This window comes from Phaseolus vulgaris, chromosome 3, assembly GCF_000499845.2.
Source record: "Phaseolus vulgaris cultivar G19833 chromosome 3, P. vulgaris v2.0, whole genome shotgun sequence".
In the NCBI taxonomy this organism is placed as follows: Eukaryota; Viridiplantae; Streptophyta; class Magnoliopsida; order Fabales; family Fabaceae; genus Phaseolus; species Phaseolus vulgaris.
Genome location: NC_023757.2, coordinates 8243787 through 8387965, shown reverse-complemented (window position 1 = coordinate 8387965; position 144179 = coordinate 8243787). Strand labels below are relative to the sequence as shown.

The window sequence follows — 144179 nt, the reverse complement described above, 5'->3', positions numbered from 1 at the left end:
TCAACAATCCCTGCTTGGTAAGAATTTGCAAGGATTTCTCTCCAGCATGTCCCAACCTCATATGCCACAACTTCGTTTCCTCAGCATCCTTCTTAGAGCTAGAAGTTGTTGCCGCTACTGTCCCCACCACTGTACTACCTTGGTAGTAATACAAATTGTTCTTCCTCACGCCTTTCAACATCATTAGTGCTCCTGAAGTTGCTTTAAGAATTCCATCTCCCATCGTCACAACTAGGCCTTTAGATTCTAAAGCCCCCAATGAGATGAGATTCTTCTTCAATTTTTGCACGTACCGTACATCCCGCAAAATTCTGGTGGATCCATCATGATTCCGCAGCTTGATTGAACCTATCCCAGCTGTCTTACATGGATTATCATTACCCATGTAAACAACTCCACCATCAAGTTCTTGAAATTCAAAGAACCAATCTCGAATGGGACACATATGATAGGTACAACCTGAATCCAATATCCACTCATCTGGATACGATGATGCTGAAAGCGAGACAATTAAAGAGATATCTGATTCCACATCACTTTTGCATTCTGCAACATTTGCATCTTGTGGAGCCTTCCCTTTCTTCTGCAGTTTTGGACAGTCTTTCTTCCAGTGTCCTTTCTCATGACAGAAAGCACACTCATCTTTGGCAACGACTCGACCTTTAGACTTAAACCTCCCTCTTCTCCCCTTTGTATGGCTTTGTTGACAACCTCTTGTCACCAATGCTTCTTCTTCTTGATTTGGCATTACAAACTCAAAATATAATATTCAATATTACAAATAATTTCAAACAACCCAAGGACGAACCTTCGGCTCTGATACCACTTGTTGGGAAAAACGGGTAATTTTCCCACTAAAACAAAACCCTAACAGAGTTACCTGACAAATAATATTGAATAAATAAAGCGGAATAATAAAAGAGATAAAGAGGAAAAAAAACACACCCGAAAATTGTTAACGGAGTTCGGCCAATTTAGCCTAATCTCCGAGCACAGCAAAAACAGCTCACTTTTATTATTATGGGAGAAGATATTACAAATTGGGATATTTAACAGTGAAGGAGGAGAGTTTAATTTATAACCCTCAAACCTCCTTCCCAAACAATGAACCCACCGATGTGGGACTTGGGATTACGCCAAAATCAACAGCTTAATTATTATTTTATGTTACATTATAAAAGAGCATGAAAATGATTAAGACATTTGTATTAATTAGAAACCCAAGACCAAATAGCCAACCTTTATTTAAATTGATTATATTTTTATGATAGTTTTTTAGAGCCAATAATGTTTTTATTATTATTATTGCACCCTGAACCTTGACTGATATATTTTCTTACCTATTGGCATGTTTAAGGAAGGAGAACATAGATGCAATTTATATATAGAAAAGGGGATGGTTGTTCTAGTTGTTTTAAAGTTTAAATAATTTATTTGGTTGGAAATAGGAATAATGTATTTACATTATCTTTGATGAAAAAAAGAAAAAGAAGAGAAGAAAAGAAAAAAGTTCATGTTGAAATCATGAATAAGTAAAGAAAAAGGGGAAAAGTATTAAAGTCAAAGAAATTAGTGATTAGATAGCACATATGAACTGAATTTGGACTGTAGGTATGTTCTTCTTCTTTTAAGTGTGCATTTTGTTATCTGAAAAACCAATATTTTTTTTGAAGCCCAACCTCATTATAACCTTGCAAAAGGTCTTAAAATTCATGTTCTAATGTGATTGTGATATGAAGATGAAATGTGAAGCAACTGTGATATGTGAGGATTCAGTGGAAATTGAGAGAAACGCTTAACTGTGAGAATATGAGAATAAATTTTTTGACAAATTGCCATTTAATTGTTTCAATTGTTATCCTGAAAGGTGATTGTATCTATATTTGGTTGTATTTGAAGTTGGAAGCACCATAATTTTCTAATTTAGTTGGTTCTTTAGTAAATAAAGTTATTTTGATATTTGAACTTGAATATGATTTATTTATATTCATTTACTTTGCTTGAGGACAAACAAGATTATAGGTTAAGGGGAGTTGATAAGTGTCATAATTAAGTAATATTTCACACAAAAAATATAGACACTTATGGATTTTAATTGATAAAATAGTTATAATTCAACCTCTAATTTAGGAATTTGAACCTTTTTACATATTTTTGGACTATAAGATGAATATTTACTATTTATTCCCAAATTTGTGTTAATTACAGGAATCTAGGGGAAAATGGAGATAAAAGGACTAAAGGAGAAATGACAAGTTAAATACAAGATGAAAAGACAAAGTTGGAGCATTGAAAACTCACCCAAACTCGCTTAAACTCACCCAAGCAAGATCACTCCAAAGGAACTCGCCCAAGGCTTGCTTAAGCGAGTTCACTCTAGTGAAGTTGTGATGAGTTAATTTACAATTACACATGTTTTTTTAGGTTGCACTTGGATTAGGATTTTTTATTAGCAAGATAAGGTGATAACTCAGTGAAGATTGCCACTGGACATGAACTTAATCAAGTGGTTAAGTAAGTGTGAATGTTCTCTTCAAAGAGAAAAGAGAAAAAGACATACTTAATGAATTAATGAACACAAAATTAAACATGATAATGGAGAAAGAAATGACGAAATAAAATGGAAGAGAATTAAATGGGATAAGAGGCAATGAATGCTTAGGCGTATGAAGCATCAATGGAGGTGAAGAGATGGGAGGAATCATGCCACTTAGGGGAGGAGAGCTCCAAGATGAGTGAGGAAGAGATAGCCACTTGCAACATTCTCTACCAAGATAAGACTCAAAGGAAAAAGAGAATATTCAGAATTTCACTCAAGTAAAGTTTCTTTACTCTAAATTCAATGTGTTTTACAATGGAGCAAAACACCCTATTTATAGCTACAAGTGCATGTTGATCAAGGATAGCACATGGGGGGAGGGGGAAGCACATGGAGAGCACTTTCTAGAAGCTAGGTTAAAAGTGTGGAGCAGATGAGTAGCTTTTTTAAAAGCTAAGGTTTCTACAAGCCTAAATTAGATTATTCTTCTTGGGCCAATGTGAGCCCAATTTATTACATTTTAATCCTGTTTAATAAAAAGACTAGAAGAAAGAACAATTGATATTTCGGTCCATGCTCGGGTGTTCTTCTCTTGAGGATCTTCTGAGGGATGGTGGGACCTTATGCCCTAGCCTGAAATGATTAACCTAACCTTGAATAGTTTTTTTGTGCTCGTGGTTATCTTCTTGTAAGGTTGGGTTATATAAAGTAGGCCTTTTTCTTGTGAAACTCGCTTAAGAAAGCAATATATCACTTGAGTGAGATGCCACTTAACTCAAGCCCAATTAGGTTAAATAGAAGGCGTGAGACATAACCCTAGACATCATTGAGAGGATATTGAGCGATAGAAAAATCTAGAGGAGACAACTGTCAAAGAGAAACATCATAGATCTTCTTTTCTTGCTTTCCATGCTTGTAATGACCAATATGAGTGACTAATTCTTCCCTTTGGGATTGAGAGTAATCTGTTTAAACTCTTATGTATTGAGGTTATATTTATTTATAATATTATGTTCTTGATTGATGATTGATATTATCAATTTATTATTAAATTTTGAATATTTATTCATGATTTTGATGCTTAGATTTAACTAGAAATTACTTTTAAGCATCTGACCTAAATGATAATGCTTAACATATTTGAATGCTAGAAATATATTTGAAATGTTAATTGCTTTAGAAAATTTGTTCGTAATGATAAGAGGTTTTTATAAATATGAGAGAAATCAATATTTAGAAGACATTCTTAATAATTTTGTATATGAGGAATCGATATGAATGATTTTTATATGTGCATCAATGACAATCAAGATGGAATGTTATATATTTTTATTCATTGAAAATAAAAATGAATGAGAACCACAATCCCAATTTTCCCAATTGACTCATTCAAACATTTATTTTGCTTTTATTTAATTTTTTTACAAATTCATGATACAAACAACCTTCCAAACAAACTTTTACACATTTTCTTATATTTAGTGAATGTTATACTTGAGATTTTAAAATATTTCCTTGTGGGTTTGATATTTGTCGTTAGGGACAATTTATTACTTATGAATCGAATCAGTACACTTGTTGTATAATAATAATCAACCATCTTACACATTCCACGTTTAGAGATTGTCTAGTCAATTTAACATAAGGAGATTGTCTAACATGTTTAACACCATGAGACTATCAAGTACATTATGCACAACTAGATTGTCTAACAAGTTAATTATTGTGAAACCATCTAACAAGTTAAAATTGTAAATTTTCTATTGTTTAAGCTTTGATACCTACACATCAATTAACTTTTTATACCTTTAACACATCTTATAGTGTTTGTTATCATCAAAACTCATAGACTCTCTTATCATGAGACCGTCTAACGAGTATTAAATAATCTAGTAGAGACTAGACTGTCTAGTATCTTAACAAATCCCTCCCAATAAGTATCATTTTCTTTTAACCCTGTTCAATCAAGGAAGTTTTCTGCTTAGTGAATCCTTCTTGAGAAGCATTGCATTCAAATTAACCCTTCTTGGCCAAGAAAATTTTCACATAAGTGAATAACTCTCAAGAAGTATTGTATATTGTTGATCGCTTTAAACTAATCACAATTTGGCTCAAATATAGCCCTCAAACCACTTCTTATGCTTCTTAGTTGAGAAAAGGATTATCAACTTACAAGAAAATTTAATGTTAACGCGATAAAGGCCTAGAATTGCAAGATTATATAGAAATCAAAATGCAACATTTAAGTAGGAAACAAAATAATAAATATAAAAAAGAGAAATCCGAAAAGAGTACATATGTTACTAAAAAAATAGAGGGGCATCTTGACACTTTCAACCAAAAAATACAAGGAATACATCTATTACAAGGGAATCATGTCCTCCTTCTTGGCGACAACAATCTCACCACCAACGTCAAGGAAAGGGGAAGGCACACCACCATCTACCTTGATGGAAACCAAGTAGAGGAAGCCCAAGCCCAAAGGATCACTAAGAGCATGGCTAGAGCATTGGGTAAAGAGCATTAAATGATGACTCTTCTTGCAATTTCTCTTGTATAGTTTAGTAGGTGTGGATATTAAATAAAAGTGTGAATAGTTTAGGGGAGGGTGTAGAAGCACTTTAGAGGGTGCTGAAAATAGGAAATTGATCACAGTTGCCTCATGACCAGATAGGCGTCGATTTGAGTTTGCATTTGGAGGGAACTTTTGAATTTCATTTGCTTTTCATTTCAGCCCTATTCTATTATAAATAGAGAGGTTAGGCTCTTGTAAATTCAGAATTTGATAATTGATGAAAAGAAACTCTACTCAAATTGAGAGAGAACTTTGTGAGATTTGATCTCCTTTCCTAGTCTCATCTTGTGTGCTTTTGGAGGGCTACAAGTGGCGACAACCATACACTCATCTTGGAGCTTCCATCACCAAGTGGCGTGTTTCATCTCCAACTCCATTCCAAATGATCTTCAACCATCTAATTCTTCTTCCTTTCATCTCCATTTTCATTTCCAATCAGTAGTTTAGCTTGTTCTTCAATTTCTACTATTTATTCTTGGTCTAGGTGTTGTTTTAAGTTTCTATTCGGTGCATCTTGTTCCTATATTGATTTCAATCGGTAGGATTTGTTCTTGATAGTTTTGTTCGGTTTGATACATTACATGTATTAATTGTGTTTCTATTTGTGTTCTTGAGTTGTTCTTGCTTTCCTTTTCAATTCTGCCATATGTTTGTGTTAAGGACATGACACTCATGATTCATATGAGTTTGGCTCTTCATTTGGATGATATTATCCTCAATTGAATTGTCCTTAAGCCTCCTTAATGTGTTGTTTCTTATTTAGTGTCAATCCAACTCATATCATGCCTCTTCATTCGTGATCTCTTTGATCAAAACAAAGTTCTCTTTATAAAAATATTTCTCAACATCACCCTAGTCAATAGGAATCTGGTAAAAGACTTGTTTCAAAGCCTTCAAAAAATTAAGCTCATGTTGGTCAAGAATAAACTAATGTCCCTCTTGCAAATCCTTCTTCAATTGTTCATTCCTAAATTGTTGAAGACCTTGTATTTCCAACTGAAGCCTTTTCTTTTCTACAATTAACCCTGCCACCTTCTTCGACAATGCCTTATTCTCGAGACTGTAACGAGAATGAACAATCTAGCTCTCATTTTGTTTCCTAATGAGGTGTTTGCATTTAAAGATTCTTATAAATAAATTCCTAACTTAGGAAGCTCTTTCTTCAACATTTCTATCTCTTCATTACCCCCTATTGGATGCCTCATTCCCTAATCGTTCCCTAATTGTTGACAACTCTATGAAAGCATCTATCATCACCTAAGAAAGTAGAGTTATTAATTTATCGCTCTAACTGGATAAGGTTGAATGATACCTTATTGCCTAACCTTAACGCGGTTCCAAAGAATTCGCAAGGGAGTGGTAGACGTTTTCAAGAACTACATTGGCTCCTTTTTAGGGAACACGTCGAGGATGATTGCGTTGTTTTTTTTGTGTTTGTGTTTTTTTAGATGTTTACTTTTGCTAAATTTTCTCACCAATTACAAATATCATGGGTTCCATCAACCCAAAGGGTAAATCCTACTTTAATGTTCTTTTCCTGAAGTGTCAATTCCTTGCATCCAAGAAAGAGGTCGCGATCTTGGTTATTGTTATGCCTTAGTTGTAGCTCATTGACAATCAGCTCCATTAGACCCTTAAAGAAAGCACAAAAAACCAACGCATACCATCCAGGTCAGCCTAGTGACACGGTGACTAATATACATCAAGGGTTGGTAGCTTCTTGGGGAGTTGGTCGAGTACGAAAAAAGTCTCTAATCCCCTAGGGTAATCATAAATCTTAGCCAAGAATGATACTTCATCGAACTCTTCATCTAGTAAAACAAAAACTTTGGTTTTTCACCATAAAAACTTTGGACCACTGGTATATACAAAATCCTTAAAAAACCCCCCTTTGATAAGATGAAGTAAATGGAACCAAAATACAGGACTTGATTCAGCCAATCAAGGATAACCAACCCATTTGCTTGCGATGGCGACTATTGAACAAATGCAAAAACACTTGAGGGGTTGAATTCAAATGCAAGATGGTGTAGAGTATCCAAATTGCCTATATAAAAGCCTAACTTTTGAGTTATAGTTGTGTATGAGCCGCATAAAAACAAGGAGCACCCCGATAATGAACTCGTTCAAGGGAAATCAAACATGAACATCAGTCAATAAGCATACATAAAAGTAAAAGAAATCTTTTGTCGAACCTTCTTGACCATGACAGACATCGTCATTGACCTAACAATGAAGAAAACAATTACATTATCCGCAACACTATCCTCTAAAATGTCAACACTCATGACGAAAGACCGAAGTATCGAATGTTAAGTGTTTAGACGATCCAATCATGTTTAGAAAGTCTAACAATGTGAGTCTACAAACAAGTTTTGATGGTAACAAGAAATCTATAATGATAAAATAACTACCAAAACACTTTAAAATGATAAAATAAAAATGCTAGACCATAAGATGTACGCATATGTTAATAGGAATAGGCTTAACATCATACGGAACTAACCGACGATGATCATGCTATGAAAGAGTTGCATCAAAGGTTCTAGCGAGACTATAGATGATGTCTACAAATGAACTCCATGGACCATGCTATCAAATGGAACACTTGAAAGACAATGAGAGCACCAGTAAAGCGCCAGAAAATGATCAAGTTATGAACATGAGAGACGATGATGCGCAAATGAATAAGGAAGTTTCCAAACATAGAATTTCCATTCTATATAATGTTTAAATGATTGTTATATTTTTTCGATAATCATTTTAATATTATGAATGAAAATAGTTTGAATCAAAATGAATAGCTGAAAACGAAAATAGAATATGTTTTTAGTATTGATACAAGGTGTAGGTACATATGGCTACAGAAAGGGGGGGTTGAATGAAGTCTAAACTCAATTTGTTTTTTATTAACTCAAGATAAAACATAGATTATAAAATATGAGGGATAGAGAAAAGTATGCACAAAGATTTATATTGGTTCACCCTAAACACTTGGGCTAAAGCTCCCCGCTTAAAAGCCTTAAGTATTATCCATCTCTCTAAGTAACTAGTATTCTCCACCTCTCTTGGCAATTTATTAAACACCTCTCCAGGAAAATAATCTTAATCTCCCCTTAAGATCAAGACCTCTCAACAAGTGAGAAAACACTCTCAACCAGAGAGCAAACAATGAAATCTTACAAGTTTATCTTCACATAGTGAATGATTTGCAATATAGCTCAATCCCCAAACTATGAGTGTTGTAAACAACAGATATGAAATATTCTCTCACACTTGAACAATAAACGCTTAATCACTTTTGGTAATCTTGTATCTCATATTCTTGTATGTATCTTTTTAATCTTCAAGGTCTTTATATAGGCTTCAGATTGTGATTGTTGAAACTTTGATTCCTCTATTTGTTCGCATAGTCGTTAGACGTTGGATATGGAAACCTTTGCTCTTGATTGATTCTTTTGCATCTTGGACTTCAATTGTATTTGAATTGTTTCTTCTTTCAGTCCCAATGTGAATGTTGATTAATTATAATTGTAATACTTGTACATGGAAAGGTGTAGGATACTCATTGTCTGGAGAGGTGTTGAATACTTGTGTTGATAAAGACTCTTAAACAATTTGCTTAAGGGGATTGGATGTAACCAAAGTTGTAGGTGAACGAGTATAAACTCTCTCTATCCTTTATCTTTTAGATATTGTATTTTCCTTTACAATTTTGAAAGTACTGAAATTGAGTTCATACTCTATTCAACCGCCCTACTAGAGTCCAATTGTACACTCACCTAATACTTTTGGAGCACTCATACACCATAGCCCATCTTTCTTTAACCTTCCCTTATACTTCTTTTTTCAAAATGTGTGACACCTCCTTATACGCATCGAGTTGATTTTGAATACAACTGTACTTTTCTTGAATGAATCAATGTTTGTATGAGATTTTTTTTTGAAAAATAGAGCATATATATGATTATAATTTAAAGGTATTATGAAACATATTTTGTGGAATATATTCAAGAGAAATTGGACATATACTTGAAATGATTTAATCTTAGTATGAACTTTAATATATTATCATTGCGTTTGAAACTAGAAAGTGTTGATAATGTTTCTGAAATTATATTTGAGAATTGAAAGATCTGATAATTCATAAATTATCTAAGATATTGTTTTCAGCAATACTTATACTTTAATATAGAAATTATATTGATAGATGAGTCTCACAAAATGTTTCTAAATATGTTTTAGGAAAACATAAAGACGCATACAAAGTCAACATCCAAAGTTTTCAAACTCAGCGTCTGACCATGAGAAATCATGAAAATGATGATAATATTAATGCAATAAGGCATTAAAGCGCCATTCAGTTAGTGCCTAGAGAAAACATGTGCAAACAATCCCAATCTAAAGATTTATCACAAGGCAAAGAAGCATTCAAAGCTTGTATCAAAACATTCCAAATTCAACGTTTGATACAATGAAGATTCAATACAACGTTCTTATTTAGTTTTTTAAGGAAACTATCAAAGAACGATTACATGATGAAGAAGGTGAAAAACACAATCCAAGCATTACATATATACGCTATCAATTAGAGCAATGAGTTTCTATATCTAGCATCCAACAACTATGTTAACAAAGAGAAGAATAAAACTCTCAACAATCACAATCTGAAACATATATAAAGACCTTGAAGGTGAAGAAGATAACATAACAATTACATGAAACAAAGCTTATAAAGCGAAATTGTATTTTGAGTGTGTATAGTCTTATTGAGAGAATATTTCTTATCTGCTGTTTAAAGCATTTATATTTTGGGGAGTGAGCTAAACATTGTAAATCCTTCACTATGTGAAGATAACCCTATACACTTCCATTGCTGCTCTCTGATCAAGAGTGTTTTCTCACTTGTTGAGAGGTCTTAGTCTCAAAGGGAGATTAAGTCTGATTGCTTAGAGAAGTGTTGAATACTTATACATGGAGAGGTGTATGATACTTATTGTCTAGAAAGATGTTGGATACTTCTCTGTTGATAAAGACTCTTAAACAATTTGCTTAAAGGGATTGGAAGTAACTGAAATTATGGATGAATGAGTATAAGCTCTCTCTATCCTTTATCTTTTATATTGTATTTGCCTTTACAATTTTGTATGTATTGAAATTGAGTTAATACTCTATTCAACTCCTTCTTGATTGCAAGTGTACTTTCACCTAATGTTCTCATCAGCCTTCCCTTATACTTCTTTTTTCAAAACGTCTGACACCTACTTATTTTCTTTCTAAGATTATTATAATCGAGTAGAACAAACACTAAACCTTAGACAAAACTAAGAATAAGTGGTTCCAACGGCATAATAACCCCCTATTTAGAGGTGTCAAGTTAAAAGGGATAACATGGGGTTGCGAACTCCCAACAGTTAGATCACCTCAAATCTAATGATGCAAACAAACCATCCAAATTATAACACCTGACAGCCATCATTAATCATGCAACAACAAAAACAAACTACTAAAATAAAAATATATTATTAAATTATAAAAAGATTTTTATTAAAAGTAATTATAAAAAGATTTTTATTAAAAGTAATTATAAAAATATATAGTTTTTTATAATTTTGTTTTATGTACTTTTTTTATTGTGTAGGTGGTTTTTTTTTATTAAGAAGAATTATTTAAATTTAAAAAAGTAGTTATTTAAAGAATGAAATTTAATAAATTATGTTTTTTTTAAATTTAAATTTCTATAAAGTTTTTAAAATTCAAATTTTTAATTTAAAATAAATAATAGTTAAATTTTATTATATTTTAATATTATAAAGAATAATATTAAAAAACAAAATATGTACACAAAAAAGGAAATCCACCATATATTGGATCCATTAAAAATGAAAAGAAAATTGTGATTAGGTTAATCCTTAAATTTTCTCTATATATATTTTGCTGCCAATTTATTTTTTAATTTAGGGTTTAAGTTTGTTTTACTTGATTAAAATTATTAAGTTATATATATATATATATGTATATTATAAATTAATAATTATAAAAGGTATAATTGTTAATACAACTTTTAATGTCATGATATTTTATATTTGTAGAAAAACAAGATCTCCACCTGAATAATCAATAGTTAATAATTAGTATATGAGGCTCGAACATATCTCTTAAATGGTATATGTCTGTGTCGAACACAAGAATAGGATACCAATACTCATAGGACACGTATCAGTGAAGTGTTCAATTAAAAAAATATTTGTAGGATTTCTAAAAATTCTAAGACGGTTCTAACACAATTTTAGAAAAGAGAAATACATTAATTTTCTAAAAATCAAACTTATTGTATAAATTTTTATTATGAATACAGAAATAAGGAACAAATCTTTTTGAATCAACCATGAGAAACATTTTTCTGTTACAAAAAACAATTGAAACATACTTGTGCACATAAATCTTTATTGTCAATTTATATAATTCATAATTATATAATATATAGATTTGTATCCTACGTTTTAGAGATTATACGTATCTCCATGTCCGAGTCAGTATCATATCAATGTCCATATTAGTGTTTGTGCTACATAGGTTAGTATTTTATATTTTATTCGCATTCACTTATATATATTAATATATTTTTAGTGTTAATTAATTTATATTTTTGATATTAATTATTTTTGTAAGTTATTATTATAATTTTATTTTTATATTTGTTTTTTGTTTTCTCCTATTTTACTTTTTGAAAAATAATCTATATTACTTATATTCTTCACAAAAAATTAAAAATTATTATTATTTATTATTTTACATAGTGTCTATTTTTGGTGGTTAGAATAATTTAGACCAACGCGGGAGAGCATATTGTTTCTTTTGTAAAAGGAGAAAATGGAATAAAGGCAATGCAAGATCCCATTTAATAGATAAGATTGTTTTTTCTTTGTGACTCAGTGATATTTCAACACACATGCCCACGTTTAAACCATGGTGATTTCACTTTCACACCTCTCCACAACTTTAATTTCTTCTATACTTAATAAGGTTTTATTTTAAATTATTTTTAAGAAAACGTGGATTGTAGAAATTTCATCATCTAATAATGCTCCTACAATGCATGTTTTTCAAACTGCTTTATTCTTCTAAAATAAATCAATTTAAATTTTTTTTCCTCATTCTCATTTTAATTCTCAAACTAGACTTTATTTACTATTTTCTTTGAGAATTTGACTTTCAGAAAGCTAAATTCTTAATGAAAACTGAATTCTTAAGGTGAAACAATCCCAGTACTTTTTTTCATTTAATTTTTTTGAAAAAGCTAAGGTGGAATTTGGCTTATGGGAAACCAAAGTTTAACCAGTTCTTCTATACGAAATTGCGTAAAGAATTAAATCTTCAAGCACTCAAATTTAAAGATAACAAAAATGGTTGTAATCCGTATGAGTTTGATTTAACAACCAAAACATTCTTATTTTTATTTTATATAAATCTTATTCATATCTTTTACCCACACTCTTATTCTTTATTTATATTCATCTCTTTCATTTCCACATTCACACACTCATCTCCTTCATCTACCATAAAACAATTTTGTCCTCACACTCAACTTATTTTTTTTATATTTTATTTTTGTTGAAGATGTCCATGAAAGTGTTGTACAAGAAACTTTTTTTTTAAATTTTACTATTATCAGCATCATTTACACAAATTAAACTAATATTAAAAATAAATTAATTTAATGTCAGCTTAGTGAATATTAAACAAATTTTAAAATAAAAACACATTATAGTCAATACTAAACTATTTTAATTAAAAATAAATTTAAGAATTAATAATAAATTAGTGTTGACTTATTAACACTATACTTATTATAAACATTATATGACAATATGATGCATTACAAATATAGTATGTGACATTTATTTGTGAGGAAAAAGTGTTTTTAAGATGAACTCATGATCATACTATACTACAGAATAAATTGAAAATTGTATTATTCATGAAAAGGGAATGAAGTAAAAAAAGTCCTCTTCTTTCCTTTTAACAAGTATCTTGCTTGGCCCTTGATCCATGCAAAAACCATACCCAACAAGCAATCAACAAATCAAAAGATGCTTGCACTCTAAGGTTATATGCATGGTTCAGAAACAAGCTACAACAATAATTGGATTGATTAAATATGAACACCCCAATCTACAAAGGTATACTTGGATGAAGGGTGATTCTCTAAGAGCATCAAGCTCTTATGACTTTCTCTTCTTACAAAGCATTATATTTATTTATTTTATTTTTGGCACAAAGCAAATAAAAGAGCCAATACCTAAAGAACACAACACAAGGAATGTCTTTAGTTGTCTCTTTATTAAAGAATGCTTTCATGTTCTCATCTTTCCCCGTTTAAGATTCTAAAATTGAAACCCTAATTAATTATGTGAACCACATTGCACAGATAACCTCTTCTCACAGGTAATCCAAAAATTGCTTAACTTGATGAGTTAACCCTATCAATCTTGGCCTACACTCAAAGAACAAAGAACAAGGGGCATCACACTTAATATCCAAACCCCTTTTACTCCCAATATCTCAATTCCAATTTCTGTTCTCCAAAGATGTCTCTTCAAGGTCAGCCACAACAACCAGTCCAAGTTTATCCAACAAATCAGCCACCTTCATCTCACCACTCAAAGGGGTCTTTTGGGGCAGTTTTCATTGTCCTTGGCATAATACTAGTGATTTCTGTGGTTGCTTGCTTCCTTGGGCGCCTTTGCAACAAGCGCTACAACAGCCACAGTAGCAGCCAGAGACCCCCTAAGCAGCAGAGGCCACAGATCCATGATTTGCGTCCAAGAGATGAAGGGGACATTGAATTTGGGGTTGACAAAAGAATGCCACCACCAATTATAAGGACCAAAGGGCAAGGTCATGGTCATGGTCATGGTCATGGAGCAGGCACTGCACCACAGCGGCATGTTAATGATAACATGAAAGAATTTGAAATGAGACCTGGCCATGGAGAAGACCTTAGAGCAGGTGCATGATGGAACTCCACCTTATGTATACTTACCAATCTTCTTCTCACAATCATTCTGTGTCTCTTTCTATTTGATCTTCTGTGCTGTTCTGTATTACATTTTCAGCAGTTTATGTTGTACTGTAAATGTTAATCATGCTTTCTACTTTTCTTAATATTATATCATTTTTTATATGATCTCACCTGAAATCTATGGGAAATGCGTATCTATTAACACTGTATTTTTTTTCTTTGAGGTAGATTAAAAGTAAAATCAATAGCAATAAAAGTTAGCTTAGCAGACAAAAGACTGTAGGTTTAATTCCTCTACCTTGTGACATGCCCTCTTCTTGAAATATGAAAACCTTTCTTCCCTTTAACCTTTTGTCTGTTAAAAATAGCAATTTATTATAAAATTAAAAGTATTTGGTTAGTGTTTTTAGTCTACCTAAATTACTTTGGGCTCCTTTTTATTCATCTTTTGTTTAATTGATATTTTAAGGGTTATCTTGTTAAGTCTTTAACTGTTTGGCATCATCTCCATTTAACTTAAAAGTGGATAACATCCAGTTTTATATGCATGGTCAATTCATTTATTACAATGTTTCATTTATAACATTTCTAGAGTTCTGCTATAAATCTTTGTTGATAAAAAGAAAATTTAATTTAAAATAAAGGAATATAAAAATCTAATTTATTATGTTTGTAAATTACTTCCAATAGTCTTATCTTCAACACTTCTCTTTACTTTGAAATTACAAACTTTAACCTTTTGTATCAATAATTCAAATCTAACTTCTACAAATTTGTGTACTATCTTCTTGTTCCATAAATTAATTATAATATTTCTAATCCAAAGAGTGTTTTTTTATCACCAATCCAAAGAGCCTTTAATGTAACTATAATTAGTTTGGTAACTTGAGAAAGAACTTCATTAGTGCAGAATCTCAGGCTTACGAAAACAGTATGAATTTCACTCATACCACCTGGTTTTCTAAGTCCAAAAACACAATGCGGAGAGTCGTTATGCAGAAGTGGTAAAACATTCGGTGGAGGTGAGAAGGTGTATGAATGAGGTGGTTGGCAGAATTGACAAGTGGCAATTTCTATGCCTTTACATATAGCTTTATACATCTTTGCTGGAACAACTTGGAATATGCATGTGTCTCTATAAGGCCACAATCCCCTACTTGGTTTTACTAGGTACCATAAAATAGACTATGCAGATGTAGTTTTTTTTTTGTCTGTAGGAGGATTTTGAGATTTCTTTGTAATTGTTGGGACTGGTTTTTAATATTTTTGAACTGGAATCGGAGGTAGTGTCGGGTTTCATGGTTTATGTATACGGGTTGAGGTGCCCCTGAAATACCTCCTTTATTTTATTTTATTTTTTGTTGAAAAAAAAAAAAACTTCATTAGTGCAATGTATGAGTCTTGAAAGAGTACTTAGTGCAAATATGATATTAGGTTTTGTGGTAATAAGATGCATTAGATAATCAATTGATATTCACTTGTCTTATTGACTCCACCATCTTTGTTGAATTTCTTATTGACTCCACCTTGTTGAATTTTTTCTTCTATATATGAGGGTTGAACTACTTCTTATTTTGTAATTCTCCATGTAAAAATTTTACATGATTTCTTTTGCGCATTTTTTTGACATTAAAAAACTCCATCTTTATCTTACCTTAATTCCCAAGAAAAAATCAAAAACCAAGATTTGTCATCTCAAATACTTTGAGCATTTTCAATTTTGAAATCCATTATTATCTTTTTACTGTCACAAGTGTTTATCAACAGAATAGATAGAAACTATAATTAAATTAGTGCCAACCATTTTTACATATAATATAGCTTCACTTGGACTTTTAACAAATCCAATTTTTTTTGAATAAATTCTACCATACCAAGTCTTAGGGGCCTTTTCAAAACCATATTCTTTAGCTTATATACTTCGTGTTTTTGTCCCTTAACCTTAAATCTTCCTGGTTACTTTATAAATGTCCCCTCCTACAAATAACCATTTAAAAATAAAAATTGTACATCTAGATGGCGATGTTGGTTGGGTATCTCTGAATGATACTCAACATGGTTCTCTATACATCCTCTTTCAAGAATTTCAAAAATATTTTTTCAAACTGAGATGCATGTCACAAGACTCTTAGAAATAACTTTTCTTTTATCATAACCATACTCCTTAGTTTCTCTTATAGTGGTAAAGACATGATAAATTCAAGTCAAGAGTCGAGTGCCTCTTTTCAATTGAGGATAAAATAGATTGAAACAATAAAAAATCTTCATCAACCAATAAGCAATAAAAGTATCCTTAGGGTGCCTCTCGTCGAGGATCCTATTCTTTGGTAAGGCTCCTATATCTCGTTAATACCTTTGAATATTGTCTATTTTATCAGTATTTACTAAATTTTCTTTGTGGGTAAAGATTTTGATTACAAGAAGCTTTTTTCTAAGGTTGGTGCTGACTTCCAAAAACCTTAAAAAAAGATGAAGGGTGAAACAATTACGAGTGATGAATGTTCGCTAGTTGTTATTAAGAAGAAAATTGTTACATGTACAACAATTGTCGACCCTTTGTTGCCCTATAAGCTTAAAAATATGAACATTTTGTAACAAGTTCGCAAAGAGGTACGAATTCTAAAAGAAAATTAATTAATTTTCTTTTTGTGAGAACTTTATGAAGTTTTGAGTTATAATAAGAACTCAAATATGATCTTATTAGGGTAACCTATGGTAATCAACCCCATGATTTATTAAAGTTGGTGATGACTAATACTTAATTTAAGTTTCTACGTCTTCCTCGAACTGGAGACAAGTTAGGTGAGACTCGAAGTCAAGTCCCTTGAGAAATGTTCAAAGAAGCTTTAACCATTATACCAATCAAATTTTGTTGTCATGTTATGATTATTATATATACTTATTAGTATGATTATCAATATTAATATAATTAAATATTATTAATATTATTAATATAATTAAATATAATTAATATTATTTATTATTATTATTTATGAATATTAATTATGATTTTATAATTATTTATATTATTATAATATTTTTAATATTATATGTATATGATCATTATGATAATAGTTGGTAGGTAATAGAAATCTGTAGGTGATAGTTCGTAGGTAATAGAGATTCGTGGGTAATAGTTGGTAGGTAATAGAGATTAGTGGGTAAAAGTTGTTAGGTAATAAGATTCGTTAGTAATAGTCGGTAGGTAATGTTGAATTTACCTACGAATTCAGATATGTGAATTAAAATTCGTAGATAATACTGATTTTTTTTAGTGAAATATCAACTTATGGATTATCAAATCACAAAAAAATTAAATAAAGAAGCAAAAATACTAACACTAAATGAAAGACATATATAAAAAATAAACAATACTAATTACGTGAGACTTTAGCTAGTTACATCTAACCTAACAAAATAGGTTAACTCATCATTGTCACGAAGATCCCAAAAAGCAAAGATGAACAATGGAGGAGGATGAAAAATGAAAGGGAAGAAAGGAGAACTCCAAACATAAGACCTTTAAACCTATTTTAAGAAAATGAAGTTATGAGTATATAATAATAATAATAATAATAATAATAATAATAATAATAATAATAATAATAATAATTAGAGATTTAAAAAAAAAGAAATCTTTCTAAAATGAACAAACAAATTAAATAATTGCATAAGTAAAATAAAATTTCAAGACTAAAGTTAGTATGAACACGTTTCAACTTCATTGTACATATACTATATCGTCACTAATTTATTTTTATTATTGAAATTATTTATTTATCAATAGAGAATAAAATAAATAAAATTGGAATATCAGGAAAAGATGCTTCAACCTTTATATAAAATATAATTAATTATAGACTAGTTGATATAATCTTCATTCTCAATCTTACAAAGACGAATGTACTAACGATTAAAGCAATCTCCCATAATCATATCCCACTGGTGTAGAAACACACAACGAGTGCGACTATTTTGAATATATAAATGTGGTTATATAGCCGCATTTGATCAACACACACTTGTAAATCGAAGAGATACAAATGCGGTTATATAGCCGCATTTATAAATACCATTTACAAGTGCGGCTATTTCTTTTAGCCGCACTTGTATATGCTTTAAATTAAAAAAAATAATAAATATGTTTAAATGTAACCCACAATGTACAAATTATTTATAAATAATATACAAATTATAATACATAAAAAATAAATTCAAAATATTAAAGAAAAATTTTAAAAATTTAAAACAGAACACTAACCTTGTGTGTGAACCAACGTTGGTGGTGAAGAGTGGCAGGGGAGCGCCAACAACGACGACGACAACGGAAGCGGTGGCAGAGAAACGAAGCAGCAATGAAGATGAGAATGTCAATGGAACAGTTCGACCACAATGCAAGGAGAAAAAACAAATATAAGGAAAACGAAAAAATTGTATACATAGTGAAGATGCAGAGGAAGAAAGCGATTCAAGAAACTCACAATGTCATAAATTAATGAAGATGCAGAAGAAGAGATGAACTGCAAACGTACGCAAGCGCAGGAACAGTGAAAACGAAAGGTAAAGTGGAGAAGAAAATATGAAAGTGGTGTTGTACTATTCAAATTTTAGGGTAAAAAAGGATTTACAAATGCGATTATTTGTATAACCGCACTTGTAAATAAAAACGTTTGATTTACAAATGCGATTATACAAATAGCTGCATTTGTAAATCAAATTAATTTAAAAAATGCCACTGCGTTTTTTACGAATGCATTTGAGCGCAAAACCACACTTAATAAAGAGTATTATTTTCATATTTTGTACTAGTGCACATAATGATTATTGAAAGCATGAAATTCTTAATATCTTTAAGTCATTGTTAAAAGCATGAACTTCTTAAGATTGTATAATGACTGATTAAATATAATGACAAAATCTCATTGCATCAACAATCTGCATTTTCATTTACTTAGGTATTTGGGAGGGGAAAATGAGATGCAATTAAATTTACAAAGTAAATCAACGGATTAAAATATTTTTTTTGTTTCTAATAAAAAGAAAAGATGTTTTTAATTTATAATTACGATGTAACTAAAAAAAATTATATCAACAATAAATTAATCAATTTATTCATTCTTTAAGGAAATAAAATCTCTTCTTTGTTTTAAAGATAAAAAAAAAAGCATCCCAAAACAGTACTTTTGATGCAAACATCAAGTTCTATGCATCGATTCCATGTCTTAAAAGTAAAATTTATCACAAGCTATGACTAATACGAAAATATTGAATCAGGAAATTAAAAAGGGTTAATGTTCCTACTAAATCCATTCATGTTTACAAAGAACCCAATCAAGTTTTGTCTATAAGGTAAGAATGTTTTTCGCCTTGTAGTTTCATTCCTCCTTTTATTCATTATGTAAACCTTCTCGTGAGGTGAAAACGTTGTTTTGCATTTGCTGGTTTTTCCTTTCTTTGTAACAGCGTTGTCTTTGTTCGTCTTAGTGGACCTCAATGGCATTACCCTTGAAGGATTGAAGTGAACAAACGTGTCTTTGCCATCACTATTGCTTCGAAGCCTAAAGCTTTCTCGTAATCTCCACGTCTTCGAGAAACCTGTGGATTTGCTTTTCTTGCATTTCTTGTTCGAAGCCTCGATTTCAACCACTACGTGATTCTGCGAAACGTCACTGCATGATCCTTTCAACATCTCCTTTGATTGAGTGCAAGATTTGTCAAGTTGTTGAACAACAAAAAGCCTCCTCAACGGTGGTTGAAGAGAGAACGTGTTGTTGTCATGGACGATGGGTGAAACAATACACTGTTCGAAATTAGTGGATGCTGTTCGAATCATTCCATTTTCAAAGATCTCATCCGAAAATGGAAGTGCTATTTGGTCATCAAAGGGAGCAAAACTGAACTCTTCTTCTTCGAAACTTTCTTCATTCTCGAAATGGATTTGATTTTCACTGGTTGAATATGGATCGAGTATTGGCGGAATGGGAACAAAGTCGTTGGATTTTGGTAATGAATGAGACAATCGGAGAACAGATAGAACCTGCATTATTGATGTCTTGAACCTTGAGGTTCTATTTTCCATATTTTTTGCTTTAGTTTGAGCTTATGAATGCGAAATGAGATGAAGTTAATAATGGAAGTTATAAAATGAAAAAGGAAAGGAGATTTATTTATATAAGTGATGTAACAAGAGGTTATTTTTAGCATTTAAATAAGAACTGCAATTTGTTTATGGGTTTTAGGGAGATGTTTCTGAGAGCAAATGTGAGGGAAGCCATTGTAAATGTAGTTGGGTAATAACTTTTCATCGTTTATTTTGTTTATATAACAAATAGATTGTAATATTTTGTAAGAGTAACGATATCTTAATACCAATTATATTCCTTTATTATTCCAATATGATTATCCATTTGACAGTTAAACAAATTATTATTTTATTATAATATAATATTTTATTTGAGCAGTTGTAAATTACTTTCCTTCTTTACTCACATTTTGCTGAAGTTATGCCATGCAATTAACCTATACATTACAATAACAACCTAACCAAAAGAGGAAAGTCTTGTTGCTACTCACAAAGAATTCGAATGAAATTTGTTTCTTAAATATAAAGTTTTACGCATTAGTTTAAAATGAAAGAGATCCATAATTGGAATAACCTAGGTTGGATATACAATAAATACTGAAAAGTTTATACCATGTTAAAGTGTAAACGTTGTAAAGTAATGTGAAAATATAAAAGAGTGTGTGTGTAATATTTGTTTACTTTTATGGTCACTTTTTTATTAATTAAATTGATAAATCTTTGTTAATTAAAAGAATAATCTTTGCTAAAAAATAATACGTTTTTAATTAAAAGGATTAACGTATTGAAAAAGTGAAAAAAAAAGAGTGTGTGTGTAATGTGTTCCATTTGTCTTTATGGTCACTTCTGTTCAAGCGTTTTACATGATTTCTTCCTTTTGATGTAAAAAGTGTAACATTATACTTTAAAATAAAAATCACTAATTTGCATCTTTGACTAATACTGAAAATGATTAGAGGTATTGTATGCAGGTCTCAACGCCTTTGGAAAACCAAAAATATTGATTTCAAAAGGAAATGATTAAAAGTTGTGTCTAATACCATTTAAGATTAGTAGGATTAACTTGAAATAGTAATGATTATTAACTTTTGTTTAATTTTTTATGGATGAACAAAAACTCTAAGAACCTTAAATTTAATTTAAGATGATTAATTATATAAGTGTAAATTTTTTCTTCTAAAAAATAACAAGAATTAAACACACAACACAAATTCATGGAATCAAAAACTATTGACCATCAATGATGTAATTTTTAGAGATTTTTCTTCATATGACACTATTTTTACTTTTATTTCCTTATTTAATATTTTTTTTGTTTTATTTTCTATCATCCTTTTATTTTTATTTTCCTATTTAGCACATTTTTTTTTAGAGAGGTTGATTTATGACTTTTCAAAGTGGTGCAATTTAGAATCAAAATATCGATTTGGGCAAAAATAAGTTATTATTGATTTGGTCAAGTCGTGTGGGAGGGAAACAATTTGAAAGAATAAGTCGTGGAGGTGCCAAAGGATTTCTGTGTTGGGCGAGGTCAAAGATGAAGTTGTGCTCATGGTCCACAATTGTTTTTAAGGTTGTATAGAAATTGTATTACAACTACACGACTTTGCTTAATCTTTTATTTAAAGTCATGCTAACGTGACAAAACTTCATTGTAAAATAATACATTTGAAGTTGTGTTACCCATGCACGACTTCAGTTGTATTATTTACACTGAAGTTGTGTCATGCACAACTTCAATTTGGGTTAATTTGTTTATGTATTTTAAAAAAAATAGGTTGAGCTTTTTTTTTTTAAAAAAAAAAGAATAAAGATTTGGATTTTTTATAGAGTTTATGGTTGAATGATTTGATGACACGAAGTGGTTAGGTTTTTTGAAATATATTATTTGTGTAATTAAGTTGTCTTTTGTTCCCGTATGCCAATATAGTCCTACATCGCTCAAGAGTCGAGGTCAAGGGCAGTTTATATACTCCCTCCTCTCTCAACCCATCGAGGCGTCTTTTAAGGACAAAACCGTGACGGAGCACCAACCTCCAAAGCGGACAATACCTCGGATGCGGTGATTGACCCTAGCGATGCTACCCAACGAACTTGAGGTCGGAACAATGACACCCACCGTGGGGCCGAAGAGGCTCCTTAGCCCCTCAGCTAGGCGGAATCCACTTCCCTTAGACCTCGACTGAGGGTTTGTTCCCGTATGCCAATATAGTCCCACATCGCTCAGGAGTCGAGACCAAGGGTAGTTTATATACTCCCTCCTCCCTCAACCCACCGAGACGTCTTTTAAGGACAAAATCATGACGGAGCACCGACCTCCAAAATGAACAATACCTCAAATGTAGTGAATGACCATAAAATATCCTAAACTGAAATTGTTCATGAATGACACAACTTTAGTGTAAAATAATAAATGAAGTGGTACATAAATGACACAACTTTAATTAATAGATTAGTAAAGTCGTTCGAGTGGCACATAACTTCTATACAACCTTTAAAAAGATTGAGGAGGATGAACACAAATTCATCTTTGACCCCGCTCACTGCATAAATCAGTAATAGTTTTTTTTATCCGAATCGGTAATATTGATTCTAAATTGCAACATTTTGATTGAAAAGCTTTGACTTACTCCTCCATATTATAATGACAACCTAACTAAAATTGCAACATACTTAGTCAACTTCCTAATTTCTTCTCACTGAATATGTGAATGATTTTTTCCCCCTCAATTATAAACATTCATGCAATGATTTCCATGAAAGAAAGCCATAATTGGAAAAACCTAGGTCAAAGATACCATAAATACTCAAAAGTTTATACCCAATCATAGAAATCATAATGTTGTGAATAATATGAAAATATTAATTTAAATTTGAAAAATAAATTTTCTTATTCAACTTTTAAAATAGTAGAAAAATTAATAATTTATAACCAAATTAGATATCAACAAATACTTAAAAAAAAGTGGTAAATGAGATAGTATGTGTTATGTTTGCCTTAGTAGTTGCTTCTATTCAATTTTTTCCTATTGATGCAAAATGTTTAAGATTATAGTTTCAAATAAAAACCATTAATTTGCATATTCAAAATAGTAACCATAATGACTAGTAGTGTTAGATGTAGATCTCAATGCCTTCGGTACAAAAAATTGATTTCAAAAGGAAAAGCTTGAAAATTTTAATTCTCAAAACCATTAATGAAATATAGACTTCCGATATGTAATTTTTAAATATACGTTAAGAATATTATTAATGTATGATTTTCAAACCTATTACAAGAAAAAGAAGTTGAGTTCGTATATAAAGTGAGATTAATAGTGATTAAAAAAAGAACAGTTTGAATAATTTTTTTTCTATACAATGAATGAAAAAGTTAAATTATTACCTGTATAAAAAAATAAAGAGATAAACTTAGAATAAAAATTACAGTGAACATGTTTTCATCTCAAATTTGTTCAAGAGTGAATATAGTCTCTATTTAATAGTTACATGAGTGCACTCATCTTAGAAGTATTTATTTGTTAGTTGTCTTAAAAGCTTTAATTTAATAATAATTTAATCAAAAGATATTAAATAATATAATATTTCTAATACACTTACATAAATGCATGCAATTTTTATAATTATTTTGATGTAATTTTTAACTATATAATTTTATCTTTTATTCAACTTAAAATTTAAATAAAATAATTTCATTATTAATAAATTACATAATAAACAATCTACTTAACTAAAGTTAATTATATAACCCACAACTAAAAGAATACTTAACATATAATATCTGATCTAATTTCATTAGCCTGTTCCGCATAAGAATTAACCCGCATAAGAAATATTTTTTTAAAAAATAAGTAAAAAATAAATTTTAAATAAATAAATTTTTTATTTAGATGCATTTGATAAATGGTCTTAAAATATTATTCTCACAATACATGTGTAATAAAATATGAGTAAAAATTCTAGAATGTAAAATATGAGACTGCATGAAGAAAATATAGGAGTGCAGAAAAAAATATAAATTTTTAAATTATGTGAATCATGCGGGTCAGCCTGCCTCGCTCCCGCACTTGACTCGCACAGATTGCGGGTTATGCAGAACGTACCTAAGCGAACCAGCGGATTGGAATAGACCGTCTGTCCCGCATTTTCTCAGCGGACCGTGGACCGGTCCACATGACCTGGTTTGCTTTGTCATTCCTATAAAAAATTTATATTCTATTTTTTTTATATATATTTAATTAGTATAAAGGGACTATATAGTTAAAGAATACAAATTCCTAACATATATATAACTATTTATATTTTGCAAGCTGTCATAAGTTTAAAAAAACATAAATATCAATACTTTCAGAAAATTTAAATTATATTCAAAAAGTAAATTTTTTATCCAAAACAATTAAAATAGATGAAAAAATCTTTATTTGTAAACAACCTAAAAAAACCTTTATTTTAGAATTGAAAAATAATTATTGTACAAAAATTAAATAAGCCATAATTTTCACACTATGCCAATTATAATTTATAATTTTAGCTTCTATTTTTTTTTCAAGTGTGATTAAACAATATTATCATAATCCAGCTGGTTATTATCGTAATGAAAAAAATAAATATGCTTATGCATGTGTATCAAACTTTTCTTTTATGATAATAAAAAATATAATTATTAAATTAAATATTATGATAGTTATTAAAATAAAAAATAATTAATTGAATTTATATAAAAATTATAAAAATAAATATTTTTTATTAAATTTTATAATAATAAATTATTTATGATGGATATATTTTTTAACAATAATAAAAATCACTTAAATGAGTTGTATTGTATCAATAAAGATAAGATCCATAATATAGTATGTGTAGACTAAAAAGTGGTAAAAAAAATCATCTTTTATTATTAGTTATAGATAACTTTATTTAATAGATATTGTGCAATAATCACTTTTGGTGCTTAAGTTGGATAAAATTTATTCCCTGGCATGGTGGTAGTTTGGTGCCTGAATTCCTAAAAATAACTTGGATCAATTTGCTCTTACACCCAAAATTTGTAATTATGATTGGCATTGGATTTTAACTTTCTTTCATTGTTCTTTGTTTTTGAATTTTGAATTTTACAATGTATGGAGACCCCATGAAAATGTATCCAACACACAGAGATATAAGAAAGTAAAATAGTAAATGTTAATAAAAGGAATCTAATGATTGTTCGGTTATGGGTTGCTTTCAATGCAACTTGTTGAAAATGGTTATATTGTATTACTAGCCACGGTTAGTTAGTCAAAAACTGCTTCTGCTCTTGTTCACTGGCAGGTACAAGATTCCCACTGTCAGAGATATGCTACTGATAACAATGATACGCCACTCTGCAATTGATAAGAAATTGTCTGGTACCATGTGCTTCAATTTGGAAGATTGTTATAAAGGTGACACGAAATGGTCCATGTAACAAAAACATAAGTCTCAAGAAAAGTTGCATTCTTAGGTGAAAATGAGTGGTTTGGGTGTAGTAGAGTGGCTTAGACCCCTTGTTGAGACCAATATTTGGGACTATGTAGTTGTTTGGAAATATGGGGATGATCCAACCAGGTACTTTTAAAGATGCCATTTTTGCTCTCATTATATTTTTCACAATTTTTCATCCATGTGGGAATCAGATGTTTTATGCATTTTGATCCCTGTGCAGGTTTATTGAGTGGATAGGTTGCTGTTGCAGAGGAAGTTGCAGCGTGAACCTTGGTGTTATGTCCAAAGAGGAAAAGGGTGAAGTATGTCACTTAGCTCCCATTTGCAGGGATAAGTATCTTCAGCATCATGTTAGAACAAAGGCTTGTGAGGCTCTTGCTCAGCTTCCTTTTGCATTGTCTCTCTATTCCGGGTCTCTCTCTCACTCATTCTGACTGTTATAACTTGTGATCATCTCTCTATGTTTTTGTGTGCGTCTGTTGTAATTATACACACACTATGTACACTACACATGTATATAAGAGTATGAATCTATGGTAATTTCAGTTTTCTGTTTATAAATTTTGGCCAAGGTAAGGAAACACTAATCATAATTATCTGCCGCAGTGTGCATGGAGAGGTTGCCATATCACAACAATCAAGATGGCTTACCAAGGTATTCATTATTTTCTACCTGTTAAAAGTTTATGATCTTATGTTTTTTTCTTAACTTGGTCACTTTCATTATAGCTTGAAACTTGGTCCCATTAGACAGTAGATACGGTTTTACATTTGTGAAGTCCTTGTAAAGCCACAACAACAGTAGTATCTCTTATCTTTTATGATGGCTATTGCAAATTTTGTTCTTCCCTTAAAATATATCACAACCCTGATAAAATTTTATGCCGAAACAATCACCTTCTTCTCAAAATAACTACATAAAATGTGTCAAGGATACTAGCAGATAAATTGGCCATTGGTTGTCAATTTGTCATGGATATTTGCAGATATATGACATTTTAACCGAGACAGTTAATGGTTTGCTCACCATAAATAATAAGATCATAAACTAAAAATCTCACTGTTTTTGACAGGATTCAATTGGAACCCAAGTTTTGATCCCTATTGTTGGTGGTCTTATTGAGCTCTTCACTGAAAAGCTGGTAGAATATAAATTTTGATACTTGTTGACAACACCTCAGATTGAAAACTCTTGTGTTAATAAAGTATCCATCTTTGTCAGATTCCAATGGATATGAATATCATAGAACTCATAACAGCACATGGCTGTGTCTCTTTAAAGCAAGAAGCCATATCTGCACAGAGCTACACCTGTCTCAACATCATCGAACATCTGCCATTAACGGAACAGTACTCACATAGGTGGCTACCACACATGTCAGCAACTTTAACTCCTAGTATCCATCAGCCTGCAACAAAACAGTGCACCTCCCATCCTAGCATTGAAGGACCCCCCAGTGGGTCTAATCCTTCAATTGAAGAACCATCATTTGATTCAAAATTTGTTGGTTTGATTCCAGATGAGCATCTTAAACAATCAGCTAAAATGTCTCCCATCCCCAAAACTAAAATGTCCAAGTACAATAAAACTTCAGGGAAACAGCAGAGAGGTTTGAGTTCTCATTGCAGCGATGGGGAAGAAGATAAATCAAAACTGGTCAAGGAGCCTCAGAAGGAAGGGTACCAAGCCAAAAATCTTGTCACAGAGAGGAATAGGAGGAAAAAGATTAAAAATGGGCTTTTTACTCTGCGGTCTCTAGTCCCAAAGATAACCAAGGTAGATAAACCTGCATAACTTAAAAAGGAATATTTCTAATGGTTGTCATCCTCAATTTTGACTAGTATCTGACCCATCAAATTTTGGCAGATGGACAGAGCTGCAATTCTTGCAGACGCAGTTGACTATATAAAGGAATTACAAACTCAAATGAAAGAACTCAAAGATGAGGTCAGGGCTTTGGAAGTACAGGACCGTGAGAAGAACACACCACAACCGAGGAAAGCAGCTGTGAATGAACAAGAAGGAACCAGAAGTAGCACTCTTAATCAAAGTTCTTCTGACTGCACTAAAAAGATGCCGATGGAGGTAGAAAGACTTTCCATAACTTACTGTTTTCTCCTAATCTTAGATAAAACTAAATTTCTATACGTCCTGTCAGTGACTTGATATAATTTGCTAACCTGTTAGAAGGTTCAAGTAGAAGTGCACCACATTAGCAAGAAAGATTTCTTAGTTAAGTTATACTGTGAGCAGAAGCAAGGTAGATTCTCAAAGTTGATGGAAGCTATACATTCAATTGGACTGCAGGTGGCTAGTGCCAATATAATGACATTTGATGCTAAAGTCCTGAACATTCTGACGGTTAAGGTAAGAATATAAGAATTCATAGAAAAGCCCATTACTTTGCTTAATATATGGATCCCCATAAGCTAATGTTTTTGGTAATTTGGTTCAGGACTCCCAGTTCCACTCCAAACACTTATCACATTACAGTTTGGGTTTATAAATTAGACATGGATCTACAACTACTATCTTAATTTCAAAGAGGAATGAGACAAATATGGGAGGGACTAAAGAGTAGAAAAGATTTAATTCATGGGAAAAAATGTAACCTGCATCATTTTGAAAAATTAGGTCGATTAGAACTATAGAACTATTATTATCTGAAAGCATTCATCCTTCTATCTCACCACCTTAATTGCAGTCTCTCATAGTTCCCCTTCACTACATTAGTTCATAGGATACCCTTTATAATGCAATGATGAGATTAAATTTTGTTCTACAGGCAACCAATAAGGATATTCACCCAACTAAACTGAAAGAGTATTTAATACAGAAGACAAGTGATGATAGACAAAGTAGGTAACAAGCTCAGCAAAATGGTGGGGATATGAATGAGTTCAAGAAAGAAAGAGCACCCTCTCAAAGTTTGCACACCTGGTACATGGAAATTTTATTTATCGGTTGAGAAATAAAGCACTTGAATGACAAATATCAGCAAAGCCATTAATTCAGAGCACAGGTTGAAAGTTCACTTGTTAACTAAGGACTTAGTTATTATTGTCTGTAAATAAATAACGTGAAGTTGCACTGGAAGCATAAATTGTATTTCCAAATTTTGTTGGCAACGGCAATAGCAATTTACAAATTCTTGACTATGATTATCCCACAAAGGTATATTATGTATGTAGTAACGAGTCATATTTTCAAGATAGTGGTAGCTCATATGCTTGCAGAAATATTTTCAATTTCCAAATACTGTAAATTTTGACTAGTTGTTTTTAAATACTATCTTAGCACAAATGTGCAGGAAGAAACCAACATGAATAAGAAACATCTACTGATAGTTATTATTAAACTTATCCTTTTACAAGCTGCCAACATCCCCCCATATTAAAAAAGGGGGAAACAAAATAGAACAAAAATTAGAGAGAGAAAAGGGTTTAGTGAAGCTCCTATACAGGAATGGATACAGGCCACAGTTCAAATTCATGTAAAACCAGAAACATTCACTACTTGTGGTATGATGATCATGCAATGTCATGGTCCCTTAGGAGAATTGGGAAACTAATTGAGTTAAAAGCAGCCTCTAACTCCATTATGTCCATGCTCATTATTCATCAGTGGACTGCTATGTGTACTTTCCCTCGATCACTGTTTTCATTCAGTACTGTTCCTATGTTCTAGGTTCTGACTCGCCACTAGAACTATACCGAATCAATTCTTGTTGGGATCCTCTCGAGGTCTGTCTTGAAAGACTGTATTCTCTACTATCAAAATCAGAATCAACAAAGGTGCCATTTGCCAACCTTTTGAATAGCATTATTTCTTTATCATACTGGCCAGAATCATAATTTGTGCTCTGACCATATTTCACCCCGTTAGATAGATCAGAACTTTCATCAACAGTATCCAAGGCTCTTACCACCTAACAACCACCATGATAAACATTAGTAAATATGGTCGATGTATCAAATGTTCAAAAGAACAAAAACTCAACATCACATTAACGTTTCATGCATTACAACTGTCATAACCTTAGGTGTAGAATCTAATAGTACATGGCTTAAACGAGGTGAGATAGAATTGTTAGAAAGATGGACATGTTAAATGAAAACAAGCACAAACTTAAACAGTAGAGGGAGGCACAACATAGCTGTTTCGTATTGTTATCACCTGAACCATACGAGGCCGTTTAGGAGCTGAGTGGCGAACACAAGCTGCAGCTGCCTCAACCATTCTGGACATTTCACTCTCCACAAACTGGTTTTCGAGTCTTGGATCTACCAGTTCACTAAAATTACGTGTCTCCATTGCACGAATGAGAAGTGGACGAGCCTGTAGACAGAGGACAATCTCATAAGAAATAGAATAACCAGAGTCATCAGTAAATTGTGACAAATCACATAGTGTGGACTGTTATAATTAGTAAATTCATTCCTAAACATATGACTGCTTTTTTATAATACGGTCTCTAGTACTCTTCATAAGTAAGGGAAGGAACAAGAGAAATGAGTGTTTCATGCTCTATAGGGATTACACCTATTTGTATTGGCTCATATATGTTTTAGAACAATTAATTTTGTGGAAATATTGTTTTTTTCTAAGTTTTTTTTTCAAGAAATTAATAAAAGTACGTTTTTTCATAATAAAAAGAATAAAATGCTTTTTTGTAACTCCAGAAACAGAAATTCTATACAAAACTTTAATCTTCCGGAATTTGAGATAACACTCTCTCAGCAAGAACACACAAAAACAGAAACGAGAGAGAAACAACACCAGAAGTTTCACATGGTTCAGTTAGAGCAATGCACTCTAATCTACATCCATGGCTGCCAGTATTATTGACATCAGTTTCCCTTTTTTGAATACAACCACTCTTCAACTCAGTTTCAGGTTTTACACTCACTGTACAAGAGAAACCAGAGATAGGGAAGAGAGTGGGATCTATATATAAACATTTTATGAAAAAAAAAGTGCAAGATTACATTTAAAAAATAAGTAGAAGGTATCTTCTTACCCACTCAACCAAACTCTCATCTCCAATTGGCTGAGTTTGATCAACGGGTTTCCTTCCCGTAACAAGCTCAAGAAGGACAACCCCAAATGAGTAAACATCTGATCTGTCCGTTAATTTTCCACTTGTTGCATATTCTGGAGCCATGTACCTGCAAATTCAAGCCAGAAACGAGTTGGTGTTATCATTGAATTGGGTGGATTCCAGATAAGGCATTTCCTAGTAGAACAAAACCTTCAAATTTCAAAACCATGTTTTTATTTTATTTTATTTTTCTTACAAGTATCACTCTTCGGATACAAATAAACAAAGTACATTTGGACACTAAATATAAGCATCTATTCCATGGATATTCAAATCTTGGTTGGTACTAATCCCTTTCACTAAATTCAACCGGTTGTGAATAAAATGTTTTCAAAACTTTCCAAATCAGTTGCATTTAACTAGAAATCAACCTTTTCTCTAGAGTAACACCAATGAATGGTGAAGTTGTAATCACTAACCAACAAAATCAACTGAGGAGGATTTTTTCCACGAGGTGAAGGACCAAAACCCAAATTTTGATGAAATATTTAGGGCAAGGTATTTTTCAAGCAAATTTTGTCTCTTCATAATAGAAATGTATTTCATTTGACGGCAAGTCTCATCTCAATCCCCCATGATTATATACATACATTAGTATCATTTGTTTATGTTAAGGAATAGGAAACACACCCAAAGGTCCCCATAACCCTAGTTGATACATGGGTATTGGCAGCATCAGATAGCCTAGCAAGCCCAAAGTCTGCAACCTATATCAGAACAAGGGAATTAGCGTCCCAACTTTGCACTTAGAGAGAATTAATGTGTCACGATTAACAAGTTAATTTCATAATAGCTCAAGCCAACAAAATGTATGCATACCTTTGCCTCAAAAGCATCATCCAAGAGTATGTTTGCTGACTTAATATCTCGGTGAATTATCTTTTGGCTGCCTAGAGATAGATAAAATACTTTAGTTATTCATAGAAATGAAAAATTGATATTGACAAAGTATGAAATAAAAGAGGCCCATTAGTGGATTGAAGGCAGTTAATTCCCTTGTTATGCACACAAAAAGGTTAAATATGCTTCCTCTTCTAAAGTTCTACTTTGTATCTGTTAGAATTTGTATAGTTGTAAACTTCCCACCTAAAATTTAGCTCTGCTTCTATTTTTCACCACATTGGTGCTTGGAGATTATGTTAAAAAAGGCAAAGCATAGTCAATATTATAGTCTCCTTAAAATAATAAAGCATAAATAGATATAGTTACTCAGTAGTAAGACAGATTTTTTTGAAGCATGAAATGATCTTGATAACGTTAGCATGATTTTAAAGTACTTTTGTATGGTAACTTGTAATTTAGGACAGTTCTCTGCTTCAGATAAAATTTCTACATCGTGCATCCCTTATCTTCTGGTAACTTTCATTATACATCACAGGCAAGGTTTAGGGATGAGAGGATAACAACATAATTAAGAACAATAATAAATTGGTAGCCGAGAATGACATGAAAAAGGGGTTGCTAGAAATGTCTTCAGATAACAGAAAATTATGACTCAGATGACAATGATATCAGATATATTCAACTGTGTATCATGCCATTGCTCACACTTCTTTCTACACATCACTTGAAAACCTACACACTTCATTTAATCAGTTTAGCTGAGCCCACTTAAACCATTAGGGTCCCCCTCAAATTAAACAAAGCTGGAAGAATATATAGTTCCTATTTACATAAACTTCTCTATACATAAGTACTTATAACATGAAGATAAGTGCAGATATACTTACAGTCCTCATGAAGATATGCCAGGCCCTTTGCAGCGCCTATTGCAATCTTTAGCCTTTTGAACCAATCCAACACTGGCATTCCCCTTCCTTTAATAATACACATAATGAGAACCAAATGAAACACAGAGAAAACATGAACTCCATCATTATATTTTTCAATGAAAAATCTAGGGAAACTCACGTTACCATGCAAGTGATGATGGAGTGTTCCATTAGGAACATACTCATAGATAAGGATTCTTTGCTGTTCGGATACGCAATAACCAACTAATGACACCAAATATCGATGATGTACTCGGCTAATGATCTCCACTTCAGCCTTGAATTCCCTTTCTCCCTGCCCACCGCCAGCCCTAAGCTGTTTTACTGCAACTCCTGTTCCATCTGGCAGCAAACCTTTGTAAACACACCCAAATCCTCCTTCTCCTATAACATTTTGACTAGAAAATGAGTTTGTTATTTCCATAACCATTTCATAGGTAAAAATTATCGGAGCACTTTTGAGCTGGGGTGAGTTTAAAGGAGATCCAAAATGCTTCACGTTCGCATTCCCATTTCCAATGGTGTTTACAAGGGAAGGCTGCTGTTCATAGTAATGCCCATTAGCACCTGATGGCCAAAACAATCAGCATCAAATGTAGGAACGCCATGAATAAGTAAAGAGGAATGCTGATTGGTATGCAAAGTCTTAGTAAAGGACATGCAAGTGGAATCTCTCTCTCTCTCAAAACCATCTTTCCCTACTCATTGGTGTTGTTATATTAGAAAAAAAATCTGCATTTTATCTTCATTAATCAGATTCAACATTAGTTAAGATAAAACATGACAACTCTTACAAAGAACGGCAGCAACAACACCTGTTAAATTGAATCATTTTTATCCCGACTACAAATATTTTACCTGATTTGACTTGAATATCAAGGGGTGGCATGTAGGGTGCACCATTAGCATCATCTCTTGGTTTCTTCCTCTTAAACACCAAAGCAAAGGCTACAGCTACTGCTACAGCAACGAAGGCAAAAGCTAAAAGTCCGGCGACTGCATAGGCAGCATGTTTTTCTGAATTATCACCGGGCGCGGGAGGAGAAACCGTTGAGTTTTCTTGGGAAATAACGCCACGCTTGACCTGGGGGCTTGATCCTGTTGCTTGTGAGTTCCAAGAGCTTCCCGTTGTTGAGTCATTGGAGACTGCATCACGCAAACTATTCGTAGAAGGGTTATCAAGGGGAGGTGGAGCATGGAACTGTGGTGATGGTGGTGGCGAATTTTTACGTGGTGATGGGGAGGAATTATCATTTCGCGATGGCAGTATATATGACAGCATCGAAAAAGGTGGTGGCGGGGAAGGGGGTGGCGAAGGGGGTGGCGGGGAACGTGGGGATGAAGGTGGTGGCGGGGAATATGAGGGCGAAGGTCGTGGCGGGGAAGGTAGGGGCGGGGAAGGTAGGGGCGGGGAAGGTGGGGGCGGGGAAGGTGGGGGCGGGGAAGGTGCGGGCGAAGGTGATGGTAGTGAAGATGGCAATGGCGAGGGTGGTGGAGGCGATTGTAACAGTGGAAGTGGCGGTGGTGCACTTGAATCTTTAGATGGTGGTGATGGTGGTGATGGACTTGAATATTTAGATGACGGTGATGGACTTAAATTTTTAGATGATGGCCGTGATGATGATGGACTTTTAGATGTCGGCGACGGCGATGGCGAGGTGGATGGAGGTTTTGAAGGAGGGGGCGGTGACGGTGGTGAGTCAGACGGAGGACTCTCTGGAGAATCTGAATCCGGGGAATCTGAATCCGGAGATTCTGAATCTGGGGAATCTGGAGAATCTGGAGACTCTGAATCCGGAGATTCTGAATCTGGAGACTCTGAATCCGGAGAATCAGAAGACTTTGGTGATGGAGCAGAATCCTTGTCTTGAAGATGTTTTTTTTTGTTTTTATCTTGCTTAGGTGAGGGAGAAGAAGAAGCATCGTCCATTTTGGTTTGTTTTGTACTCATCTTAATATCTATCTATCTATCTATATACAATATGTGTGTGTATTTTCAGAATGGCAAGAAAATTGAAACCCCTTCTCTTCCCTTCTTCTCAGGAAAACGGAGGTGAAGTGAACGAAATCGAAACAGGTTCTGGAAAACCAAACTTAGGTTTTGAGAATACGAAGAGGAAACAAGAACATGGATTGTGCTATGGTGCAACATTGAAAGGTGAACCTGGATTCGTCGAACTGCGCAAGTTCTGCGAAGAATTGCCAGCTCGATGCAACGCATTGAGATGGATGAGAGAGAGAGAAAAATGTTGGCCATTAGAAAATCATCCATCATGAGCCCTACTATCTCTCTGTTGCATGGTTTTTTAGGAAAAGAGACAATTAGATTGTGTTGTTTCGTATTTACGTAGATTCTTGTTTCCGTGGTTCCATGTGTTTTTCTTCTCCCTCAATCTCGGGTTACCGCGCAATTTTAAATCACTTCATTCACATATCTCTTATTTGACTCCAGTCCATCAGCATTATAAACACAAATTTTGTATTCAATGTTTATCATTGCTGAAAAATATTAATAAAGCTCATTAAGTTTAGAGTGGAATGTGGCGGTTGATAAAATACTAAGCAATTCAAATAAGAACTATCGATTACATGATGCTCTAAATTCAAGTATATTCATTTTAGAAATCAACTTAAGCGTAACTTAATCTTATAAAATTGAATTTAAGATGAGGTTTGCACTTACAATATGAAATGTTTTTATCAAGTCAGTGTGGAATCTTTAACACATCTCCCTCTTCTCGAGACGGTCAACTCGTGCATAAGACTATATATTATGGATGATCCAATAGTGACCTCATAAGCACAACAAACTCTCGTTAGAATATGCTTAAAATGGTTATGATGTCATATTATAAAAACAACTGAGATGAACAAAAGAGAAAAAGGAAGACAAATGATATGAGAAATAATATTTCTTCTATTCTCTTTTTCTTACTTAAATCAAAGCAAAGAGTCTTAAATATATAAAAGTAGTACACTCATTTTAGGTCTAGTTAAAGAGACAAAATGTAAAATAAAGAGTCAATAAATGTTAGAATAAGAAAAGAAAACATGCTAGACATATATACAAAGAGAAACAACTGAGAGTTAGAAAAGATAAAATTAATTTTAACTTCCTTCTAGAAGTCTTGTATACGTATCCTTTGTTAGCCCTCGCAAGTTGGGGAACAAATATTGATGACCCAACTTGGAACAAATACTCTTGAAAGATTAAGGACTTAAGGCTTTAATATAAATGCCAGGCAATTGCTCTGTGGTATAAATGAGAAGCAAAAATGTATGAGACCCTTCTTCAATTATTCCCTAACAATGTGACAATTTATTTCAATGTGTTTTGTTCGAAACGCTGGATTTGTTGCAATGTATCTTGTTGAGTCATTTTCGGAGAATAAAAGAGATTGTTGCTCAAAAGAAACTTTGAAATCTTGAAGAAGATAAGTTAGTCATTGAAGTTCACATGTAACAGTGTCGTTGCCCTGTATTCAGCTTCGTGGGAACTCTTTAATATTGTTCATTACTTCTTTGATTGCCAAGATATGAGGGAATTCCCAATATACACACTAAAACCAGTCACTGGTTGTCTTGAATCATTACAGGTGCCCCCATCACTATCATAAAAGGTTTTTGTAGCGTCCCGGGAGGTTGGTAGGAATTAGGCCAACCTGCTTAGCCAATCTTGCAATTAGGTCGACCGACTTGATGACCCATGACATGGTGGGTCAAGCTCAAATTTGTTAATACACGCCAAGGGGATTGGGAGAAGGAATCCACGTCAAGTCCAATCAACGTAACTTTCACATAGCTTGGCCATGAGCTGACACCTGAAGCGGAGTCCCAAAAAACTAAGCTTGGTTAGTGTTTGACTAATGTGTGCCACCAAGGAAGTTCGCTCGAAAACAAGTGTCGATGTGTATCGACGTGTGCCGACGTATGTTGCCAAGGAAGTTCACTCGGAAACAAGTGTCAACGTGTGCCGACGTGCACCGACGTGTGTCGCCAAGGAACTTCGCTCAGAAAAGCAAGAAAGCGCTTAAGCCTTTGTGCCTCGTTGACTCCACTCAAGGCTGGGGGTTGTGTACTGTCCTGTATCTAGTAGGCATTTTGCCGAGCTCACTGAAGGCCCATACGGGAAGAGCAACAACACGAGCTGCTGACATGGGCCATAAACTGACCTCACAGACCTAAAAGCACAGCCATTTGGGCCTCAGCCCAGTACCACATGACACTAGCAATAAACGAACCGCTTAAGGAAAGCTTAACGTTTTTTCCTGCTCACACATGTCCCCGATAACGTAATAAATATTGATACCATGTCCCCGATAACGTAATAAATATTACCTTCAATATCCCTGATTATGTTGTTTACATGCTCCGATTTATATACATGATATTCAAATTTTATGGAAAGTTACCGTAATATGACACATTAACGCTTGGAAGAACCAGAGTAAAAGATCCAATCCCATGAAGGCTTATAAATATACAACTACTCATAGGGAGTAACTCAACTTGCATTTTTGCAGTATATTTCACTATATACACTATATTTTGTGTTCTCACTGACTTGACCCTCGGAGTGTAATCACAGATGGAGCCCCCTCGTCCCTAGAAGATCGGCTTGCTACAGCCCGGAGACAATTACTAACGCCTCATCCAGTTTGTCGACCGAGTAGCAGAAGGGAAATCGAGAAGAGCTCATTCGTACTCCGACCGACTTCGAGCCGACGAAAACATTTGGCCCCACCGTGGGGTTGGGTAAAACTGTTCCCACAACCAACTTCATTACAGAGCAAGAACCAAAAACCAAGATCACGAGGACCAGACAAACACCGATGCCAGAGGGCGGAGAAGCGGTCACTTTACAACAAGTAGTAGAAGCCATGCAAATTTTGCAGCGCAAAAATGAAGAGTCAAGAAGGCAAGCTCAAAAGTTCCTAGAAGAGCAAGAACACCTCTGTGCGGAATCTCTGACTGAGCATCAAAGGCTAAGGGACGAATTCCTGACTGAGCAGTAGAGGCTAAGGGATAACGCCGAGACCTTGAGGCAAATGATGGAGGAAGCCCCCAGAAGGAACGAAGACTTACAAAAAGTCAATGAAGATCTAAGGAGGACATTTCAAGAACAACCAAGACAGGTGTCTGACGGTTCAGCCGGAAGAAGGAGAAGGGCGGATCCCTGACCATTCAGCTAGGCCATCATGGATGAGCCCATCCCGCAGCCCACTGTAATGCCCAAAATGCCCCCTTCTCGGGGATTGAAGATCCGGAAACCCACCTCGAGGTTTTCCAAGCCCAGATGCTGATTTCAAGGGGCTCGAACGCGATTAGGTGCAAAATGTTGCTAGCAACTTTTACTGGAATGGCCTTGAGATGGTTTAGTAGAGTCCTGGACGGAGCGATAAACTCATTCTAGGAGTTTTCCCATCTGTTCGAGGAGCAATTCACGGCCAACATCGTTAGACCACCGAGGATTTCCAACCTTTTTTACATCAAGCAGAAGGAGGGTGAGTCGCTGAAGAAGTAGCTAAACCGTTTTTACAAAGTATCAGTATGCTTCCAGAACCCTTAGGACGATATGGTGGTGGACGCGTTCGTAAAAGGTTTGCGGGCGAATCCTTTCAGCGACTCCCTACTCAGAGAGAGACCGATGTCAATGACGGAAGTCAAGAAACGAGTCTCAATTCACACAATAACCGAAGAGGCCATCCGACAAAAGAAGTCGAATGAGTAGCAAAACGAAGGGAGATACAAGGAGCGGATTCGAGAAGCTCAACCGAGATTGACCGAGACAACTGTCAAGCAGTTAGATAATAGGTACGTGCCCTATGTGGCCCAAAAGGATGACAGACGAAGAGATACACCGCGATTACCACCGCCTCCACCCTCCCTACCATAGACAGTGAAATCATCCCACGGACTTGGAATGCTTCAAATCGAAAATTTACTTCAGTTAATTGTTTAATGTTTTCCATCTATATATACTCTTGTAATAGCAGTTCGACACTCTTTTCTCTTGAGTTTTTTGGAATTTTTCTCAAGGGTTTTTAATTAGGTTGTCTTTCTCCTAATAAAAGTTGTTTGTTTTCCAAATTTTGGCAGATAACTTAACAAACCAGAGTTTCTTAATCTGGTCACTACAATAACGAACTTGAGTAGTTCGGTCAACACCAAACCAGAGCTTTTAAATCTGGTCACTACAATAACGAACCTGAGCATTTTGATCAACACTAAACCAGAGCTTTTAAATCTGGTCACTACAATAACAAACCTGAGCAGTTCGATTGGCACCAAGCCAAAGTTTCTTAATCTGATCACTACAATAACGAACATGAGCAGTTCGGTGGGCAACAAACTAGAGTTTCTTAATCTGGTCACTACAATAATGAACCTGAGCAGTTCGGTCGACACTAAACCAGAGATTTTAAACCTGGTCACTACAATAATAAGCCTGAGCAATTTGGTCAACACCAAGGCAGAGTTTCTTAATCTGATCACTACAATAACGAATCTGAGCAGTTTGGTTGACACCAACCCAAAGTTTTAAATCTAGTTGCCATTATTTCGAACTTGAGTAGTTCGATAAAAAAAAAACCTAGAGTTTTAAATTTGGTTGTCTCCGCTCGGACCCGAGAAGCCCGCGATCAACAAACAACTTGGAACAAAAACTAATTGCCCCTACATCGGATTCGGGAGTCCGCGATCAATAGTAGCTTCGAAGCAACTTAGAATCAGCTCAGAACCAAACTACCCGACCGAACCCACGCCCTTGTCAAAGGATAGGCCATTTATTTCTTAAAAATATAATATTTTTCAAAGGTAGATACAACAAGCGGTCGAGCTTAACCGCAAACGACTTCGACAAATGCTCGCACACATGTGTCAACCAAAGTTTAGGTTTGATTTTTAACTTGACCTTCCTCACATAAAAACTTATACTACTCTTCAAGGAAAATGTATCGGTCAGACTTAGCCACAAATGTTTTTGACAATCCTTTCACCTCGATTGCTCGGCTCAAGGCTGGCGGGTTGTGTACCGTCACAAAAGTGCTAGGGATATGGCAGATCAAACCCACCGACCTATTATGCTCCTATGTAGAGGTGAAATACAAGCATCCGCGTACCATCCCAGGGGGTTGGTAGGACTTGGGCTGAGTTGCTTAGTTTATCTTGTCGCTCATCGGACCGACCGATTTGATGGCCAAACAGAACAATGGGAATCAGCCTTTGCGCCTAGGGAGCTCGGCTCAAGGCTGGGGGGTTGTGTAGCGTCTCGAGAGGTTGGTAGGAATTAGGCCAACCTGCTTAGCCAATCTTGCAACTAGGTCGACCGACCTGATGACCCAAGACATGGTGGGATTAGGAGAACGAATCCACGTCGGCTCAACATTTTTAATACGTGCCAAGGGGATTGAGAGAATGAATCCAAGTCAAGGTCGATTAGCGTAACTTTCACATAGCTTGGCCATGAGCTGACACCTGAAGTAGAGTCCCAAAAAACTAAGCTTGGTCGGTGTTTGACTGATGTGTGCCACCAAGGAAGTTGGCTCGGAAACAAGTGTCAATGTCCATCGACGTGTGACGAAGTATGTTGACGTGTGCCAACGTATGCTGACGTGTGCCGACGTATGTTGCCATGGAAGTTCGCTCGAAAACGAGTGTCAACATGTATCGACGTGTGTTGGCATATGCCGATGCACGTCGCCAAGGAAGTTCGCTCGGAAACGTGTGTCAACTAGTGCCAACGTATGCCGACGTGCGTTGACGTGCATCGATGTGTGTCGCCAAGGAAGTTCGCTCGAAAAAGCAAAAAAGGACTTAAGCCTTTGCGCCTCGTTGACTCGACTCAAGGCTGGGGGGTTGTGTATCGTCATGTATTTGGTAGGCATTTTTTCGAGCTCACTGAAGGCCCATACAGGAAGAGCAACAACACGAGCTGCTGACATGGGCCATAAGCCGACCTCACAGACCTAAAAGCACGACCATTTGGGTCTCAGCCCAGTACCACATGACACTAGCAATAAACGACCCGCTTAAGGAAAGATATTTGGATGTTGTTTTTGGTAGTAAGATGTTTGTGTATCACTAATACAAATTTGGTTAATGTAAGTATATTTTCCTTAACTTTTAATAAATTTGAATATGTTCAATACATTATTCTAAACCCTTTTAAGTGTTCAAGGTATTTTGCATCGCCTCAACACTAATAGGAAAAATGTCTATGTATATACATCCATTAACTATTGACCACATTATCATTCAAATTATTAAGAATAAAATTAGAGAAATTAAAACTTATTTATAGATACATTTTAAATTAGAGGGCGAAATGTGGATTTAGCATCTTACTTTCATAAATATACATTGTTTAGTTGTTATTAATATTATTTTAACTTATAAGTGTCCCTAATAGGTTATAGTTAATAATATACTTACTATGTTATATAATTTAATAATAATAAATTTAATGATTACAGTTCTAATGTACATTTTCACAACAGAGCAATGAAAGCATTTGAAGTTGCAAGACTTCCACAAGTGTTTAGGAAGAAGCTAAATTAAATTACACAAGTTATTATAACTTGTTTTATTCATATTCAAATGTAATATATAAAAATAAAATTTATATTATCATTATTTGTATTTAATTTGTATGCTCAAATCAATTGAGGGAGTTGAGTGTGTATTATTGTGTTGAGACAGATACAATCATATTTTTAAACATTTGTGATTTATGGAGAGAGTTAATATACAATTAACTAAATTTAAATGTTGACTATGAATTAGGTGCTATGAATTAGTCTCTCGACTAAAGATCAACTTTCATAAATCAAGACTAGCAGGTATTACTGTTGACAGGAGCAACCTTGAAATTTATGCAAAATCTCTAAATTGTTTTCCTATGAAGATCCCTTTTAAATACTTGGGGCTAGAAATAGGGGGCAACCCAAGGAAGAAGCGATTTTGGGAACTAGTTGTCAACAAGATAAGTACTAGACTGAGTACTTGGAGAGGTAGACATCTTTCTCTGGCCGGTAGACAAACCACTCTTTGGAGGATCCTATTAGATAGAGTTCCAACAAGAATTAATCTTATTCGAAGAGGTGTGTCAGTTAGCTCCCCAGTTTGTGCGTTATGCCAAGCTTCGGAAGAAATGGCAACACATTTGTTCTTCGACTGTACTTTTGCCCAAAGACTATGGTCACTATGTTTTAGATGGATTTGTATTGTTTTAGCACAACATAATGACCTGAAATATCACTTTGAGAATTTTCACTTAGTGCATCTCACTTGTAAGCAGAATCCAGTATGGAAAGGTATGTAGGTGGCTATTGTAAGGTGTATTTGGGAACATAGAAACGCGGTTATCTTTAAACAAGGGGTTCCAGATGCTGAAGAAATCTTTCACTCGACCCAATTGCTATCTTGGTTATGGCAGAAATATAGGGTAAAATCCTATAATTATGCTTTTTCATATTGGCTTATGTATCCTAACCAATGCTTAAGTAGCAACGGCTGATAAGAAGCATTAGAGGAGTTGGTTGGTGTTATTGGGGGAGATGTTTGTGCGTGTTTGGGGTCAAGCTGGTGTTTTTTCACAGCAGGGGAAGTGTTATGGTGTTGCTGTTGTTAAGTTTCTCCAATACTTATGTGTGTTCTCTTTTGCATAAGTAAACAAACCAACACAAACTAAGCATAAAAAAAGTAGTTGTTGGATCAATCTGTGTATTGGAGAAGGGTATTTCCCCTCTTTAGATCGTTTTGTTATTGGGAACTATGTGGAAGGGGGCTTCTGTTGAGGGTGTGGAGATAGCTATTGGATGCTGCTGGGGAGGATGATGTAGCAGGGAAATCAGTGGCAATGTAGACTTTTGACTATGATGCCTTTAAGCTTGGCTTCCAATGCATCACTCAAGGGGTTTAATATGGGCTTTGAACTAAGCTTCAAGGAAGCAGTCACCTTATGATAGAATGAATATAGGGAGATCGGTGGTGGCTATTAGAGTTAGATGGTTCTTGGACAACTTGTTGTGTTTGTGGTTTAGATTGGTCATAATACCTGGTGCTTTTGTCATACTGCTCTTTTCCAATTTATGCAGTTGTAAGATAGGCTGGTTGATGTTGTTGTTTGGAGGTGAAGATTTTTTGGTTTCTAATTGGTAGATGCAGGGTAGACTCAATCATATGCAACGACTGTTTTACCTATGTCTGGAGCTCCAAATGGTGCACCTGAAGGTGTTGTTGACAGGTAAAATCAGGTTGTTTAGTTGCTTTGTTAGGTTGTAGGATTTCTGGTTCTGTTTTAGTTTGGTGTAAAATAGGGAGCAACAACTTTTTTAGTTGTTTAGCGTTTGGGTATGTTGTAAGTTGTGAGCCCAGCGTTGGACTTGGTTGGGCTTTTTTTATGTTAGGTGTGCAGGAGTGCCTCTGTAGCATTTATATACGGGTTAAGACATTCCTGAAGAGATCCCTTTTAATTCAATTAATTATTTGCTGATAAAAAAAACTAAATTTAAATGTGAACTTTAATTTATTAATCAAATAAATTTTTGATTATGTAAATATTTAGTGATTTATCTCCACTGGACAATGAAGTATTACAAGAAAATAAAAAACAATAAATGTAATTTCTTTTAAGTAGTTAAGTAATCATGATAGGATCAAAATTTTGTAGTTAATAATCGTTTTGTAGTTAAACAACATAAACTTTTTAGTACAGTTTAGAACTGTTTTTATATACATCATTACAAAATTATTTGAAAATCTATGTGGAAATCTTGTTTGTGAAACAAGTAAGAAAATGATTAAATGAAACATTTTAAAAAATATTTTTTATATCAGTTACATCTTTTATAGAAATTAACACTTTTTAAGTCGGTTATAGATGTAGAATTGTCAAAGAAAGTAGAATTTTTATTACATTTATTCATTTGATCTTTCTATGTCACCTACATTTAGCTCATCAAAGTAACACATCAAAGACAAATTCAAAGTAAATTTATATTAATTTCATCCATATTTTTTAAGTTATATTCAATTATTTCTTAAGTCACTAATCAAAATTAATTTCAAGATAAATACATAAATCACTTTTGATTATCTTTTCTCTCTAAAATTGAAAATTCTCTCGAGTATTTTAACTTTCAATCCAAAATGAAGAATGCAAAGTTTTTACAATACTCTTAATAAAAACTTGATTACACAAAAAAAAAAACTAAAATAAAGTGTTATATCACAAGAGCAAACACTTTGTAGTTTGGTGTTTGCTCTTGTAGCATCTTCATCTTTATATAGGCCTTTTAGAGAAGTGATTCATTAGGTAAATTCTTCCTGTGTTTGATAATGTAATCATGAACACTTTGCACAAAATATTTTTGATATTTGATGTTCATTGATATAAATCCAAGAATGCATAGTTGCATTTCCTTTTTCTATTCTCCAGCCGTAACTAAACATAACAGAAAAAACATATGAAAGATAAAATACATAGATTATGTTAGATTTCATATTATTTACACCCTTGAATTATTTTATCATCAATTGATTCTTGAATATCTACGAAAATCTCTTATTTTCTCCTTTATATAATTAGGCGTTAAACCCTATTTATAATATTTAAAATTAATTTGAGCACATTGATTTTCTTAAAAGTATATGCTAATTTTATATATAAAACATAAATTACTATGGTTTTGATTACACACTTTACTTATTATAAGATAATCTTGTACATTATATGAACAATTAGAAAACTAATGCATGTGTAAGTGTATCTTTACAATATGCAATAGGAAAAGGTTTAAACATAATTAAATTTAGTAGTTTGTATTTGTTGACCTCAAAACTTTAGATTGAAAAATATTCTGGAAATATTGTAGTAGTTCTATATGATTATTATTAGATAGTAACGTAGGAGTGAGAATTTTTAGTTTAAAGGCGTTTTAATATTTATTACATGAATCGATCCTAAAATCACGGTATGTGTTATGAACGAGTCTTCCAACGACCACTCATTAACCGTTTTGCACGGAATTCTTTTTTGCTTTTCTTGTCTGGTGGTGAATGATTCTTCTAATTCTCAAGGGTTTTTGTTAAGATTAAAGATATTTATAGTGTTAATATAATTGTATTATATATATATATATATATATTTAGTTTGTGTTGTTTGTATTTTATAATACTAATGAGAATAGAGGTGCTTCCGCGTTTGTACATCTGCATTATTTATTTTTTATTTTGATTATTATTATTATTATATTATATCTATATTTATTTAAATTAAATATAGATTTATGTGTATTTGTATGTATGAGAGACACATAAAACCTGAGAGACGTAGAAAGAGCATGAAAGTCATCTTATTAGATTTGAAGAAATTTGAGAAAGAAGAGAGATAAATTGAGAAAGAGCGGGGAGAGAGAGAGAAAACTGTGATAAAATCCTAAAAACTCAAAAATTCAAATTAGAAAACAGTAATCATCCGTAAAAATTGAAGAAATAGAGATATATTTCAAAAAATTAAATTAAAAAAACTATTCTACATTCGAAACGGTTTCAAATAACTATTTTAATATGTTTTAGAAAAAAATAAAAAAGACACAATGTCTATAATACAGTAATAAAATTAAATATTGATATAGAGATAAAATAAGAAAAATATTGAAAGCAGTTAAAGAGAGGAATCCTAAAAGTATAGATGTATATTTTGTATAAATTTTATCACAGTTAAATATATTTAAAATAATACTTCTTAACAGTTGATTATCGGTGAAGTTATTATTGGAACAGAATTTTGGAAAAAAAAATCTTGATATTAGTTTTAAGATACAATACTCAGTTCTTTTTATAATAAGATTTTAACATCTTTTAAATGTTTTATATTATTTTATTTATTTTTTATTAATAAAAAAATCATATAGTTCAGTTCAACACAAAATAATGAAAAGCGATTTGCCAACTACAAGACAAAAAGCTAAAGAAACTAATAAAAAAAGGTGCATGATGCTATGATGTAGCAGTAAATATACTATTTAATAATTACTCGAAGTCCTAAACATGTTATATTTTCAGCTTCCAAAATTTCAATGGATGAAAATATATAGATGCTTCTGGGGTGGGTAACAACTAGGCTTCTAACACCCTCTTCATGGGACACAATCCCCAATAACACATCATATTATTTCTCATCTTTTTAAAACATGCTTAAAATAACATCAACTTCTTCTTATTTAAAAACCATCTTAATTTAAAAGTACTAATTTATTATGTTGAAAAAATTGTTACTTTTAACAATGTTTACTCCATGTTGAATTTATTTGAAAAAGAAAAGCTTAAATTCATTTTTATTCTTATAGTTTAGTGAATGTGTAAATCTATCTCATTTAAGAATTTTTTTTATAATTCATTTATCTATAAAAGTTATGTTTTGTTGATTGTATTTGAATAAATTTTGGTAGAATTTTACATTAATCTCTTATTACACAACATGTAATTTGTGATAACAAATTCACTACAATCAATTAATTTTAAATGCAAGAATTGAACTTATCAAATTAATAAAATATAAAAAAAACCATAAATTTTACAAACTATCTAAGCGACCAATTTAAGATTTAATATAAAAAATAATAATTGATTAATCATTACATTGAATCACCAATAGAAAGTTAAGATTCACTCGTAATGTCTAACATAAGAGTATAGTGATTCAACTTATAAAGACAAATATCACAAAAATACAATAATCATATACTATCTTAGTATATGAACAAAAGTCTCATATTCAAAATAAAATGCAAAATATAGGAATAAAATAAATTATTTAAGTTCTCAACTTAAGTCAATATTATAATGTGTTTTGAATTTATTAACTTAACTTACCTAAATTTTTATATAAAACTATAATATTATTGTTTAGTTCAAAGTCTATTAACATTAAGTCGGACATTCAAATGTGTCCTAAATCATAACAAGTTTTTTTTTTTTATAGGAGAAGAATCCTTGTTGAGACGAGTAACAAATTACTAGAAAATTATTTTTTATACAACAATCTCATATCAACTTTCGAAATAGGGGAAATTAATTCAGAAGGTGAATCCTTGAGTTTTTTAGGAAATCAACGAGTTTTTATACTTAATTTTTACATTCTTATAATGCTTTATAATATTGTAAGTAGCTTCTATACTTAATTTTTACATTTTTAGAATACTTAATAATATTGTTTGCTTGATTTTAAATTTTATTTGACTTTTTTTTATATAAAAAATAACTTTAAATAAGATTGAATGATTTTGGAAATTTTTTATTTGAGAATGTAAATTATTAAAAATCTACTTTTCATGTTAATTATAAATGTTTTTGAATAACTTTAAAATTATATTGGAAAGTTTCTCAAATCTTTATGAATGAATTGCTAGATGAATTAGGTTCAGTTATTGTTTTTACTAAAATAGATTTGCATTCTGGTTACTACCAAATACTTCTAATTCCTGAAAACACACATAAAAGAGTTTTCCGCAATATTGATGGCCACTACGAATTCTTAGTCATGCCATTTGGTTTAACTAACACTCCTTCTACTTTTCAGGTAGCAATGAATGATCTATTGAGACCATTCCTTCGCCGGTTTGTCTTAGCTTTTTTTTATGATATTTTGATTTATAGCCCAAACTTGCAGGATCATATTGTTCATCTAAAAAACTATATTGGCAACATTACAAAATCAAATTTTTTTTGTCAAGCTTTCCAAATGCAGTTTCGCAACCACAAATGTCAGTTACTTAGGTCATATAATTTCTGCTCAAGGAGTCCACCCAGACTCAGATAAGGTCAGGGCCATCCACAAATGGCCTCAGCCACGTTCACTCACAGAATTACAGGGTTTCCTTGGCCTCACCGGATTCTACCAAAAATTCATTAAGCAATACGCCACTCTCACCGCTCCTCTCACCGACTTATTACAGCACCATAATTTACATGGTCTTGGCCCGTGCAACAAGCATTTGAAAATTTAAAATTACACATAGCAAAAGTGCCTACCCTACAACTATCGGACTTCAAGCTTCCTTTTGTGGTAGAAACAGACACTTCCGCGGTGGTCGTAGGTGTTGTCCTCAGTCAATCAAGGTGTCCGCTGACCTTCTTCAGCAAATAGATGAGTCCCAAACTCCAAGCTTCCTCCATTTATGCACGCAAGATGTACGCCATTACAGAATCCATAAAAAATGGCATCAATATCTCATAGGTCAGCATTTCAAGATTATCACAGATTAAAAGAGCCTAAACACACTACTTTCCCAAATCATACAAACCTCCGAGCAACAAAAATGGACAGCAAAATTGCAAGGGTGTGATTTTCATATTTTTTACAAACCTAGGAAGGAGAATGTAGTGGTTGACGCTCTTTCAAGACAAAGTGAGGATCACTCAATCATACTGCTCACTCTATCATCGCCCATTCCTCAGCTTGTTCGTGACCTCCAACATTATCTTGCAACCACAGAAGGTCAGGAAGTGATCCAAGCATGCACTAGCAGTCAAACGTAACCGAGCCTTTTCTCCACTAGCCAGGGGTTATTATTCTTCCGCCACCAGATTTTTGTGCCAGCAGTGAATGACTTCCACCACCGAATCATGACCGAAATCCACACTTCCCCTGTCGGCAGCCATTCCAGCATTAAACCCACTCTTAAGCGCATAGTTACTTCTTTTTATTGGCTGAAATGGACCAGAGATGTCCACTGTTTCGTCCAACAATGCTCCACATGTCAACAAAATAAAATACATGCCAACCAAAACTCAAGGGCTATTACAACCACTACCGATTCCAAAACAGGTATGGGAAGAAATATCAATGGACTTTATAACTCACCTTCCAAGTTCGACCGGGCACTCGGTCATTGGGTTTGTTTACGATAGACTCACAAAATATGCTCACTTCATAGCTATTCCTATGCACTTCACTGCCCAACAGCTAGCCAAGCGTTTTTTTGTGGAGATATGCCGCCTTCATGGACTACCCAAATCCATTGTGTCAGATAAAGACCCCTTGTTCGTGAGTACCTTTTGACAACATTTGTTCAAGGCACAAGGAACAGTGTTAAATTTCAGTTCGTCTTACCACTCTCAAACTGATGGCCAAACAGAGGTGTTAAACCGCGGATTAGAAGCTTACCCGAGATGCTTTGTGGGTAACCAACCTAAGAAGTGGTATCAATATTTGCACTTGTGGCATAATACCACATACCATTTGGCGATCGAAACCTCCCCATTCCATGCGTTATACGGTCGACAACCACCCACCATCGTCGACTTCGTTAACATACCAAACGTAGGAACCACCATTCAAGAGACACTGACGAAGCAGACCGTCATGCCCCATGACCTCCGAGATTTGCACCACACACGCCAGCGCATGTGCGACCAAGCCAATCGCCATCGCTACCGGAAACACTCATTAGCTCGGCGCCCTAATCAGAAGTTGGGTCCGCGTTATGCAGGGCCATTCAGAGTCTTCCGTCGCGTCAGATTCGTGGCTTACGAACTCCAGTTACCAGAGTCCGCTCGCGTCCACCCGGTCTTCCATGTTTCACTATTAAGACCATTCAAAGGGTCAGCTGGGGAGCCCCCTTTTCTCTATACTGAATCCACTTATTTTTCCCTTCCATCAGCACTTAACTCAACTCAAAACCCCAGTCAGAAGTATCTGAACTCACCGCACATGGAGACCAATGTGCGCACGCCAAGTGTTCCACTCACAGCTGGCACAGACTTACCCCGCCTTGAGCCTCATGCACACGCGCCCCAAAAGAGCCCTTCCACGTCTCATAATAACCTGAACATGCCTCCTGCAAGAGCCACAGGCTGTGCGCCACGCGTCCCACTCATAGGCGGTGCGGTTGCCCCACGCCTCGAGCCCAGCGCCAACATTCAAAATGCACCAACCACTCCTAACTCTAATTACGCAATGGCTACAACCTTCCACTACCCTAATGCACCTGCGACCCAACCCACCAAGGCTCAAATTAACGTTGCACCCCTGCCAAACCCTAATTCCACAACGGTAAGCCTTTCTCACAACTCTAACGCACCCACGACTCGACCCACCAAGGCCCAAATTCACTTTGCACCCCCGCCAAACCCTAATCCCACAATGGCGCCCCCTCCCCACAACACGAACGTAACCGCAACCCAACCCACAAACCCCAATAACCCAACATCTAATAACCATCCCAACACACCCTTCACGACCCAAATTAACTCTACACCCCCACCCCAACACCAAAGCATCACACCCCAAAACACTAAATATGCACTAGAGCAATTTGCACAAGAGCCCATACTGCCAAAGAGCCCAACTTCAGTTGCACCCCCGCGCCATTCCCAATACACTCCATCCCATAACCAAAACAATGCTCAAGCGGGCCTACCCCAACCCACTTACTCACCAATGGCCCAACTGATCCCAAGGCTCCACTTTGAGGACAAAGTGCTTTCGGGGCCGAATAGTAATGTTAGACTAGGTCCATATACAAGTACAAGACCCAAAAAGCAACCCAATTGGATGAAAGATTTTGTAATAGAATAGAATCATGCCACTACTTGAGAAGTCTGTCATCATCATTATTATTATTATTATTATTATTATTATTATTATTATTATTATTATTATTATTATTATTATTATTATTATTATTATCAATTTAAAATATTTTATTTTCTTAATATTATAAGGCCATGGTCCACTTGTGGGACTAAGCAATATGAATGAAGAGAAAGAAAAAAAAATTGCTAACCCTAATTAGTATTGCATTAGCAAAAGCCTAACAAGTCTCTTGCTTTGAAAGTTGTCTCTCTTATTTTTAGTGTGAGAAATATTATGGAAATCAATTTCTCTTACTCAATTGTTGTTCACTTTCAATAAGAATTGAAGAGATTGTTCCATCAAAACTCTATCTCGTCGTTCAAAGATTATCCTCCCTCCACTTTGCTTCATATTAGAGGCATCATTTATTGATAAAATCCATCTTCACTCGTCATTGGATCCAACAAAAGCAGTACCTGAATCTTTACAGCTCCTCTGATATCGATGAACCACTTCACTTCTACTCACTGCATCAAAGTTTTGTAGAACATTCTTACAAGTCTTCATTATTAAGTTTTTGTAAAACTTATCTGATTAAGATATTAATCATTACTATAATTATATATATCTGAAAATAATAACGTAATTACCTTAAAAGTCACAACTACAATGAACGTCACCTTTCCAATATCTATATCAAGATTTGACTTTTTGAAAGACCTTGCTGGCAAGGTATATTTATCATTACTTCCCTTCAACTTCTTACACTAAAATCACTATAATATAAAGTTGCAAAAACTTATTTTTCTCAATTTTAAATGAGATAAAGAGGTGAGATAAATATTTTAAAAGGTTCTAAACTTTCCAATTAACTAAATAACGTATATGTTATTGTTCTTACAAGGACCAAGAACACTAGAATCAGGTTGACAAGATTAACTCTTATACAAATCTTCCGAATTTTGGGCTGGACTCTCTCGGTCTCTTCTTGGGCTGGATACTCTGGTCTTCTCCTCACATTGGGTGCTCTAGGCTTCTCCTCAAGGTAGATGCTCTCGGCTTCTCTTTCAACTAGATGCTCTCGGCTTCTCCTTCAGCTAAGTGCTCTCGGCTTCTCCTTCAGCTAAGTGCTCTCGGCTTCTCCTTCAACTAGGTGCTCTCGGCTTCTTCTCCTCACAGGTGGGTGTGTGTACCTGCAAGGCGCTCCGATGCCAAAGTCAGATATAGTTTTATGTTCATCAGATAAATTGAATCTTGCTTACCTCTTGAGTTGAACCTCTATTTATAAGGATCTCTTATTGGGCTTAAGAGTTACTTGGGTCTTTTCTTTTTGCACCTAACATTTTGAAAACACACACATGTATATTTGGGCTCATCTTATGGGCTTTGCTATAATCACTAATTTAATTTTACTTATTTACTTTTTATATTTAACCTTTCGGTTGAGACTTTCGGTCGAGACTTTCGGTACAACCTTTCGGTTGACCTTTCGGCCTAGACAGTACACTAGCCCCCCAGGCATGAGGATTTGAAAAAGACGTTATGCCTAATGAAAAGGACAATTTTTGTATTTAATACCTTTCGTATCAAAGTATTGCCTTGTTTCGTGTACTTTTCTTGATTATGCCGATTGACATGACGAGTTATAATTGTGATATCGTAACGCTTCGTTTGGAAGAGTTTTTTGTTTTTATTGATTCAGAAAGATTGAACTGAATACTCTCAAAAGGTATAATGTCTTCTTCAAGCTCTGTTTCCATTTCTGATGAATTTACAGAATTTTTGGACATGAGTAACGAGGCTATCAGGAAATTTATTGAGATGAATGAGGATATTCATTCAATTGTTTCATCTGCCATCATTTCTGTTGTGAAGAATAAAGCTAGTAGTGATATGAGTTCAAGTGAAGAAGCTATATATCTTGAAGTTGAATAAAGAGTTGGTTGAATCCAGCAAGAGTCTTGAATAACATAATTTTTTCTCTTTTTTTTTTTGAAGATGTGTTTATCTTTCGGATTTCCTTTTGGCCTATAACTTGTTGAAAATTGATAACAATTGTTTGAAGGCGTTTACCTTTCGGATTTCCTTTCGGCCTATAACTTGTTGAAAATTGATAATTGTTTGAAGGCGTTTACATGTCGGATTTTGTGCATACTAGTCCCAATGCTTCTTCTCGTGACATGTTCTCGTAGGCTACTTTTCCTTCTCTTACAAATTCGGTGATTGAGCTTGCTAGTCGGACTTTACTAATTGGCAAAGCAATAAGAGAAGAGACTAAGGATGTTGTTTCTTCTTTTGAACTTGAAAAATTGAAAAAGGAAGCAACTGAATCAAATGAGAAGATCAGATCCTTAACTTCCCAAGTTGAAGAGTTGTCTAAGGCTAAGGATTGTTATGAAGCCGAGAAAGAGTCTTTGAAGGATGAGGTTACTGAGTTAACGGCTCATAAGTTATCTCTTGACGATGAGATTCAACGATTGAAAGGAAACTTCGCTGATCTTTCTGCTGCGAAGAAAGCTGAAGCTGATAATAATCTTCGTTTAGAATCTGTGATAAACTAGTTGAATTCGAGGGTTACTCGAGCTAAGGGTTATGTTGTTCAGCAACACAAGTTGGGTTTTGAAAAACCTCTCCAGCAAGCCGAGTATTTTTAAAAGATCCCATTGGATGCTGGAAATTTCGACGTGGGCAAAGATTTTTATAATGACGAACTGATGCCCATCAGTGAAATTCCTTATGATGAAGATGAAGATGAAGATGGTGGCGTTGATGATGATAGGCATGTCGGCGCCAAATAGCTTGTTTTAGTTTGTTGTTTTGTAAGAACTCCCAAGTAAAGTTCCAGGGTTCTTAACATGTTTTGTCCCAGCCACTTGATGGTTATTTTGGATGTATAACATCAAGTTATATATAATATTCTATTTACTTTGCACGTATCCCAATTATTTGCTAGTGAATAATCTTTATTTATCACAAATGTGCATGAAAGATAAAGTGAAGATGTGATTGTCCACGTTCACCGCACCATATATCACCTAATACAACCAACGTGTCGGATCCTAGCTTTCGGTTTTAGTATTTCTCCAACCTAAAATAAATACATCTCGCCTTTTCGGTTTCAGTATTCGGCTTAGTATTTGGCTAACTATGCTTAAAAGATATATCTTAGTTTAACTCATCTAATATAACAAACATGTTTGACCTCATCTTTCGGCATCATCAATATTTGGCATTAGTTTTCGATAATTTTTGATGCACTTTGCCCAACTAAAAAAGAATCTTTGACCACGAGAACTGCATATAATATTCTTTGGAAAAAAGTTTAAGTGAAAGCAGTTTATGCCGAAAGATTTACATGAAATAGTTCCTTTGGAAAGTTTTAGGTTCGTCGTGAAACCACCTTTTGAACTTAATATAATTGTTTATTGTTTTCTTTTAATTCAAGTCATTTTTTGTTACTAATTAAATATCATTTTAGACCTCTCGGCCTAACCAACTTGTTATTTGTTTGAAATATTTAATGTTATTTTTCGGTTACCCATAAATATTATCACAGACTTCTCAATCTTGTTCTTTCGGTTATGTGATCCGATTGATTAATTTTGTTTTTCGGTTACGAGCAAATGCTATCATAGACTTCTCGGTCTTAACTTCTCGGTGCCAACCTAACCTTTCGGTCATCTGACTTAAATGATTTAAATGTTATCTTTCGATCATAAGCTATTATTTACTTATTATTGACATGAAATTCGGAAGAAGTTATTTTGGATGTATAGCATCAAACCATATATAATATTTTACTTACTTAGCACAAAACTTAATCGCTTGCTAGTGAATAACATTATTTAACATAAGTATGCAAAAAAGATAAAATTAGATGATCTAATATAACCAATTTATCCGGTTCCACCTTTTGGATTTTAGTATTCGATTTTAACTGATTTATTTTTCCAACCTATGATAAATTCATCTTATCCTTTCGGTTTTCAAGTATAAAATTATTTAAATACTTTGCAACCTGGACCTTTCGATTTTTGAGTTTGAACCGAAAATAATTGTCTATGAACTTCCTAATTAAAGTTCTCGGTTTTTCTAGTTGGAGACCAATTTTGACTATTTTTATAGGTTTGAACTTTTGGACTTGATACTGATACGCCAATGTTTATTTAGACTTCTCGGTTTTGTCATGAGACCTTTCGGTTTTGCATTAGAACCTTTCGGTTTTTTTGATAAAACCTCTCGGTTTTTGTTTTGTGCCATGCAAAAAATGAGACATTTCGGTTTTTGATAAAACCTATCGGTTTTTGTTTTCTGCCATGCAAAAAATGAGACCCCTCGGTTTTGTATTGGAACCTTTCGGTTTTTTGATAAGACCTCTCGGTTTTTGTATTAGAACCTTTCGGTTTTTTATAATACCTCTGTTTTGTATTGGAACCTTTCGGTTTTTTTATAAGAGCTCTCGGTTTTTGTTTTCTGCCATGTAAAAAATGAGACCTCTCGGTTTTTGTATTAGAACCTTTCGGTTTTTTGATAAGAGCTCTCGGTTTTTGTTTTCTGCCATGCAAAAAATGAGACCTCTCGGTTTTGTATTGGAACCTTTCGGTTTTTTTATAAGACCTCTCGGTTTTTGTTTTCTGCCATGCAAAAAATGAGACATCTCGGTTTTGTATTGGAACCTTTCGGTTTTTTATAAGACCTCTCGGTTTTTGTTTTCTGGCATGCAAAAATGAGACCTCTCGGTTTTTGTATTAGAACCTTTCGGTTTTTTTATAAGACCTCTCGGTTTTTGTTTGCCAACCTTTCGGACTATAACTTTTCGACTTCTTAAATAAGAACTCTGTTGATTGAGATTTGATTTGAATGAAACACACTCGAGAGAGGGATTTCACCTGGAGTGAAAGCATCTTGATCCGAGAAGCTTGAAGAACGAGATACACTCTCGGGAGGGATTTCACCTGGAGTGAAAACATCCTGGACCGAGAGGTTTGAAGTACGAGATACACTCTCGGGAGGGATTTCACTTGAAGTGAAAGCATCCAGGACCGAGAGGTTTGAAGAACGAGATACACTCTCGGGAGGGATTTCACCTGGAGTGAAAACATCCTGGACCGAGAGGTTTGAAGTACGAGATACACTCTCGAGAGGGATTTCACTTGAAGTGAAAGCATTCAGGATCGAGAGGTTTGAAGAACGAGATACACTCTCGGGAGGGATTTCACCTGGAGTGAAAACATCCTGGACCGAGAGGTTTGAAGTACGAGATACACTCGGGAGGAATTTCACTTAAAGTGAAAGCATTCAGGACCGAGAGGTTTGAAGAATGAGATACACTCTCGGGAGGGATTTCACCTGGAGTGAAAACATCCTGGACCGAGAGGTTTGAAGTACGAGATACACTCTCGGGAGGGATTTCACTTGAAGTGAAAGCATCTAGGACCGAGAGGTTTGAAGAACGAGATACACTCTCGGGAGGGATTTCACCTAGAGTGAAAACATCCTGGACCGAGAGGTTTGAAGTACGAGATACACTCTCGGGAGGGATTTCACTTGAAATGAAAACATCCAGGACCGAGAGGTTTGAAGAACGAGATACACTCTCGGGAGGGATTTCACTTGAAGTGAAAGCATCCAGGACCGAGAGGTTTGAAGAATGCGAAGCATTGATGGATTTAACAGTTTGACTCTTCATATGAATAACTTCTTCATTAAGTGTTTCAATCTTGAATAAGACTTTCTTTATACATGAAAAATCATCCTTGACCGAAAGGTTTTACATACAATGATGTGTTTAACTGCCTTGGACTTTGTCTGCTCCTTATCCCTCCATCTGTAACAAAGCGTTTCAACTGCCCAACTTGAATCAATTCTTCAATTCTATCTTTCAAAGCTACACATTCTTCTGTATGACGACCATGATTCTTGTGGTATTGGCAATGTTTACGCTGATATGCTCTTTTTGAAGTTCTTTCCTTCTTTGGTGGTGGGATTATCTTTACTGCCATTGCTTATTGTAAAATTCTTGCTCCATTACTACTCAACGGTGTATATTGCTGAAACTTTTGGCTACGAAATTATTCTCTTCCTTTTCTAAACGAATGTCATCCTTCTTTTTCACTTATCTTCTTATCATTTCCATCCGCCCTCGAAATTCTCTCAACTCTTCCATCTGCATAAACTTTGATGCATTTTGTCTTAACTCATCAAGATTGGTTGCTAGTTTTTTGCAAAGACTGTCGGCAAATGGTCCCGGTTTCAGTGTTGTAATCATATGATGCATTGTGACTTTCGGACTGAGATTGCGGATACTTAGTGCTACCTTTCCAAACCGCTCCATAAATGTTCTTAGGGATTCTCCCTTTTCTTGCCTTATATTCACTAAGGCAATTGATGTCAAATGATGTGGTCGGCTTGTAGCAAAATGAGCTCCAAACTTTTTTACTAAAGTGTTGAAACAATCAATGGATAACGGTGGCAACTGAGTAAACCAACTCAGAGCCCTTCCCTTCAAATCTTTTCTCATTATGTACCCTTTGGTGGATATGTGTTCTTGGTTGAACAGTTTCAAATGATGTGTTTAAAATCGTCTCTTCATTCAACTTCCTTTTCATGTACGCATTCTCCGCCCTTAACATACTTAACTTTTCTTCATTTCTTTTCTTTAGTGTTTCGAACTCTCTTTGTAACTGCATGAGCACAGCCATTGACATGGAATTTTGATTATCTCTTTGCTCCCCAGATTGCTCTCCACCTTGTTCTTCTCTTTGATTCATCTTGTCTTCAACCTTTTTCAGCTACTTCTCGGCCCCACGGTGGGCACCAAAATGTTCTTACAAGGACCAAGAACACTAGAATCAGGTTGACAAGATTAACTCTTATACAAATCTTCCGAACTTTGGGCTGGACTCTCTCGGTCTCTTCTTGGGCTGGATACTCTGGTCTTCTCCTCACATTGGGTGCTCTAGGCTTCTCCTCAAGGTAGATGCTCTCGGCTTCTCTTTTAACTAGATGCTCTCGGCTTCTCCTTCAGCTAAGTGCTCTCGGCTTCTCCTTCAGCTAAGTGCTCTCGGCTTCTCCTTCAACTAGGTGCTCTCGGCTTCTTCTCCTCACAGGTGGGTGTGTGTACCTGCAAGGCGCTCCGATGCCAAAGTCAGATATAGTTTTATGTTCATCAGATAAATTGAATCTTGCTTACCTCTTGAGTTGAACCTCTATTTATAAGGATCTCTTATTGGGCTTAAGAGTTACTTGGGTCTTTTCTTTTTGCACCTAACATTTTGAAAACACACACATGTATATTTGGGCCCATCTTATGGGCTTTGCTATAATCACTAATTTAATTTTACTTATTTACTTTTTATATTTAACCTTTCGGTTGAGACTTTCGGTACAACCTTTCGATCGAGACTTTCGGTACAACCTTTCGGTTGACCTTTCGGCCTAGACAATACAATTATATTACTATATTTAATTAAATTATTACTTGATAAAATTTTAATTTCTAAATTGTAATAAAAATGAAACTAAAGAGTTTTAGCAGGCAAAGAAGCATGAAGGGTTGTTGCAAGGTAAAGGGGTGAGTGACACCGTGCAAAAAGATATATTAACAAAAGTAATATAATATCTCTTTTCTACATCAGATTTTATGATTAACCAAATGTTATTTTGTATTAGAACACTTTATTAGCCAGTCTTATAACTAAGGTAGAAAATAGATCAATTCCTTCTTCTTCTTTTTTTTTATAAAAATGCTTTGAGCTATGGAGACACCTCATGTAACATCAATTATTTGTCATCACATGAAAAAATTATTATTAAAAAAAGAAAAAAGAAAGAAAATACAAAAATATGGGGGACTATGACCAAAACTCATATATTAACAAAAACGATACATAGGTAGATTATACCTATTAATAAAGAATTCTAACTAGAGACTAGATGAAAGCCTATTATACCAATGAAATTATTCTTTATGAATAAATCTTAAATTAGTCAACTTATTAGTACATGCATTCCCTTCACGAAAAATATGAGTAACCCTAAACTTGATTTTTCCACAGTAATTAAGACAAGTATTTCATCGATTCTGAAGCATCCAACGAACATTTGTCCTAGTAATAAACGCAGCACAAACCAAGACAGAATCACATTTCAACCAGACATTAGTAAGTCTCATCTTTTGAGCTTCCTCCATAGCATGTATAACCCCATAAAACTCAGTAACTAGAGCAGTTTGAACTTCAAGGAACGTAGAGAAAGCTCCAATAAATTTCCTCATTCTCCCACCGAAAATATCTCCACAAGTAGCAAGACTAGGATACCCCTAATAGCCCCATCGGTATTAATTGGTGAAGGAAACTCCCATCTAGATGAAGAACTTTACCAGTACAATATTCCTTCTTTAATTTATCTGTATGATATCATTATAAACCTTGTAAACTGTTTCTTTAGGAGATTTCATATAGAAAAAATTGATGATATATATATATATATATATATTTTAATAGAAATCTGGCTTTATAAATTAGTTTTATAAAATTAAATTAAATTTAAAAATATTTTTAAAAAAATATTTGTAAAGAAACATCATCTTATCTTTCAAACCACGTCACAACAATTTTATTTCAATGGATATAATTTTTGGATGTAAAAGTTAAACATGTACAATATTTAATTAAAGATATTGTTTCATTGGTGCCTTTAACATTGAGTTGAATAAATTAAATTACCTGGTCAGAACTGAGAAGTCTTATTTCTTTTCATAACTTTATTAAAATCTAAGATGAAATTTCTGGAAATAATAAAAAAATAACCCTTTTCATCATGGTTTGACAAAATTAGATTTGATTATTTCTACATGAGGCAATTATGTACTTGGCTATGTTTTCTTTTTCATTAACTCTTTCTTGAGATCCTACATAGAATATTATAGGTTTGGTTACAGTTTAAATTGGCATCACCAAGCACAAGGAACATTAACCAATTCATAATTCTTTTATCTTCTCTTGTGATATTCTTAGCGCGTCTCTCTAGATATATGATAGAAAAAAAATAATAAATTATTAAAGTAATATATTTAAAATGTTAATAATTTGTGTTACCTATTTTGGTTTAAAGTTTAAATGACCTCAAACCAAGCATACAAGTTGAGTTCTCTTATTCATTATGACCATGTATTTATATGTCCTACTTAGTTATCAATTATTTTATAAATTTCTACTAATATAATTTAATCTTTGAAATTCTCCTCAACTAATTTCAAGTACCACACATAGATATAGTGTTATGTTTTATCTTCTAAATCTTTACTAATATCATTTAATCTTTAAAATTCTCCTCAAATGATTTCAAGTACCACAGAGAGATGTAATGTTATCTCTTATCTTCTAAATCTTAATTAATAATATTAATAGGTCTTATATCTGACTTTTTAGATAAATCATATTCCCTTTTAATACGAGATAACAATACACGACCATCCAACCTCAAGCCGAGTATAGGAGATGAAGAGGTTTATCTAGCAAAAAATCAAGAAAAAATTATGATGTAGGTTGTGCCTAATTGGTTTAAGACCTTATTTTCCCTTATTGCCTTGATTACATGTCTCTTTAGTCTTTAATCAAAATTTGTCTTACTTACATTAGAAAAAAAACAATTAAGAAAGAATGTTAATCATATAGCTAATTGGACTCAAAAATAAAATTAAATGAATATTTATTAGGGAAGAAAGACTTTAGCTTCTAAACATACCAATTTGGATATAAAATATGGAGGCGAATTTGATCAGTAGTATTCAACCAGCCAAGCTCGCGGCTGATCATAGTCAGCAGTTTTATTACACCAGCCAAGTTAGGAGATCAGGTTGATCATAATCAGCGGTTTTATTACACCAACCAAGTTGGGAGTTGAGTTAAACATACTTAGCAATTTTATTACACCAACTGATCTGGGATTTGAGCTGAACATAATCAACAACTATATTACACCAGTGGAGTTAGGAACCGAGTTGAACATAGTCAACAGTTTTATTACACCAATTGTGTTGGGATTCGAGCTGAACATGATCAGTGATTTTATTACATCAATCGAGTTGAGAGTTGAGTTAAACATAGTATGTGATTTTATTACACCAGTCAAGCTAGGATACGAGTTGAACATAATCAATAGTTTTATTAAACCAGTCGAGTTGGGAGTCGAGTTAAACATAGTCAGCGGTTTTATGACACTACTCAAGCTAGGAGTCGAGCTAAACATAGTCACCCAATATGGGAGTTTCATGCTCTATAGTAATCAAAGGACAAGGAATTGGGATTGGTTCAGTTGATAAAGACAGTTCTTCATAGTCTCTCAGATGACCTTCCTTCGCTAGCTTGGCGAGTTGAGCCTTCAATACTTATCATCTCTTAGTATCATGTCCATGAATATGATGAAATTTGCACCATGAGTTACTAAGATGTCCGAGAACACGATCCGTTGTTTTAGAAAATCATAAATAATGAGCTACCTTATCATCTTCAAGTATTTGATTTGGAGAAATGGTAAAGGTTAGACAATGCAGTATTTTCTTGTCCTCCCATGACCTTTGGGCTACGTAAGGCATATATTGTCAGCTGGTGCACCTACCTTGCTAATCATCTTCTTGTTTCTGCCTCCAATTTTTAGTATTATCCTTGCACGTGATGGACGTTTTTCTTTTGATCTCTTACGCCATATTACTTCCTCGACTTCTATGTAAGACAATGCTCTGCTTAGAATTTCAATCATAGAATCGACCCTAATCCGAATAAGGGACTCACTAAAGGGGTTGGCCCACAATCCTTTAATGAAAACATCAACAAACATGTTTTCATTCGGCTAATGTATGCGAATTGAGATGTTGTAAAAGTGATTAAGATAATTGTTTAGAGGATCACCTTCCTGTTGCTTAATATCAAAAAGATCGAAAATTCTTGGGGTTTGACTTTATTGGCTGCAAACCTTTCCACAAACATTCAGGAAAAAATCTAGAAAGAGTTTATGACTCCATCGAGAACTCCACTTAACCATTGGAATGTAATGCCCGTGAATTTCCTGACGAACATTTTGCATCGTACAACATCCGAGCCACCTGACTTTAGTATTTGAGCATGGAAAGCTTTTAAGTGGATCTATGAATCTCCTGATCTTGAAAACGGTGCGATCTTGGGCACCATGTAGTGAGGCAATACTTGTTCTTCCATGATCGCCCTTGAGAAGGGTTGCGGATCTGCTTGAGTGTGTATCGTATAAGGATTTGCCCTACTGCCTTTGGTTGACCTCTGTCTGCACATGGCATGTCGCAGTTATTCATTGACCTTTTGTAACTCCTCATGTGCTCTCATGACTTCCTCCATTAAATGGCGTTACATCTTCGCTTCTTCCTACTGTCGTTTGTGCTCGACACGAGTCTCTTCTCTTTGTTGTTGTTGCTCAACATGGGCTTCTTAACATAATCGTTCTCGTTCAACTTGAGTTTCTTCTGCTTGGTGTTTGGCCTCTGTATTTTCATGCTGCAGTGCCCGTATGGTGTCCAAAATTTGATGCAAAGTAGGAACATGGTCTTCATCTCCAAGTTGAATTTGTTGTCTTTAATTTCTCATGATGCTGTAGTTATTTCTAAAAAAAAATATTTATTATTATGTAGATGTAGGAAAAGTTTTACCTAAATCCACGATGGGCATCAATCTTCTGGTTCAAAATTTAAATGACTTCAAACCAGCATACAAGTTGAGTTATCTTGTTCACCATGATCGATGTTTTCAAAAGTCCTAGTTAGTTATCAATTATCTTCTAAATCTTAACTAATATCATTTAACCTTTAAAATTCTCCTCAACTGATTTCAATTACCACAAAGAGATATATTGTTATCTCTTATCTTCTAAATCTTAATTAATATTATTTAATCCTTAAAATTCTCCTCAACTAATTTTAAGTACCACACAAATATATTCCTTTATTTTTTGCTAAGGTTATATGTGATTTTATTGAATCCCCCCTTAATAATTAATAGGCCTTGTATTAGACTCTTTATATAAATCATATTCCTTTTTAATTGGAGATAACCATACACTACCCTTTTAAATACACATTAATTTTTTTAACTTAATAAAGTTAATTATCCATAAATTGAACATTTTAATCTCTACATTGACTTAAAAGAAAGTTTAAGTAGGTTTATGGTCTTAAAACATGTAACTATTTTTTTTAGTTTTTTTATTTTATTTTCTTAACTCTATCAATCTTTATTATAATGCTTGTTCTCATTTATTATTCTTTGTGTTTTCAATTTGATCCCTAATAGAGTCTCTTGAATTTGACCCTAGAGTATGATGGCAGAGTCCCCAACCACACATAAGCACATAATAAGGAGGATGAAGACCTAGAGGTTGTTTATGAGTTTATTTTCAAATATGGATCTAATTGGATTTTTGTTGGCCCAATCAAGAGGACGACTCTAGGATGAAGGAATGTACAAACATATCCAAGAAGACATCCAACTCATCAAAACATAAACTACAACATTGGTCAGAAGAACACGTGAAGAACAACACGGAAATGAAGAACACACAAAAATAAAATGAAGAGAAGACACTTATCTCTTGAAGAACCAAAGCTCTAGATACCAAATGATGGTGTTGCCTTCATTCCGATTTGATTTCTTTGAATTTTGGTGAACTTGTTCGGAAACTCAATGGAAGTGGCAGACAAGGATGACTCCAATGAAGCTATGGTTTCCTTGAAGGTGCATGAGAAGTAGGGAGAGTGATTGGTTTGGGCATATCACTTGAAAAAAGTGAAGAAGAAGAAGAAGAGCAAGGTGTCTATCCTAGAGAGTCTAGACAAGGGAGTGAGGTCTTGTGGGTTATTTTGGATCTTTTGTCCTCTATCAGACATAAATTTAGCCAAATTACGATGGATTAACCTAGTGTATGGGTCAATGTCTTAACTCCAAGATCTATAGATGGTATTTTAGTGGTAACTCGTTATTTTTAAAAATCTGATGTAACCTGTTTGTTGTAAGGGGTAGATTATGTGTATTAGATATCTACAAGGTTAAGTAATTCTATTTATTTAATTTTTTCTTTACTAATAAAAAAAATATTGATTGACTTATTTTTATCAAGTATATAGAAAAATAAAGATTTTATTTTTTTATAATAAAAATTTGTATTTATGAAAAATAAAATAAAAAATTATTTGTTTTATAATGACTAAAAATATATTTAAAGTTTTATTATTTATTTATTCATGAAAATAGGAAAAATGATTTCTAATAGATCCGTATATAAAATAAATTTCTCAATTGCAGGGAAAAATTATATTATTTATTTATTTGTTTTTAAAGAAGTAAAATTTATATCATAAAATAAATAAATCAATAATAAACAAGTATAAAGAAAGATAGTCTCACAGATTAATTGTTTTGGATAAATTTTAAAATTTAATTAATATAAAATGATCATATATATATATATATATATATATATATTTGTTTTTATTCACTGTCTCTTCTATTAAACTAGCAAAAGAAAATCTTTTCACCTTTTTCTTATTTATTTTTCTTTATGTTTATGTTTGACTCCTCATTCCTAAGTTGATTCACACAAAGCTTGTGCATTCTCGTGAATTTTCACATCAGTGATTAATTTCTTTAGGAAAATATCACATAAATTTTTAAACAATTACATATATGATGCTCGAAAAAAATCATATTTTAAATCTCAGCTTTATTTTTATGTTTAAGAATAATAAAAATCGTGTTTAAAACTTGATTTCGTCTAAAAACTATCTTCAGTTAAAATCTTCTTTTCTAAATGAGACTTCAAACTATTGTCTAAGTGACCTAAAACTGTAAAAACACAATTGTGTTTTAAAACGAAGGATAAAAATATTCATTCTTGGATTCTCAAGTTTTGAAGTGTTTAAAAAAAATAGTTTAACGTCGTAATTTCTTTATGTTCTTCCTTCATAAATAGGGTGCTGATGTAGATGGTTCACATCCCAATTCCTGTAACCTCTCTGAGAAAACATTCATACATTCATTAATGAAAATGTATTGCTATTGGAACTTTAATAATTATTTTTTTCTGTCCATGGTGGAAAGTGAAGGAGAGGCAAGTAGAAAAAAAATATCAAATAAGTGACAAATAACAAATTTTCACCTTTCTTTGAGTTTAACATATCTTAATTTTAAATATAAAAAAATATAAAAAATGTAAAAATAAAAAAAAAACTCACCTCTTTATAGTAAATATATGAGCAACTTTATAAATATACAATTACTTAGTATTTATTTATTTATTTATTTTATCCAAAATATTTTTTATGTTACTTTCTCTTCAAACTAACAATTATATTTTTTCACATTATTTAATTTTACCATATAATGAATTACTTAGATATGTTATTTAAATTATTTTTCAATTAAAATTTGACAGTGTGTTATTCTATATTATTATATTTTGGAAGAAACCTTAAACTACATTTATACTCTTATGTTGATAAGAAGTAATGCACTTAATAAAAATGTAAATTATACACATAAAATTATAAATCTTATTAAACAACAACACTAATTATACTTTATATTAGTGGATTTTAATTATATTATTGTAAGTTTTGTCTTTGTATTTTATACTCTCTCTCTGTTTCGTAATAAATATAATTTGATGTTCTTTTAGATATAAGAAGAATAATAAATATACCATTTATGGTAGTAATTTACTAAAATAATCTTATTAATTCAATAAATGTATTATTTTAATTGAGACCAAGAGAGAAATTAGGAAAAAATAATACTGAAGGTATGAAGATATATTAATTTAGAATTTTTTAGAGGGTCTACTACTCATTATGCAAGTGGAAGGAATAATATTTTGTTTATGATAATATAATATAATTTAAGACAAACGAGAATATATATATATATATATATATATATATATATAAAATTTTGGGAGTAAATTAATACCAACCATATTACTCTCAATATTAAAGAATGAATATCAAATTTTGACATGAATTAGAAAATAATAAACATATTATTGTTGATACAATTTTATTATGATAATATTATTCTCTTCATAAATATATTATTGTTATAAATGTAATTTATTAAAGGAAAACTAAAGATGAATAATTAATATTAAGTGAAAATAAAAACATCAATAAATTTATTTTTAAGAGATTAAAATCGTGATAATTTTGAGATAAAAATAAGTATCAGATACAAATAAAATTAGCATTACATTAGTTCGAATAAACATGTTTTCAGGTCATTTAAATAAGATTTCAAATTCAAAATTATAAATAAAATTTGTGACCAAGAAAAAAAACTTTGTTGAAAATGATAAAACCGTTTTTTTTTTCAATATTAACTGTTCTCACCGGCTCGAAGTCGGTCGGAGTATGGATGAGTTCTTCTCGGATTCCTTTTTGATGGTCGGTCAGCTAGTGGATGAGGTGCTTAGGAATGACCTCCAGGTTTCAGCAAACCGATCTTCTGGGGATGAGGAGGGCTCCACCTGAGATTACACTCCAACGCTCAAGTCAGTGAGAGCACAAAATATAATGTGTATGGTAAAATATACTGCAAAGATGCCCGTTAGATACTCCCTGTAGGTGGTTGTCTATTTATAAACATACATGAGCTTGGATTTCTGACATTGGTCTTTCCTGGCATTAATGTATCATTTCATAGTAACTTTCTATAAAATCTGGATATAAAGTATATAAATCGGAATAGTTAAACAATGTAATCAGGGATACTGCGGATAATATTTATTACATTATCAGGGATATAACATTTATATTCATTACGCTATCGGAAATATGATATTTATATTTATTACGCTATCGGGAATATGCGTGTGTAGGAAAAACGTTATACTTTCCTTTAGTGGATTTTGTCCCTTGTTGGCGTTGCGCAATACTAAGCCAAGGCCAAAACAGGTTGTGTTTTTGGGCCTGTTAGGTCGGTTCGCGACCCATGCCAAGTTCTCACATCGTCACTTCCCCTAGATGGGCCCTTAGTGAGCTCGACCAAATACCTACCCGATTTGGGACAGGACACAGCCCCTCAGCCTTGGGCCGAGCCTACGAGGCGCAAAGGCTAAAGCGTTATTGGGCTATCCGAGCGAACTACCATTATGGATAGGTCGGCAAATTTCCTAGCTATGTGATGGATAGTGGTCCGTCCACATTTCACTTCGCGTGGGTCTGTGAGAAAATCGGTAAGCTTCTTGGCTCACCATGAGTGTGAGTATGTGGAGAGGTTGGCATACTACCTGGCTCACCATGAGTGTGAGTATGTGGAGAGGTCGACAAACTACCTGGCTTACTATGAGTGTGAGTATGTGGAGAGGTCGGCAAACTTCCTAGCTCACCATGAGTGTGAGTGTGTGGAGAGGTCGGCAAAGTTCCTGGCTTACCATTGGTGTGGGTTTGTGAGAAAATCGGCAAACTTCCTGGCTCACCATGAGGGTACACAACCCCCTAGCTTTGAGTCGAATTAACGAGGCGAAAAGGCTTGAAACGTTGATCCTGCAGACTAGGATATCGAGCCGCCTGGCAAGTTGGCCCACTCGGCCTAAACCCTGGCAGATCTGTCACGTCGACCTAATTCCTGACATTGACTCATTTTTCAAAAGGAAATAGTTTATTAAAAATTCAGGGTCCAAACCCTAGAAGGTCGGCCACGTCGGCCCAACTCCTGGCAGTCTCGGGCCGGTACACAATTCCCCAGCCTTGAGTTGAATTAACGAGGCGAAAAGGCTTGGAACGTTGATCCTGCAGACTTGGAAACCGAAACGCCTGGCAGATCGGTCAACTTGGGCTAGACCCTTGTAGGTCGGCCACATCGACCTAATTCCTAGCATTAACTCATTTTCAAAAGGAATAACTTATTAAAAATTCAGGGTCAACCACGTCGGCCCAATTCCTGACAGTCTAAGGTTCGTGGTTAAACTAGCCAAGTTGACAACTCTAATGCTTGGTCTTGGTCAGACTACTCGTGCTCGTTATATGCGCTACCAGTTTGAATTCTGGTGTCAGATTTCAACCGAACTACTGGTTCGTTATGTACGCTACCAGATTGAATTTTGGTATCAGATTTTGACTGAACTGCTCGGGTTCGTTATGTACGCTACCAGATTGAATTTTGGTGTCAGATTTAGATCGAACTATTCAAGTTCGCTGTGCAAAATACCGAACTGCTCGGGTTCATTATTGTAGCGACCAGATTAAAAACTCTGGTTAGTGGCGACCGAACTACTCAGGTTTGTTGTGCAAAATACCGAACTGCTCGGGTTCGTTATGCAGATTACCGAACTGCTCAGGTTCGTTGTGCAAAATACCGAACTGCTTGGGTTCGTTATTGTAGGGACCAGATTAAAAACTCTGGTTAGTGGCGACCGCACTACTCAGGTTCGTTGTGCAAAATACCGAACTGCTCGGGTTCGTTATGCAGATTACCGAATTGCTCAGGTTCGTTGTGCAAAATACCGAACTGCTCGAGTTCGTTATTGTAGCGACCAGATTAAAAACTCTGGTTAGTGGCGATCGAACTACTCAGGTTCGTTATTGTAGCGACCAGATTAAAAACTCTGGTTAGTGGCGACCGAACTACTCAGGTTCGTTATTGTAGTGACCAAATTAAAAACTCATTATTTTTCGATCTAACTACTCAGGTCCGAAGTGACGACAACCAAATTTAAATGATCATAATCATAATAGATCCAAATAACAACCATTATGTTTGCTCTTTTCAGGATAAAATCTCAACAGATTTAAATAACGATAATTATAATAGATCTAAATAACAACAATTATATTGGGACAACAATAATTTTGATCGCACGGGGTGATAATAATATTCTCTGGTCGTGCAAGGCGATAATGAGTCGGTAGGATTCTTGTTGAATAGTATAAATAAGCAAGAATATATAATTGTAAAGTACCCTCCTTAGATTCCACGTGTTTTCAATACTCCAACGTTCAAGTGGGTAAGAGCAAACAATATGTCACTGAAATATATATTACATAAAACAATACTTACCTTATTTTTGGGATTCATGTTCTATTTATAGAGATTTGTCTAATCTCTTCCAATTCGTCTTTTTTTCTTACAAGAATAATCTCTCAATAGATTTAAATGTTGAAATAAGATTTGCAGAATCAATATCAAAATCATGTGTATATCTTAAGTGATTGGTGGTAGTAGGGACAGTTTTACCTGCCCCACGGTGGGCGCCAAATGTTCTCGCCGACTCGAAGTCGGTCGGAGTATGGATGAGCTCTTCTCGGATTCCTTTTTGGTGGTCGGTCAGCTAATGGATGAGGTGCTTAGGAATGACCTCCAGGTTTCAGCAAACCGATCTTCTGGGGATGAGGGGGGCTCCACCTGCGATTACACTCCAACGCTCAAGTCAGTGAGAGCACAAAATATAATGTGTATGGTAAAATATAATGCAAAGATGCCCGTTCGATACTCCCTGTAGGTGGTTGTCTATTTATAAACATACATGAGCTTGGATTTCTGACATTGGTCTTTCCTGGCATTAATGTATCATTTCATAGTAACTTTCTATAAAATCTGGATATAAAGTATATAAATCGGAATAGTTAAACAATGTAATCAGGGATACTGGGGATAATATTTATTACGTTATCAGGGATATAACATTTATATTCATTACGCTATCGGGAATATGATATTTATATTTATTACGCTATCGGGAATATGCGTGTGTAGGAAAAACGTTATACTTTCCTTTAGTGGATTTTGTCCCTTGTTGGCGTTGCGCAATACTAAGCCAAGGCCAAAACAGGTTGTGTTTTTGGGCTGTTAGGTCGGTTCGCGACCCATGCCAAGTTCTCACATCGTCACTTCCCCTAGATGGGCCTTTAGTGAGCTCGGCCAAATACCTACTCGATTCGGGACAGAAAATTAACTATTAATAAAATCAATAAATACTTTGCAATAAATTAGTACAGAAAAATAAACAAATAAGAGAAATACAATCACAATAGCTAATTATTTGATAGTAAACACATTTTCTTTATCACAATCATTTTATATAGTAAATGGTATGACCTTTTATCATCATTATCAAGTGAGAAATGGAAATTATAAAATACGAAAACTATTGCCAGATAAATATAATTAAATGATTTATTAATTAATGGATTTGTTCATCTATGCCATGTCAATTAGAGTTCTTAAATTAATTTTTTTTTAATGAATCAGAATTTTGAAATATAATAAATGTAACATCCCAAAAATACCTATAATTATTACAATACATGTTATACATATTTATATAAAGCTTAGAGTTTTCCTAATACATGAATAATACTTATAGAAATACAAACATTTACAATTCATAGCTCAAAACAAACTCTAAAGCCTTTCAAACTCTCTTGGACATGTATGATCATCTGCTCGTGTACATAATATAGTCATCGCATTTCAAACACAACAAGAAAAACAAGGGTAAGCTAGTAAAAATAAAATTTTATAATATACACAATTAAATCAAAAGAGAAAACCAAAATACATAAATCAATTTCTCAATTATTCAATCTTCTTCAAATTCCAACATAAAAATCACATAGATCTCACATGGATCTACACATCCAGGATATTCAACAAACAACAATTAAGCTGAATACAACTCAAGTCGTGCATCTCATATGTTACGGTGTGCAGGAACTCTCCCATCAGCTTCTCACCACCTGATATCTTAGTTTATATTACTTAAATCATCAGTGAAGCTCGACGATCTTTATTACCACATATGCATCAATACTTAATACACAACATACATCAATCCATACATTATCCCAAATGTATGAATTCAATTTTTTACCATTTTCATCATACAATATCATTCAAAATGCAATCCACAATATTCAAAATCCTATTTAACATCAAAAAAACACTTAAGTACTAAACCATCAAAATCTAATATTTCTACAAGTTTAAATAATATATAAACAAACAACACAATATATAAACACAAAACATCCCAACAAGAGAAATTAAATATTGGGATCACGTCCCCTCCACATCCAAATCTTCTAGCCTAGGGTGCTATTAAAAATTAAAATTAGTTTCCTTTACCTGAAATTCCTTATTCTGATGGAAATTCTACCTCAAGAGAACCACTCCAAAAATTTAGGAACTGTCCTGTCCCGAATCGGGTAGGTATTTGGCCGAGCTCACTAAGGGCCCATCTAGGGGAAGTGACGATGTGAGAACTTGGCATGGGTCGCGAACCGACCTAACAGGCCCAAAAACACAACATGTTTTGGCCTTGGCTTAGTATTGTGCAACGCCAACAAGGGACAAAATCCACTAAAGGAAAGTATAACGTTTTTCCTACACATGCATATTCTCGATAGCGTAATAAATATAAATATCATATTTCCGATAGCGTAATGAATATAAATGTTATATCCCTGATAACGTAATAAATATTATCCCCAGTATCCCTAATTACATTGTTTAACTATTCCGATTTATATACTTTATATCCAGATTTTATAGAAAGTTACTATGAAATGATACATTAATGCCAGGAAAGACCAATGTCAGAAATCCAAGCTCATGTATGTTTATAAATAGACAACCACCTACAGGGAGTATCGAACAGGCATCTTTGCAGTATATTTTACCATACACATTATATTTTGTGCTCTCACTGACTTGAGCGTTTGAGTGTAATCGCAGGTGGAGCCCCCCTCATCCCCAGAAGATCGGTTTGCTGAAACCTGGAGGTCATTCCTAAGCACCTCATCCACTAGCTGACAGACCACCAAAAAGGAATCCGAGTAGAGCTCATCCATACTCCGATCGACTTCGAGCCGGCGAGAACAGGAACCTAGATCAAGTTATCCAAAAATTACAAAATTTTAGTTTGAGCTTAATCAAATTGAGAGAAACACTTTTCTCAACTGCCCCACTAATACATAGAGAATAATGGAACTTTAGAGTAAAAATGAATTTACTCTGTTTGAAAATCTGATCGGATAGAAATGTACTCTGACTCTTCAGCTACAACATAACATGATTAGATTTTGGAATAGATGAGAAAAAATGAAGAGAGAAGGGAGAAGAGTGAAAGGGAGAGAGAAAGTTAGTGTCTGTGGTTTTTTTTTTCTTCTTTCACATTTTAGGGTACCTTACAATAAATGTGTAAATAATATTTCTATTATAATTAAAATAATTTTAATTTAGTCAATTTTACTGGCTAGTTATAATATATATATATATATATATATATATATATATTTATTGAAAAATACATATACAATATATTTAGATTGCTTTCCACTTTTATCATATTTATAAGTAGGTAATACAATATGTTAGTCTAATCTATTTTTGTTTGAGCAGTCATTCTCACTCAAAACTAATGGAAATCTTAGTCTTTTTCTCGTTTCTTTTATAATTTTAATATATATATATATAGATATATATTTAAAAGCATATTTAATTATGTAAATATTTTCTAAAATTTAAATGATTTAATTAAAGTTTCTAATTTAATAAATTTAAAAAATTATGATATTTTCATATTAAATTACTTTATTATAATTAATAACTAAAACTTAATTTATAATTGGTAATCATTTAAGTTACAATAATATTACATATTTACATTCTTTAAATACTATAATATAAAAAATTATTATTTTTTAAATAACTTTGTGTTTAAATTTTTAATTTAAAAAAGGGAGCGGTGGCCCCAGCCTTTGCCTCGTCTCTTACCACCAACCTAACATAGCGGATTGATAAAATGAAAACACCAGCACGTTCAACTAAATAATGGCTAGCTGGAAGGCCAACAACTCACTTTCTTATCCATTTTCAATAAACAAATATGATTTTTTTATATGTCAACCTTCCTTAAAATTTGAACTTAGTTTTAGTGACTTTTTATGTAGTATCACATTGAAATTTGAATTTATATTGGTGGCTTTCTATGTAGTATCACATTCGCTAATTATAAGATATGAAACCAATGCTAAGTAGAATTTTGAAATCAATCATGAGTACAAGACGAGGAGCTAGAGAGAGTAAAGGAAGATGAGAAGTGTTAAAAAAAGGAAAAAAGAAATTAAAAAAAAAAACTAGGAATGAACATGAGCAATATACCATTTCTTTTTTAAATTACATAAATAAACATATTTTTTTATTGGACTTTAAGCCTAAATTAAAAAATAACTTTAAACTTAATTTAACCTTATAAAATCGATTTATAAGGTGAGGGTTGTACTCACTTATATATTATGAAATGTCTCGATGATGTGAAAAGGATCTGGTAAAGTCAACAAACTCTCACTAGAATAGACTCTATGCAAGATCTCAAACACATTTTCCTCACGCCGAGACTATATAATGGGTAGTCTGATAACAGTCCGATAGCGGTGACCTGATCAACTCAACAAACTTTCAGTATGATAGACTTATATGACTTTGATATCATATTAAAAAGTAAATTTTAAGCTTAACTCAACATTATAAGATAAAATTTGCACTCACTTATATACTATGAAATATTTTTATTTCTAGTCGATGTGAGATTTCAAATAAAATTAAATTCTTTTATTATTTACTAGAAATTATGGCAAGTGAGTAATGTGATTTACTAACCAAAACAAAATGGACCAGTATTTATCATAATATCCTACTAATTTATTTCAATTGTTAAAATTAGTCATTAAATAATTTTTTTCTTCTCATACATGTTGATTCATCCTACTCCTTCTAATTTTTTAAGATGAAGAATTTACATATCATATGCCACACATTATAAGAATGAATAATAAAAAGAACTAAATTAATTCAATTATAACTTCATAAATATTCAGTATAAGGTGACTTATTTTTATTACTTTCTCTCAAAAAGATAAATCTTAAACCCTAACTTCTAAATCTTAAATCTTAAACAAAAATTTGTAGTTTCCATGCAAGGCAGTTATAATCAAAACCGACAGTTATAATCAAAACCGTTCTTCTAATTATAAAACTGACTATGCAGATTAAATACACAGGTTTTCTTGTCTAGTAAACGTAATTTTATTAATTAAGCATTTAAAATTATCATTAAAATCACATTTTGAGAGGATTGAACATTTTTCTCACAGTACAACAAGCATAGCCAATTTTTTCTTTATTTTTCTTAAATAGTTGTTTTGGAATCTTATTTTATTAGAATTAGAACTATAAATATCTGTGTATATATATACATATATATATATATATAACAGATATCATTTTTTATAAATTACTATATTTTATTTTTAAATTATTCTTATTTATTTTAAAATTTGAAAAAGTCTATATTTGAAACTTCTGAAGTTCTTCCTATCGCTGTCTTTTCCGTTATAGCAATTGGTCCTAATGTAATTAAACATTTTTTAACTGTTATATAACTTATTGTAGTGGCACAATAAAATAAAAAACGCATGCCGACTTGCGTGTGACTGTTAAATTTTTCTAATTGGGAGGAAGAAGAGAAATATACAAAGCTACAAAGCTTCCAATTTAGACTATTTTATATTTTGGCGTTTTGTATTTTTTTAGAAAATATTATTTCTAAACTCATACATATAAGTAAAATTAACTATTTTTTTATATTTATTAAGAATAATAATTAGATCCATGTAATATTTTTATTTCATAACAAGCGCATTTTTAAATTGTTCTTAGATTGGAAATATTTTAAAAAGTAAATAGAAGAAATCTTCTAAGTAAAAGCATTAAATAGAAGTTTGAAAATTAAAATTTGTTTGTATTTTGTGAGCATAGCATTATTAATACTGTGGACACAGCAGGCATCGGTGGCACAATTCTGCTCCCCTTCGTAGCTTCTTCAACCGCGTCAAACAAAAACCTCATGCATCATTCCTCTATATAAACTCACACCCCTACTTCCCCTATCACACTCTCTTTTCTCTTCACAAATACAAAAAGGTAATTCGTAGCACTACTCAGATCAGATGCACTGAGATTCGATTCGATTCTCTTTTTTCTTTCTGTTCCAGATTCATCACCATTCATATTTTCCTTCTCAAATCCAATTACTATTTAATTTTATAATCACTCCTTCCACCAATTTAACCTCTCACATCTGCATGCAGTGGAACAATTTCTCAGGTTTTTATGTTTCCATTTCAGTTAATTGGATCTGTCGCAGGACCAAGAAATGGCCGGAGAAACATACCAGGAAGCCATTGCAGCGTTGACCAAGCTTATAAGGTGAATTAAGGAACTGTGTCTGACCTCTCTTACTTTGTTTCTCACCGCCGCTTCTCTGTTATGCGTTAATTAATTAATTACGACAAAAAAAAAGTAACATCATTCGCATCGGTTGGCGTCGGTTTCCGCCGTTACCAAACAAAATCGCGTTTGTTTTGTTTGGACGATGAGGTGGTCGCAGTGGGCCCAGCTCTGACACGTAAGTTCTGACTTTTCTTTTTCTGTCTCGGCAGCGAGAAAGCCGACCTCGGTGACGTCGCCGCCGCAAAGATCAAGAAGCTGACGACGGAGCTGACGAGCGACGCGTCGAAGCCGTTTAACCCGGATGAGAGGATCCGAATCGGGTTCGACCACTTCAAGAACGAGAAATTCCAGTGAGTCTATGCTATGGTCTTCTCCCACTATTTCGTTTTAATTAGTATTCAGATATTTTTTTTCAATTTTTGTGAAATGCCCTCAGTGCCCCTTCTGGGGACTTCAAATGTTCTATGGATGAAGAAGTGAAAGGTTATTAAGTTTTGTGCACTTATCTTATCAGCAAAAACTTCTGTTTCCATCGAATTCATTCCGTGTGGGCCCACCTCGGTTACAACCTCAAAAATGCCGAGAGACAGTCTTTATGGTTTCTTTTTTCTTCTTCTTAATTTAAGTGTGATAATGGAGTACAGAAGTTGACCCTTAATTATTATAAAATAGCATCTATTCATCTTTTAACAAGCCTTTCATATAATTAAATCTGGCCAATTATATTAAGTAATGTTAGAATAATACTACTTTCTTTTCTAACTAAATTATTAGTGATACTTGGCTTTTTTTTTATGAGAACTGATTTATATATATATTTTTCTTTGCAGAGGTGTTTTTAATTGAAGTGATGCAATAAATAATACATTTATTTTAAGAGTTTGCAAACATTTCATTAATGTTAGTAATAGTTAAACAAACGCTCTTATAAATTAAAGACATAGTTAACGTTATTAATTTAATTTAATTTTTTAATTCCAATGTTTTAAAATTTGAATTTGAATTTTAGAAAGCACTAGTAAAAATTGTTTATTTAAGCTTAAATTACTTAACAAAAAATGATGTAGTGGATGACAAATTTTGCCAACCATGTCTTGTAAATGGTCAACAAAGCAAATAAAATATATGTTTCAATGATTGCGAATCATTTACTTTTCTAAAAGGAAAATAAGTACATTTAGCACCTAATTGGAAAATTAATTATTGGTGTTGTAATATGTTTAAATTTATTATGCATTTGTATCATTTGAATCGCAATTATTAATATTTTTTTAATAAAATATAAATTATTACAGTTTACCTTAAAAATGTATATACTTACTCTAATTAGAGATGTAGCGCAAAATATGAACTGTGCTGTCCTTGTACATTAGAAAAAGTTGATTTTGTTTTTGCTTTCTCAAACTTCTTTGCTGGTAAATTAGTCAATTTAGACATTTTATTTTGTTTTGGAATTTAACTAGTAAGAAATTACACTTTTACTAGGTGGCTTGTTTTCCTCAATTAATTATTATTATTATTGCATTGACTAAATAGTTATATATTATTATTTCAGGAAGAATCCGGAATTATATGGGGAACTTGCCAAAGGCCAGAGTCCTAAGGTCAGCCACATTATTTGACTCAGCAATAACTTGGTTTTCATAGTTGTCCTTTGGGTGACCATAGGGTCAATAGACTTTCTCTAATTTAGAATAAAAACAAACTTCATATTCAGAATAAATTTTATTTTAGTTTATTAAAGTTATAATATTAGACTTGCAGCAAAAATAAAAATATAGAATATAAAAAAGCAAACTGAGAAGACTGTTTTAAAACTTCAATTACGTAACAGAAAAGGTTTAATGAAGTACGTTGTGTTTTTCCCTAATTTGCCATCAATACTAGCATGCGTGAACAATTATTCTACTATGTCATCACATTAGTCTAATTATTATTTTTATGCATGTAGTTATGACTTTCGATATTAAAAATATAAAGTTTCCATCGCAATTTTATATTACTTGAATATACTAATGTTCTATTACGCATTGACCCAATATTCTTAACAAAAAAATACTGTTTGACTTAATTGTTTTTAGGCTTGTCTTTTGGAAAATTTTAAAAATAAAAATATTTTCTTAATAAAAAATAAACTCATGTGTAACTTCGTGCATATAAATTTTGAAGTCAAGTTTACTAACAAATTCTCAATTGGATAAAAAAAAATGTTAATTACTTGTCATAATAATGTTGCATTTCCCACACTTGCAGTTTCTGGTGTTTGCTTGCTCAGACTCAAGAGTTTGCCCTTCCCATATTCTGGATTTTCAACCGGGTGAAGCGTTTGTGGTCCGAAATATAGCCAACATGGTTCCACCGTATGACAAGGTTTTCTTTGTTGTCAATTAAATGTTTGATTTATGTCATGTAACACAACAAAAGAATTCAAACGTACAGTGAAGGAATGTCATAAACATAAACCTCAGTTCAACCCTTAAGTTTGACTTTGCCTTTTTGTTGTTTTGTTTCAGACGAAGTATTCAGGAACAGGGGCAGCCATTGAATATGCAGTGCAGCATTTAAAGGTACATAGCCATTCACTTTCTCTATAATAAGTTAGGTGGGTCAAGCATGTGAAAAGTACAACTTTTGGTGGGGGAAAATGGCCTTTGCTTCACTATTTATTTGGAGCCACATGCATCTTGTTTTCCCTCTATCACATGAAAGAACTGTTTTATGTTAGGAAAATGGTCCAAAAAACATTTTCGGATAAACATAATAAAGAGTTAAAAATATGGTTTAGTTGATAGATATTGGTAATACTTACATTATCAATATATTGCTTTCAGGTATTCTTCAATGAGCTATTTTATTATATAATTTGTCTCTGTAAAATGATATATAAATAGTTGTATCATTATCACTTCCTTTCTCTCTGGAACAGTATAGAAAAAGTAAAACATTCTTTATTTGATGAATGCTTTGCATTGGAACATGCTTTATTATAAAATTTGCAAGTCTCATTTTGTTTAATGGGTCTCAGTTAACTAATAATAAAAAAACATTAGGGAATCTGAAAGTCGCACTCTCTTATATATATTTTTTCTAGTGTGTACCTTTTTTCAAATTAGGTGGTTCTGGTGATACTGTAACCCCGGTACCTTCCACTCACCACACCTTCCATTCAGAATGATGAAGAAAATAAGGAAGAGAAAGTGAGAAAATGGATAGAATAGTGTTGGTGGATGAACGGAATGTCTTTGTTTAAAACTAGAATAGGCTTCTACTTGTTTCTTTCCTTATGGTGGTTCTAAAGGGAAAAGTGTTGCAGGTGGAGAATATTGTGGTCATTGGACACAGCTGCTGTGGAGGGATAAAGGGCCTCATGTCCATCCCAGATGATGGGACCACTGCAAGGTATACCTTATTATTGCTTCATCTCATAAAACAAAGATTAAATAATATTTTGCCAAAAGGATCACTACTTAAAGTACTTATCTTATCTCTTTATCTTATATAAGTATAACCACAAACTAGAATACATGTCCATGAGAAAAAGTACACATTTGAAAATTTTAATCTATTTTGATAACTTCATAGGACTTCTAACTAAGTTGGTGGTTCAGTGACACTTTAGGCACATGTCATTAGGCACATGTCAGGCTCCAAAACAGCAGATAAACAGTTCTAATTCCCAGTTGATTTCATCTTCTGAACTAAGATAAAGTAAACTTCCTTAATAACCTTGTAAATCATTTATTTCCTCTGTGATGATACAGTGAATTCATAGAGAATTGGGTCCAAATTTGTACCCAGGCAAAGTCGAAGGTTAAAACTGAAGCAAGTGCACTAGAATTTTCGGAGCAGTGTACCAACTGCGAGAAGGCAAGTAAATTTTATTGCTGTATCCCACACCAGTTTGTTATTTGGGGGCATAATTTTTTGTAAGTTGTGTAATGCATGTTAGAGCACAAGAGCTTAAACTTATTGGCACTGAAATTTTGTTTGGAATGCAGGAAGCTGTAAATGTATCAGTTGGGAACCTTTTGACTTATCCATTTGTGAGAGATTGTGTTGTGAATGAAACACTAGCTTTGAAAGGTGCACATTACAACTTCGTTAAGGGTACCTTTGAGCTGTGGGATCTGGACTTCAAAATCTCCAACTCTGTGTCTGTTTAAGACCACTGAAGCACTAAACCAAAGGGTTCTTAACCCTGGCATGCATGTTGATGTACATGATCTTCCCTTTGCAACTGTTTCATAAGTGTATAAGAGTCCCCTTTCCCTGCTTGTTTCCCTCACATCCTCACAAAAAGAAGCCAACACTCTGCTAAAATAATGGTCTTAGTCTGAAGATCAATTCAATAAGTTCTGTTTTGCATCGTTTTATGTTACATAGTCGCTATTCTTTAGTCAAACTTCAGAGCTGATCTAGCCATTAAAATTGAGCAATGGATTGCATTTAGTATCATATGTTTTGTACACTTGTTCTTTAAGGTTTTTTCTATCGTGTGCTGCACAAGTATTTAATTCTAATTTTTTAATTAACTTGACTTCTCAATTAATGAATGTTATTATCTTTTTTATTAATTAATTATAAGAAAGTAAGCCCATAAATTAAATAGGAAGGAGTAGTTTTTTCAACTTTACATTCTAAATATTTTTTTCTTAATACATTATCCGTCTTACTTTCATTCCAACTCTTTCATAAATTTAGGTAATTTTAATTGTATCTATATTAATATTTTTATTAAATAGTTAAAAAAAAAATTTCAATTGAGTATCTATTATCTAATTTTGTATGTTAACAATGACATCACTCTTGTCTCTTGTCATATAATCTTGCTTATTTATCTCTATTTTTTAAAAATATGAACTTTTGTGATGAATATACAAAATTATGTTATTAAGATCGCAAGTGATTTTGAATTTTCTAATTGAAAACATGTTAGATAATAACATCGTTATGTTTTTCTATTTCTATGACTTCCACGTCAACACCTACAACGATCAAGGAATCATTATCGTCATTGTTATTGATGTAGATGACAACGATAGTGAAGCAAGTAAATAAGATGGTAATACATACTAACATTCACACCTAATCACGAATGTGGTTAATAATCAATAAATGTTAATATAGCATAAAAATGGAAAAATATAAATTTTATTAATAAAATAATTAAATTATAGTAGATGCAAATACTAGATTTAGTTCAGAACTTTTGTTTAGTGATTAGAGATATCCAGTGAAATTGTTTGGACATCTTTTTCCAGCATGATAAAATGTGTGATAATAAGTACAAAGTTTTGGACGACTTTGTTTTCTTATTTGTTTGGATATTGGACAATTTAATTAGAAGTTTTTTGCATTTCAAAATTTTAACACAATATTAGCATGATATATGTTTCAAATCTCCAAATACTTGTTTTAACATGCAGACTGATTATTTGAATCTTGTTGTGGATGTTTACATATACACCAAGTATACATGAACATGATAAGCAAAATTTCTAAAACTTCTTTCCATTACACTGAAATTTGTTCAATCTAACCGCGAAGCTTTTAGCTAGTTGCACTTTTGTTGAATTTAATTTATCATCTTCTACTCTAGAAATTTTGTGTTGGATCTATAAAATAAAAGAATCTGTTTATCTTTGATTACACATCATTCTTATTTGATTGCTACTTTGAAGTAGAATGATAAATTTTAATCATTTATCAACTTTCTTCCGTCTATTAGGGGTTCCAAAAGAGGTCAATTTAGTCTGTTTTGACTTGACTTGTCAAATATAGAATAGGATGAATGAAATCTTATCTCACTTACCTGTTTTTTCAATTTTTTATTATTATTATTATATATAGAACACACTTAATCATATAATATATTTTTAATTTTTAATTAATTAATCAATGTCTCTAATTAGATAAATTAAAATAATTATTATTTTTATATATTATATTACTCCATTATAATTAATAATTGAAATTTAATATATAAATGTTAAAAATTGAAGTTACAGTTATATATTTTCAATAATATAATAAAAAATTGTATTTTAAATTATTTTTATTTTATATTTTAATTAAAATAAGTGCATTGGTGGGACAAGCCAGATCGGATGAAACACCAATCAAACCCTATTTTTTACCATATAATAAATTGGCAGATATCCTTCAGATCATCCATCTTCCCACACAAGTCTACTTATTGGTCAGAGTCTCATTCAAACATTTATTCATTAGAATTTCATCTCATCTATACAATTATATTAAATAAATTATTTATTACTTATATATTTAATAAACAAAACAAAATAATTTAAATTCTTTTGAATATTAAAAATTTATTAATTGAGTAAGTATGTGTAATTTTTTTGTAATTATTATTATTACTTGTAAATATATCTAATATTAATTTTTATTAACAATCATAATTTTACATTAAATAAAAATAATTATTCATAAAACCACTTTAAATAACATCATTAATATTAATTCTCATTAAAAAAATCATTAATAAATTTAAATATTATTTTTCTTAATTATATTAAATAGATTAATTTCTAGTTATATTTATTAAAATAAAATGAAAATTCTTTTAAACATTTAGAAAAACTGGTGATAAAATAAGGTGAGCCGCTTTCTAGGAGGTAAAATCAAGAAAAGAAATATAAAGGTTTATTTAAGTTTCAAGTACATCACAAATTTAAATATTTTTAGTTGAGTCTTTATTAAAAAAAATCATTTTATTAAGTGTCCAATTTATTTTTAATTTTAGTCTAACATGCAAATTAATTATATGGTTGTAAATAGTTTGAAACTATTTAGTTAACAATTGAATGTTAGGTTGGGACAGTTGAGAGGTTCACACTATAAATTTGATAGTGTTGACTTTAGAAATTAAGATGAGAGTTTTCTCTTCTGTTATTGTGTAGTGAAATAAACCTTTTTCTTGAAGTGAATGTTACTTAATTCATCTATCAATCTAGGATTATAGTGTATTTCTTTAGATTTCCTACCTAATTCCACTATGATTTGCTTTTTCCTTTTGTTCTTCCAATTGATTTGGAATTGGTGCTAATGGATCAAATATGAGCTTCACCATTCAACAAGAAGAGTGCTACATTTATATAGAATATGAAGTTGACTAGACATAGCAAAATTGTCTAACCCTTTTGTCAGATTCAGGGGATGGGGTGTATAACAACCTTTCCAGTGGCTCGATTGGTTTCAAGGTAGGAGAAGGCTTCAGCAAGCTGGTCAAAGGGAAATGGACCTTTGGGGTCTACAATTGGTTTCACCTTTCCACTCTCTAAGTAAGGGTTTAGTTTCCTAAGAACAGCTCCATTGGAAGTAACTACAAATCTGAAACCAGGTGGGGTAACCGCACCTGTGAGTGCCACCACACTGCCACCTTCTTTCACAGCCTTCACTGCCCTGTCACATTGCCCTGCAAATCACATTCAAGGAATGAAAAACTTTCAACAATGAATTGTACCAATTAGTGTAGGGAAAGTGGAAGGCAATTGTAACAAATTTTCCCTTCAAAATTAAGAATGATATCTTAACAAATTTCCACTATTTCATCTGCTATGCTGACAACAGTTTCCTTATCTTGAGAGGTTTTAACCAACATTTGATAATCAGTTGCCATTATTAGATATGATTATCTGATGAAATAGGAGGTGGATAGAGTTTTACCAATGGCATCAAAGACTACATCAAATTTTTCTGACAAATCTTCAAAGTTTTCTTTTGTGTAGTCAATAGCCAAATCAGCTCCCAGACTTTTCAACAGGTCCAAATTTCTAGTGCTTGAAGTGGCAGCAACTCTTGAAGCTCCAAAGACTTGCTTAGCTAGCTGTTGGTCGTTGAAGATAAGGATAAAGTATATAAGTTCAGCGTATGAATTTTCTCATAGCATTTTCAAATTTTACTATTTTTCCATATACTAGAGATCTTAAAGCATTCCCTACGTCAAGTAAATTATGCTTTCCTATTTTACTCGTGTGTGTGTTTACATAATGCATTAAGATAACTCCAAAGGAAAAAGGCATAATTTGAACTCTGAAGTATTCAAACAATTGCAACTGCCGTAAGACTGCAGGCAAACCTTTTAACCAAGACAGTTTTCCAAATAAACTTTGAGCTGAATTATTTTTGTTGGAAAATGTCAAAATGGGTAGTTTGTTAGCAAGCATTGCCCTTTATCAATAAGCACACTCTTAAACTTTGTACTTTCCAAACACGAATGACTAGCTGATACTAAGATCAGCCATACCAGATAGGGTGTAAAGTGATGTATTATCAAGAAAATGCTAAGAACTGAGCTAGTTGAAGCCTTAGTCAGTACATGATTTGATTTAGAATCTGGTTCATTGTTTAAGTGGCAAAATCTGTGACATTTGAAATCTAAAAGTTATGTGATATATGTTAAAGAAGGGAGAAACTTAACAATGATCTTAACAATGATGTTATTGATGTGTTTATTTGAATGGTGATAGAAGTAATTTGGAGGGTAAATTACCTGAATGACTAGGCTTCCAACTCCTCCAGAACCATTTAGAACAAGAATAGATTTACCAGGAGAAAATGCAGTCCTCTCCAAACCCTCATGAGCAGTCTCAATTGCTAGAGGAAGAGCAGCAGCCTGAGCAAAGTCCAAATTCTTAGGTTTTAGTGCCAATAGTTTCTCCTCAACAGCTGTATACTCAGCCAAAGACCCGAATTGCTTAGGCCCTTCTAATGCTTTCTCACTTAGATCTCCATAAACTTCATCACCCACTTTAAAGTCCTTCACTTCACTACCAACCTTCACCACCACACCCGCAACATCATAGCCCGGAACAGTCTATGGACAAACAAAACAAAACCAAATTTCATTTCATTACTTAGTTTCTCAAATAACCTGAAACTTTTCTTTCCTTTCCATCAATCACTATAGCCTCTCCTTCATTGCTAAATAACATCTTCGGTTATAACAAACTTAAATTTCACACCCTTTTCATGTACTAGAAGAAAAAGTTGAATCAGGATGCCAACTTTCATTTGCACTGTAAGAATAAAATAACCATGCTACTAATTAATGAGTTGAATCTAAATCCTTTCCATTTTGTAATCTTGACTAATAATAAATCTGATATTTTAGTATAGGATCACTGTTAAAAATCCCTGCTAACATGATTTTATTTCATGTTTTCTGTTTCCCACTAGACCATGAATTCACTCCAATTCTCACATTCATAATACACACACACACAGAGAAGAGAGAATAGAAAATGACCGGAAGAGGAGAATCAGTGGCCTTAAACTTTCCCTGCCTTCTCTTGCCATCAACAGGGTTAAGAGCAGCAGCAGCAACTTTGACAAGGACCTGATCCTCTTTCACATCAGGCACAGCAACATTGGAGTCCAGCTTCAAAACATCCACACCCCCATATTCCCCATACACCCATGCCTTCATCTGAGAAGGCACAGGTGTGAGTTTCACAGCCTCAGAAGAAGCAGGTGCAGTAGCCTGAGCCTTCACCAACACTCTTGCAGGCCTTGCTGAAAAGGGAGCTTTGAGTGATCTAACTGGGGTTCTGTTTTCCCGGAAAGTGAAGGAAAATCTGAGAGAAAGTGGTGAAGTGGAAGGGAGTGAAGAAGGAAGGGAAGTGAGGTGTGAAGTTGTGGTGGAGGGTGAAGCACAGAGAGACATGTTTTGCATATCACTTCACACTTATCTATGCCTCAACCAACCACCCTTTGGTTCGGTTATATCGTTAGTGTTTTGTTTAGTACATTAGCTTCACACACACTTGTTCCACACCACCCAATTGTTGCTTAAAATCACAACTCTCAAAAGGTTGAAAATTCTTTTTTTTTATATAATCATATTATAATTCTTAATATTATTTTTTAATATTTTTCTATATCAATTAATTTCATACTTATTTTTATTATATATATTTATTTTTAAATCCATCACATAAAAAAATTATATACAACTTTAAGCACTGTGAAAGTATCATTTTTCCAACGCAAAATACCATTAGGATAAACGACTACAAACATTATGATATAAAAAATTATAAGTATTTAATAAATCTGTTGTTCCAGATCCACATCCACTTTACATAAAAAAAAATTATAGTAAATAAATGATATCTTATAAATTTATTTTATAGAATTAAATGAAATTTAAAATTCACTTCCGATTTTAAAATTAAAAATATTTAACATTCTTGAATCGGTAAGCTTAATTCATAAGGTAAAAAGACTAACTTTTTATTATTTTTAGTAGCATTAAAAAAAAATATGAAGAAAATGAAGTCTAACATTTTTGGATAGAAAATTCTAAAATTTAAGTAAGAAAGATGCCATTAAAAATTAATTTCCTTAATATGAATTGAAGTATCATTAATAAAATATAAAAAAATAAGAAGAAGCACAAATCACATGTATTTTTTTAGCTTACTTTACTTTATATTAAATTTTATTTCCCTAAATTTTAATTATTTATATTTTATTATAAACACTAATTAAAAATAATAAACACTAAATACAGAAATTAAAAGAGAAAATTGAAATTTCACTTAAATTAAATTACAACGATTGAAAATGTACGTAATTAAAGCATGAATGTATATAGAAAAACGGGTAGATTCAGTCAGTGATTACATAATACTCCATGTGCGTGAAAACGACGCCGTGCTAGCAAACTACAAACAGGGAAAACCTCTGGAAAGCTCCACGTCTAATATCAATTTATGTCTCCTTTTTACTTTTTTTTTTGTGGTTGATATTTTGGGAAACATAAAAAATACTCATATCTTAGAAAAATAATATGCCTGAATAATTTTTTTCTGTAAGTCAGGAAATATCAATAACTTCATAAAATATTTACGATCAAATTTATCGAAACTGATTTTAAAGAGTGACAAATTTAGATCTCTATTCATGCAGGAAATTAAAATTATATTTCGAAAGAAAGAAATTTAAAACATTATCACAAGCAATTAAATGAAATTTTCGTTTAATTAATTATAAATCGGTATCATGTATTTTTTTTCCCAAATATATGCTAAAATAACTCTTTACTTAAATACTAGATCTTAAATTCTAAAGAAAAAATTAGAAAGTGATTTTAGAATTGTATTTAAATAAAATTATTTTAATATGTTTGTTAAGCAAAATGACATAGAGAATTGAAAATGTATTTATTTATATTGTGATTAGTAGAGAAGCAAGGAAAGAAGGCGTATTTATACAAGGTTCATGTACATTCATGTAAACTCAACCTTATGCTATACGACTAACATCCTTCCTTAAATTTATGGAAAGTCAACTTTATGCTATACGACTAACATCCTCCCTTAAATTTATGGATGGTTTGATAACAACTACAAGTATAAGTTTATGTAATTTTTTTTTAAAAAAAAGTCTTAAATCGATTTAGTCAATATATCATAACTTGGAACTTAGCAAAAAGATTAACTAAGCGAATGAGTTTCTTCTTGACATAGTCCTAAACAAAGTACAAGTCTAACTTAAAGTGTTTTGTGCGAGAATGTATAACATGGTTTGCACTAAGAAGGACAATACCTAAGTTATCAAAGAATATATTTGGTTGATCTAGTGAATGTGAAGTTCTCCAAAGTTGCATCTATTACAATTGTACTTAGAACTACCTTAAACAATCTTATTCCTTTGAGATTGTCATAACATCGAAGCCTCTTTACTTGTAGTCACCGTCCATCATTTGATAGGCCTCATATATGTCCAATAGTTTGAGTATGCCAATACCAACTTTGTGATATTGCTAAACATAGTTTTCTTTATTACTTTGAGCAAAAACATCCATCAATTATAGTGAAGGTTACTGAGAAATTCTCCATCGTGCTTTTGAGTGACTCAACATATTTAGCAGCCAAAGAGATAACAAGCATAGACTTACCCCTTACCCCTGCATAAGAGTGTAAACATATCCCAAAAGACTTTAGGAGATATTAGTAGGACATAGATATAATAAAAAGCACCACTCATGTAGCTCTCATGTTTTCTACATGTGACCCTGAGACAATTTGATAAGCAGCCTTTGCAGCAATGGGAACCATACTTTCAACCGCCTCAACATTATAATTCATATTATCAGCAATATGAACAGCCTCTGCAGCAATGTGAACCTCACTTTCAGCAGCCTCAACATTATAATCCATATTGTCAACAGTCTTATGAGCAACCTCAACAACAACCATACTATCAGCAAAACTATTTTGATGAAAGTCAAACTTCTTTTCAACCATTTGTGCAAACTGATAATACTCCTCGTAATCCTGAAGAACCAACTTTAGAGGAGTTGATGAGGAAAATGACGGACATTAACACAAAATTTCAAGAATGGGCGGCTAACAAATATCCAATTCAAAAGGAAGAACCAAGGCAAATGAAGGAGATCAACATGAAATATGATCAAGAATGGGCGGCTAGCAAAATTGCAATTCAAAAGGAAGAACCAACTTTAGAGGAGTTGGTGAGGCAGATGGAGAAGATGAACATGAAATATGATCAAGAATGGGAGGCTAAAAAAATTCTAATGCAAAAGGAGGCTGATGTTGTAGCAAGAAGAGAGAAAACTCATCAAATGATTGAAGAGATTGCAAATTATGTTCAAGAGATGAAATCACCTCATGATCCAGATATAACTCTTGATCCAGGCACTGGTGGAATGTCTAACCTTGAAGCACCTACCTCTGCCATAGACACTCTCGAAAAGAAGTGGGGCATATCAACTGTTTTTAAAGTTAATTCGAATGATTTGCATGAAGCTGAGCTTGCTAAACCTAAGATTGCTACACCATTGAATGTTATTGTCCAACCTCTACTGATGGAGGAGAAATCATTGCTAAATCATGAGGGATTAAAAGTTGTGACATGTGAAAATCATTTAGTGCATTACATAAACACTGAGGATGAAAATGTGTTTGAGTTTCTAGGAGATTTTAACTTCTCCAATCCAATTAAATGTACAAATGATGAGATATATGAGTTCTTAGAATGCACTAACTCTTGTGATGCAGGTCTTGATAGAGAAGTTGTTGATGTTGCTATACTTGCCGAATCTACTGAACAAGATTGCTCACTAGCAGATGGCTCTGACATAGTTTTGGAGGTAATACAAAAAGAGGAAGAGCAGATGTTACCCATCTTTCAAGTAGACACTGCCAGTGGAGAAGAAAATGATATTATTCTTCCATCCTTAAAGCTTCAAAGAGTACAACCTCCACTATTTAAAGTGAAACCCATATCACTCATTCCATCATCAACACTGGCTACACCTTCTATCATAGTTGGAACATTTGAAAGCACCCTCTGCCAGCCACCACCACTTTCTAACTTACATTTCATTCCATCTCCCACCCCAACTAGATCGTCTACCCTAACTAGACTGTCTAGCCATAAACCACCACCCTTAGACGATTCCCAAACAGTTAACCATATTAGATCGTCTATATTGAATAAATTTACATCTTCCATCTATACTCTGGACAATACCATCATCCATTCATGGAAGAAACTGTACCATTTCACACGCCCTCCATACCTACCCCAGTTCCATCCACTATTTCAAGGCTTCTTCATCATAATATTTTTACATAGTTTACCAAGGTACTGCATGCTTTGGTTAGACGCTCTAGCTGATAGTGTTTCTACACCACTGTGGATGAAAAGTCTTGGCTTATACTGTAGAGGGGATGGTTGAAACAGCTGCAACTGCCACTTCCCTCAAGCTGAATGAGGGAGTACTTCTTCTCGCACTTTTATCGTACACGTTTATTTATTGATTTTACATTGAGGACAATGTATGATTTAAGTGTGGGGGAGGAGAATCATAGTTTAGGATTTATCTTTTGTTGTTTTATTTTGTTTTTTAATTTATTTGTTTGAATTTCTTTTTGCTTCTGTTAAAATAAATAAGCTTTTTAGGATTGTCTAATGGCTGACATGTTTTATAATTCTTGAAAATCTTGGTTTCTTGATATTTTTTGTTTGGATTTTCTTAAAAATTGATAAATAAGTTGGTTATGAGAAATTTTGGGTTGAATCTTTTGATAAACTATCCCTAGTGAGTTTTTGTGCCTTAATTGATATATCATTTAATACTCTTTTAGTGTGTTTTTACTCATGTTTGCTTATACTCTAGAACTTAGCTTGATTCTTTGTTTTACAATTGTGATTTACATGCATGAATTGATATGATAGAGGCATTCTTTGTTTAAATTAACCCACTAGCCATACTAGCCTACCTTTTTGATAATAATCCATTTGTTAGCCCTTTGAGCCTATAGCCTTTTTCTTATTTTTAACCCTCATTACAAGCCTCAAAATAGAAAAACCATGTTTTTCCCTACCTTAGAAGATAAAGGAGTTTTGAAATCATGTGGGAATAGGTTTTTGAATAAGTGTGGGGGTGTATCTCATTTTCATAATTTACCTCTTCAGTTTTAAAGAAAAAAAAAGAAAAAAAATGGATAGAAAAAAAAATAGAATACAACAAGAGAAAGAAAAGCAAAGCAAAATAAAGAAAATAAGAGTGGATCCTATAATACATTGGATTGACTGTCTGCTATAAGAAAAAAATTATATCTTGAAATAAAAAGAGGAGTTGAATTGTCATAATACTTACACTTGTTTTTAGACCTATCATCCATTGCTCCTTTATTTTTCTATGGTTTTTAAGCCTCTTTTCCCCATTCTACCTACCTTTACCTTAACATCATTACATCCCTTATGAAGTCCTCTTGATCTTTGATTGCATGTTTTTTCAATTGTTGTGAATATTAGAGTCTTTCTAAGCATATGGTAGTGTTTGTCTGCATGGGCGGTGAGTGTAAATACAAACCCTAAACACTTGAGAGTTTGAGAGTGTCCAGTGAAGTTTTGTCAATTTTGATTCAACCTTCGATTTCAATTACCTGCTTGTATATTAAAATATATGAATTTCCATTCACATTTTTCTTGATTCCTTGATTTCTTGAAATTATATCATGTTTGTCATTATGCATTCTTAGAGTTTGCTATTTGTTATTTGCACTGCTTTTTCTTTTCTTTTTAAACCTTAGAATGTTTTGCCCAGGAGTGCAAAAGGATAAGTGTGGGGGTATTTGATGAGCATATATTTATTCACACACAATAGCCTTAATCATAGATTATTGGACTATAATAATAAATAAATCCATTGTTTTAATTAATATTCATATAATTGGGTTTGTTTGGGCCATAACTATTATCTTTGGTAATTTTGTGTTTTTAGGGTAAATTATCTAAAGCATCTACCTTTGTGAATGGGCCAAACATGCAAAAGTCCAAGTTGCTTCTTTGAATCAAAACAGAAAACAAATTCTGAGGAGAAGAAAGAGAAAATAAAAGCTACAAAATTCCAGAAACAGAATTGGAAGCAAATCTTCTGCAAAAGAAAAAGAATTATGGAAAGTGGAAACTGTTTACAAAATCTAAACTGCAATATTTTCCCAAGATCCTTGGAGAAGAAAAACCTATAAAAGGACACAAGCATCAAGGAGAAAAGAGAGAGTTTCATAGGGTTTTCTTAGTTTATTTTCTTCTTTATAATTCTTTTGTTTTGCCTCCGCATGGAAGGCTAAACCTTTTTGGTTGATTCCTTTGTAATTTCCCATTGAGTTCTGAGGTTTTGTTCTATAAAAGTTTCGATTTTTAATTCTCTATAGCAGTTGTTTTTATTGTCTAATCTCCTGTAAAACTAGTTTTTGTGAGAGGTTGTACTTGAACGCATGATTGAGAGTCTTCCTTGTCTTAAACTTTGGTTTCTTAGTTAGTTCGCATCGTTCTAATTAATTTCTTGGGCGCATGATTCAAGAGAGAGGAGGTAAGCATTCCCATGGAGTATATGCATGGAACAAAATGGGTATTGATTAAACCAGTAGACGCATGCTTACTGGTGAGTTTCAGTTAAATCAGATCGGCGCATGTTCAATCTGGTTTAGCTCGGTTGGAGGATTGAGAAAAGATTAATCTTTAGAGAACCTGTGAAAAATTCAATGGTGGAAGAACTTGGGGATCAACCGCTTTTTATTTGCTATTTTAATCTCTTTTATATTTTCTGCACAACTATCTCAAACCCCCTTTTTATCTTTATTGTTATTGCTAATTTTCATTGTTTGCAGATAGGTTTTGAATTCGGTTAACTGAAATTACTATTGGATTCGTTGGGAGACGACTTGGGATCATATGACCACAACTATACTATCATCTCTCTAGTGTTAGACAAGTCTACGCTAGAATCATATTAATTTGACAACAAAACGACAACTATCAGACACACAATGTGATGGAGATCAAGCCCAAGAGAACATGGAGGCCACTCATCAAGCTCAAGAAGAGGTGGAGGCACAAATGGAGGATGCCCATGGAGGTCAAAGTCCACCTCAAAGGATTACAAGAAGCATGTTCAAAGCCTTGGGAGCAAGAGGACATTTATTTTCTCTTTTTGTAGTGTCTTTAGTTGAAGGTGCTTAGAGGGAAACCTTAGAAACCTCTTTTGTTATAGCATCTTTTAGGTTTTAAATAGGACCTTTAGGGGGGTGTATTAGTAGATAGGTGTAGGTGTAGTTTTTGGGAGGTGTCATAGTAGAAAAAGGTCACACCTCCCATGTGACTTGTTTTTGGTGGGAATTTCAAATGAGTTTATTTGAAATTTCCCACCTATTTTTCAGCACCTTAGGCTATAAATAGAGGTGCTTCCTTTGTAAAATTCAGATTTGAATTTTATCTAGAGAAACTATACTCAAAATTGGAGTGAGCATTTGGAGAGCTTTGAGCTTCTTCTCTAGTCTTATCTTGAAGGACCATGGTTTCCTCAAGTGGCGGCTTCCACACTCATCTAGGAGCATCCATTCTTCTAGTGGTGTGATCATCCAACCATTCCTCCATCTTCATGAGCATTCTCTTCTCCTTCCTTTCTTCTTCTTCAATTTGTTCTTATTGCCTTGAGTTTTGAGTTGTTTTTGTTTCGGTTCCTTTAATTTTCCAGCACCTATTTTCTGTTTAGTTTTTAAATTCTGTTCGGTTCTTTTGTTTTGAAGTTCAATTCTGTTCGGTTTGTTCTTTTCCTTCTCCTTTGTTGATTCAATTTGACAATATTTGGTTCATCCAAATGAGTTTGGGATTTGGTACTTGTTTTGGTGAGTTCTTGATCTTAGAACTATGATCCAACTTCTAAGAAAGTGCCTCTACATTTTCCAGCTCAAGGTGATTCCTCAAAGTGTCAAGAATCTTGTTCTATGTGGCTATTGGAATCACATCATGTGGTATCATGAGTCTTAGGTTCATTCTTGTTTAATTGTTGAGTTGTGTGCACTTTATTTCAAGAGCTCTTTAATTTTTCTTGCAATTTAAGTTTCTGTTTTAGAATTTTAATTGAGTATTCTTGCTGTTTTTCTTTTGCTCCAAGTGTTTGTGGAAAGGTTTATGGCACTCATAATTCTTATGAGTATGGTTGCTCTTTTGGAATGGCATTATCCTTCCTAGAGTTTACCTTAAGCTTCCTTCCACTTGTTACAATTTGTGTTGTGTCTTTTAATTTTTGAATCTTGTTAAGTTTTGTCTTAGTCATGTTATTCCATATATGTCATTACTTCTAGTAGTACTTTTATTGTTTTAATTGTTTCTTGCTTTGGTGTCATATATTTTTTCTGAATTGATGTTGATCCTTTGAGCATTTTCTTTTTAGCATTGAGTTCATACTTGTATTCTAGACCTATACAAGTTCCAATACATCATTTTCTATTATGTCTTTGCTAGTTCATCATCCTGTTTTTTTTATTCCTATTAGGATTCCTCTGTTTCTGAAAAAAGTGCTTACTGTTTTTCCTTATTGCAATTGATTTACGTACTGTAAAATTCTGAAATTCTGGATTTGAGATATTGAAAGTGTTAGAAAAGAATAGAAAAAAGAATCATTCAAAAATATGAAGTACACAAAAAATGATAAATAAAATAAAAAAAGTGTACATTCCTGCCGAAAAAAATACGGTAATCTGGCAGTGATTTTAAAAAATTTATTTCTCTCAATTGGCTTACTGTTTTTAATTGATTCCAGTGCCATTTTTGAGTTAACATCTTGAAGTTTCTGTGGTATAAATTTCATAATCCATTTCGCTCTACAACGTTCCAGTTAAATCAGTGAATATCAAACACAGTTTGCATTAAAAAAAAAATTTCCAGTAGCTAAATTTTTTTTGTTTTCTTCATCTACTCTAGTGTTTTTCCTTAGGTATTCTTTTGTGTGCCTACTTTTCTCATTGAGTTCTTTATTTTCTTGATTGTCTTTCATTCTTACTCTTTGAGTTTGTCTTACATATAGTATTCCTTTTGCAATTACCTTTCCTTGCTTATACCTTTTCTTGTTTGTCTTTATTGTTTCTTTGGTTTTGTGGTGGTTTGCTCTTAAGATTGGTGTGCTTGCTTTGACATATTTCATTTGAGGATTCCAAGGCCTCAAGATCAGATTGGTGCAAGAACATTATTTCTTTGAGAGTGATATCTTTTCAGCCTTAAATTCACTTCGGCAGTTTCAATTGGAAAGCTCACTGTTTTTGCTAATTTTTAACTTGTTTGCTGTTTTGTGTGTTTGCTGTTTTTTAATTACAAATGGCTGGATCTTCAAGTGATGCATCCTCCAAGCAGAATTCTCCTTCCAAAGCTTCAATTCTTGGTGAATTACATGAAGCTCAAAGAACAATTAGAAGGTTGGAAGAGAAATTGCAAAAGATGGAGGTCAAACAAACTAGACCATCTCCTTCTATCCATGATGGACATCATTCTCATAGACCATCTTCAAGAGCTTCTTCAAATGATGTTGGCCGTGAAGATGAGCATAGGAGAAGGAGACCTCCACCCCAAGTCCATGGACAAAGACATCATCACCAAGGGGAAAGAATTCACTACGGCAATGGCTTCTACCATGATGCAAAGTCCAAGCTTCCTTCGGTCAAACTACCTTGTTTTAATGGTTCTAGTGATCCAAATGTGTATTTAGATTGGGAGGCTAAGTGTGAACAAATTTTTGAGATCCATGAGATCCAAGATGAGCATAAGCTCAAGCTAGCCACCCTAGAGTTTAGTGATTATGCCATGAAATGGTGGCATGGGATTGTAAAGGACATTATCTATCACAAGGGTCCTCCCGTGGACTCTTGGAACTCTTTAAAGGATCATATGCGCGCTAGGTTTGTGCCCCCACATTTTAGGAAAGACCTCATGTTGAGACTCCAACGGTTTCAACAAGGCACGCTAAATGTGGATGAATATTATAAGGAGCTTGAGACGCTTGTGCTTAAAATTGAATTAGAAGAAAGTGAAGAAGCCATGGTTGCTAGGTTTGTGAGTGGTCTTAGGAAGGATATCCAAGACATTGTTGAGTTACAAGAGTATTCATCATTGGGCTCTTTAGTTCATCTTGCAATGAAGGTGGAAGCCCAACTTGCTAAGAAAAACTCTTTTAAAAATGCTTCCAATAATGGATACTACTCCAAGTCTTGGAGAAACAAAACTTCTTTTTCAAAACATCCTTCCAAAGATTCTTCTTTCAAACCCAAGGAATCTAAGCCATCAACATCTAGACCTAAGTCTCCCACTAGAACATCTAACACTAAATGCTTTAAATGTATGGGTTATGGTCATATTGCTGCAAATTGTCCTTCAAAACGAAGTATGTACATGCATGAGGGCATTGTAGTTAGTGAGCATGATTCGGATTCTTCAAAGCATTCATTGCATTCTCATGCATCTAGTGAGGAAGAGAGTGAATGTCCACTTGAAGGGGACTTGTTAGTTGTGAGAAGACTTCTTGGACAAGTTTCACAACCTTTTGATGAAAGTCAAAGGGAAAATATTTTCCATACAAGATGTCTTATTCAAAACAACATTTGTTCCTTGATAGTGGATGGGGGTAGTTGTGCAAATGTGGCTAGTACAAGAGTAGTAGATAAGCTTGGATTGCCTACTATCTCTCATACAAAGCCCTACAAATTACAATGGCTTAGTGAAGTAGGAGAAATAATTGTTAATAAACAAGTCCTCATCCATTTCTCCATTGGAAAATACAAAGATGAGGTATTATGTGATGTTGTGCCCATGGAAGCCACTCATGTTCTTTTGGGAAGGCCTTGGCAATTTGATAGAAAAGTTTTACATGATGGCTTTACCAACAAATTATCTTTTGAATTCCATGGTCACAAGGTTACTTTAAAATCTCTCTCTCCAAGAGAAGTCCATGAGGACCAAGTTATCATGAAGAAAAAGAGGGAGAGTGAAAAAGATAAAAAAGATAAAAAAGATAAGAGTTCTAAGCCTACACTCCTTGTGTCTAGGCGTGACATTGAAAGGGAAATAGTGGCTCATCATCCTCTTTTTTTAGCCATCCCTAGAACTCTTAGCATAGAAACACTTGTTGATAGTCCTCATTGCTTGGAAAATTTGGTAGAAGAGTTCAAAGATGTGTTTCAAGATCCTCCAAATGGCCTTCCACCTTTGAGAGGGATTGAGCACCAAATTGATTTGATACCGGGCTCTTCTTTACCAAATCGTCCCGCATATAGGACCAATCCAAGTGAAACCAAGGAAATTCGCCAACAAGTTGAGGCTTTGATTGAAAAAGGGTGGGTGCAAGATAGCATGAGTCCTTGTGCTATGCCTATCATCTTAGTGCCAAAAAAGGATGGCACATGGCGAATGTGTTCGGATTGTAGGGCCATAAATAACATAACCATTAAGTATAGGCATCCCATACCTAGATTAGATGATTTGTTGGATGAATTACATGGTTCAAAAATCTTTTCAAAGATTGATCTTAAAAGCGGCTACAATCAAATCCGTATCAAACCGGGTGATGAATGGAAGACGGCTTTTAAGACCAACTTTGGTTTATATGAGTGGTTAGTTATGCCTTTTGGTTTAACTAATGCACCAAGTACCTTCATGCGCCTCATGCATCATGTTCTTAGACCTTTCATTGGTAAGTTTGTTGTGGTTTACTTTGATGACATTCTCATTTATAGCTTATCTTTGAATGACCATAGGTTGCATGTTAGGCAAGTTTTGGAAACCCTTAGGAAGGAACATTTGTATGCTAACCTTGCTAAATGTATGTTTGCTCTTGATCATATAGAATTCCTAGGGTTTGTTGTGAGTTGTAAAGGGGTCCATGTGGACAAAACCAAGGTGGTGGCCATTCAAAAGTGGCCTACACCGAAATCTTTGAATGAGGTCCGAAGTTTTCATGGGCTTGCTTCTTTCTATAGAAGATTTGTCCCAAACTTTGGTACCATTGCCGCACCACTCAATGACATAGTGAAAAAGGATGTGGTCTTTCATTGGGGAGAAGCACAACAAAATGCTTTTGATACTTTGAAAGAAAAATTGACTAATGCTCCCATCTTGGCCCTTCCTAATTTCACTAAGACATTTGAGATTGAGTGTGATGCTTCAAGCATAGGTATTGGGGCTGTTCTCCTTCAAGAGGGCCACCCCATAGCCTATTTTAGTGAGAAATTGAAGGGAAGTCATCTCAACTATTCCACCTATGATAAGGAATTATATGCACTTGTTAGGGCTTTGTTTACTTGGCAACACTATCTTTTTCCCAAAGAGTTTGTGATACATAGTGATCATGAATCTCTTAAATATTTGAAAAGCCAAAACAAACTTAACAAGAGGCATGCTAAGTGGGTGGAATTCATTGAGCAATTTCCTTATGTGATCAAACACAAGCAAGGCAAAATAAATATTGTGGCGGATGCTCTTTCTAGAAGATACACCTTGCTAAATCTTTTAACCTCTCAATATCTTGGTTTTGATCACATTAAGGAACTTTATCATGATGACCTTGATTTTTCTCTCCTCTATCAAGAGTGTCTTAAGGGAGGACACAAAGATTTTTTTATTCAAGATGGCTTTCTTTTTAAAGGAAAACGTCTTTGTGTTCCCCAATGCTCTATTAGATTATCTCTTGTTAGAGAAGCTCATGAGGGGGGCTTAATGGGACATTTTGGGGTTGCTAAAACTTTGGATGTGTTGCATGAACATTTCTTTTGGCCTCATATGCATAAACATGTTCATAGTTTGTGTGATAAATGCATAGCTTGCCGCAAAGCTAAATCTAAAATGCATCCCCATGGTCTTTATACTCCTCTTCCTATCCCTTCAATGCCTTGGGTAGATATATCTATGGATTTCATCTTAGGCTTACCCAAGACATCAAAGGGAAAGGACTCCATTTTTGTGGTAGTGGATCGTTTTTCAAAAATGGCTCACTTTATTCCTTGCCACAAAGTGGATGATGCATGCCACATTGCAAACCTCTTCTTCCAAGAAGTGGTTCGCTTGCATGGGATTCCTAGGTCTATAGTGTCCGATAGAGATCCTAAGTTCTTGAGTCACTTTTGGAAGACCTTGTGGGGCAAGCTTGGAACTAAGCTTTTCTACCACTTGCCACCCACAAACCGATGGTCAAACCGAGGTGGTAAATAGAACTTTGGGACAACTATTGAGATGCTTTATTTCGGGGAATCCTAGAGTGTGGGAGAATTTACTACCCCATGTTGAGTTTGCATATAACCGAGTAGTAAATTCTACCACCTCCCATTCTCCTTTTGAGGTGGTCTATGGGTTTAATCCCCTAACACCTCTTGATCTTCTTCCTATTCCCCTTCTTGACGATGTCTTGTGCAAAGATGGGGATGAAAAGGCTTCTTTTGTGAAAACTTTGCATAAAGACATCAAGAAGAGAATTGAGAAGAAGGTTGGCAAGTATGCTGAACTTGCCAATAAGAGGAGAAAAGCATTGTTGTTTGATGAGGGCGATTGGGTTTGGCTTCACTTGAGGAAGGATCGTTTTCCTACTCAAAGGAAGTCCAAACTAATGCCTCGAGGGGATGGACCTTTCCAAGTCCTCAAGAGGATTAATGACAATGCTTATGAGTTAGATATGCCTGATACATTCTTAGGTAGTCATACTTTTAATGTCAGCGATCTAACTCCTTTTTTTGTAGGTCTCCAGAATTCGTGGTCGAATTCTCTCCAACTCGGGGAGTATGATGGAGATCAAGCCCAAGAGAACATGGAGGCCACTCATCAAGCTCAAGAAGAGGTGGAGGCACAAATGGAGGATGCCCATGGAGGTCAAAGTCCACCTCAAAGGATTACAAGAAGCATGTTCAAAGCCTTGGGAGCAAGAGGACATTTATTTTCTCTTTTTGTAGTGTCTTTAGTTGAAGGTGCTTAGAGGGAAACCTTAGAAACCTCTTTTGTTATAGCATCTTTTAGGTTTTAAATAGGACCTTTAGGGGGGTGTATTAGTAGATAGGTGTAGGTGTAGTTTTTGGGAGGTGTCATAGTAGAAAAAGGTCACACCTCCCATGTGACTTGTTTTTGGTGGGAATTTCAAATGAGTTTATTTGAAATTTCCCACCTATTTTTCAGCACCTTAGGCTATAAATAGAGGTGCTTCCTTTGTAAAATTCAGATTTGAATTTTATCTAGAGAAACTATACTCAAAATTGGAGTGAGCATTTGGAGAGCTTTGAGCTTCTTCTCTAGTCTTATCTTGAAGGACCATGGTTTCCTCAAGTGGCGGCTTCCACACTCATCTAGGAGCATCCATTCTTCTAGTGGCGTGATCATCCAACCATTCCTCCATCTTCATGAGCATTCTCTTCTCCTTCCTTTCTTCTTCTTCAATTTGTTCTTATTGCCTTGAGTTTTGAGTTGTTTTTGTTTCGGTTCCTTTAATTTTCCAGCACCTATTTTCTGTTTAGTTTTTAAATTCTGTTCGGTTCTTTTGTTTTGAAGTTCAATTCTGTTCGGTTTGTTCTTTTCCTTCTCCTTTGTTGATTCAATTTGACAATATTTGGTTCATCCAAATGAGTTTGGGATTTGGTACTTGTTTTGGTGAGTTCTTGATCTTAGAACTATGATCCAACTTCTAAGAAAGTGCCTCTACATTTTCCAGCTCAAGGTGATTCCTCAAAGTGTCAAGAATCTTGTTCTATGTGGCTATTGGAATCACATCACAATGTTCTTCCAAACAAAGTGTTGTACCTTGTGCGCAGTGATCTGTGCCACTGGTTCTGCCTCTATCCACTTGGTGAAGTACTCGATGGCAACGATCAAGTACTTCATCTGCCTTATCGCCAGTGGGATCGGGCCTAGGATATCAATTCCCCAAGTATGGAAAGGCCATGGGCTGTATATTGATCCCAGTTCCTCTGGCGGCGCCTTGTGCCAATCAGCGTGCATCTGACACTGCTTGCAACGCTGGGCGTATCGCACGCAGTCTTCTCTTACCGTTGGCCAGAAAAACCTTGCACATATTACCTTGGATGCCAGGGATCTTCCTCCCACATGGCTCCCACAAATACCTTCGTGGAGTTCAGCCATTATCCTGGTGCACTCGTTGCCACTTACGCACGTCAAGATAGGGTGCGTAAACCCGTGTCTGAATAATATCCCATCCACTAAGGTGTACCTTGCGGCGTTCCTCTTGATCTTTTTGCCTTCTTCCAGTTCCGCTGAGAGGATTTCATCCGCTATGTATCGCCTGTAAGGGGTCATCCATGTGTCGCCTTTCTCCAAAGCACATACATGTTTACCTTTTTCTTCTTTTGGCGAGGTCGCGTAAGTACTGATGCAGGGTGCCCTCGCCGTATCTTGACTCAGAGAGCGATGGATCCTCAGCTTTCCTCTTGCTGTACTAATGTGAAGGACATCCACCCTGTTGTCTACCACAAACTTTCGCGGCGTTTCGAGGCTCTCTTGGATGACAGTCCTCTGCCTTCCCCCCTTGCCTGAGCTGGCCAGCTTGGCAAACAGGTCAGCTCTGGCATTTTGCTCCCTAGGGACATGCACCAGCTCAAACGCGGCGAATGCTCCCTTTAACACCTCGACGTACCTCAAGTATGCGGCCATCTGTGGATCCTTTGTCTGATACTCCCCCGTTACTTTCCCTGTGACCAATTGTGAGTCACTCTTTACCAAGAGGCTTTGAGCGCCAATTTCTTTGGCCAAAAGCATCCCAACAATCAACTCCTCGTACTCTGCCTGGTTATTGCTTGCTTTGAAGGCGAAGCGTAAAGCCTGCTCGATCAACACTTTATTATGCCCCTCCAAGATTATTCCAGCGCCACTTCCCTGCTGGTTGGAGGACCCATCCACTGAGAGCATCCACTGTGACCCTAACTCCACCTCTTGAGGGTCTCCTCCTGATGAGAGCTCTGCCACAAAGTCAGCATAGACTTTCCCTTTGATGGATCCCCTGGGTTCATATTGGATATCGAACTCTGACAACTCCACCGCCCAGCGAACCATCCTCCCCGCTACATCTGGCTTCCGAAGTATTTTCTGGATGTGGAGGTTCGCCATCACCACCACTGTGAAACTGTGGAAATAGTGGCGGAGCCTTCTGGCTGAGAACACCACTGCTAGCACCGCCTTCTCCAATGACTGGTACCTCAATTCTAGGCCTTGCAAGGCCTTGCTTACGAAGTAGATGGGCTTCTGCACTTGGTCTTGCTCCTGGACCAACACAGAGATAATGGCCTACTCTGTTACCGCGAAGTATAATCGGAGGGGGATACCTATTTGTGGCTTACAAAGCACAGGTGGCGTCGCCAAGTATTCCTTCAACTTGAGGAACGTTGCTTCACACTCATATGTCCATGCAAAATGGCTATTCTTCTTGAGGCATTGGAAGTAGGGGTGGCCTTTCTCCCCTCCAGCAGACACAAACCTTAACAAAGCTGCCATCCTCCCGGTCAATTGCTGAACTTCTTTGATTGATGTTGGGCTTCTCATGGCGATGATAGCCGCACACTTATCGGGGTTCGCCTCTATCCCCCCTCTCGGTGAGCATAAATCCCAAGAACTTCCCTGCTTTCACACCAAAAACGCACTTTTCTGGGTTTAATTTGAGGCCATACTTTGATATGGTAACAAATAACTCTTTCAGATCCGCTGCGTGCTGTCCTCTTTCGTGTGAAGTCACCACCATGTCATCTACGTAGGCCTGCACGTTCCTTCCCAGCATGGGTGCAAGGACCTTGTCCATCAGCCTCTGATAAGTGGCGCCTGCATTCTTCAACTCAAATGGCATCATCTTATAACAGTAGCTGCTTGTCTCCGTCATGAACGTTGTTTTACTCTCATCCCTTGGATACATCTTGATCTGATTGTAACATGAGAATGCATCCAAGAAACTCAGCATCTTGGAGCCCGAGGCGCTATCCACTAACGCATCAATGTTGGGCAGCGGATACGAGTCCTTTGGGCATGCTTTGTTCAAATCTGTGAAATCGACGCACATCCTCCACTTCTCATTTGCCTTTTTCACTAGAACTACGTTGGCCAACCACTCAGGGTATTGTCTCTCCCTGATTGCCCGGCACTTAGCAGCTTCTGCGTCTCTTCCTTCAAGACGAGGCATCGTTCTTCGTTGAACTTCCTCATTCTCTGTCGCACAGGGCAAACCTTGGCGTCCATGATAAGATGGTGGCACAAAAAGTCTGGGTCGATGCCTGACATGTCCGCCACAGTCCATGCAAAGGCATCTAGATGGCGCGAGATCACTGCAACTACCTCTTCTTGTTCTTCCTGGCTCAAGAAGCGTCCTAACTTGAACACTTTACCCCCTATCGGCCTTTCTACTACGTTGTATATTGGTTGGGGTTGCTCATTCTGCACGTTCTCTGCGCGAGGCTCATTCATGTGGTCCTCTTCTATAGACGTCGCCCTATCGGATGCATCGGGCATCGCCTCTTCCGACGCTCCTTCCATGGGCGAGGCCTCGGGGAAAACTCCTTCCATCAGAGAGGTAGTACCGCCATTTTCTTCCGTGGACACATCCTTTATAGGCGTCGCCCTTGTGGGCATCGCCTCCTCTGACTCTTCTACCATGGGCGAGGCGTCACCGTATCTTCCTTTGGCGCGTGCATCTTCTATAGGCGTCACTCCCGCAGGTATGGCCTCGACAGGCGTGGACCCCGCGGGCATCGCCTCTTCCAATGATTCTAATTCCATTCGCGAATCTGAAACAGGTGGTCGTTCAATCACCATGACCACGCCTCTCTTTGTCTTCAGGCTATTTTCATAGCACTTTCGGTCCTCTTCCTGATCTGACTTGATAACTATCACCTTGCCACTAAGGTCTGGTAACTTCATTTTCAAGTGGCGTGTGGAGGACACTACCCTTAATCTGTTTAGGGCGGGTCTGCCTAATAAGATGTTATAGGCTGAGTTGGCGTTAACCACCAAATACTGAATGCTCTCGGTGTGCGACGCCGCTCCATCAGTGAACGTCGTTCTCAGCTCTAGGTAGCCACGTACTTCCACTAGGTTATTTGCGAACCCATACAAGCATCCAGTATAGGGTCTCAACAGGTCAGGGGATAACTGTAGCTTGTTGAAGGTCGACCAAAACATGACGTCTGTAGAACTGCCCTGGTAGACGAGAACCCTGTGTACTTTCCTTCCCGCTGTGACTATTGAAATGACCACGGGGTCATTATCGTGTGGGACGACATCCCGTAGGTCAGCTCTTGAGAAGACGAGGTCTGACTCCCACGGGTCATCCGGAAACTCCTCAACAACTGAACTTACTGACCTCACATATTTCTTACGTTGAGAGGCAGTGGGTCCTCCTCCGGAAAAACCTCCAGAAATGGTGTGTACTTCTCCGTGAGTCGGTATTTCGTGTGCTTGACCTTCTTCTGGTGTCGCCATGGTTGTGGTTGTAATGGACCCAGCGAGATAATCTTTTAGGAAACCAGTCTTCACAAGCTTGTCCAACTGATAACCCAGTGCTAAGCAGTTGTTAATATGGTGCCCAAACGCTTCGTGAAACTCGCACCATGACTCCTTGTAGGGCCCTAGTACCTTGTCAGTCTTCACCGGTGGCCTCAACCTGTCAGCTATGTTGGGCACAACAATGAGGTCTTTAAGCTCCACCAAGAAGTTGTGCCTCAGGGGCCTATTTCCTTCTCTCTTTCCCTCTGCTCGTCCCCTGGGCTGGATCCTCCTTGCCTCGTAGGGGCTGGATCCTCTCTTTCCCTCTGCTCGTCACTCCCTGTTGTGGCCTCGTGGACCCTGGAGGGTTGTGCGCGTATATGTGCTTTCGGGCGTGTGGGTGCAACAGTCGTGCATTTCTCGTATACCTCACCCTCAGACGCAATGTGTTCTACCGCCCGACGTCTTATTTCAGCAAAAGTCTTGGGGGCGGCTGCGATTGAGTGATTTGCTGAAAGGCACAGAACACACTCCTTTTCTGAATGTGTACACGATCATAGGCTCGTCTGTGGTATCCACCTTCACCACTTGCGCCCCGAAAAGGCTTATGTACTCTTTCAGGGTCTCACCTTGATACAACTTCACGTCAAACAGGTCGTATGAAACTGGAGGTGGGGCCCTGTTGGCTAAAAATTGCTCTCTGAATAGCCGCGAAAGCTGCGTGAAAGACGTGATGTGACCCTCTGGGAGGCTGATGAACCAATCCATGGCCATCCCAATCAAAGTGCTCATGAAGAGTTTGCACCTTACCAATCCATGATGTGACCCTCTGGGAGGCTGTGGAACGCAGTGAGGTGTGCCTCAGGGTCCTCAATCCTTGTGAAGGTTACTTTGGGCCCCGTGAAAGTGTTGGGGATCGCTGTCTCTAGGATCGCCTGTGAAAATGGCGTTGAGAATTCTCTTGGTGGGGTGGCAGTCTCAGGCTCGTCTACGTCGCGCCATCCGCGACGTTGTTCCTCGTTGGTGCGGTGGAGCTCATCATTTCTCGCCTGAGATCCGCCTGCATGCCCTCTTGCTCCGCTTTTGATGCTGCCATTGCTTCTTGCAACCCTTGCATCATGCCCATTAGTTGTTGCATGGTCATCTCTTCACTCCTAGCGCGTACGAGTCTCATTTTTCGTGGTTTCCGAAAGCCTTCTTGACTATCGTGCGATGTGAGAACTGGAATTGGGTTGGAAATTGCAGCTGGAACTGGAAAACTGTGTGGTGGGGCTGACGTTTTATATCAGCCCCACGGTGGGCGTCAAATGTTCCCATCGGTTGACCAAGGTCGTCTTTATGCGTGGCTCGTCCTCGCGAGCTAGGGCACCTTCGTTCTGCTCCGTCCGTGAGTACTTGAAAAGAAGTGAACAAAGGGGCGCCCTCGCGGCCATTTGCACTCCGACGATCAAGTCATCTAGCGAGAAACATCAAAGGTGACGTACCTCCGTATCAGAACACCGTGACTGTGTGTCCTGAAGGTGGTCCAAGAACTGAGTGGCTAATACTGTGTTGCCCTAATTGTCTGTGCGTACAGTGGGTGCACTGCGAAACAACTAGGGTTTGTGACTCGGTGTAAACTGTGAGAATTAGGTCAAAACCTCTATCCCTCTTCAAACGTCTCAAGGCCCTTTTTTATACACCTCTCGCATTTAAAGCGCGTTAAAGCGCATTGAAAGCGTATAAATATATCCCTTGAAACGTTCGAAACTTAACTGAATTAACGCGTACCTTAGCGAACTTTTAGGAAAGCCTTGATGTTTTCAGTGCTTATTGCCACGTGTTCTTCTGACTTGATCGCTGCTCTACACAGAGTGCCTCACAGCGCCGTAACCCAACTTAGGGTTATTCCATTGTGTGAATCCTCTTTCCTCAAAGTGCATCTGGCGTGGGGGATGACTTTCTTGGTGCCAACTTATGCGCCCCAGCCTCTAGTCATTCGCCCTGGGAGTGTATCTACCTTCCTCTTGTTTCACGCACATGGTTCGCCCCCGGGCGTGGCCCTCTCATGGGTCGTATCTGTCCTAGGGATCTCCAAGAGGTGGTGTGGATACTACACAAGTCAGGTTACTCCCCACTGGTACTGGATATATGGCCTTGAAGCCATCTTTCTCTTCATCACTGTTCTGAGGTACTAAGACCTCTCGTGGTGTCGCCCCCTCCTCGGTCTTTCCTACCCGTGGGTATCGAGAGGCGGTACAGTCGATGCTTTAACCTTAGCGACGCCTCGCCTTGGCGACGCCTCGCCTAGGCGACGCCTATACTAGGCGATGCTTCGTCTTGGCGACGCCTCAAGCGGTCAATTCGTTGACTTTCTTCCTTGGGTCCCCTGAGTGGCCCCCACCATATGATGACCTTTGACTTTGGTCAACGCCCGGGGACGGGACGGTACAGTTTTCAATCTTTTCTCAAAACATCTAAGTATAAACAATCGGTTGTTTCGACAAAACAATCGTTTGTTTTAACTTAGTTTGAAAACATTTTACTTTCACAAAGATTGAGAATGCCTATGTTTTAGATTCGATCAAGGGGTAGATTACAACACTCAAACTACCCCAGAACTAGACTAAACCAGCACAACAACAACAAGCACAACGAAGGCATCAACATCCTTCAAAGAATTTGGATTCTTCAAAGCTTGTATTAAAGGAAAAGAAAGAATAGGGTAAATCCCTTGTGTATATTGAACACATAGGGTTATGTTTATATAGGAAAAGAAACATATGGGCTAAGCCCATTACATAAATATGAAATATCTAACAATATCTATAATATCAAATAATATCTAATTATATCTAATAATATCTAATAATATCTAACACTCCCCCTCAAGCTGGTGCATATAGATCATATGTACCCAGCTTGTTACAAATGTAGTCAATTATAGGCCCTCGTTAGGGTTTAGTAAAAATATCTGCTAATTGATTATTTGAATTAACAAATTTAGTCTTGATATCTCTCGATATAATCTTTTCTCGAATGAAATGACAATCAATCTCAATATGTTTTGTCCTTTCATGAAAAACTGGATTTGAGCTAATATGAAGAGCAGCCTGATTATCACATATAAGTGTCATTTGATTAACCTCTCCAAATTGCAATTCTTTAAGTAACTGTTTAAGCCAAATAAGCTCACAAGTAGCTGAGGCCATAACTCTATATTCTGCTTCTGCACTAGATCTTGCCACAACACTTTGTTTCTTGCTCTTCCAAGAGATCAAGTTATCACCAATGGAGGCACAATAACCAGAAGTTGATCTTCTATCAGATGGAGATCCTGCCCAATCAGCATCTGAATAACAAACGACTTTAGTATGGTTATTATGACCATATAACAAACCTTTTCCAAGAGAGCCTTTAATGTACTTCACTATACGAATGACTGCGTTCCAATGATCTTCACATGGAGAATTAAGAAATTGACTGACCACACTGACTGCAAAGGAAATATCAGGACGAGTAACAGTGAGATAGTTCAATTTTCCAACTAATCTCCTGTACTTCTCAGGATCTGAAAGAGGCTCCCCCTGATTGGGTAGAAGCTTGACATTGGGATCCATGGGAGTATCAACAGATTTCAAATTCATCAACCCAATTACCTCCAAAATATCTAATGCGTATTTTCTTTGAGAGATAACAATACCAGTATTGGATTGTGCTACCTCAATCCCCAAGAAATATCTAAGTTATCCAAGATCTTTGGTCTGAAAGTGTTGACAAAGGTGTTGTTTTACTTGTGAGATGCCATGGTGATCACTACCTGTAAGAACAATGTCATCTACATATACTACAAGATAGATACACCCAGCACTCGAGTGACGATAAAAAACTGAATGATCTCCTTCACTGCGAGTCATACCAAATTGTTGAACAACATTGCTAAATTTTCCAAACCAAGCCCTAGGAGACTGCTTGAGGCCATATAAGGATTTGCGGAGACGACATACCAATCCAGAAGACTCCCCCTCAGCAACAAACCCGGGAGGTTGCTCCATATAAATTTCTTCCTGCAAATCCCCATTAAGAAAAGTATTTTTGACATCCAGTTGATAAAGAGGCATTTGTTGAAGAGCAGCCATAGCTATGAATAAGCGAACAAATGCCATCTTTGCTACTAGAGAAAAAGTATCACCATAGTCTAAACCAAAAATTTGGGTATAACCCTTAGCCACAAGACGAGCTTTGAGATGATCAATAGTACCATCAGAACCAACTTGATAGCAAAAATCCACCTGCAACCAACAACAGATTTCTTGGATGGCAAAGGAACAAGTTCCCAAGTTCCATTATTCTGAAGCGCATTCATTTCATCAAGCATGGCCTGACGCCAACCAGGATGACCTAAGGCATCACCTACAGATTTTGGAATGGATACATAAGAAATAGACGAAAGGCAGGTATAAAAGGGTTGAGATAGTCTATGGTAACTCAAGCAGTATAATGTGGAGAGGGATTACGAGTAGAACATATACCTTTACGAATAGCAATAGGAAGATCAGGTTCAACAGTCGGAGGTTCAACTGTAGGAGCCGAAGGAGGATGAGGTGTTGGCACCGGAACAGAGTCTGTTGATGGACGATGAGACGTTTGACGACGACTATACACCTGAAGAGTTGGTGGCGGTGGTTAATCGTTAGGTGCACTAGGCACAACAAGAGGAATATTAACTTGATTAGATGAAGAAATTGAAGGAGAAGGACAAGACTTAAAGTAAAGGGAAGATTCACTGAAGCTGACATCTGCTGAAATAAAATAACGGTTTAAGGACGGTGAGAAACATTTATATCCTTTTTGTGATCTAGTGAACCCAAAAAAGACACATTTGTGTGACTTACGAGATAATTTATCAAGAGCATGACTAAAATTATGAACAAAACATGTGGACCCAAAAACTTTGGGAGGTAAAGAGTGGAGAGGGTCATGTGGAAATAAAATAGAATGAGGAATTTTGTTATCTAAAACTGAAGATGGCATGCGATTAATGAGATAACATGCACTAACATCACCCCAAAAACGCTGAGGAACATCACCATGGATTAAAATAGTACGAGTTGTTTCAACAAGATGTCTATTCTTGCGCTCAGCTACCCCATTTTGTTGAGGTGTATAAGCACATGAAGTTTGATGAATAATACCATGAGAAGCCATAAAATTTTTAAAAGAACGAGAAAGATACTCACGTCCATTATCACTGCGCAAAATTCAGATGGAAATTCCAAATTGATTTTTAATTTCATTGTAAAATATTTGAAATATAGAAAACAAATCAGAACGGTTTTTCATTGAAAATACCCAAGTACATCTTGAATAATCATCAATAAAAGTAACAAAATACTGAAATCCTAAATTAGACTTAATACGACTTGGTCCCCAAATGTCAGAGTGAACTAAGGCAAAAGGAGATGAAGCACGTTGTGAGACACTACCGAGAAAAGAACTACGAATGTGCTTCCCTAACTAACACGACTCACACGATAAAGTAGACACATTAGACAAACTTGGAACAAGCTGCTGCATCTTGGCAAGACTAGGATGACCCAACCGAGCATGAATGAGAGATGAAGAATCCATAATTGTGCCAACATGTGCAGAGATTTGTAGTTGATAAAGTCCACGAGACTCACATCCGGTGCCAATCATCCGTCCCGAACTCCGGTCCTGTAAAGTAACAGAATCTTTGGTAAAAGAAATAACAAAATCAAGGGAACGGGTGAGACGACTAATGGATAATAAGTTAAATGGAGACCCAGGGACATACAAAACATTATCAATAGATAAAGAAGAAAAAAGATTAACAGTACCAACACCATGTGATGGTACCCTATATCCATTGGTCATGGTAACCGAAGGTAAATAACCGGTAGTAGATAACCGAAGGCAACAGAAGCCATGGAACTAGGGTTCTGACGATCCTCATACCATTTAAGAAATTCATTGAAAATAGCAGGCTGACTTGGGGTATCAATTGAAGTATGGTCCATGGTAGAAGGTTGCACAGGGGCAATTTGAGCAACCGCAACAGATCTAGGAGGACGACCATGTAAGGTATAACATCTGTCAATTTTGTGGCCAATTTTGCCACAATGGTCACACTTGTGACGCCCTTTGCCCGGCTTGTGAGGGCGAGTACGATCATTATGCTGAGAGACTAAAGCAGAATAGTCATCAACATGAGACGTTATATCAATGGTGTGTTTACCTGGCACGTGCAAAAGGGTAGAACAAGTGGAAGTAAAATTGGGCACAATAGGAGATACCAAAATTTGATCACGAACGTGAGAATAATCATCAGGAAGGCCATGTAAACCCAATAACATGAAGAACTTGGATCTTTGTTCTAGTTCTTGAGAAGGAGTAGAGGCAGGAGGTAATAACTCATTAAAATCATGAAGAAGAGCATGAAGTTTACCTAGATATTCTGCCATTGTACCATCAAGACGTTTGGGAGCAACAATTGTGAGAAGATTTTGACACACACCATAAAGACATTGAGTATCATTGGTGTATAATAATTTTGCTTATTCCCAAACTTCTGAACATGTCTCATAGGTACGAAAAATTTGTTTTAAAGATGAGTGAATGGTCGATTTGATAACAATCCATAATTGAGCATCAATTTTCAACCAACGGAAAACCTCATTTTCAGCAACAGTAGGATGAGTAAGATGATCAACATAACCTTGACTCTTAAGCCATAATTTAATATCTGATGCCCAAGTTTCATAATTGGTTCCATCCAATTTGTCAATGGAAAGATGAACATTGACGTAATTAGTATAAATAGATGAATCCGGCATAATGACTGCAGAAGAAGCCACAGTGGTAGCGGCAGCGGAAGACGCCATAGCGGCAGCGGAAGCGGAAGAAGCCATAGAAGATAAGGACAAATCCAGTCACCGGTTAATTGGCGGCAACAACAAAGATGAAGGCTCCGGCAACGTCTCTAGCGAAGGCTCCGACGAGGGTCCGGCGGCTGCTCCAGCGAGGTGGTGGTAGCTCCGGCGAGACAATGGGCGGTGGCTGGAAAATTCCAGTGAATAGTGGGTTCACCAATAGAAATTGAACCCTAAACCCTAACCTTATGCTGTAGATACCATATTAAAGGAAAAGAAAGAATAGGGTAAATCCCTTGTGTATATTGAACACATAGGGTTATGTTTATATAGGAAAAGAAACATATGGGCTAAGCCCATTACATAAATATGAGATATCTAACAATATCTATAATATCTCATAATATCTAACAGCTTTAACACCACTTGGTTCAACAAAAAGTACTTGATAACATGGATCACATCATCCTTAATATCCCAGTTATTCTTGATGAAATAGAAATTAAATGTATCTTGCTCAAGACTTTTGTACTATCACATTGGTTAACATCCTCCTTAATTTCTAGTTCTTATATTTCTCTGCATATTCAACATTGTCGTACGATGTTAGGGATGGAAATACTACATTCCCAAGTTGAACCTCATTTATATGTGTAACACTCTTTGCTAGAAATATTCTTTTACGGTGACTCTAACCACCCATGGTTCCTCACACCATTTCCTTTGCACCATTAAACCTTTAATCTCATTTCTTTTATTCCTCCACCTAATTCTAGAGTGAAAATACTTATAATTTGTATCACCCTGTTCTAACCATTTATATCATGCTTTCTATTTGAGTATTGAATTCTCTTTTCCACAAACCAATCTAAATTCACTTAACAACCTCAATCTTTGAGTCTTCTACTTTCATTTAGGTCACTATTATTATCCAACTATCAATGTCCATGATCTCAATTATTAATTGTTTGTTCCTAGTGGTGGTGATGTTAAAAACCTATGTATTCAATTTATTAAAATCACATTTTAGTTTCTTAAGTTTTTCTTTTACTATAGTAATCTGATTATCGGTTCCTATATATTTCTCCCATCTTTCCTTGATCATGTCTTTGATTCCAGAATGAGATTATCATACATTCAAACATCTAAACGATCTAGGTCCCCAATAAAAAATATAACTCTTTAAAACTATAGGGCAATGATCAGATACAAGTCGATTTAGAATATATTGTGTGCATCCTGGCCATTGATCAAACCACTCTAAGATACAAGTTCCCTGCCAATCCTACTTTTAGTTATTCCATTTGGCCTATACCGCATGTATTTTCTTCCAATTAGTGGCACATCTAAGAGTTCCATACTAAAGATGAATTCATTAAACTTCCTATTCTCTACAGTGCACCTCCCCTCTATTTACACATTTCCTCTCACTAAGCTTCCTCACAACATTAAAGTCCTCAATAACACACCAACAATTACATAGTTGTGACCTTCTAATTTGTTTTATTTACTCCTACAAAGAAAATTTGATTTTAAATTTTGTAGGAGAATACACATTGACAATGACTGCCGGTAGAAGCATGTTATCAAACGATTTTCTATACTTTCCTATTAGTGCAACATAACATGTACCAATTAATTTTCTTTCACAGTTGAATGTTTCTTTGCACCACATGCTCAATACACCTCCTTGATGGCTGCCTTTTCTAGGATTTACTATCACCTCCTATCCTCCCAAGGATGTGTAGGGTTGTGCCTTATGCCTCATATTTAACCTAGTTGGGCTTGGGCTAAGTGACTACTCGCTTGGGCATGATTGGGCTTGCCTGGGCAAGTTGGACGAGAAAAAACCCAACTTCTCTAGAGTGATCTCACCTAGGCGAGATTGGGTTCGCTTGGGCGAGTTCCTCTTGAGTGCTTTTGGCTTAGGTGAGTTTGGGCGAGTTCTTGAGCATTCCAGCTTTCTCTTTTCATCTTGTTTATTCTCCTTTAACCCTTTCATCTTCATTTTCCCATACAATCCTGAAATTAACACAAATTTGGGAATAAATCGTTCTTATTCATATTATAATCACAAAATATGTAAAAATGTTTAAATTCATAACTTACGTGTTAAACTATAATTATTTTATCAATAAATATCCACAAGTACCTATATTTTAATATGAAATATTACTAAAATATGGAACTTGTCAACAACCAGATTCCCCTTACGCCAAAATACAACCAGTGATGTGGAGAGTTGTGCTTACGTGGCATGGGCAGTTTTGTCATTTTAGCAAGGTAGATGAAAATGGGAAAATTGGAAATGAAAGGAAGTTTGAGTAAATATGCATGTCTTTTAAAGAGATGAAATATTTTCATTACCAAGATAGCGAAAAACGAAAATTGAAAAGGCAGAGCAAGTAAAGGAACAAGTAGAAGTAGAGGAACAACGAAGAAGGTCACGTTTTGTACTGTGCAATAAGAATTTGTGTGATTGGCACTGTGAATTCCATTTGTGTGGTCGATACTGACAAAGAAGGAAGACGACGAAAAAGAGAAGATACGAAGGTAACTATGGTAAGTAATGCAAAAATTTCGAATATGGCTATTTTAGGTTTAGGATTTTGAAGGGATTGTTTGTTGTTTGTCGCGATTGTGGGCATTCTGTTTTGAATCAATTTCTTTTTTACTGCGGTGGTGACCGTTCTATTTTGTGGTCGTGGTGGTCTGCATTGTTGTTGTTATTTATTGATGTGTTTAGGGTTTATTTAAAATTTTTGTTGGCGTGATTAGTTTATTTGAGAATGTGGTGGCATTGGTATGGCGTGTTCTATACTCTGTTTTATTTGTTTTTTTTTATGAAATGAAGTGTTTTTTAATGTTGGGAAAATGGCAGGTTCATGCTCATAGAAATTATTCTCTCGTGGAGGAGACAAATTGAAGGTATTGTTTTCTATATTATGTTGATAGTAGTTGAATTTTTTGTTTTCTATATTATGTCAATATGTAGTCCTCTCCATTTGGAAACTTAAAACCCTAATTTAGAAAGGCAAGGAGAGACCACACGTCCACTCTCTACGCCCACACGACCAAGACATCAATTAGAAGAACTTGGAACCTTATAAACACACAAATGAAACTTAAATTCGGCCATGTGCGACTAAAACCAAGAGGAGGTGTCAAAATTTGTTGCAGCTGCACTAGTCCACCTTAGCTCCACATCCTTAGATTATTGTGTGTAGAGTCTCTCTTTAAATAAGAGGTTTATCCCTTTATACTCACTCTGAATCTTGGAATGATAATTGAATTACATTTTACATATATTCGTTTTACAAAGTCAAAAAAATATGAGTATTCTTTTTCTAGGTTCTCAAACTAAGAAATATTTCTTAAAAGAGTGCTTCTCGAATTTCTCTTAAGAAAATAAAATAAAAAATTAAAATTCTTTCAATAAGTATTCTGCTCGTGCTTGGATGCTTCCACTATTTTTCCTTAATTAGATTTATACTAAACTCATGAAATTATTATGACTAGTTAAGCGATTCACGAGATTCACAAACTAATATATTAAAATAATTACTTCTATTATTATTGCTAGTAATGCCAATTATTATTGTCTAATGTTCCTAAGTTTATTTGGTTCATGTTAGAAATGGGGATGGTTAGGGAGGAACGATGGAGGAAACCAGAGGTTCGTAAGCAGTCATCATCATCAAACAACCATACTACATTCTTTTTTTCCAATTTTCCAGATAACCATGGTGAATATGATATGCTTAAGTTGTTTCAGAGGTGATCGAGCTAGGGTGAAAGAGGTGTTTATATCACGTCGTGTTAATAGGTGGGGAAGAAGATTTGGGTTTGTGAGATTTTTTGATGTAGAAAATGTGGTTCGTTTGGAGAAGGAGTTGGATCGCACCTATACGTTAGAATATATGGCCTTAAACAAGAAGGAGAGGGGTGAATTGTTTAAAAGGAATTTTTGAAATTTTTTTTAGGTTTAATGAAATTCTTTGTATAAATCCAGAACAAGAATCAAGTTAGCCAAGAACTCAAGCAGTTATGCAACAATACATAGAAAAACAATCGGTTGTTTCTTCGAAACAATTGGTTGTTTATATTAGCTAAGCTTAAAACATAATTAAAAAGAGTTCAGGGTAAGAGAGAATCACACAAACAACTTATACTTGTTCAGTCTTAAACCAAGAGCTACATCCAGTACCCAGAATACCACTAGGTAATCCACTAAGCAATCAAACCAGATTGCAAAACACAAACCACCAAAGTAGTGACCTTGAACCCTTCAAGAAACACACTGCCTTTAGCAAACCACACCAAGAGTATTGATCTTAAACACCTCAAGAACACACAATACTCCTTAACAACACAACACAAGAAATACAATAGGTTTAGAAAGGATTACACCTTATCACAGTACAATCTGAATTGAATACAATTACAATCCTATTCCACTCTCTCTTGAAAATCCAAAGCTTGATGTGAATCTTGAAATCTTAGAATCAAATCTGTCAAACTGAATTTCTCAAAGTTGTTTCTTACTTATTTGAAAACATAAACAAACCATTTATATTTTCCTAAGATTGGTCAAAGCAATTAATGAAGGAGCGTATTCAGTTAGAAAACATTTAAAACAGATTCACCATTCAAAACTGAATTCTGTTAGGACTTTCAAAGAAACAATCGGTAGTAATCACGAAACAATTGATTGTTTTGGCTTGACAGTTAAGTCAACCAAACCAAACACCTTTAAACCTTTTTCAAAAAATCCTAAGAGTAAAACAACCGGTTGATTCGACAAAATAACAGGTTGTTTTTCACTTAGTTGGAAAAATACTTACTTTCAAAAAGGTTTTAATTCACATCAATTTTAGATTCAACAAAGAAGTGAATCACACTTCATTCTACCTAGATCCCACCCAAACACAACAGCAACACCAACCTTTCATCAAACACCTTGGATTTGGATTCTTCAAAGCACTTGATCACACTTGTGTATGAACAAAAAGGTGGTGTGGCCAATGTGGTTAGAACAATCAGAAATAATGAAGCTCACAAAGAAGGTATGCGGAAGGGTAAGGAGGTATGAATGGAAAAAAGAGGGAACGAAACTCAAAGGGATGGGAAGGGGAAACAGTCTTATGCAGAGGCATTAAAAAGGCCTACACAAGACCAGTGGAGAGGTCCCATCATCACGACCAGGTCCAATGTGTTACCTTGGATGCCCAAAAGTGTGGTTGGCCAAATGTCACCTGGGTTAACATATGATTTGTTATGTGAAGAATGTGTGAAATGGTGGATGAGCATGTTTAAGGTGAGATATATGGGTGATAACTTGGTTCTCTTAACTCCCAAGGAAGGAGAACGAATGGAAAACATCATCAAGCTAAATAACGAATGGTTCGTTTGTTTATTTGAGGATTTAAAACCATGGTTCGAATCATATGTAGCTGATCATAAAATTATATGGGTGAGATGTTATGGGCTACCCTTATCGTTGTGGAGTAAAGATTGTTTTTCGCAGGTTGTTGGGGAAGTGGCATCTCTGGTTGATATCGACGAAGCTACGTCTGCCTGGGATAACTTGGAGTATGCCCGTCTGCAGGTGCGCCAAGTAAAATCCTGCAAGGTAGAATTATCTAAGAGGTTCCAAATTAATGGACAAATATATAATATTAGCATCATAGAGGAGATGGTAAGTCAGGGGGAGGAGAATGCAAGTGTATCAGGTATCAGTATGCTTCCTCTGATAGTATTTCGTTGACGGAGTCCTTCGTGGAAGAAACAATTCTTTTGGTGAATTTTGGTGATGAAGAGGGAGGGAACACAAGTGAGGTTTTACGGTGGGATGCGGTGCCCAAAGGGGATGTTCAGACCGGGTCAACACTACAGACAAAAAGGATGCAAGAAGGGGAATGTTTTGAGGGCTTTATTGAGTGTCAGCAGAAAAGGAAGTCCCTTTTTCCAGAATAGGATTGAGTGAGCAGGTGTATTTTGGGGAGAATGCAGCTTTGTTTGTCACCAAGCAGGTCAACGTTGCGTGCGCGTTATTACAAAACTCCCTTGTTAACCTAGTTGAAGTGGTTGAAACATCCAGTGCAATTTGTGCTAGGTCCAAACCAAGTGAAGCCCATTTTTTTCGAAAAGAATATCAGGCCCAATCAGCAATCAGAGGAGGACCCGTTGCAGGATTAAGTTACAATGTAAGTGAGGATTGCGTGGTGGATGGTGACGGGCATTCATCGAAACTGGAAGGAGAGAGGGCAGAAAAAACCGTAGGCGCCACCACCGATGACGACGCAAACCCATCGCTAGTCATAGAGGTTTCCAAACCAATCTTTCCAATCACACTCTTTTTTGCGTTGGAGAAGATGATGGGGAATGCTCCGAGCAGGTGAGGAACGCGTTTTTGAGTGGGAAGGACGCGGTGGATGGTGACGAGCATTCATCGGAACTCGAAGGAGAGAGGGCGGAAAAAACCGTAGGCGCCACCACCGACGGCGACGCAAACCCATCGCCGGTCATAGAGGGTTTCCAAACCAATCTTCCCAATCACCCTCTTTTTTGTGTTGGAGAAGATGACGGGGAATGCTCTGAGCAGGTGAGGAACGCATTTTTGAGTGGGAAGGATGCGGTGGATGGTGACGGGCAATCATCAGAACTCGAAAGAGAGAGGGCGGGAAAAACCGTAGGCACCACTACCAACATCGACGCAAACCCAAACCCATCGTCTGTCACAACGGGTTTCCAAACCAATCTTACCAATCACCCTCAATTTTGCGTGGGAGAAGATGACAGGGAATGCTCTGAGTAGGTAAGGAACACGTTTTTGAGAGGGAAGGAAGGAGGAGTAATAGAGGAAGCCTACAAAACACCATACAGGGTCCGCTAGCTACGAATGAAGTGGGAGCAAGATGATTGCACGGTGCAACAACGGTGGCGGTCCAAGGGAGGATCGAGGTCCATTTATTACGACAACAAGTCTTCAACTAGGTTAAATTCAAACTTCTTAGCTATGTTTGATAATGGTATTATAGACTGCAATAATCAAATTAGGAAAGAAGAAGTGGAAGCCGAGTCTGTCAGAATTTGGGACCTGGGTAAAAAATTGGGGACGACTTGCTCAAGGGAGGTAAGGGATCATTAGTGAACCGGACTGCATGAAGATGTCTAAAGAGGGTATCAATATCGGTGTGCCATGATTATTGTTAATTTGAATATCAGAGGTATGAGGGGGGAGGGTACGAAGATAAAATATTTAAAGCATATTATTGCTGAGGGAGCGGAATTTGTGTGCATACAGGAGACTAAAATTGCGGAGTTTTCAGATAACAAATGTTTCTCAATTTGGGGGGATTGTAATGTTGGGTGGGTACATAACGAAGGTGTAAATGGGGCAGGGAGTACTCTATCTATGTGGCACAAAGAAACGTTCCGCTACGATAATCATGTTATTGGTAGTGGATTCATAACTATATTTGGCCAGCATATTAAGTTAAATTGTCAGTGTCTTGTGATTAACGTTATGCAACATTTAATTTAAGTGACAAAATAGAAATGTGGAAAGAATTGACAGCCCTCAAAAGTACATGCCAGAATATGGCGTGGTGTGGTGATTTCAATGCTGTTAAGGGTGTTGAAGAAAGGAAAGGGATTTGAGGTTATGCTAGCCAAAGGAATGAGATTTGTGGCTTTAATGACTTTATTGATAAGAATTTGTTGTTGGATTTACCTATTGTAGGTAAGAAGTTTACGTGGTACAAAGCAGATGGTTCAGCTAAAAGTAGGCTAGATAGAGTTCTTGTTTCTGAAGAGTGGCTTCATATGTGGCCTGTGTGTAAACAATACATTCAACCGAGGGTGATATCAGATCATTGTGCGTTAGTGGTGAAGTCTTAGGATAAAGACTGGGGTCCGAAGACCTTCAAATCTATAGATGTTTGGCTAACGAAACCTGGCTTCAAAGAATTGGTGAAGGATAAATGGTATTCATATGTTGTGCAGGGTAATAGTATTTCTAAGTTCAAAGATAAATTGAAACTTCTGAAGAATGACCTCAAAGAGCGGAATAGGAATGTGTTTGGGAGCATGGAAGAGAATAAGAAGAGGATTGTGAAGGAAATTGAACACCTAGATATCAAGGATGCTAACAATGATCTAGAAGAAAGTGATAAACTGAGAAGATTGGAGTTGTTGAGTCAACTGAGAATGTTGGATAAAAATTTGGAATCTCTTTTCAAACAAAAAGCTAGATCAAATTGGCTTAAACATGGGGATTCAAATTCCAAATTTTATCATTCTGTTATCAGATGGAGAGGACTTAGAAATGAAGTCAAAGTGTTGGAAGAAGATAACCAATGGTGTGAGGAGCTAGAGGTTGTAAGAAGGGAAGTAAAAAGAGTGTTCGAACAAAGATTCAAGGCCACACCCGATTTGAGTGTTAGTCTTGGAGTCGTGGACTTTAAGTCCTTGCCTAGGGAGGTTAGCTTAAAACTGATTGCTGATTTTACTAAGGATGAAGTAAAACAAGCAGTTTGCCAGTGTGACTGATGTGATTCCACTAGCCATATAGAGAAAGGTTCTTGACCTTCTTAGGAATCACCTTGAGTTGGACATTATAGAGGCACTTTTCTTAGAGTTGGATCATTGTTCTAAGACAAGAACTCACCAAAAACTAGTACCAAATCCCAAACTCATTTGGATGAACCAATTTTAGTCAAATTGAACCGAACAAAAGAGTAAGAAAAGCAAAGGAACAAGATGAAGGGACAGAATTATAAAACTGCTGAACCAAAATACTCATAAAAACAGCAAGAACACCAAACCAAACTCAAGAACACAAGCTAACTAAAAAACAAATGAAAGAGGAGAAAGGAAGGAGAGAAGAAATGCTCATGAAGATGGAAGGAGGATGGATGATCTCGCCACTAGAAGTGTGGAATGCTCCTAGATGAGAGTGATGCCGCCACTTGAGGACTCCATTGATCCATCAAGATAAGACTAGAGAAGAAGGCTCAAAGCTCTCCAAAGATCACTCAAAATTTGAGTAGAGTTTTCTTAGATTAATTCCAATCTGAATTTTACAAAGGAAGCACCTCTATTTATAGCCTAAGGTGCTGAAAAATAGGTGGGAAATTTCAAATAAACTCATTTGAAATTCCCACCAAAAACAAGTCACATGGGAGGTGTGACCTTTTTCTACTATGACACCTCCCAAAAACTACACCTACACCACTCTCCTAAGTCACATGGGTAATGTGACTTTATTTTACATTTTCACACTCCTTTATTTAATAACCACACCTCCTAAAACTATACAAGAGTATTTCAAAGCTTGGCCTTGCCCCTCATGGGATGGACTTGGGCTCTTTGGGCTTTGGCCTTCTTGGGCTTGGGCTTGGGCTTTGGGCTTGGGCCTCATCTTTATTTTATGTCTTCTTTTAATTTTGAGAAGACTAGAAGGAAGAACTTCAAATGTGAGGGTGGATGTCCTCTTCCTCCATTAATAAAAGCCTCCTTTATTTGATTCTCATCAGTGAGGGATCAAAGAGCCCAGGTCCGGATGGATTTAATTTTAACTTCATAAAGAGTAACTGGGATATTCTTAAGGATATAATGGATGTTGTACTATGTTTTCAGGAATCGGGATGCATACCGAAGGGGTGTAATGCCTCATTTATTACTCTTGTCCCAAAAGTGAAAGATCCCAATACGCTCGATCAATTTAGACCCATCTCTCTAGTGGGAGCCCTGTACAAGATCATCACTAAGGCCTTATCGTGTCGTATGAAGGATGTTTTACCTTTGGTTATTGATGAAAAACAGTCAGCCTTCTTGAAGGAAAGAGGAATGTTAGACAATGTTCTTGTGGCCAATGAGGTGATCGAGGAGGTAAGGAGAAATCAAAGAAGTGAGTTGTGTTTGAAAGTGGACTTTGAAAAGGCCAATGACTCGGTCCAGTGGAATTTCTTGTTGACTATGTTAGAAAGGTTGGGGTTCCATAGTAAATGGATAAAGTGGGTAAAAGGTTGTTTGGAATCATCATCGGTATCAGTCTTGATCAATGGTTGTCCTACGGAGGAATTTAAACCAACGAGGGGGTTGAGGCAGGGCGACCCCTTGACACCTTTTTTGTTCCTTGTTGTAATTGAAGGTTTGGCTCGTCTAGTAAGAAAAGTTGTAAAGGAGCACCTGCTTAAAGGAGTAAAGGTGGGAAAGTCTGAGATTGATTGTTGTTTGCTACAATTTGCGGAAGACATACTTTTCTTTTGTGAAGATTCATTTTCCAACATTTTTACAATCAAGACCATTCTAAGGTGTTTCGAGTTGGCTTCTGGTCTTAAAATTAACTTTCACAAATTGAATCTGGCAGGCATTAGTGTAGAAAGAATTTCCCTCCAAACGTATGCAAGAACTCTCAACTGTAATATTATGCAGATTCCTTTCAAATACCCGGGGGTAGAAGTAGGAGGTAACCAAGGAGGAAGCAGTTTTGGGAACCAATTGTGGATAAAATTAAAGCTAGACTGAGCAAATGGAAGGGGAGATGGTTGTTGTTAGCAGGTAAATTATGCTTAATCAAATCGGTCTTTACTGCCTTACCCCTTTTCTATCTATCTTTTTTTAAAGCTCCGATATTGGTATCTAACAAAATTACTAGTATTCAAAGGAGTTTCCTTTGGGTTTGGGGCAATGATCAAAAGTGTATATCCTGGGTTAAATGGGGGACTGTGTGCAAGCCCATGAAGGAAGGAGGGTTAGGGATAAAAGATATTCAAAAGTTTAATTATGCACTCTTAGCAAAATGGAAATGGAGGGAAATGGAGACTGCTGAGCGAGGAAAAGGAGAAGTAGAAAGACATCCTCGTTTCTAAATATGACAATGGAACAAGAAGAAATCAAACTTTTTTAAAATATCAATCCAGGTGGTGGCAAGACTTGAATAAGGTATGTGGTGAGGATGAAGGAGATGGATGGGTTCAAGAAAAGATAGCTTGGAAAATTGGCTCTGGGGACAAAGTTAGATTGTGGAAGGATGCGTGGGTTGAAAACAGCTATAAACTAAGCTTATTATATCCTAGGTTGTATTTTGTATCTCTGGACCAAGGGAAGACGGTGGGGGAGGTAGGTACTGGGGGGATTCCAGGTGGCTATGGTGGCTAAGCTGGAGGAGGGTAAGGTTTGATTGGGAATCCATTTTGGAGGGAGAAATGTTTAATCTCATTAATATAGGTAATATGGATAAGGAAAACTTGGATCAGATTGTATGGAAAGGGGACCCGACAGGAATTTTCTTTGTGAAATCTGCCTATATGAGTTTGAGTAACCAACCCAGTGGTTATACGGATGATGTGTTTAACCTTTTATGGCAAGCAAAAGCAACGCCTAAGGCTTTAATCACAACGTGGAGGATTCTGCTTGACAGACTACCTACTAGTAACAACCTCATCAAGAGAGGTATGATGGGTATTTCTCCAGTATGTATGCTTTGTAAAGCGACGGAAGAATCTTCTCATCATCTGTTTCTTGAATGTATTTATGCACAACGTGTATGGTATCTTTGTTATAGATGGTTTGGTATCTTGTTTGTACAACATAATGATATCAAACACCATTTTGAAAACTTCCACTTAGTTTTCCTGTCCTCCAATCAGAATAAGGTGTGGAAGGGAATGTGGGTGACCATTGTTCGGTGTATATGGGAACAGAGAAATCTAGTGGTTTTCAAGCAAGGGGTGTCCGATGCTGAGGAAATTTTTCATTCAGCTCAGCTTTCGTCATGGCTAAGGTTGAAGCACAGGGTATCAACCTTTAATTTTGTGCTCTCGGATTGGGTTATGAAACCTAGACTTTGTTTACAAAGCTGCTGAAAGTGCTGGTTTTGATATGAATATCAAAGTAATTTGATGATAGTAAATTTGTATCTGTTTTAGTAGATGTTCAAGGTGAGTAGGGAAGCAGTGTAAGAAGGGTGAAGGAGGAGCAGTTGTGGTTGGGTGGGGAAGTATATCAGGAAAATTATTTTTGAATTTAGGAGGAAAAATGGATTGTGGTCTCTATGTTGGAAAACTAATGAAATAGTTGTCATTCATGGTTTGTGTGGTGTCATATGGGGTGGGGGCTGTTGTTATTTGTTTCTTTTGCTGTTTTTTTTTTGCATAATCTGCAGCAACATGTAACAATCTTCTTTCATGGTTTGTGTGCTGTCATATGGGGTAGGGGCTGCTATCGTATGTTTTTTTTGCTATTTTTTTTTTTTTTTGCATAATCAGCAACATGCAACAATCTTTATGTTGTATTTATGTGGTTTTGTTTTGGCTTTTATGTAATTCTTTGTATAAGTGTTGAAACAGGTTTAATTTTAATTCATTCTTTATTGATAAAAAAAGTAAAATAAAAATTATTGTCTAATATGTATAAAGTGATAATAAAATAAGGTTACTCATTGCTTATCCTATATTTAATGAGATTATAATTTATTTATCTTATCTTCCCACCATATTATTTATTTATTATTATTATTATTTATATATAATCTTATAATGTTTTAACTACTAAATTCGTCTCTAGACATAAACAGTTGTCATTTTACCAATTAAAAAAATATTTCTTTATAAATTGATTTTATGTCCTAAATTTATGGTGAAACTGATAATGGTAAAGAAGGATGTATAAAGTCATAGAAGAAGGTTTATCTGATAACTTATTTATATTAAATTTAGAAAGAAATTAACGAAATTGTCAACTTTTGTATTAAATTAAGTTAAAAGAAGTTATAAAATAAATACAAAATATATCTGTCAATTATTTTTTGTCACTGGCTAAGTTTTGAATTTTATTTTTTTACTCATAATACTACGATATTTTGATTTCAAATACGTTAAACATATAAAAGACAATAATCATACAGAAACTATAAATATTTTTGTTAATTAAATTTTTAAAATCACTAAAAAGAGACTAAAATGTTATTTTCGTTTATTTCTAAAAATTCAAAATATTACCATTATTACAGGCAAAAATTAATAATTTTTCGTTATCTTAATCACGTCATCAATCCAGCGTCTATCCAAAATGTCAACACTTTGGATTTGGAACAAGTCAACACGTATATAATTTCAGGGGAAATTATTATTTTTGTCTAATTTTAATTCAGGTTTTACTTTGATAATCTATTCATTGTTTCCCAAATTTAATAGACTATTCTGAAGCGTTGTTCTACTACGCAGAGAATATCTTACTTTTAATTAAATCACATATGTAGGAATTAGCTTTTAGAAATATTTTGTTGGAAAATTTATAAATCATATTTATCATAAAATGTATGTTTATTCCAAACAATGTTTCATTTTTTTAAAACGTTTAATAACTTCACATTAATCCCGACGAAAATAATTACTTTTACATGCTTACAAAAAATATATTCGTAGGTTTATTCATCTTTATATTTAATTAAGTTAAAAACTATATAAATAATTATCTGTGATTGGACAATAATATAAAATAATTTTAGATTACGAGAGCATGATCACTAAACTCTAATTTTTACTTGTTCAAAATATTTAAAATGTAGCTGAAATTTTTTCTCCTAATAATACTATTTTTCAAATATTAAATTGATATGCGATAGATGTGATTCTTATTATCTAGAAAAAATAAGAATAACTTTTAATCATTATATATAGTAATAAAGTAATAATAAAAGTCATATACAGAGTGTGACAGTGAAGAACAATGTGTGATTTTTATTGTTGCTAACTTATCATTGGCCCTTTGCCACACATCTTTTAATGCACATTCGTGGGAGCAACTACAAAAGGATACTGTGAAGTGAGTTCGTGCGATTCTGCAGTAACTTGCCATTTTCGTTTCGACAAATCAGTTTCAGCTCAACTCGACAAACGTCGTCGTTCTCCAATTCCTTACCTTCACCAACAACAATGACTTCTGCTTCCTTCGTCAACTCCTTCACCTGTTCTTCGCGTGCTCCCACTCTCCACTCTTTCACCACCGTCTCCACCGCCAATTCACTCAGGCCCGCCAGCGGCCGCTGTTCGAGACCACTCGTCACGAGGATCTCGTCGCCTTCCCCCGTTTTCTGCAAAGCTGTCTCCGTTAAGCCCCAAACCGAAATTGAGGGTCTCAACATTGCTGAGGATGTTACCCAGGTTAGTTTAACTGAATTTTCAAGCCTCTGAATGTGTTGCTTGAAATTTCTTCACCTTTGGGATACAATAGCTTAGATGAGTTCTTTAGATGCTTTTACCGTTGTTCTTAGTTAGAATTGGAGGTTAATCTCTCATAAGGTTTGTTTGGAGGGTTGGCATTTTTGGAAGAGAAAAATAAGAAGGAAATATTAAATTAGCTTTTGCATGAGCTAAATCTCATGCTTCATGGGATGAAAACCAGATTTTTGATGAAGCTATCAGTCAATAACTTCTCCAAATTAGTTGAGGTATAAACTAATTTTTGATGTTGGAGAAATGATTTCATATTTTTTTTCTTTTGCCCCTTCCTATAGGTGCCTGCCAAAAGTCTCTCTAAACAGTCACATAATCTATAAAATGAAAGTTTTTGATAAATATTCACATAGGTTACCGAGGAGAAACTTCTATTCTATTAAGGAACTTTTGTCGTTTGATTTATGTGTGTGAAATCAGCTTCAAGGATAAATCTTAATCTATTTGGTTCTTTTTGCTGCTGACGTGGCACAGCTCATAGGGAAAACGCCAATGGTTTACCTAAACAATATCACGAAGGGTTCTGTGGCCAATATTGCTGCAAAGCTTGAGATTATGGAACCGTGTTGTAGTGTCAAAGACAGGTAAGAACTTGAATTTGATTAGTTGCTTGTTAAACATGTGAGATCTGTGATCGTGGTTTTTAGTCTCAATGAAAATGATGTTGTGAATATCTCTTAACAGCATGAAATAAAGCGACAAAGATTTTGGCATTTGTGACCAAGGAATGTTAATAAGATAGTTTTTTAAGCGTAATCTTTAAAATGTAAGAATTGTATGACTGTTTGGAAGATGAACCAATTATAAAGAGTGTGTTGCTGAAAATTAAAATAGAAAATATTTCTCAAACCAAACAAGTCCATGTTTCAGGTGACAAAATTATCTGGTTTGATTTTGTTGTTGATTTCTTTGCTAGTTTTTATTCTTTTTGTTGTTATTTGTTGATGAGGATAGCTTCAAGAACTGGATTTCAATATGGATTACATCTAACTCTTTTTATGGTACTAGTGAAAAAGACTTGATTATGTATCCATTATTTGGTGATAGTTTAAGTTGTCGTTAGGTATAAACTCAAAATTCCTGAGGCTGATGCTGGTGCTTCTATGCGCTTGCATAAGTTATTTGGCCACATAAATTTGCATGTTGGAGGTTTACTCTGTCCCTAGTATTTTTTTTCTTTAATGCTTCCAATTTTTCATCTTGCAGGATTGGTTTGAGCATGATAAATGATGCTGAGCAGCGAGGAGCTATAACACCTGGGAAGGTATAAATGGTAGAAAGAAAATGTGGATGTCATAGTATGTGACTTTTTGTAATATTTGATTTCACTATAACTCTTGCTGCTTGTCAGCCATGGTTAATGCAGACCACCTTAACAACTTATTCTTCCCATACTTGGCATTTTCTATTTAGGTATCAAAATTGTTTTATGTTTGATCTTAGCAGTATTGTTCTAGAGTCCAACATGTAATGCCTTAGCAGGCATTAATTGAAGCAAAAATAATATTTTGGAAGTAACTATGATTTTTTAGAAATAGTATCTGACATAATTGACGTATATGGTGTATTTTGTCAATATCTCTATACTCTTGTGCTTCACCACAGGTATACAACTTCCTTGTTGACAATAAAATTAACTGTGCACCTTTCTCCAATAAAAAAAAGCTTATAGCAGAGAAACATAAGAAAAAAATGAAATGTTCATTTTTGTAATTTAAAATTAGTTTATGCATAAGCTAGTTTGTAGAAGATCTCTCATATTGCTTCTTTAATTATTTATGCTTTTACTTGTCCACAAGTTAAATTTAATTTATGAAGAAGTTCACTTCATTTTTTTCTTCTCTAGAAGTCTTTATGGAGATGTTTCTCAAACAGATCCTTTGTCAAGAAATCATACTACCATGCTTTGGTGTATGTTAAGCTTTTATAATGTGACTGCATATGAGCAAATTTTTAAAATGTTGAGACTTTATATGCCCTAATATGAGTTCAATGTGTTCATTATAAACTTTTTTCTATTATCAAAATGACATCTTGCACAACTTTGCAGAGATATTTACTGGTTTGACTATTCTAAAACTACGATTCAGTATGAACATTTTGTCAAGTCAAACTTTTTACTTTGGGGTGGAATGAGACAGTGTTCTGTCCTTTACATTTATGCTGCATACTGTGGTCTTCATAGGAGCTAGATAATTTTTTGTGATTAACTTTATTTTCAGGTTAGCTGTGGCTAAATAATTTTAATGTTGCTTGATCATTTTTTTTGTCTGGGATAACTTGCTTCTCATGTGCATTTCAGAGTATATTGGTGGAACCTACCAGTGGGAACACTGGAATTGGTCTTGCCTTTATAGCAGCTTCAAGAGGATATAAACTCATTTTGACAATGCCTGCTTCAATGAGTTTAGAAAGACGAGTTCTTTTGAAAGCATTTGGGGCTGAGCTTGTTTTGACTGATGCAGCGAAGGGCATGAATGGTGCAGTTCAAAAGGCTGAAGAAATTTTGAAAAATACCCCCAATGCATACATACTTCAACAATTTGATAATCCTTCAAATCCTAAGGTAATTATAACAGCTTATTCTATGTTTAAGTCCATGAATCCTGTGTTCCTGAAAATGGGAACCTATACAGGGTGCACCGTTAGGTCCAGCATCCGGGTTAGACCTGTATCTTGTACAGTTGTACACAGATTTGGTAATTGATGCTTCTTTTAGTTATATCCGGTTGGAAGCCTTATTTAAAACCGTAGTCATAAAGTCCAGGTTAATGGAAATGCAAAAGAAAATTTTCACTTGAAGATAAATGCATTTTGTTCCAGCTACAGGCACCAAATAACAAAGTATACCGCCAGGTGCCCTGCCACCGCACTTTGACCTCAGTCCTCCATTTTCTTATCAAGCCCGTGAGCATAATCAAAAGAAAATGTTCATAGCTCTGATTATGAGAATAACCAAGTTTCCCCAGACTTACCAATGAACCTACTCCAACTCCAATGCCCTTATGTATCTAACAGCTGTACAGTGTATTAGAATGTTCATAGCCATTTATGAAGTGTAGTGTCCATCACACAGACATACAACAATCCGGAGATAAAATGTTGCTTGGTTTGTGCAGCTGCAACAAATATTATTGTTGATTCTAGTAAGAACTGTTCTTCAATGAAAACTTAACTTTAAAACACTTGCTGGCAGCAATGAGGATTTTATCAAACCCATTTTTGGGTTACTTTCTCCCAGGGGATGATGACATTAGTAATGGTACTCACGATAAACTGTTTCAAATTACTTTCACATGCACTTATTCTGTGGTCTTTCCCTTCCTTAATTCATTCTTCTGTTCTGGGTTTTCTGCAAGACTTTATCATAACACATGATACACAAGATTGAAGTCAGTTACAGGGTTCTCTAGAAGTAACAAAGTCATGCAGCCAGTTAACCTTTTTTTAAAGTTTTGGCTTCCTAAGCACTATTTTCTAAAATTGCTACAGAAAACAAAAGGATTGGGAAAATGTTCAAATTGAGAGACAATATAACCAACTTGATTGAAATGTCCTAAATAGATTTAGCAGGATGTGCTACCGTGTCATCTGATGTACAAAGTTGGATTCAACTATACAGGTTCATTTTGAGACAACTGGTCCAGAGATATGGGAAGATACAAGGGGAAAGATAGATATTTTAGTTGCAGGAATTGGAACTGGCGGAACTGTTTCTGGAGCTGGCCAATTCTTAAAACAACAAAACCCAAAAATACAGGTATCATCTTTTTCAATGGCATTGCCAAACCCAAATTTATGTGATAGTATCAATCAAAATAATGGCGGAAAGGAATGCTCCATACATAAAATACTTGGTGCAAGTGTATATCAATCTATATACTCCATTCACTGCTCATGTCTTATCATCTAAAGCACATTTCTTTTAGGAAAGCTTTCTATGTTATTGGGTTCCTTTAAGTTATTTTTCAATATGTATCAGGTTATTGGTGTAGAGCCTCTGGAAAGCAACATACTTTCAGGCGGAAAGCCAGGTACAAAACCAGAAAAAAATTTCTACATATTCCAAATCCACTATTTTAATTTTAATTTCTTTTTAAGAAGCTGTATCTTTTCTATTTTCTGCTGAACTACAGGACCTCACAAAATTCAGGGTATTGGAGCTGGTTTTGTGCCCAGGAATTTGGATCAAGATGTGCTTGATGAAGTTATAGCGGTCTGTTCTTACACTTTCCAGTTGTCTTTTTCTATTTATGTTATAATCTAATGAGTATTGTTGTTTCCCAAACCGAGTGTTTTAAACTTTGCTACTAATTATTTTCAAAAGCAGAATTCTTCGGAATCTGACATTTGAATCATTGTGCTTGATTCTGTTGCATGTATTTCTTCAGACAATTGAACTAGATTGGAAGAGATATTCTTCCTCTTATTTAGGAATGACAAAGAAATTCATATCTACAAATATCTGCGGGTAAAACAAAATGGATACTTTTAATTAACCGATTGTTTATAGAGTAGGTATGGGTACCATGATATCCATATTTTGCTGACACCCGCTATCTGTTAATATTTAAATATCTAAGTGTGAGGGTCTATATAAATGTATATAATTAACATTCTATGTCCGCTTCTAAAATATTTTTTTTAATATTTAATTTCAAATTTAACAATAATACCTTTATATCAATTGTTAATGATTTTCATTTAGGCATGTTTTTTAGAATTTAGTTACAAGTGAAGTTGATGGTGAGGAAAATATTAATAATTAAATAATTGTTTAGAGTTAGATTGTATAGATTTGTTATTTTATTTAGATTTATGGAATTAAAGTTGTTTTCAGATATATGATGTTATAAAATTTTCTAGTTCTAGGAACACAAAAGATTCAAAGAACTTGGGGAGAATAGGGAACCCAAGAAAAGAAAAGTTCTGAAAACTTTATTAAGATGAAGGGCAGAATTACAAAAATTTGATGAATCAATTGCAAGATACCCAAAAAAGATAGAAGTAGCCATATATAGCAAAACTGGTACAACTAACACTTAACAAATATATCCTCTAAGCTATTGACACGTGGCAGCCTTCACATATTTCCTAACTATTAGATATTATTAGATATTATCAGATATTATTAGATATTGTTAGATATTTCTATCTGTTGGAGATCCCATATCAACTAGAGATAAGAACATTTCATAGTATATAAGTGAGGGAAAATCTCACCTTATGAGTCATTTTTATAAGGTTGAGTTAGGCTTAAAGTCTACTACTTAATATGATATTAGAGCTATTTAGAGACTATCCTAACAAGAGTTTGTTGGGCCGTGCCACCCACTATCGGACAACTATCAAGATGCAACAACTTGTTCTAAGTTTGTCTAATTTATCAAGTTTATCGTTTGAGTCATGTTAGTTAGGGGGAAACACATTCGTAGTTCTTTTTCTAGTAATTTTCTATATAAAAAATTATATTTAATACATAACACAATTTATAAATCCCTCATGTTAATACTTTCTCACAATATTTACATTTTAAGTTTCTCGCTTTCCCATCAATAGAAACACAATGCTTCCACGCATGATCAGACCTTCCACTTGCCATTATAATTATCAACCAACACAACAAAAAACTAAAACAAGAGAGGAATAGTTCCACGACTGAAATAAAAATTTAATTAAAACAATTAGTATATAAAAGATGAGCTCTCCCTCTGTGACAACACAAGAATAGAGAGGAGCGTGGCGAGTGCAATGGCAGGGGCGCGACAATGGCGAGCGCGCTTGCGGCGAGTGTGATGGCGACTTCGATGGCAAGTAGTTCGTGCGATCTTGAATGATGCAACAGTGTCAAACGCGAGCACGGAGAACAGAAGTGTCGTCGTTTACGGTGAGGAGAACGACAGGCATGCGCGATGGAGATGCCAGTGGCGAAGCTGTTAGTGATGTGGTTTCAGTGAATGAGGTTGGATTTGGGGATTTTTTTAAGGTTCAGTGATCGCAATTTCAAAGTTGTGCGATGTACTAACCCATGTAACGGATCGAAGACAGTCAAAGATCCTCTGATCCAGATACGTACTTGCAAATTCGTTTCGATCCGCTTAACCAACGATCCTCCATGCGAGTCAGCTCGATCTCTTCCCAAAAACGTTGAATCGAGCGAGTATACATATACTTGCAATTTTCACAACATTGCTTCATTCCTTTTTTGCCTTAGTTCACTCTGACATTTGGGGACCAAGTCGTATTATGTGTAATTTAGGATTTCTATATTTTGTTACCTTTATTGATGATTATTCAAGATGTACTTGGGTGTTTTTAATTACTTGGGTGTTTTTAATGAAAAATCGTTGAGTTGTTTTCTATATTTCAAACCTTCTACAATGAAATAAAAAATCAATTTGGAATTTCTATTCGTATTTTATGCAGTGATAAGGCATAAGTATCTTTCTTATTATGTTAAAACTTTATCATCTCATGGCATTATTCATCAAACTTCGTGTGTTTATACATCTCAACAAAATGGGGTGGTTAAGCGCAGGAATAGACATCTTGTTGAAACAACTCATACTATTTTAATCCATGGTGAGGTTTTTCAACGTTTTTTGGGTGATGTTGTTCTTAGTGCATGTTATCTCATTAATCGCATGTCATCTTTAGTTTTAGAAAACAAAATTCCTCATTCTATTTTATTTCCTCATAACCCTCTTTACCCCTTACCTCCCAAAGTTTTTGGATCCACATGCTTTGTTCATAATTTTAGTTATGGTCTTGGTAAATTATTTCCTAGGTCACACAAATATGTCTTTCTAGGGTTCACTCAATCACAAAAGGAGTTAAATATTTCTCACCTTCTCTTACCGCTATTTTATTTCAGCAGTCATCTTCAGTGAGTTTTCCCTTTACTTTAAATCTTCTCCTTCTCCTTTTGTGTCTCCATCTAATCAAGTTAGTATTCTTGTTCTTTGTGATCCTCTTGTTGTGCCTAGTGCACCTAAAGATTCACTACCTCCACCTACTCTTTAGGTGTATAGTCCTCATACTTCCCAATGTCCATCAAATGACTCTCTTCTAATGCCAACACCTCCACCCCTTTCGGCTCCAATAGCTGAACCTAATCTTCTAATTGCCATATGTAAAGCTACTCATTCTATCCGCAATCCCGCTCCACATTATGCTACTTTGAGTTACCATAGACTATTTGAACCTTTTTATACTTGCCTTTCGTCCATATATTCTTGAGCTATGCTGAGAATGTGAAGGGGTATCACCTGTGAGATCCCACTATCCACAAGGTTGTTGTTAGCATGGATGTAGCAAGGATGCTGAGAATGTAATTTATATGTGATGTACAACTCTTAAGAAAGAACAAAGTTGGATCCAAAATCTAGGAAATATATATTCTTGGGCTATGGTGAGAATGTGAAGGGGTATCACCTATGAGATCCCACTATCCACAAGGTTGTTGTTAGCAGGGATGCAGTTTTTGCGGAAAATGAACTGCAAAATGAGAAAACAAATGATAGCTTTACAAAAGACACTGCCATAATACAAACAGAGAAGAAGTCTTTGGATGATTCTTCTGAGTCAGAACAAGAGCATGAAGAACAAAAGCCAAATGAGATTAGTAATGGAGGACTTTGATGATTGAAAGTGATAGCTTGCATCTTCACGATTTGGCTTGTTTCTTCAATTGTTTGGATTGAAATGGCATAAGCAATGGTTGATTGGAGTCAAGGAGGAACTTAAGGAGTTCTAGGAGCCTTGGAGTAGCTGTGAAGTGTGTGGAGAGTGATAGGTGAGGCCTAATCACTTGGAGAAAGGTGAGAGAGATCAAACAAAGTGTCTATCCTAAAGAGAGGACACAAGAGGAGAGTTTGACTACAATTTGGCAGCATAGCTCATATGTATTTGAACTGAAAATTCATGAGCCAAGCACTCTTATTTATAGGTGAAGGGCCTGACCATTTACATGGTAAAATGGTGGGAGATTTGAATTCAAACCTAGGCACCAAAGCTAGTCACATGGCAAGTGTAATGGCAATGTGAATCATGTGTTTAACCTAGGCATGTAAGGTCTCATGTGACTGACCTAGGGTTTACAATGAGCCAAAATTGAGTCCAATTAAACCCTAGGTAGGTTTAGAAACCCTAACCATTGCAAGGGAAATTGGTGGGAGAATTGAATTCAAACCTAGGTGCCAAAGCTAGTCACATGGCAAGTGTAATGACAATGTGAACCGTGTTTAACCTAGGCGTGGAAGGTCTCATGTGACGACCTAGGGTTTATGATGGGCCAAAATTGAGCCCAATTAAACCCTAGGTAGGTTTAGAAACCATAACCATAATGTACCGGTATGGGCGAGGCTGACCCCTGGTCTCCCTGCCCGAGACCCACTTGGCTGACCGAGACCCTGGTCTACCAGGGGAAATCAGGTCGAGACGCCGAGGCCGACGATCTACCTGGCCGAGACCTTAGAAGAGTTGACCGAGACGACCGAGACCAGGGAAACCTAACCGATGGCCGACCCATATTACCGTTAATGCTCAAATCAAGGTCAATGAAGTTAATCCGTCATTAAGAATTAGGTAATACAACCCTAAGCGGTATCCACTCCGATAATTGGGCCCAACAAGGTAGGCCCATTAGAGTAATATAAATAGCACGCATCCCAAGGAGTAAGGTACGTCATTTATTACTGTTCACCTACCAGAACACCATCACCCGCTTTACTGACTTGAGCGTCGGAGTGCCTTCGCAGGTACCCCCACCATCTGGTGTTCACCCGAGACTGAGTGCCGAAGGAGAAGTAGGAGGACGAGAAGAATCCCAGTTCATCACGCAACAACCTGACCGACCGAAGGAAGGAGAAGAAGACTTCAATAGTTCTCTAGGTCCCATCTCCCTAGTAGGAACACATAACCCTATTCTAATTGAAGGCAAATACAAGCCTAATTCTACACTACTTGGTCCAATTTATTTTGCAAGGAAATAAAATCCTATTCTAATTTTTACAACTAGGTCATGGATTTAAATATATATAAGAGTATGTCTCTCCTTGTATCCTTCTAGCCATTGCCCTAGTAGTTGGTCCTTTGCTGGGGCTCTGCCATCATATAGGAGAACATGTTAAACCATCTTGGCACTCAATATGTTATGACAAGCCATGGTGGGAATTGTCTTCTAAATGAAGGAGAGCCTTCAATTTTTCAGGAGGTTGTGAGTGGTTCATATGGTTCTATGTGGATGACGACGATGCAAGAAGAAATAGAGGCTCTTCACAGAAACAAGACATGGAAGCTTGTTGATTTTCCAAAAGATAGGAAAGCCATTGGTTGCAAAGGGGTCTATAAGATCAAATGAGATGACAATGATCAAGTGAAATGATATTGTGCTAGATTGGTAGTAAAGGGGATATGCTTAGAAAGAAGGCATTGACTTCAGTGAAATATTCTCTCCAGTCGTTAGATTGACAACAATTAGAGTTGTTTTAGCCTTGTGTGCTACATTTGATTTACATTTTGAGCAATTGGATGTAAAAATTGTTTTTCTTCATGGAGAATTTGAAGAAGAAATATATATGCTTCAACCAAAAGGCTTTAAAGGACAAGAAAACTTGGTTTGCAGTTTGACCAAATTTCTATACGGCTTAAAGTAGAGCCCAAGTGTTGTATAAGAGATTTGATTCCTTCATTATTAGCCTTGGTTACAACAAACTAAGTTCAGACCATTGTACATATTACAATTGGTTTCATGAGAATGATTTTATAATCTTGTTGTATGTGGATGACATGGTGGTAGGCCCTAACAAATCTCGAATCCAAGAATTGAAGGCACGATTGGCTAGGGAGTTTGATATGAATGATTTGGGACCAACAAACAAGATTTTAGGGATGTAAATTCACTAAGATGGAAAAGATCGGAATATTTCACTTTCTTAGAAAAATTACTTATAGAAAATCTTGCGACGCTTTAACATGCAAGATTGCAAGCCAATTTCTATCCCATTTCCTATCAATTGTAAGTTATCCTCAAGTATGAGTCTAAACAATGAAGCAACAAGGAGGAAAATGTCTCGAATATCGTATGCATTGGTGGTGGGAAGCCTTATGTATGTCATGATTTCTCCAAGACCAGATATTGCACAAACAATAGTGATTAGTATATTCATGGAAAATCCTGGTGGAGAGCATTGGAGTGTTATTAAGAGGATCCTTAAATACATCAAAGGAACCTTAGGTGATGCATTATGTTTTGGAGGATCAGAGTTAGTTGTCAAAGGCTATGTTGATTCTGATTTTGCTGGTGATCTTGATAAAAGGAGATCGGCTACTGCTTATGTGTCTACACTTGTAGGGAGGGACAATAGTTGGTTATCTAAATTACAGGATGTTGTAGTTCTGTCTACTATAGAAGCTGAGTACATGGTAGCTACTCAAGCATGCAAGGAAGCTATTTGGATTCAAAGGTTAATGGAGGAACTTGCGCCCAAACAATAAAAGCTTATTGTATATTGTGACACATTGTAAGGAATCTTGCCTTTTATTCCAGGACAAAGCATATAGGTATATACTACCACTTTGTTTGAAAAGTAGTAGAACAATGAAATGAAGTGTGGATATGAAAAAGATTCACATCAATGAAAACCTAGCAGATGTTATGACAAAGCTAGTTAGCATTAACAAGTTGATATGGGTTCGATCTTACTATGGCCTATAAAAAAAAAGAAATACGATGGCAAAGAATAAAGCATGGTGTGAAGATTTGATTAATTTCATCAAAATCTTCAAGAGAATATGGGAAAATCGAAAAAAAATTACTTTGGTGCTTACTTTTCTTGTTATACGAGGAACACAATGTTTTCTTAGTAAAACACAAAAATCACTTCATTCTCTCTTCTATTGCTTTAGTGCTTGAGAGAAAAACTAAGAGAGGAAAAATAATTTCTCTTTCAAGGTTCTCCTTGTAATTGTTTTTCCTATTTCCGAAAGAGGGTGTTATTGTTTTCTCCTTGGAGTTAGAAAGACAGGTATTGTAATTTTCTTTCTTTTAGTAAAATTACATGATTGCCTATTGTCCCTTTTGTTCCTCTTATGATGTTACTCTGGTACCCAACATCTACTTACCCTTGTATGGAACTAGGTCCCTCTTTGTTAAAAAAGACTAAGGGATTTTTATTGATGTATTTTTGGTCATCGTAACAAAATGGGAAATAATGTTTGATACATTTTTGAGAACTTGTGTGTTTCTTTCTGATTTTATCACATGCATACTTGTAGTATTTAGTTGAATTATTCACATATATTAAGTATCATCTGTTGCTAAAGTTTAATTACTTGATTTGTACGGCAAGCTTTGTTGATATTCACGTTAGGTTACACATTTGAACATGTTATACTGGTATACTTTGCACAGTAGAAAATAGAGGTTATCTTTCATCCTGGACAGGAATGAATTATGCAAAATTGGTTAATGAACAGAGAGTTTATATTTCATGGACATTTGGCTTTTAGACTTGCTTTATCTCTGTAAGCATTTGCTTACTGTACTGGTCAATAATGAACATTTCTTTATACATGGCTTCTTGTTAATTCAGGAGATTGATTCTCTTTCTTAATTCAGGACCAGTATGACAATGGTGATATGGGAACCACCTGACCTGGATAAATACTGAATGTCATGACTTTCTTTGTCTGTATTATAATTACTCTCCTCTTTTTGTGAATTTGGCAGATATCAAGTGATGAATCAGTTGAAACTGCAAAACAATTAGCACTCCAGGAAGGCTTGCTGGTTAGTCCTTCATATTTTTCAACCCTTTGTGTAATTTAAGTTTCTTAATGTGTTCTGGTGTGCATGTTCGCACTTACACACAACGAGACATGCCAGAGTTGGTTGAAACAATCATGTCATGTTATTTAGAAAACTCACCGTATTAAACGTTAGTTTATATTCAAGAATGTTACTTGCCAAACCCTGTTTATAGGACATTAAGAACATATGTGTCTTATCTAGCCTGCATGTTTGGAGTTAATTTTCTTCAAATCTTGTCACACCTCAATTCTGATATCAATGTAAAGTTCATATCTGTTTGCTTTATACTTTGCCTCTTACATGCTACCTTCAATTGGAGAACAGGTGGGAATTTCTTCTGGAGCTGCTGCCGCAGCTGCATTGAAGGTTGGAAAGAGGCCTGAAAATGCAGGAAAGCTTATTGGGGTATGTATATCTCCTACAAAAAATATCAAAATCTATACATAGTAGTTGTTCAAGGAATTTACTCCATCTAGAATGTGAGATGGATCTTTGCTGATTTTACAAAAGCATCATGCTGATAGAGTTCTTATTTTACCAATCTGATCATATTATGTTTTTTACTTAACTACCTAACCTTCAAGACAAGGTCTAGATTTTGGTTCTTGTTGCAGATTATGCCATGTTCACTGGTATATGATGTTTTATAAGTATAAATATCGGGTTGCTTGCATTGTAGGACACTGTTAATTTGCATACATTTAGCTTATACATGGTTATCTTGTCCTATTTGCCCTTCCTTCTGCATTCATGGTTATACATTGATTTTTCTCCAGTGTGCTCAGTGCGAATCCACCTTGAATTCAGGCTTAAAAGGCTGCAAAAGCTTTTCATTGTTTATTATTATGTGCTTTTCCCCGATATTATTGTTGCTAAGTTTCTTTTCTTTTTCCTCTCTTTTATGGTTGCACAACTGGCCTGAATTATATAATTTAAATTAAATTTTTATTCTCCTACTGGGAGAGGGATGGGTTTTTGGTACGTAGCCAGAAAGAGAATCACTTACATCCTCAAATTTTCTTTTCTGTTTGTTTAAATGTTTCTCGTCTGTTGTTTTCTGCCAACTTTATCTTTTCCGCATTTAATGCTTCATATGATATTGAAATTTCAGTATTAGTTACTCTAATTTCATTACGCAAAATATTTGTTGCTAGCAGGTTGTCTTCCCAAGCTTTGGTGAAAGATATTTGTCTACTATTCTTTTCCAGTCAATTCGGGAAGAATGTGAGAAAATGCAACCTGAGCCATGAATCGACCTTGCTTATTAATGTTTCTTCTTCACATTTTCCTCGAGTATTTGTATGACAATTTCGTACTATCTCCGTGTTTCTCATTTTTTACTGTTACGAAATTAGATAACTGTATACAGGTCGTTGATTTGACTTACAGCACGTACTAATGACCCTTGAATGAATAAGAGTTTATTTTCTTCTTTGGAATAAAACTTTCAGATGCAGTAGGAATTATTTGTATTGCTTTCGCATCGCTTATAAAATATAATTGGTGAAATTGTTTATCTGTTGCTTTTTGTCCATCCCCTTCCTCTGGACTCTCGCTCGTCTATTTTCACCGGTAAAAGAAAGGTTAAATTACTGTAATCAATAAATTATTTGATAATTTTAACTACATTTTTGAATGGTTTTTTTCAATTTGAGCTTGTATTTGTATTGTAGTTGGATCTTTCTGTCTAACTATTATAGAAAATTAACTGTTTTGACTCATTTGTCAGTTCGCAGAAAGAATTGCTATAAAGTGGAAATATGAAAATCCCTGTAAAAAAAATACTTGAGAAGACTTGTAGAGATAAGAATAGTAGCTGAAAATTTTGATTGAGAATTTTGGGTTCTGAGTTTTCAAATATGAGAAGACTAGTATGAAGGGGATAAATGAAAATACTTAGTGTAAACCTACAGGGTAATTTAATCTAAAATAAATTCATCTTGTCAGAACACATTCATTTGTATATTTGGAACTTTGTAATTTAATTTATGGTTATAAATATTCAAAAAAATAAAGTTTTTTAAATCATAAAGGCAAAATGGATATTTTATGTGAGTATATTAATGCATATTTAAATTGATTTGTTGCATTGGGTGCGTATTTAAATTGATGTGGTGCACAGTGAGAATCAGCCAAATAAAGGATAGTCCACTGAGAAATCAACAAAATATACACAGTGGTTCTCTTCTTCCATCATCATGTAGTAGTAGTATGTAGTGTGAAGAGAAGGGTACAAGATTTAGGAGGAATTTGTGTATCTTTCTCCATCGTCACTTTAGAGAGGAGAAATGGATGAAAAATGAGAGAGCAGAAGAAAAAAAATATCTTACATGATTTTCTTTTGTAAAAAATGGATTTTTTTTACGTTTTTCTCTTCTATTTTTCTCTTCCCTAATATTTTCTCTATTTTTCCTAAACCAAATACTCTTAAATATATTTTACATACTCAATTTTATATATTTAATTTCTGCTTAACCTTATTTCTTAATTAATTATTTTCTTTCTACCAAATATGAGTGATAAAACCGGTTGATTTGGTTTCTTTTGACTAATATGTTAATAATGGACCAAAGTGGAGTCACCTCTTTACTGGTGCATATTATAAGTTAAGAATAACAAAATGAACCCATAGATAAGTTCATAAGTAATTTGACAACTAGAATATAATTTACAAATTTAAAGTTTTATATTGTAATGTTTGAAAAAATATAAATAATATTGCAATTTAAATACTTACAAATTAATTTTAATCATGATCATAATTAAGTAATTTAATATATAAAAATATAAATCATGTTTGAAGAACTGGCTTTGTGTTTGGTTGGCGCAGCCATCACGGTGGACTTCACATTCGTTCACAATGCAGTAAAATATAAAGCATTGGCATGTTTGCCATACTGATAGGGAAACCTTATTTGCACATTATTTTTTCACACCACTTCCCTCAGATCAATTCTTATATAACAATTGAGTGGCTCTGAACTTAGAAACAAAAGGGCACTTCCATTTTTCTAAAATATAAGTCACATGCCCAAAAGCTCAAACCTCAAAAAGCTACTTTATCTTTCCCTTCCCATATAAACTCAAGAATATATATGAACCACCAGTGGGAGGGAATCTCAGGACCACCTCATACCTAGGTAGAAGCTACTAGTTAGGTAAAGGGCATGCTATGCTTATGAAAAGAATATGATTTTTTTTTTTCATTCCCTTTGATCTTTGGGATGTATTTAATGAGATTTCACATCGATTAGATTATAGGACATTTCATATTATATGAATCGATGCAAATTTTATTTTATAAATCTGTTTTATTAGATTGACTTATACTTAAAATCCACTTTTTACTATGGTATTAGAGTCATTTTGAGCCTATTCTAGTAAATCACCTGTTATCGAGTCACTATTGAACTACCCATAAATATATAGTCTCGTAAATGAGTAAGTGCAAACCTCACATTAACTAAAAATTAAGACACTTCATAGTATATGAGTAAGTGCAAACCTCATCTTATAAATATTGATTTTATAAGATTGAGTTCTACTTAAATTACACTTCTTAATTTCTTAATATATACTTTGAGAGAGGAAAGAAAAAGTGACATGATAAAAAATGAAAATGATGAAATGAATATAAGAATTAAGAGGTGAAGTTAATTTTGTAATGAATTTTATCTAGGCACTGTGATGTGCAATTTCTGAGTGAACGCACTATGCCTCGTGGATTCCAACAATGCAACGCATAAACTGAGGGCACGGGTTGAAGGGGACCATCATCAACAATAGTTTAATTTTTTAACATGTACCAAAAAAATTAATAGATTAAGTTAACAAGCTTTTTACTAATGAGTTTTCATTTCAAAAGGAGACATTAAATATACAGAAAACATTCGAAATGATAATTTGTTCACCTTCATGTTCAGTAATACTTTTATTTTTTCTTGTAAGGAATATCCCAATACTCACAACTAGGAAATAATATATATTCAGTAAAGAATTCATCATGTGCAAATTTGCATTCTATGATATTTTGCAATTCGATTTCCAAGTTAAAATCACATTTTAAAAGACGTTCGAGATGTTTGGTAAGAGATTTTTTTCTTGTAATAATTAAAATATATTTAGTTGTTAAAAGTATTTATCAAAGCTCTCTAAAACTCTAAAAATAAATTATCTTTTTATCAACATTTTTAATTCTTTATAACATTAAATAATAAAATAAAATGTGACTTTTTTATTTTAGCAAACAAAATTATTTTAACTTAAAGAAAGTTGAATTCTCATTTATGCAAAAAAATCTAACTAAACACTATTTTCGAAAAAAAAAACCATTATTTTCTGAAAACATTATTTTTAAAATAAGATTCAAAAAATAAAATGCTTTTCATCACCAAATTTCCAGAAACTATTTTTTTTTTCTCCTAACCCATAATTTTTAAGCTAACCATAATCTTGATATACTCATTTCTCATTTCCAGTTTAATTTATTGTAACAATTCATATATTTCTCTATTTTCTTTCTCGAATGTGGTTTTGGTGACGTTAGGTGATGCAGTTTATTATGATTATATATATAAAGAAAGAAAAATTGAACCTGAACCTTACTCCCTTTCACATTACAACCTTATTAATAAATGAAATACGTTAGATGTGTGTCCATGTGAAAGAATCACATTCTATGTCTGATTGTGGTTATGTTCATTCAGTATGAACATTCTGCGCCACCATATCCCACCTAAAGATTTTTAAACCCTGTTATATTTTTTCAATCAACTATATTATTATATGCACCACAAGAAAATAAAATAAAATTAGAGGAGACAAATCGGGGAAAACATTTAGAATTTATGTAGCATAGACACGGACATTGATACGACACGAACACGAATACGGATATAAATATGGAGATACGTATAATTTTTAAAATGTAGGATACAGGAAAACAAATATATATATATTATATAATTATGAATTATATAAATTAACAATAAAAATAAAAATTTATGTGCACAAGTATGTTTCAATATTTTCTTTTGGAACAAAAAGATGTTTTTCATGGCTGGTTCAAAAAGATTTGTTCCTTATTTTTATAATCATACTAAAAATTTATAAAATAAGTTTGAGTTTTTAGAAAATTATTGTATTTCTCCTTTTTAAAATTGTGTTAGAATTGTCTTAAATTCAACAAATATTTTTTGAATTTGACACTTTATCAATACATACCCACTACAAAAAATTATTAGCATGGGTCAAAAAGGGACATTAATTATAATAAATAGACGCAAAAGTGTAGTTATCATTAAAATTTGGAAGCTAATATGCTCGACATAAAAATAGTGACGGGTGTGTGGGACACAAGTGGTGTGTTTTTTGCGTAGGCCTAGCTTACATGCTCCCCACACGTCCACACACCCTAAACCCTAAACCCTAAACCCTAAACATATTTTATATTGTTTATTCAAAGAAGCGTGGGCTTAGTCAACGGATTGACCACACAATTTTTAAACAAGCTTGAGCTTAACCTTCATAATTTTATTACATATTTAAATTTAATTTAAATATATATATATATATATATATTATGTTTGTGTGGGTTTAACCTACAAAATTTTAAATTTTTATTATTATTTATTATTTATAGTTCCAGACCGTTTGACCCACACAATTTTTTTAAAAAAAATTTAGTTTATGTCCATATAACCCACGCTTTATTTTATTTTTTTTAATAATGAAGGCTTAGTGGACACTATTTAGGGTTCCTAGCATCACCCTCACTTTCTTTTGCAGCTAATTTTACTTTTTGATGTAATGATCGTACGAGTGTCGGCATCCGATACACGTATCCGACACGGACACGCCATTTAAGAGAAGTATTTTAGCATCATATTAAAATTAAAAAAACCTAAGAAAAACAAGTCGATACTGAATAAGAAATAGTGTCGGATCATAGATTTTAAATTGGAGAAATTTTAAAAACATGAACATAGGCGTCGGTTTAACATATTGTTAATAGGATAAAGTAAGAAAAATAATTTAATATTATTACTAAATTAAACGTTGAGAATATATAATTTAAAAATAAATAGTATATAGCATTGGTGAAGTACACACTAACTAATTCTATTATATTTTTGTAGTCTAAATATGTGTGTACATAGTTAGTAAACTAATTCTAAATATTTAATTATCAACGTACCAACCAAGCAATAACATTGTTAATGCAAATTTATGCTTTGATGAATATTTATAAATTTTTATTTTGGTTTGTTTCTTTTGCTCACTTCAAAAGTTTAAATTACCTCAAATCATAATATTTTTGTTCTTTTCTTTCTTCCATTTTGTATATCATGATGGGTGTATTTATAAGTTTTAGTTAATTATTAATTATCTTCTAAATCTTAAGTAATATCATTTAATTTTTAAAATTTTCCTCAACTAATTTCAAGTATCACAAAAATATATCCCTCTATATTTTTTGTTAAGATTCTATGTAATTTTATTCAATCCCTATGTTAATATTAATAGGTCTTATAACAAACTCTTTAAATAAATTATATTTCATTTTAATAGGAGATAACAAGAGTCCTCTAACCTCAAGCCGAGTATATGAGGTGAAGATGTTTATCTAACGTAAAAATCAATAAATTACGATGTAAAACACTCTTCATATTCCAAAAAACACCATGTCGCAATCAAAAGTTTTATGTCGTCCTAAAGTGATGGTCTTAAAATTCAATTGGTGTTGCCCTCCTATGGGTTGGTCTTACACCTTTTAATTTTTGTGACGTCACATAGGTTAGTCTTACAACTTAAACTCAAATAATATCACCTTTTGGTTCTTTCTACACCTAAATTTTGAGTTTAGGATTGGTTTTCCCCATGGATTTCTACAAGTCTTCCACTGGCTTCCATCAACTTTTTCTAAATTGAAGGACAATTGCATGAGGTGGATCAGAGCTTCACATCCAGATATGTCTAATTCTAAAAAAAAAGGGTTATTCTTGAGTTTAAGGATAATGTTGCACCATGTTCTTGTGTTTCTTCATATGTTCTTCATTCTTTTGTAATTTTCCACTATTTATTTTCAATTTCCACAATTTCTTTTGAGTTTCCACCGATTCTTTTCATTTTTTTAATGTTTCTTGAATTTTTATGGGTTGTTCTTCATGTTCTTGTTGTTTGGTATGATTTTTATCATTTTAATTGTTGTAGATTTATCTTTTGATGTTTCATTGTGTTCTATATTGAATTCGCAACAAAACCTACAAAAAAAATTGTTGATTTTTTGTTTCTTGCAAATTTGAATGATTCAATTTCCAGTGGATACATATAGAATCACACTTATCACCAAATCATAATCGAAAAGGGTGATGAGTGGAAAATTGTTTTTAAGATCAAATTTAGACTATATGAATGGTTAGTGATGCTTTTTGGGCTTACCAATGCACCTTACTAGCACATTCACAAGGCTAACGAATCATGTTCTTAGGGATTGCTAGGTAAATTTTTAGTTGTTTATTTTGATGACATTTTAGTCTATAGTCCTAGTTTATATTTGCATGTAGGTCATCTTAGGGAAGTCTTGTTGTTCTGAGACACAATAATTTGTTTGCTAATGTTGAGAAATGTACTTTTTATGTTAAAAGTGTAGTTTTTCTAGATTTTGCAGTAAATAAAAATGGGTCCATGTTGACCCTGAGAATATCAAAGACATCCAAGAATGACCAACACCTCACAGTGTGGGAGATGTGAGCAAATTTCATAATTTAGCTAGTTTTTACAGACGTTTTGTTCCAAACTTCTCCGGTATAACTTTACCTCTCAATGAGTTAATAAGTCTTTGTCTACTATGCTCAGGACAGTTCTAAATGGTAACCACAGATTTTGGGATGAGTATCTTCCCAACATCGAGTTTGCATATAATTTGGCCGTCCATTAATATTTTTAACTTAATTATCAATATTATTAATACTATTCATATTATAAATATTATTAGTATTAGTAATGTTGTTAATATTATTAATATTTTTAGTATTATTGATTTTATTAGTATTATTATTAGTAGTAGTATTATTAATATTATTAGTATTATTAATATTATTGATAATATTAATATTATTGATATTATGAATATTTTTAGTATTATTAGTATTATTAATATTAATAATAGGAATATCCATAAACTCCAACCATACGCAATACCAATCAACTTCAGTTCGTACATAATATGTACCACCAGTTCCAGTCCATAGGTATTATCGACCAACTTTGATCCTTTGACAATACTCACTAAATCGAGTTTGTAACTAGTACTCACCACCTCTACTATTTGATTAAAATAGTAGGTAGTGTTGCATACTTTTTTTTTAAAAAAAAACTTTTTTTATTAATTTTATCTTTTTTTAAGATTATTATTTATAATATTAATATTATAATAATATTTTTTATATTCTTAATATTTTTTAATATTATTAAGATTATTCATATTATTAAAATTATTCATATTATTAATATTGTTAATATTATTAATATTTTTAATCTTATTAATATTTTCAATATTGTTAATACTATTAATATTATTAATGTTATTAGTATTATTATTACTATTGATATGATTAATATAATTACTATTTTTAATATTTTTAGTATTTTTAATATTTTTAGTATTAGTTTTCTTAATATTATTAATATTATTTATAATATAATAATAATAATAATAATAAAATATTAATATTAATAATAATATTGAATTTACCGATGTAAATAGATTCATTGGTAATATTTTGTATGTAATGATTTTATTGGATTGAAATTCATGAATAGCTTTATGATAAAATTGTCATGGGCGGCAAGTAGAATATGCCTAGTATCCATTGGAATAATGTCACACAAAATGGTTATTTATAAGATCCAATGGTTATTGAAATATTTGCTTACCTACTCACAACAATATACCATCATCCTCATTGATCAATTATAACTTATAAGGTTTGGCCTGAAGTGTGGTTGAAAGATTTAACTTGAG

General features: G+C 34.6%; 9 protein-coding genes and 1 long non-coding RNA gene across 14 annotated transcripts; 6 read left to right on the top strand and 4 right to left on the bottom strand.

Annotated features, from left to right (window-relative positions):
- The first annotated feature begins 13619 nt into the window (after nucleotides 1-13619).
- Nucleotides 13620-15634, top strand: LOC137806546 (uncharacterized). Its single transcript, XR_011080360.1, has 2 exons — nucleotides 13620-14126; nucleotides 15050-15634. It is a non-coding gene; the product is annotated as an uncharacterized lncRNA (long non-coding RNA).
- A 3783-nt stretch (nucleotides 15635-19417) lies between these two features.
- Nucleotides 19418-20182, bottom strand: LOC137839057 (uncharacterized). The gene has a single exon (XM_068648185.1). It carries the CDS (start codon nucleotides 20180-20182, stop codon nucleotides 19418-19420), a length of 765 nt encoding a protein of 254 aa, XP_068504286.1.
- Nucleotides 20183-25615: 5433 nt separating this feature from the next.
- On the top strand, nucleotides 25616-29002 carry LOC137806545 (transcription factor bHLH90). 4 transcript variants are annotated; one of them, XM_068606742.1, is made up of 8 exons: nucleotides 25616-25807; nucleotides 25905-26096; nucleotides 26291-26339; nucleotides 26758-26826; nucleotides 26907-27461; nucleotides 27552-27770; nucleotides 27993-28052; nucleotides 28471-28692. In XM_068606742.1, exons 1-8 carry the CDS (start codon nucleotides 25710-25712, stop codon nucleotides 28549-28551), a joined length of 1323 nt encoding a protein of 440 aa, XP_068462843.1. In that variant the 5' UTR covers nucleotides 25616-25709; the 3' UTR covers nucleotides 28552-28692. The 4 variants fall into 4 exon arrangements, with proteins under 4 accessions (XP_068462843.1, XP_068462841.1, XP_068462842.1 ...); XM_068606740.1 differs by having other exon boundaries at nucleotides 25618-25807; nucleotides 27876-28052; nucleotides 28471-29002; XM_068606741.1 differs by having other exon boundaries at nucleotides 25618-25807; nucleotides 27939-28052; nucleotides 28471-28926.
- Nucleotides 29003-29010: 8 nt separating this feature from the next.
- On the bottom strand, nucleotides 29011-34627 carry LOC137806544 (proline-rich receptor-like protein kinase PERK13). The gene is made up of 8 exons (XM_068606738.1): nucleotides 33417-34627; nucleotides 32703-33125; nucleotides 32517-32603; nucleotides 31606-31676; nucleotides 31417-31493; nucleotides 30706-30853; nucleotides 29862-30023; nucleotides 29011-29613 (listed from the first exon to the last, which is right to left on the bottom strand). The coding sequence occupies exons 1-8, from the start codon at nucleotides 34507-34509 to the stop codon at nucleotides 29362-29364; spliced, it is 2313 nt and encodes a 770-aa protein (XP_068462839.1). The 5' UTR covers nucleotides 34510-34627; the 3' UTR covers nucleotides 29011-29361.
- Nucleotides 34628-56254: 21627 nt separating this feature from the next.
- Nucleotides 56255-56659, bottom strand: LOC137839056 (uncharacterized). Its single transcript, XM_068648184.1, has one exon. The coding sequence runs from the start codon at nucleotides 56657-56659 to the stop codon at nucleotides 56255-56257; it is 405 nt and encodes a 134-aa protein (XP_068504285.1).
- Nucleotides 56660-73935: 17276 nt separating this feature from the next.
- On the top strand, nucleotides 73936-78899 carry LOC137806543 (carbonic anhydrase 2-like). 2 transcript variants are annotated; one of them, XM_068606736.1, is made up of 9 exons: nucleotides 73936-74135; nucleotides 74340-74420; nucleotides 74654-74794; nucleotides 76000-76048; nucleotides 76698-76814; nucleotides 76958-77011; nucleotides 77758-77843; nucleotides 78206-78311; nucleotides 78443-78899. In XM_068606736.1, exons 2-9 carry the CDS (start codon nucleotides 74368-74370, stop codon nucleotides 78605-78607), a joined length of 771 nt encoding a protein of 256 aa, XP_068462837.1. In that variant the 5' UTR covers nucleotides 73936-74135; nucleotides 74340-74367; the 3' UTR covers nucleotides 78608-78899. The 2 variants fall into 2 exon arrangements, with proteins under 2 accessions (XP_068462837.1, XP_068462838.1); XM_068606737.1 differs by having other exon boundaries at nucleotides 73955-74135; nucleotides 78206-78315; nucleotides 78447-78899.
- A 2614-nt stretch (nucleotides 78900-81513) lies between these two features.
- LOC137806542 (NADPH-dependent alkenal/one oxidoreductase, chloroplastic-like) lies at nucleotides 81514-84270 on the bottom strand. Its single transcript, XM_068606735.1, has 4 exons — nucleotides 83716-84270; nucleotides 82960-83283; nucleotides 82134-82293; nucleotides 81514-81882 (listed from the first exon to the last, which is right to left on the bottom strand). Exons 1-4 carry the CDS (start codon nucleotides 84139-84141, stop codon nucleotides 81617-81619), a joined length of 1176 nt encoding a protein of 391 aa, XP_068462836.1. The 5' UTR covers nucleotides 84142-84270; the 3' UTR covers nucleotides 81514-81616.
- A 31730-nt stretch (nucleotides 84271-116000) lies between these two features.
- Nucleotides 116001-117652, top strand: LOC137839055 (uncharacterized). The gene is made up of 3 exons (XM_068648183.1): nucleotides 116001-116202; nucleotides 116844-116935; nucleotides 117107-117652. Exons 1-3 carry the CDS (start codon nucleotides 116001-116003, stop codon nucleotides 117650-117652), a joined length of 840 nt encoding a protein of 279 aa, XP_068504284.1.
- Nucleotides 117653-120339: 2687 nt separating this feature from the next.
- Nucleotides 120340-121068, top strand: LOC137839054 (uncharacterized). Its single transcript, XM_068648181.1, has 3 exons — nucleotides 120340-120579; nucleotides 120757-120903; nucleotides 121039-121068. Exons 1-3 carry the CDS (start codon nucleotides 120340-120342, stop codon nucleotides 121066-121068), a joined length of 417 nt encoding a protein of 138 aa, XP_068504282.1.
- Nucleotides 121069-121345: 277 nt separating this feature from the next.
- Nucleotides 121346-136598, top strand: LOC137806541 (cysteine synthase). Its single transcript, XM_068606734.1, has 10 exons — nucleotides 121346-123270; nucleotides 123817-123926; nucleotides 124549-124606; nucleotides 125645-125908; nucleotides 126965-127102; nucleotides 127325-127376; nucleotides 127479-127558; nucleotides 135074-135133; nucleotides 135479-135559; nucleotides 136312-136598. The coding sequence occupies exons 1-10, from the start codon at nucleotides 123043-123045 to the stop codon at nucleotides 136402-136404; spliced, it is 1164 nt and encodes a 387-aa protein (XP_068462835.1). The 5' UTR covers nucleotides 121346-123042; the 3' UTR covers nucleotides 136405-136598.
- Nucleotides 136599-144179: the final 7581 nt, after the last annotated feature.

Coding starts and splice junctions, on each gene's coding strand:
- LOC137839057 (XM_068648185.1), bottom strand. CDS start 20,182: ATGCAGGTTCTATCTGTTCTCCGATTGTCTCATTCATTACCAAAATCC.
- LOC137806545 (XM_068606739.1), top strand. CDS start 25,710: ATGAGTGGTTTGGGTGTAGTAGAGTGGCTTAGACCCCTTGTTGAGACC. Junction 26,097..26,290: donor GCATTGTCTCTCTATTCCGG/GTCTCTCTCTCA, acceptor TATCTGCCGCAG/TGTGCATGGAGAGGTTGCCA. Junction 28,053..28,470: donor TGAACATTCTGACGGTTAAG/GTAAGAATATAA, acceptor TTTGTTCTACAG/GCAACCAATAAGGATATTCA.
- LOC137806544 (XM_068606738.1), bottom strand. CDS start 34,509: ATGAGTACAAAACAAACCAAAATGGACGATGCTTCTTCTTCTCCCTCA. Junction 32,604..32,702: donor ACTCCATCATCACTTGCATG/GTAACGTGAGTT, acceptor GTATTATTAAAG/GAAGGGGAATGCCAGTGTTG. Junction 29,614..29,861: donor AACGGCCTCGTATGGTTCAG/GTGATAACAATA, acceptor GGTGGTTGTTAG/GTGGTAAGAGCCTTGGATAC.
- LOC137839056 (XM_068648184.1), bottom strand. CDS start 56,659: ATGAGAAAAGATTTGAAGGGAAGGGCTCTGAGTTGGTTTACTCAGTTG.
- LOC137806543 (XM_068606736.1), top strand. CDS start 74,368: ATGGCCGGAGAAACATACCAGGAAGCCATTGCAGCGTTGACCAAGCTT. Junction 74,795..75,999: donor TTCAAGAACGAGAAATTCCA/GTGAGTCTATGC, acceptor TTATTATTTCAG/GAAGAATCCGGAATTATATG. Junction 78,312..78,442: donor AGTGTACCAACTGCGAGAAG/GCAAGTAAATTT, acceptor TTTGGAATGCAG/GAAGCTGTAAATGTATCAGT.
- LOC137806542 (XM_068606735.1), bottom strand. CDS start 84,141: ATGCAAAACATGTCTCTCTGTGCTTCACCCTCCACCACAACTTCACAC. Junction 82,294..82,959: donor TTGGAAGCCTAGTCATTCAG/GTAATTTACCCT, acceptor AACGACCAACAG/CTAGCTAAGCAAGTCTTTGG. Junction 81,883..82,133: donor TGTAGTCTTTGATGCCATTG/GTAAAACTCTAT, acceptor TGTGATTTGCAG/GGCAATGTGACAGGGCAGTG.
- LOC137839055 (XM_068648183.1), top strand. CDS start 116,001: ATGAAGTGGGAGCAAGATGATTGCACGGTGCAACAACGGTGGCGGTCC. Junction 116,203..116,843: donor TGTCAGAATTTGGGACCTGG/GTAAAAAATTGG, acceptor TACCTATTGTAG/GTAAGAAGTTTACGTGGTAC. Junction 116,936..117,106: donor AGTGGCTTCATATGTGGCCT/GTGTGTAAACAA, acceptor TATGTTGTGCAG/GGTAATAGTATTTCTAAGTT.
- LOC137839054 (XM_068648181.1), top strand. CDS start 120,340: ATGGATAAGGAAAACTTGGATCAGATTGTATGGAAAGGGGACCCGACA. Junction 120,580..120,756: donor GTATGATGGGTATTTCTCCA/GTATGTATGCTT, acceptor TCCTCCAATCAG/AATAAGGTGTGGAAGGGAAT. Junction 120,904..121,038: donor GGCTAAGGTTGAAGCACAGG/GTATCAACCTTT, acceptor CTGTTTTAGTAG/ATGTTCAAGGTGAGTAGGGA.
- LOC137806541 (XM_068606734.1), top strand. CDS start 123,043: ATGACTTCTGCTTCCTTCGTCAACTCCTTCACCTGTTCTTCGCGTGCT. Junction 127,559..135,073: donor TGCTTGATGAAGTTATAGCG/GTCTGTTCTTAC, acceptor TGAATTTGGCAG/ATATCAAGTGATGAATCAGT. Junction 135,134..135,478: donor CACTCCAGGAAGGCTTGCTG/GTTAGTCCTTCA, acceptor ATTGGAGAACAG/GTGGGAATTTCTTCTGGAGC.